Source organism: Bos grunniens, chromosome 25 (assembly GCF_055505025.1).
Source record: "Bos grunniens cultivar Pamir isolate PY7600 chromosome 25, Bosgru_T2T1.0, whole genome shotgun sequence".
Lineage (NCBI taxonomy): Eukaryota > Metazoa > Chordata > Mammalia > Artiodactyla > Bovidae > Bos > Bos grunniens.
Genome location: NC_141189.1, coordinates 15,361,540 through 15,479,825, shown reverse-complemented (window position 1 = coordinate 15,479,825; position 118,286 = coordinate 15,361,540). Strand labels below are relative to the sequence as shown.

At 45.5% G+C, this 118,286-nt stretch overlaps 2 protein-coding genes and 1 long non-coding RNA gene across 5 annotated transcripts; 2 read left to right on the top strand and 1 right to left on the bottom strand.

Moving 5' to 3' along the window:
• The first annotated feature begins 17,549 nt into the window (after positions 1–17,549).
• Positions 17,550–56,377, top strand: ITGAM (integrin subunit alpha M). 2 transcript variants are annotated; one of them, XM_086374810.1, is made up of 30 exons: positions 17,550–17,784; positions 20,292–20,397; positions 23,452–23,555; positions 24,068–24,138; positions 24,285–24,402; positions 25,070–25,200; positions 25,620–25,765; positions 26,752–26,905; positions 27,919–28,069; positions 29,502–29,575; positions 31,672–31,801; positions 32,326–32,468; positions 40,251–40,391; positions 40,483–40,692; positions 45,206–45,336; positions 45,419–45,582; positions 48,124–48,278; positions 48,365–48,496; positions 48,728–48,801; positions 49,015–49,156; positions 49,252–49,374; positions 50,766–50,845; positions 51,928–52,011; positions 52,338–52,413; positions 53,466–53,573; positions 53,755–53,838; positions 53,993–54,106; positions 54,195–54,296; positions 54,523–54,633; positions 55,272–56,377. In XM_086374810.1, the coding sequence occupies exons 1-30, from the start codon at positions 17,757–17,759 to the stop codon at positions 55,341–55,343; spliced, it is 3,459 nt and encodes a 1,152-aa protein (XP_086230936.1). In that variant the 5' UTR covers positions 17,550–17,756; the 3' UTR covers positions 55,344–56,377. The 2 variants fall into 2 exon arrangements, with proteins under 2 accessions (XP_086230936.1, XP_086230937.1); XM_086374811.1 differs by lacking the exon at positions 40,483–40,692.
• Positions 56,378–71,659: 15,282 nt separating this feature from the next.
• Positions 71,660–92,353, top strand: ITGAX (integrin subunit alpha X). 2 transcript variants are annotated; one of them, XM_086376804.1, is made up of 30 exons: positions 71,660–71,829; positions 71,991–72,145; positions 72,413–72,515; positions 73,407–73,477; positions 73,622–73,736; positions 76,088–76,218; positions 76,343–76,488; positions 76,717–76,867; positions 77,173–77,323; positions 77,769–77,842; positions 77,993–78,122; positions 78,247–78,389; positions 78,548–78,688; positions 78,781–78,990; positions 82,166–82,296; positions 82,418–82,575; positions 82,719–82,873; positions 83,592–83,723; positions 83,813–83,886; positions 84,104–84,245; positions 86,723–86,839; positions 86,929–87,008; positions 87,099–87,182; positions 88,449–88,527; positions 88,637–88,744; positions 89,093–89,176; positions 89,381–89,494; positions 89,645–89,746; positions 90,019–90,129; positions 90,887–92,353. In XM_086376804.1, the coding sequence occupies exons 1-30, from the start codon at positions 71,769–71,771 to the stop codon at positions 90,983–90,985; spliced, it is 3,552 nt and encodes a 1,183-aa protein (XP_086232930.1). In that variant the 5' UTR covers positions 71,660–71,768; the 3' UTR covers positions 90,986–92,353. The 2 variants fall into 2 exon arrangements, with proteins under 2 accessions (XP_086232930.1, XP_086232929.1); XM_086376803.1 differs by lacking the exon at positions 71,991–72,145 and adding an exon at positions 73,014–73,117 and having other exon boundaries at positions 71,662–71,829.
• A 6,545-nt stretch (positions 92,354–98,898) lies between these two features.
• On the bottom strand, positions 98,899–105,411 carry LOC147345081 (uncharacterized). The gene is made up of 2 exons (XR_015155014.1): positions 104,796–105,411; positions 98,899–101,131 (listed from the first exon to the last, which is right to left on the bottom strand). It is a non-coding gene; the product is annotated as an uncharacterized LOC147345081 (long non-coding RNA).
• Positions 105,412–118,286: the final 12,875 nt, after the last annotated feature.

Here is a 118,286-nt window from a genome sequence, read left to right as displayed (position 1 = left end):
CCATCTTCCCGCTCAAACTAAAAAAGTAGCGGCTTCTTATCCAGGATTGATAGCTACTTTGATATTAAAGGAAAAAAGTGGAGCATTGAATTATTTGGTAAAGAGCTATCAGAAATTGTAATTCCATATAATAAGGAACAACTTGATGCCCTTCTGGTGTTTGATGAAAATTGGCAGATTGCTATAGGAGACTATTTTGGTCAAATTTTTGCATCATTTACCTTCACATGTTTTGCTGTGTCCAAACATCCAGTTATTTTTCCCGTCAGATGCAAATAGCCTCCTATTCCAAATGCTCAGATAGCCTTTACTGACGGGTCAGCAAACAGTAAAGCCTCCATAGTTACTAAAAATCACCAAAAGGTTTTAGAAACACAGGAAACCAGCTCAAAGAGCTGAAATAACAGCAGTCATAGAGGCTTTTGCTATGTTTGCAGATGAGGAATTTAACCTTTATTCTTATTCTCAATATGTAGTCAAGCTGTTTCCACACATTGAAACTGCGGTTTTGCCTGAAAATAAAACTATCGTATTTCATTTGTTAACTAAATTACAGCAACAAATTTGGAAAAGAAATAAAATATTTTTCAACGGACACATTCGGGCTCATTCCGGATTGCCCAGCCCTTTAAATGCCTTTAATGATTTGGCTGACTCACTAACCAGAAATACAGTGGCTACTGTGATTGAGGAGGCCAGAGCCTCTCATTTACTTCATCAACGAAATGCTCCTGCCTTAAGATATCAATTCCAAATTCCCAGAGAGACTGCTCGAGAGATTGTGCGTTCTTGCTTATATTGCCCCACTGTTTATAATAGTCTACCTATGGGAGTTAATCCTCGTTGTCTCAAACCTAACGTACTCTGGCAAATGAATGTAACTCATGTTTCTTCATTTGGAGAACTGTCCTTTGTTCATATAACTGTAGATACCTTTTCTCACGTTATTATTGCAACTGCTCGTACTGGAGAGGCAGTTAAAGATGTGATACAACATCTCTTTACTTGTTTTTCATATTTGGGCCTGCCAAAAGCTCTGAAAACTGACAATGCTCCTGCTTACACTTCTAAGTCTTTTCAGGAATTTTGTGTAAAGTTTCAAATTAAACATAATATAGGCATCCCTTATAATCCACAGGGACAAGCCATTGTGGAAAGAGCACATCAAACATTAAAAATACAAATTCAAAAAATTAAAGGAAGGGGAATTTAAGTATAGTTTTCCCCATCAAATCTTGCAACATGCTCTTTTCGTAATAAATATTTTAAATACTGATTCAGCTGGAACTACTGCAATGCTTCGTCATTGGTGCCCGGAGCACTTGAATGCAAAACCATTAGTCAAATGGAAGGATCTCCTCTCAGGACAGTGGAAGGCTCCTGACTCATTATTAACTAGCGGTCAAGGACGCGCTTGCATTTTTCCACAGGATGCAGATTCTCCAATTTAGATCCGGGACAGGCTGATTCGCCATGTTGCAGTCCCCCAGACATCCGGTCCCCCCATTGCTTCGATCACAAAAGAGGAGCCCGCCAGAAGGGGAGGCAAGATAAACATCGAGATCCCGGGGAGACCAATGGGGCTGCTGCAGCGCGAACTCCAACCAGAAAATACTTCTACTTATTCTGTTTTGGCTTGTCTACCCTCTCCTTATAATGTACATATGACTTTCACTGGTGGACCCAATGTAGTGACTTGTGAACAATGTATGCTCTCATCTTGTTTAAACCCTCAATATAATGTTTGCTCCTTTGTAGTGTTACAATGTCCACCTTATCTTATGATGTAACCACTTATTGATATGTTAATTTTGGTCTTGCTGTATTACAACAACTACAGGATTTAATGCGATCGCGATGGTTTGTGGGCTTGCTTATCCTGGGAATAGCAGCTTTAATAACCACAATTGCTTCTGTTACTGCGGCAGCAATATCATTGACTCAACAAGTGCATACTGCCCAATATATTGATACCATGTCTAAAAATGTTTCACTAACTCTAGCAACACAGGAGGCTATAGATAGAAAGTTGGAGATGAGGGTAGATGCCTTGGAGGAGGCAATAATGCATATTGGGACTGAGTTACAGGCTTTAAAAGTGAAAATGGCTCTGTCTTGCCACGCTGATTACTGGTGGATATGTGTGATATCTTTAAAGGTTAAAGAGACAGATTATGAATGGGAAAAAATCAAAAATCATATCTCAGGTGTTTGGAACAGCTCTGACATTGGCCTGGACTTAGGGAAACTTCGTAATCAAATACAGACCCTGGAACACTCTCGACTGGATTTTACCGCCGCTGGAGCAGCTAATGACTTTTTTCACACCTTCTCTAACTTTATTTATGGAAAAAACATTCTGTCTAATCTTCTCATATGCATTCTTCCTTGTATTGTCAGGATTCTTCGGCAGAACATTCAGAAGCTGGCGACTGAGCTGCATCTGGCTGTTTTAAGAAATCAAAAAGGGGGAGATGTCAGGAGCAGGAGCTCCGCCCGTGGCAAAGGTCATGAGGAAGGAGGCTTGGCATACGCAAAGGCGGGATCGAGCCTCAGGAGTCCCCCTGGAAATTCTTGAGCATCTACCCCCAAAACAAGAGTCTGCCTACTTTCTGCTTTGTGCTCTCACCTACACCTCTGACTTTAGGGGGGGCTGTCCCCCACTACCTCTCTCTGAAAACAGAGTTAACTTACAGCTCCAGTTAATAAAGTTCCTGGGTGTGATAGTGTTTCAACCTACAAACTCCTTTGAAAGTCCTCCAGCCTGCCTGAATAGGTTTTTCCGGCCACATGTGATTGCTCAGAGCCTCCCAACTGTGAGAGGCATGAGATGTTCTAAACTGTCTAAATACAGATTCCTTTGAGCAGTTAAAAGATTGATTAGAAATTGTATTGGTGAAGGGTTTTTCACTTCTTGGGTCAATGTTTGCTGCTAAGTTTCCATATCCCTTACCTGCTGTGTCCCTGGCAGTGTATTGATTAATATAATTGGTGTAAGTAGTCGCTTTCATGTTTGTAATCTTGGATCCTTGAGTTAATTCTTTTTCTTGTTATAGCCCACCACACCTTTGCCCTATAGGAATGCAACTTTAATGCTTTTGGAGGGTGGCACCTGACTAATCACCTTTAGAGAAAAATAAGTTTTCTGAAGAAAGGGTCTTAAAATGTTAACAGGCCTCCGGGCCAGAAGATGATGCAAATCACCTAAACTTTTGCATATGATGTTTGCAGAAGAAAGCCTGGCTTACTGCATGACTCTACCCCTTCCCCCATTATCCTCTATGCACAACTTAAGGTATAAAAACTACTTTGAAAAATAAAGTGCGGACCTTGTTCACCGAAACTTGGTCTCCCCATGTCATTCTTTCTCTCACCTTCTGGCTGAATTATTCAGCCTCTTTTCTCCACTGAATTTCTTCACTGAGCTATTCTTATTTAACCACTCTTTATATCCTTAATTAATGTTTAATTAAGCAATTGTTTCCTGATCCTTGCCAATGCCGTCTCCCCTTTGAAACCCCTGGATCCACTGGGGCTGGACCCCGGCACCTGGTGGCTCAGATGGTAAAGAATCAGCCTGCAATGTGGGAGACCTGGGTTTGATCCCTGGGTTGGGAAGATCCCCTGGAAGAGGGCATGGCAACTCACTTCAGTAATCTTGCCTGGAGAATGCCATCAACAGAGGAATCTGGTAGCTACAGTCCATGGGGTTGCAGAGTTGGACGTGACTGAGCGACTAGGCACAGCATAGAGCAGTTGAACCTCATCCTCAGCTAATACAGTTACCATATATCAGTCACACCCTACCTGCCACGCACTGTGCGAAGCTTTTCACATACATTATTTAGCTTAATCTTAAATTTTTTTTTTTTTTTTTGGTTGTTGTTGTTAAGCAGTGCATCAGTTAGGGCATTTGGGGCAAAAATAACAGAAACAGACTTGGCTAACAATTAGAGACTGGAATTTTCTGCAAGGAAATAGAATGGCTTAAAGAATGTAAGAGTGGGCTGAAAGACAGACTCGGAGGACAGAAACCATGACTTTGGAAGTCCTGACAAGAGAGAAATAAAGCAAATGTTAGTTTTCTACCCTTGCATCATTGTGCTTAGAATTCAAATTAAGAGTAGAGTCCACTTGACCTAACTTTGGGCAAGAGGCTACCCATTTAGTTAAGGAAGGGTAAGGCACTCTGGGGGCTTCCCAGGTGGTTCTGACAGTAAAGAATCTGTCCACAGTTGGGGAGACCTGGGTTCGATACCTCAGTTGGGAAGATCCCCTGAAGAAGGGAATGGCAACCCATTCCAGTATTCTTGTCTGGAGAATCCCATGGACAGAGAAGCCTCGAGGGCTACAGTCCATGGGGTTGTGAAGAGTTGGACACACCTGAGCAACTAACACTTGGGAAGTTTCCACAGGCCTAAGCCCACGTGTGAGTGCTCTGAGGCCCACGAGTCACTACTACTGAGTCCCTGGGCAGCAACTACTGAAGCCCATGTGCCTAGAGCCCATGCTCCGCAACAAGAGAAGCCACTGCAGTGAGAAGCCCATGCACGGCAACTAGAGAGCAGCCCCTGTCTGCTGCAACTAGAGAAAACTGGCACACAGCAACAGAGACCCAATGCAACCAAAAATTTTAAAAAATAATAAATAATTTAAATAATGTCCTATGGAGCTTGGAATGAACATACACACAATACTATATATAAGATAGGTAACCAATAAGGTGCTTCCCTTGTGGCTCAGCTGGTAAAGAATCCGCCTGCAATATGGGAGACCTGGGTTCAATCCCTTAGTTGGGACGATCCCCTGGAGAAGGGAAACGTTACCCACTCCAGTATTCTGGCCTGGAGAATTCCATGGCCTGTATAGTCCGTGGGATCGCAAAGAGTTGGACACAACTGAGCGACTTACTTTCACTTTCTTTCAACCAACAAGGACCTACTGTATAGCATAGCGAACTCTACTCTGCTCTGTGATAACCTATATGAGAAAAGAATCTAAAAATAATGAATATGTGTACATGCTTACTGAATCACTTTGCTATACATATGAAACTAACACAGCATTGTAAATCAACTATACTCTACTAAAATTTTAAAAATAAAGTCCTCTAAAGCTACATGAAACATTTGTGCTAAGATGTTATATGACAAAATCACAAAATGTAACCAAACCTATCCTATCATGACAAACTTGTAAACAGTATCTGTGCAGGAAAGCTGATATATTATGGTGCTGGGACTTTGTGTTGTTTTTTCTCATTTTCTTTAATATTGTCACCCTATTGTTTGCATAGTTCACACAACTTGGAGATACAATTATAGTGGCTTCTTAGGTGTTGTTCTTTGGGTTGAGCAATCAGGTATCTTGGGACATAGCTGATGTGATCATGCTACAGAAAAGACCTGTCCTGGGACTTCCCTTTGTGGTCCAGTGGTTAAGAATCCACCTGGCAATGGACAAGATGCAAGTTTGATCCCTGGTCTGGGAATTAATATCCCATACGCCAGGGAGTAATTAAGCCAGCACATCGCAACTAAAACACCTGTGTGCCACAGCTAAAGATCCTGCATGATGCGAGGAAGATTCTTCTTGCCGCAATTAAGATCTGAGGCAGCCAAACAAATAAATATTAAAAAAAAAAAAAGACCTGTCCTTTGGGGTTGGGGAGGTCTTTGCTCTCTGACATTTGCCTCCACTTCCCTGGAAGCCAAAGAAGCCTCATAAAAGAGTTTCTGGTTCTTCTCCAGTGACTCAAGCACAACTTCCTTTCTGACTGATTCCAAGAACTAGTAGTTTTCGCCTTCTGTTTGCTCAGGTCAGGTCCTGAGCCACTTCTGCTTTCAAGGATGGAGGGGGTGGAGAAGTATTTCAGGGACTGTGGCAGTGAACATCTGTCCCTGCCCTGCGATTGACCGGCCAACTATGCTCTCAGTGTGATTTTGGTGGAAATGCTCAAAACTCTCATCAAGCTTACGGTAAGAATTTTTCTCAGAATCTGCCAGACATTTGGCTTCCTGCTTGGACAACTGAGAGAGCAGGTGGAAAAGTCTAGAACTGGGCTTTCAACTGGGCAATAGGCAACTCTGAGGCCAATATACCCTTTATGTGTCATTGGGGCCATGAGAGCTATATCATGATAAACCCAAGACCCAGCAGGTAGAATAATTACAGCTCATATTGACTAAATATTCCCTAGGTACACATTGATATCTATTATCTTATTTAATCATCACAACAACCCTTAGGAGTGAGTACCATTATTACCATCATTTTCCAGTTGAGTGAGGACAATGGAGTCCAGAGAAGAACTTGCTCAAGGTTGCAGGCTTATAGACCTAGAATTTAACTCCCCAGACTAGCCCCAGACATCAAAGGCTCAAACAACTTGTTGAAGATGATGTTCAAGTGGAACTTTCCTTGGCAATTCAGTGTAATGAAAAAAAAATCATTTTTTTTAAACCTTTTTGTAATTCTCATCTCTGTGAGGTTTCCATCTATTCTTTTTTTAAAAATTTACATTTATTTATTTGGCTGCACTGGGTCTTAGTTGCAGCACATGGGATCTTTAGGTGCAGCATGCAAACTCTTAGTTGTGGCATGGGGGATCTAGTTCCCTGACCAGAGATTGGACCTGGGCCCCAGTGGGAGCACAGGCTCTTAGCCGCTGGATGGGTCTCCAGGAAAGTCCCCCCACCAAACACAATATTCTGTTGTTGGTTCTTGCCAGAACCTTCTTGGGAGGGTAGATCCTGTGAGGCCAGTTCCTTTGAAGGTGGTATGTCAGGTAAATTGGAGGGGTTTCGACAGAGGTAAATTGTCTGAGTAGGTGAGGGGAGAGAGATTTGGAGAGACTAGTCTGAGAAGTTGTGTTGGGAAGGGAAGAGGCATGATCCTGGGTGCTTTGTGAGGCAACGGGAGACGGAGACCCTGCTATCTTCATTCTCTTGGGAGCAAAGCCAGAAAAGCTTGGGAGATGAAACAAAGCAAAGAGGATTTGTAAAGTTGAGTATGGAGAGTCATGTGATACCAAACCCACTTGTTTGAAAGAGAATGGAGTGAGTCATGCAGATATCTGGGGGAAAAATTCTCCAATCAGAGGGAACAGCTAGTGTGCGGGTCTTGAGGTGGAAGTGTGTCCGGCGTGCTTGAAGAGCAGCAAGGAGGCCACTGTGGCTGCAGTGGAAGGAGCAAGGGGTCAATGAAAAGGAGAAGAGCTTAGAGTGGTAAGCGGGGGTGGGGGGCGCTGGGACAACAGATGACTCAGGGCCTGGTTGGTAATGGGAAGGACTGGCTTGGGCTACCAGCGAGGTGAGGAGCCTTTGTAAGCTTATGAGCAGAGGAATAATATATGCTTTTTTATATAATAATAATATATCCTTTTGAAAGGATCTCTCTAGCTGCGATGTTGAAAACTGACTTTGGGGTGTTGGGAGGAAGTAGAGAAGCAGTGGGGCAGAGACAAAGTCTAATGCTACAGTGCAGATGGGATGGTGGTGGCTTCCACTGTTTTGGTAACAGTGAGCTGGTAAAAAAGGGTCATATTTTTGAACATGTTTGAAGGTAGACCTGTAGGATTTCCTTGTGATTTTCAATCTGAGCAACTGGAAGTGGTTATTGAGTAGAGTTCTCAGTCTTCCCCAATCAACCGAGATTGAGAAGAGGCCAGTCAGGAAACTCAGGCGAAGCTTTACTAGGGCTCCTGTGGCCACAGGAGGGATCGAAAACAAGGGACAGTTTTCCCTGCTCACTCCTTGAGGGAGCAGGTGAGCTGGTTTCTTATATGGGATGAGGGTAGGGGTGTGTCCAGGGGTCAGGCCAGAGGGGTCAGGCTTAGGTGTTTTGCCCACCCCTCTGGTGGTGTTGAGTGCGGGGTGCATGTGCAGTACCCTGCTTTCTTTTGCTCCCAACACTTCGTTTTTGCTCCTAGCTCTTCAGAAGTGGCAGTTGGGTTGGGGTTTTTTTTTTTTTTTTTTTTCAGTCTTTTGTTCAGAATTTGCCCCAGCCATGCAAGCAGTTATTTTTAGGCCCGTATAGATTCTTCGTATTTTGTTGCTCGAGGGGATGTTTGCACAGGTGGAAGCGTTGCAGCACTGCAGCAAAGGATGCCAGACCCCATCCTATCTAGAAGGACATTGCTGCTGTCGGTTAAAAGTGGGGGAACAGCTCCACCATGGTGCCCCAGCCACCTGGTACTACCACATGGGCCACATAGGCAAAGGCTTGAACCACAGCTCATCTGAGTTTCTGCAGGACATCTGTGATCTTCCTGGAACAGAGGATAAGGAGCTGCTCTGCGGCCACATCTGCCTGCCTTCTTTCCACTCTTGGGCTCTCTCTCAAGCGTCATGACTCATGTCCCAAGTTTTGGCTATGTGTGGGCTTTCTGCCTCACCCACCACCCTCTGCCTGCCAAGAGAGCCCCAGATTAAAACTGCTTTGTCTGTTAGTCTAGGATATAGCCTTCCTTGTTTTTGAAGTATCATCTTTTTTGATGTGTGGGACAACAACCATGGAGTGATTGGTTTTGCTGTCTGAAAGTGTTAGTTGCTCAGTCATGTCCGACTCTTCGCAACTTCATAGACTAAAGACTGCTAGGCTCCTCTGTTCATGAGATTTTCCAGTCAAGAATACTGGAGTGGGTTGCCTTTCCCTTCTCCAGGGGATCTTCCTGACCCATTATCAAATGCAGGTCTCCCGCACTGCAGGCAGATTCTTTACTGTCTGAGCCACCAGGGAAGCCCTAAGTTTGCTGTCTATGTAGGTAATAAACTGTCTGAATCTGACAGTGGCTCACTGTATCTTTACTGGTGGCCTTGGCCTGGCCTAGACTTGTCTTGTTTGCCGGAGGCTGAGATGGGCCCAGATGCAGCAGCATGATCAAGAATGATCAGGAGTTCAGGTCTAGATGTACATGTTTTACCGGACTTGTTAGACAGGGGTCAAGCAGTTGGCCACCTGAGTCTGGAGTTCAGGAGAGGTCTGGGATGGAGACAGAAACATAGGAACATTGGCATATGATGATATTTAGAGCCCTGAGCCCACTTAAGGACAGTGTGTGTTAGTCGCTCAGTGGTGTCTGACTCTTTTGCAACTCTATGGACTGTGGCCCCCCAGATTCCTCTGTCCATGGGATTTCCCAGGCAAGAATACTGGAGTGGGTTGCCATTTCCATTTCCTCCTTCAGGGGATCTTCCCCCCTCCCCCCACCCCCCACCAGGGATCGAACCTGTGTCTCTTATGTCTTCTGCATTGGCAGGCAGGTTTTTTACCACTAGTGCCACCTGGGAAGCCCCCAGGGGATTCTTTACTGTCTGCGCCACCAGATGTGGCACTTAAGGACAGATTGTAGGTAAAAAAGAGGCCCAAGGACTGAGCTCTGGACTCCTTCTACAAGGTTGGGGAGAGAAGGAGGGACTGGTCAAAGAACCTGGGGGGAGTGATGGAGGTGAAGGAAGAACAGACAGGGCCCTGGAGGCCAATATGCAAATTAGTTCCTGGAAGGAGTGGTTGTTGTTCAGTCTCTCGACCGTGTCTGACTCTTTGTGACTTCATGGACTGCAACACACCAGGCCTCCCTGTCCTTCACCATCTCCTGGAGCTTGCTCAAACTCATGTCCATTGAGTTGGTGATGCCAGCCAACCATCTCATCCTCTGTTGTCCCCTTCTCTTCCTGCCTTCAGTCTTTCCCAGCATCAGGGTCTTTTCTAATGAGTCAGCTCTTTGCATCAGGTGGCCAAAATATTGCAGCTTCAGCTTCAGCATCAATCCTTCCAATGAATATTCAGGACTGATTTCCTTTAGGATGCACTGGTTGGATCTCCTCGCAGTCCAAGGGACTCTCAAGAGTCTTTTCCAACACCCTAGTTCAAAAGCATCAATTCTTTGGCACTCAGCCTTCTTTTATGGTCCAATTCTCACATTCATGGAGAAGGGAATGGCAAATCACTTCAACATTCTTGCCTTGACATCCCATGAACAGTATGAAAAGGAAGGAGTGGGTGAAGCTCAAAAGCTGCTGCAGAATCCCTTAAGATGAAGATCGCAAACCCACTCCCTGAGTCAATCAGGTATCCTTGGTGTTGAAAACAGTTTTGGTGCAGTGAAAGATGGGGTGGAGCAACCGCTGCATTGGAACCGGTTCAAGGGTGAGTGGGAGGGGCAAACCCAGGCACAGCGAAAAAATACAGACACATGTTTTGGAACCTGTTTTGCAAAAGGGAAGCAAAAAAAAAGAAACAAACTGGGGCAGTGGTTGGTGAGGAAAGTGGGATCAGATAAAGTTTGTTTGCTTTTTTGTTGAGAAACACGGTAGCCTGATGGATATCAGATTTCTATATAAACACCCAATATTCATTCCATTGGTCTTACGTATTTTCTTCCAGAACCAACACCTTTAACTTTTGCTTATCTGATTTTAGGGTAGTACTGTGATAGGGCATGTTTGGCTATGGAACAGAGTTATGTAAATAGGTTATGCTTCATAATTTTCTAGGCTATTCTTGTCTGTTTTCTCTTTGAGGTGAAGTTTATTTATTTAAATTTTTATTTTAAAAAGGAATTTATTTATTTATTTGGCTGCATTGGGTCTTAGTGTTGGCACTCAGGATCTTTGTTGCTTCATGTGGAGTCTTTCATTGCGGCACATGGACTCTAGTTGTCATGAGCAGGCTTAGTGGTTGTGGCTCGATGGCTTAGTTGCCTGGAGGCATGTGGGACCTAGTTCCCCAACCAGTGATTATACTGGCATCTCCTGCATAGCCAGGTGAATCCTTAGTCACTGGACTACCAGGGAAGTCCCTAGGTGAATTTTAGAATTAGCTCATTAATTGATAATAATCCTGTTGGGTGAGGTTACAGTGAATTGCTGAGTAATCTGATGGAGAACTGATATCTTTATAATGTTAAGCCTTATCACCCAGGAATATGGCATCTCTCTCTATTCTGTGTCTTTCAGGAAAGACTAACAGTTAAAAAAATACATATATGGTTTCACCTATTTCGCCTTACTCCTTGGAAGAAAAGTTATGACCAACCTAGATAGCATATTGAAAAGCAGAGACATTACTTTGCCAACAAAGGTCCGTCTAGTCAAGGCTATGGTTTTTCCAGTGGTCATGTATGGATGTGAGAGTTGGACTGTGAAGAAAGCTGAGCGCCAAAGAATTGATGCTTTTGAACTATGGTGTTGGAGAAGACTCTTGAGAGTTCCTTGGACTGCAAGGAGATCCAACCAGTCCATTCTGAAGGAGATCAGCCCTGGAATTTCTTTGGAAGGAATGATGCTAAAGCTGAAACTCCGGTACTTTGGCCACCTCATGTGAAGAGTTGATTCATTGGAAAAGACTCTGATGCTGGGAGGGATTGGGGGTAGGAGGAGAAGGGGACGACAGAGGATGAGTTGGCTAGATAGCATCATTGACTCAATGGACGTGGGTCTGAGTGAACTCCGGGAGTTGGTGATGGACAGGGAGGCCTGGCGTGCTGCGATTCATGGGGTCTCAGAGTCGGACACGACTGAGTGACTGAACTGAACTGATTTTGCCTTAGATTTATGCTTAGGTGTTTTATAGCTTTTTGGTGTTACAAATGGTGTCTTTCCTATTATCTTTTCTAATTAGATAATTAATCAGTCTTAGATGAATAAGAAATAAATAAGACTTTTATATGTTGATTTTGCTCAATAAGATTAAGTTCAAGTTATCAGTGAATGGTCCTGGGTTTTCATACTTTCTGCACATGATGACTTTTTTGCCCATTGACTCTTCTTCCTCTTTAGTAGGAAATAGAATTTTGACTGGATGTTCCTCCTGCCAATCGTTTTTGCTCTTGGAGAGGCAAGAAAAGTTTTTTCTCTTTGAAATGGTTTCCACAGAGTTGGGCTGTGGGTTCTGGATACCTCAATTTACTCAGACTCACAGAGAAAATAATTGCATGGGGTTGATATATAATACTGGAATCTTGCATTATATTCACTTGAATAGAAAATAGATGAGCAGTAAAAGAAAAACTTGCCAAATATAGGAAATTCAGATTTCCTTCTAAAAGCTTATTTTAGATCTTTGGCCCATTTTTTGATTGGGTCATTTATTTTTCTAGAGTTGAGCTGTAGGAGTTGCTTGTATATTTTTGAGATTAGTTGTTTGTCGGTTGCTTCATTTGCTATTATTTTCTCCCATTCTGAAGGCTGTCTTTTCACCTTGCTAATAGTTTCCTTTGATGTGCAGAAGCTTTTAAGTTTAATTAGGTCCCATTTGTTTATTTTTGCTTTTATTTCCAATATTCTGGGAGGTGGGTCATAGAGGATCCTGCTGTGATGTATGTCAGAGAGTGTTTTGCCTATGTTCTCCTCTAGGAGTTTTATAGTTTCTGGTCTTACGTTGAGATCTTTAATCCATTTTGAGTTTATTTTTGTGTATGGTGTTAGAAAGTGTTCTAGTTTCATTCTTTTACAAGTGGTTGACCAGATTTTCCAGTACCACTTGTTAAAGAGATTGTCTTTAATCCATTGTATATTCTTGCCTCCTTTGTCAAAGATAAGGTGTCCATATGTGCATGGGAATGCAAACTAGTACAGCCACTATGGAGAACAGTGTGGAGATTCCTTAAAAAACTGGAAAAAGAACTGCCGTATGATCCAGCAATCCCACTGCTGGGCATACACACTGAGGAAACCAGAAGGGAAAGAGACACGTGTACCCCAATGTTCATCGCAGCACTGTTTATAATAGCCAGGACATGGAAACAACCTAGATGTCCATCAGCAGATGAATGGATAAGAAAGCTGTGGTACATATACACAATGGAGTATTACTCAGCCATTAAAAAGAATACATTTGAATCAGTTCTAATGAGGTGGATGAAACTGGAGCCTATTATACAGAGTGAAGTAAGCCAGAAGGACAAACACCAATACAGTATACTAACGCATATATATGGAATTTAGAAAGATGGTAACGATAACCCTGTATACGAGACAGCAAAAGAGACACTGATGTATAGAACAGGCTTATGGACTCTGTGGGAGAGGGAGAGGGTGGGAAGATTTGGGAGAATGGCATTGAAACATGTGAAATGTCATGTATGAAACGAGATGCCAGTCCAGGTTCAATGCACGATGCTGGATGCTTGGGGTTGGTGCACTGGGACGACCCAGAGGGATGGTATGGGGAGGGAGGAGGGAGGAGGGTTCAGGATGGGGAACACATGTATAATTTTTTTAAATTAAAATTGAAAAATAAATAAATAAATAAATTCTAAAAAAAAAATAAATAAAAGAGTTCACCTGAAAAAAAAAAAAAAAAGCTTATTTTAAGCTCTTTTCAATAAGTGGAACTGGAGGGACATCTCTGGTGGTCCAGTGATCAGGAATCCACTTTCCAATGCAAGAGATGCAAATTCAATGGTTGCTGGTTAGGGAACTAAGATCCCACATGCTGTGGGGCAACTAAGCCCACAGGCAGCAATTATTGAGGCATCAAGCCACAACAAAGACCCAGCACCGCCAAAAAACAAAAACAAAAAAAGGAACTGGAAAATTATTTGTTCATATGGACAAAATGAAATTGGATTTCCTATTTCACCTATGTAAAAAAAATTCAACTCTACACAAAGTAAGAAATTAAGTAACAGAAGTAAAAGAAGTATTTCAGAAGAATATATAGATAAAAAAAGGAACTGGGAAATTTTTTGTTCATCTGGACAAAAATGAAATCAGGCTTCCTATTTCACACTGCACACAAAAAATTCAACTCTACATAAAGTAGGAGATTAAATGACAGAAGTAAAAGAAGTATTTGAGAAGAATATATAGATAAAAAAGAGGAAACAAAATTATTACTAGTGACAAAACTGAAATTGGTTTTCCTATTTCACACTGCCCACAAAAAATTCAACTCTACACAAAGTAAGAAATTAAATAACAGAAGAAGTATATGAGAAGAATATATTGATGAAAATAAGTTTTTCTAACTCTGGAGATTTCTTAAGCAAGTCACAGAAAAGGCTAATAATAAATTTGGTTGCATCAAACATAAGAATTTCTTCACAAGAGAAATGACAGTTATAATTAATAATAACTCATAGTTTGAATGTGAGTATCAGAAGAGATTATGTCTGTGAAAGTGACCTGTGAATCACCAGGCAAACGGTGGTTGTTTTTATTCTATCCCTTGAGTGAATGGAACATCCATTTACTCAAATTATTTCAAGTTTTGAAGCTTTGGTAATTAGATTCCATGATAGGCATTATCAATGGACGGGTTCTTAACATTCACCTTGGTTCCTAATGGTTGTACACAACCTGCTCCTGGGAAGCTTGCAAAGGGCCTGAAGGGTTGTTGGTGAAGGGTTGATAGCTCAGACAGTAAAGAATCTGCCCGCAATGAGGGAGGCCTGGGTTTGATCCCTGGGTGGGAAAGAACCCCTGGAGAAGGGAATGGCAACCCATTCCAGTATTCTTGTCTGGAGAATCCCATGGACAGAGGAGCCTGGTGGACTGTAGTCCATGGGTTTGCAAAGGGTTGGACACAACTGGTACAACTACACTTTGGTAGCTGCTACGGTGCTAAGAGCTGAAGTACACTGAAGTGAAGCACAGGTCTTTGAATAGACTCTAGAGCTCCTAAATAGTTACATTAGCAAGATTCTGCTGGCACAATTGCTATCTCGATGGGGAGGAAGGATTCTTGGTGCTTCCTACTCTTCCCTCTTCCCGGAATTCTCTCCCTGGTCAAATCAATTTCCTAGCGGGAAGACCTCATATGAACCAGAGTGATTAGCAAGACATACAAGAATCTCTGCTCTCTGGAGCTTTTACATTCTAGCTGGGGAGTCAGAGAGTAGATAAACTAAATAAATATATAATTTAATATAGTGATGAATGTTAATGAAAAAACATCTGAGTATCTGTAGCAGATGCTGCAATTGCTCCATTCACATCCCATCAGCGCTTATCATTCTCATGCAAGCTGCCCAGGTTTCTAGCTGCCAGCACCTGCCTGCCGACAGGCTCTCTGTGGCTCCTGGAACCTTCTCTGTCTTGGGGCAGGGCAGGTTGGATGCACTAGAGAAGTAAGGCTTTCCCAGACAGCGGTTCTCCACTAATAGCTGATGTGGGTTGTGGATAAGAATATGGTCCTGTCTCCTCTTAAAAAAAAAAAATGTGTTTTGGCTACATCTCAGGGCATGTGGAATCTTAGTTCCCCAGCCAGGAAGGGAGCCTGAAACCCCTGCATTGAAAGTAAAGTCTTAACCTCTGGACCACAAGGGAAGTCCTGCAATCGCCCCCTTTTCTCAAGTGGATAACTCTGAGGCATGTTCTACTCTGGATTTCAGATTTCCTCAGTATATTAAACTCTGATTGTTCACAGAGGGAACTTGTTTTGTCTCACCACTTTTATGAGTTCTTTTCCCATCCCCATTTCTTCACCAGTGTTTCCTAGATCATCTTTCAAATAAATTACTTGCACTCGAATCCTTGTCTCAGGGTCTGTTTACGGCGGAACCAAGCTAAGATTTTGTCAAGAGTAGGACTAGGGGATGGGTGGGAGGGAATGGATAAAAGCCTATGTCTCTAGATGCCCACCTATGATCACCTGGTCAGGTGCACATCTACATGGGTCATTAAGAAAGGCTCTGGGAGTTGGACAATCTTTATGTGATTTTTCCATTGGCCTTTAAAGTGGTCCCTTGGCCACTGTTCTGGGAAAGGAGGGTCTGTGATGGCCGAGCAACTTCCTGTGGTAATCAGAGTATGAAAGCCTTTCACGAAAAATAAACCCAGCTTATTTATTAAACTATGTCCCCACACCCTTGCTGGTATTTTCTCATCCTGAGCCAATGGCCATATTTGTTTTTCCTCAGCTCCCTTTCCTGCTAAAAAGTTCAGGCATGGTGTCATTTATTTATTGGTGTTTTTCTTTTCTTTCTGATTTTAAACATCATTCTTTTTTTGGTATGAAAGTTTTAAGTACAAAAATATATAGAGAAGAAAATGAAAATCACCCTGTGGCAGATTAAAAGTTGATCACAATTTCTGTAACACATTGAGAGGTGAGATCTGTGCTCCCTCTCTTGGAGGTTGAGGTCCATGACTGCTTGACTAATAGAATATGGTGGAAGTGATTCTGTGACAGTTTCCAGATCAACACCTTAAGAGACTGGAAACTTTCCATTTTTATCTCTTGGAATATTTACCCTTAAAGTCTAACCACTCTGCTGTGAGTAGCCCGAGCCACATAGAGAAGCCACATGGAGGTCCTACAGCTGACAGCCCCGACCAAGCTCCGTGCCTGCAGCCAGCACCAACTTCCAGCCATGGGAGTGATCTATTTTGAAAGTCCAGCCCAGCTGAGCCTTCAAGGACTCCAGCCCCACTCACGATCTGACTGCAGCTATCTGAGATTCCCTAGTGGGAAATACTGGGGCTAGACAATCCACAGCACCATGATACAATGAGAGGATGCTGTTTCAGACTTGTGGTTGCCAATGGGGAGGGGGTAGAGGGAAGGAAATGGACTGGAGCTTCGGGATTAGCAGATGCAAGCTATTCTATGTATGTAAAACTGGGTCACTTTGCTGTTCACCAGAAGCAAATACAACATTGTAAATCAACTATATTTCAATTAAACAAATTTTAAAAAGAGAAGTTGCTGTTTGAAGTTGCTAAGATTTGGAGTAGTTTGCTGTGTGACAATAGAGAAGAACAGACTCATTGTCCTGTGATCAGGCAACAAATGCCGTTAATGTTTTGGTTTTCCTACACACATGAATCTAAAAATTTTTTTTAATGATTTAATTAATTAATTAATTTTTGGCTGTGCTGTGTATGGGCTGTGTATGGGCTTTCTCTGGGCTTCCCTGATAGCTCAGTTGGTAAAGAATCCTCCTGCAATGTGGGAGACCTGGGTTTGATCCCTGGGTTGGGAAGATCCCCTGGAGAAGGAAAAGGCTACCCACTCTAGTATTCTGGCCTAGAGAATTCCATGGACTGTATAGGAGTCCATAGGGTCACAAAAAGTTGGATACAACTGAGCGACTTTCACTTCAGGGACTTTCTCTAGTTGCAGCGCACAACTAGAGATTTATTTATTTGGCTGTGCCGGGTCTTACTTGCAGCACACATTTCCTTAGTTGAGGCATGTGTGATCTAGTCCCCTTACCAGGGATCAAACCTGGCCCCTCTGCATCATTGTATGTGCAGAGTCATAGCCACTGGACCAGCATGAAAGTCCCAAGATAAATTTTTGGAAGTGAAAATTCCTGGGCAAAAGCGTTTGAGACTTTTTTTTTTCAAAGCAAAATAATATTCAAATATCACCGGATGTCCCTGTACCTGAGTTGTCCTTATTGATGGCCACACCTGAAGACAGCTCCTTGGGCAGGAAGGAGGGACATTTTGCAAACTGTGCTTCAGGGAGACACATTCTGGGAGGCAGGTCCTCAGTCTATTCTTTGTTTTTCATAATGTTTTGGCCAACTCTAGAAGCAGGTGGGCAAACAAAGATAACTTTGGGATATTGACCTTGATGGTTTGGGCCAGGGAGCTGGGTAGGGAAGCAGCCCAAGCTGTGCGCACACAGCCTGGAGAGGAAGGTCAGGCGGGACTGAGTGCTCACTGAGCCTCCGCCCTCTTCCTTTGAGTCTGACAGACTTCTGCCTCCTACTTCTCTTTTTCTGTCCTTCCTAGCTTTGGTGGCTTCCTTGAAGTGGCTCAGTGGTGCCTGCAGCCTCACGGTTCCTGCTGCCTCCAGCTATGAATCACAGAATCCTTCTATTAACAGGTGTGCCTGGAGCTGGGGGTCCTCCGGGGAGGTGGAGGGGAGTTTTTGAGTTTGTGAGTGGAGACAAAGGGTCCCGAATACTTAGGAGTGAGACTGGGGAAAGCCAAAGGGGATTGGAGAAAGGTGAAGGGATTCACGAAGTAGAGCTAGCTAGAATGAAATGGGATGACCACAGAAGCTTGGATAAATGACTCAGTTCACAGAGTATGCCCTGGATTTGGTTGGTCCCATCTTCACGGATGAGGAGACTGAGGTGTAGAAAGGTGAAAAGACATATTGAAGAGTACACAGTAGATCTTGGCTTCTCTTCTCAGAGTGATTTTTTCTTGGATTCTACCTCACCTCCTATTTGTCTCCTCTTTTCCAAGGATCCAGATATAAATGTTTGTCGAATGACTGACTGACTGAAATGATTCAAGTTCGTTTTCCTTTCTTTTCTGTGTTTTGTGGCATGTGAGTCAAAGAGGGGAAAGAAATGCTTGTGAGTTGCACAGGGAGGAAATTACCTAGTGGAGTCTTTAGGAACTTACTGTTGGGCAAATCAGTGGAGTGGGAACCTAGGGTGGGGCTCAGAGAGGGGCTGAATGTACCTGTTGATGGAAATAATCAATAAACAAGAAAAGAGGTTTTTTTTTGGTTTGTTTTTTGAGTTAAACTGAGAACTATAGCCCAGGAGACAGCTTCCTGAGAACTTGGAGGAACTGTTCCAGAGAAGCAGGGTTTAGGGCATAGTTTTATATCTTGTCAGAGGAAACCACATCAGACAAGTCAGGGATGCATTCTTTCGAGGTTTCAAAAGACATGAAAGCCAAACAGATCATCAGGTACACAGAAAGCTGGTATGGCCTTGGCACCTGGGAAGGAAGTCTTACCATCAAAGCAGGAACAGCATTGGCGTCCCAGGAAAGGAGGCATTTCATCTTTGTTTTTTTTTAATTTTTTTAAAATTTTCAAATTTTTATTTAGTTTTGGCTTTGCTGGGTCTTCACTGCTGCATGCAGACTTTCTCTAGCTGTGGCAAGCAGGGGCTACTCTTTGGTTGTGGTGCGAGAGCTTCTCATTGTGGTGGTTTCTCTTGAGGCAGAGCACTGGCTCTAGGGCACATGGCTTCTGTGGTTGCAGCGCATGGGCTTAGCTGCCCCGCAGCATGTGGGATCTTTCCGGACCAGGGGTCAAATCTGTGTCTCCTGGATCAAACCTCCTACTGGAAGATCTCCTGGAGGAGGACATAGCAACCTACTCCAGTATCCTTGCAAGAATCCCACGGACATAGGAGCCTGGTGGGCTACAGTCCATGGGATCACAAAGAGTTGGACACGACTCAAGTGACTTAGCATGCACAGAAGCCAGAATGACTTCCCATAGCTCACGATATCAAAATTTCTTCTGTTATACCCGATATTGGTGTCCTAAGGCCAGGAGTCAGCATAACGTAGTCTGGGGCGTAATGTGAGGACTCATCATGTGTTTTTGTACACGGGCAGATGACTGTTTGGAGCCATGAGATCTAGATGAATATTTATAACTGATGACAAGGAACACTAACTTTAAATCTTGCAAAATTCCATCTGTCTCATCAGCAAAATTGTATTAAAAGAACTTTTACTCAATTATTCTGTTTTGAATTTCCTTCATGAAAAACGCATTTTTTCTTTTCTTGAAAGTGAAAGTGTAGTTGCTCAGTTGTGTCCAACTCTTTGTGACCCCTTGGACTGTAGCCAGCCAGGCTCCTCTGTCCATGGAACTTTCCAAGCAAGAATACTTGAGTGGGTTGCCGTTCCCTTCTCCAGGGGATCTTCCTGACCCAGGGATCAAACCCGGGTCTCCCACATTGTGGACAGATTCTTTACTGTCTGAGACACCAGGGAAGCCCCTTCTTTTCTTATATAAATACATACATAATTAGATTCCATTTGCCTCTTGGTCCACAAAGCCTAAAATATTTACTATTGAGCCCTTTATAGAAGGCTTCTCAAGTGGCGCTAGTGGTAAAGAACTTGTTTGTCAGTACAAGGTCGCTGCTTCAGAAAGATCCCTTGAATAAGGACATGGCAACCCACTCCAGTATTCTTGCCTGGAGAATCCCATGGACAGAGGGGCCTGGTGGGCTATAGTCCATGGGGTTACAAAGAACTGGAGGGACTTAGCATGTACCCCTTTATAGAAAGAGTGTGGTGACCTCTGCTCCAGGCTGGGACCTGGGGGGGACCCATCTCCATGTAGGGTTAGGGTGAATCCTGACAGGAATATTCTTGGGGCAAGAGAGCAGGCTGCTTTCTTTTTTAAATCTTTCTTATTTTTTTTTTAATCTTTCTTATTTTTAAATTTTATGTTTTTGGCCAAGTTCTGTGGCATGTGGGATTTTAGTTCTTCAACCGGGGATGGAACCGGTGCCCCTGCCTTGGAAGCTCAGAGTCTTAACCACGGGATCACTAGGGAAGTCCCAGGCTGCTTTCTTAGCTGTTTCCACATCACCTCCTGACTTCCACCCCTTGTTCTCCCTCCAGCCTTGGCCTTATGTCATGGGTTCAACCTGGACACGGAAAAAGCAGTCATCTTCCAAAACAACGCAAGGGGCTTCGGGCAGAGCGTGGTCCAGATTCAGGGATCCCGGTAAGAGCTGCAGGGGCACTCCCTGCCCACACACTTTCCCTCCAAGATTTAACATACCTAGCTAGGACATGGAAGCAACCTAGATGTCCATCAATTGATGAATGGATAAAGAAGATGTGGTAAATGTATACAATGGAATATTACCTAGAGCCTATTATACAGAGTGAAGTAAGTGAGAGGAACACATATCTTATATTAGCACATACATATATGGAATCTAGAGAGACAGTTACTGATGAACTTATTTGCAGGGCAGCGAAGGAGATGAAGACATAAAGAACAGACTTGCGGACACAGTGAGGGAGGCTAGAGTGGGATGATTAAGAGAGTAACGCTGAAACATGTGCATTACCATATGTAAGATAGACAGTGGGGATTTGCTGTGTGACTCAGGGAACTCAAACCAGGGCTCTGTGACCACCTAGAGTGATGGGATGTGCTGGGAGGTGGCAGGGAGGTTAAAGAGGGAGGGGACATATGTATACTTATGGCGGATTCATGTTGATGTATGGCAGAAACCAACAAAATAATATAAAGTAATTATCCTCCAATTAAAAAAAAAGCAACATATGTGAAAAAAATAGAAATTTCCTTGATTTGCTTTTTTTCTTAATTTGTCAGAGTCATAAATTCAAAAGATATGAAAGAGTGTGATAGAAAACCTCTTCCTCCCTCTCATCCCCCAGTTCCCTCCCCAGCAGGGTCCCTGGTAAGTGGTTTCTCGTGTGTTCTTTCAGAGGTGTTATACACTGCATAAACCACATTTTTCTAACATTTTATTGACAATCTGCCACTCCACCCCCTACTTGCCATTTATTACTATTACTATTATTGTGACTATTATTTTCTAATACTTAAATTTTCTATTGGAGTATAGCTGATTTATAATGTTGTGCTGGTTTCAGATGTACAGCAAAGTGGTTTGGTTATACATGTACATATATTCATTATTTTTGAGATTCTTTCCCCATATAGGTTATTACAGAAAATTGAGTAGAGTTCATTGTACTATATACCATAGGTCCCTGTTTTGGTTATCTAATTTATATACAGCAGTGTATGTGTGTTAATAGTAAATTCCTAATTTATCTCTCCTGCTTACATTTCCCCTTTGGTAACATAAGTTTGTTTTTGAAATCAGTGAGTCTGTGTCTGTTTTGTAAGTTCATTTTTATACCTTTTTTTTTTTAACTGGATTCCACATATGAGTGATACTGTATTTTTTTTTCCTGACATACTTCACTTAGTAAAACAATCTGTAGTCATTTATTATTTATGGCAGCTCTGGAGCACAGTAGCAGAACAGGGAGGCTGGGACACAGACACTAGAGCCTGCAAAGCCTAAAATATTTACTTTTACAAAAATAATATTTATGAAAATAATGTCATTTTTCGAGAAAAAATTTGCCAGCTTCTGCTCTAAACTGTCTTCTGCAGTTTTTTTAAAAAAAATTAGCAGAGCTTGCTGATTTTACTGAGTAAGTATATAAAGAGCTTCCTTGTTCTTTTTTATGCTGACATCATATTCTATTTTTATTATTATCTATTATTTGGAAATACTGTAATTTACTTTTTTGTTACCTTTAAATCTCTTCTGAGCAGACATTGGATTGTTTCCAAACTTTTGCTCTATAAACAATGCTGGCATTTTGTATGTGAGCAAGTATATTTCGGAAGTAAATTCCTAAAACTAGGATCGCTGGATCCAAGGGTACATGTGCATATGTAATTTTAATAGATTTTTCCAGATTACCTTCTATGATGGTGGCAACACTTCGCATTCACACCAGAAATTTGTGCAAACACTTACTTCCCCACCAATTAGCCAACCCAAAGTGTTAGCAAACTTAACGATCTTTGTAAATCAAATAGGGAAGAAATGGTATCTCAATTTAGTTTTAAATTGCATTTCTTCTTTTAAGAGAGATTTATTTCCTTTTCTGTGAACACTTTTTTTCCTCCTTATCTGTGGCCCATTTTTCTCTTTTTTTTTTTTCCCTTCTTGATTTGTGGGAGATGTGACTACTGAGGAAATAGTCTGGGTGTTCATCTCCCTCCCCCAGTTGATCATTTATTTTTTGACTTTGTTTTTGGTAGTAGATCACATACAGAAATTTATTTTAAATGCCTGTTGGTGGGACTTCCCTGGCAGTCCAGTGGTTAGGACTCTGAGCTTCTGTGGCAGGGGCACGGGTTTGGCCCTTGGCTGGTGAACTAGGATCTCAAATGCCTTGTAGCATGATCAAAAAAATAAAAATAAAAACAAAAAACTTGTGGGGTTGACTGTATTCATTTAAAAATGACTTCTGGATATATTATGTCCTCCTTAGAGGGACTCTTCTCACTCCAAGATTAAACATTTTCTTATTTAAAAAAATTGGAAAAAAAATTTTGGCTGTGCCATATTGCAGGCAGAATCTTAGTTCCCTGACCAGGAATTGAAGCCATGCCCTCTACAGTGGAAGTGCAGAATTTTAACCACTGCACTGCCAGGGAAGTCCCCAGACATTTTCCTGTTTGGGAACTGTACATGGACTAACTCATTTAATCATGATAATAACTTTGAGGTAGGTACTACTGTTCTCTGTATTTTAGAGGTGAGAACATTGAAGAATAATAAGGTAATTAAATCAGTCCTTCAAGGTCACACAGGAAGTAAGGGTGGGACTAAATTTTTATTTTAGACAGTAAAACTCCAAGGCCTCTATTCCTTTCCACTCTGCAATATTGCATCCTTGCCTGACACAGGAAGAGGGAAGTGCTTTCAAGTTAGGAAAGTAGACTGTCTACCTTCACAATTTAGAAATTCTTGAACTTACTGAAGTGACCCTTGGGACCATAAATTCAAATGACTGGATTACGAGAATATTCACAATAAACAAACAATGGGTAAAAATAAATTCTTCATTTTTTCTTTGCTGAGTCTTCTTCCTGTTGGGGGCAGGTGGGGAATCCCTGCAAGGGTGGCTCCCCACTTATCCTCTGAGTGGCAGAACTTCCATCATTGGTCTCCTCCCCAGTTGTCATCGTGTCCTCTTATCCGTTTCCCTCCAGGCTGGTGGTTGGAGCCCCCCAGGAGGTAAAGGCTGCTAATCAAACAGGCGGCCTCTACCACTGTGACTACAGCACGGGCAGGTGTGAGGCCATCCCCCTGCAGGGTGAGTCATCGCTGCCCCGGCCGGGCCCAGGGCTAGGACTCCACCTCTGCACACACCTGGACTTGTCAGGCCTTTGTCCTGGGGTCTGTGGCGGGGGGCTCAGGGGGGCAGCTCTTCGGCCTCTGAGCTGTATGCAATCACTCTCAGGCTCCCCGCTCCTTGTCCCTTTCTATGACCTACGTGCCTCTTTGGATCTGTCAGACCTCAGAATCTGCCAGGTTGAGGTGACCCCTGTCCAACTCTTGTTTAGTCACTAAGTCATGTCCAACTCTTGGAGACCCCATGGACTGTAGCCTGCCAGGCTCCTCTGTCCATGGAATTTCCCAAGCAGGCATACTGGAGTGTGTTGCCATTTAGTCCTCCAGGGGATCTTCCTGACCCAGGGATCAAACCCCAGTCTCCAGCATTGGCAGGCAGACTCTTTACCACTGAGCCGCCAGGGAAGCCCATGGAGCTCTTACAGAGCCCCTTCCATCCCCCAAGGCTGACCATGTGTATATCTGTCCTCTCAGTTCCCCCAGAGGCTGTGAACATGTCCTTGGGCTTGTCTCTTGCATTTGCTGCCAACCCTTTCCGGCTGCTGGTGAGTTGCCTTGGGTCATGGGAGTGTTCCAAGGGAAGGAGTTGAGGGCCCAAGGCTGCTGGGCCTGGGGTCTTGATGGGTGGAGAGGCTGGGTTGAAAGGACAGGGAGCAGAGACAGCCCCTCCCACTGTTTCCCTGCCCCCTAGGCCTGTGGCCCCACAGTGCACCAAATTTGCAAGGAGAACACCTATGCAAATGGCCTCTGCTTCTCGTTTGGATCCAATCTACTCCAGCAACCCAGGAGGATCCCAAGGGCCCTCAGAGGTGGGTACAGAGAAGCAGTGTGAGATTGGAGGGCCCTGGGCAGGACTGGGCTGAGGGACTCGTAGTCTGGGGGGTTATTTACAAATCTTGGTGCAGAAGGGTGAGGAAACTGGGTTCCAGTGTTTCTCTTCAATTTTCACTCTTAAATATTCCAGAAGAAAATTATTTATTTTTGGCTGTGCTGGGTCTTCATTGCTGGTCAGTGGTTTTTTCCTAGCTGCAGTGAGTGAGGGCTAGTCTCTAATTGTGGGGCTCAGGCTTCTCATTCTCGCGGATTCTCTTGTTTCGGAGTATGGGCTCTAGCGCACGTGGGCTTAGTAGTCGTGGCGTATGGGCTTGCTTGCCCCACAGCATGTGGAAACTTCCTGCCCCAGGGTTCGAACCCATGTCCCACTGGGAGGTCGGATTCTTAACCACTGGACCACCAGGGAGTCTGCAAATTATTTCTTATTCTTCTATGAGGTAGCTGTGATAACTACTTTCCCTGCCTTGAGCAGAATGAACTAAAGTTTCCCATGCCACTTTGTCCCATGTTTTTCTTTAGCCAGGCGCATGGTTGTCATCTTGTCTACCTTTCATTCTCATTGCTCAGCAGACAGCTGATTTAAAAAAAAAAAAAATGAACCCGAGTCTCTTGTACTTACAGTTTCTTTTCCTTTTCCCCCAGGGTGCCCTGAGCAAGACAGTGACATTGCCTTTTTGATTGATGGCTCTGGTAGCATCGACCCAGTAGACTTTGAGCGGATGAAGAGGTTTGTCTCAACTGTGATGAGTCAATTCCAAAAGTCCAAAACCTTGGTGAGTGCAAATGGGTAGGTTAGGGAACAGCCTGCCTATAGCGGGTCCTGTCCTACTTCCTGTCCAGATGGTGCCAAATTGCCACTTGATCAGCATTTTCTTTCATGATTTGCTGTCTTGCTCTGACTGGATGCAGCTTCAGCCTTCTTCCAGCCCTCTGTAAAGTAGGCACAGTAATCGATAGGGGTTGGCATGGGACATGAAACCCATATGTCATCTCTGGCTAAGTTCTAGTGCTGAGAAGTGGGAGCTGATGGCCAATCGCTGTCCTCCTGGTGAGGCAGAAGGGCTGGGATGGGGCAGAATTTGGAGGAATTTGGAGCCTGGAGTATTTCAGGATTTATGGAGAACTTTCTGGGAGATAGCTAAGTGGGAGGAGGGGTGCCTGCTCCAGTTTAACACCAGGTGCCTGTTCCCAGTTCTCTCTGATGCAGTACTCGGACGACTTCCAGACTCACTTCACCTTCAATGATTTCAAGAGAAACCCTGTCCCGGAATTACTGGTGGGGCCAATAAGACAGCTGTTTGGGAGGACGCACACGGCCACGGGGATCCGCAAAGTAGTGTAAGCTCTTCCCTCTTTGCTTAGGATGAAAGGAGGAGGTTTTTTTTTTTTTGGCTGAGCTTTGCAGGATAAAGGGGTATTGTTCAGAAAGGGCTGGGGTAGAGGGTATTTCCAGTGGATGGGGCGGTTTGAGTTAGGTGTGGAGAAGGGACTGTGCCTGGTATGTTCATGACATACAAATTGTGAGTAAAGGTGAGAGTAAGGGCTTCTCTGGTGGCTCAGTGGTAAAGAATCCGCCTGCCAATGCAGGAGGCATGGGTTCCATCCCTGGGTCAGGAAGATCCCCTAGAGAAGGAAATGGCAACCCACTCCAGTGTTCTTGCCTAGGAAACCCCTGGACAGAGGAGCCTGGCGGGCTATGGTCTGTGGGGTTGCAAAGAGCTGGACACAACTGAGCGACTAAGCAACAACAACAAGGCAGGGGTTAGGGGGAGAGAGGGCAAGGCTGGAGGGAGTGTAGAAAGATCAGATGAGGCCAGATTAGCAAGGCAACTGAAAAGCCAATGGATCCATTGATGTTTTCAGCAGTGGGGAGATGTACCCATATCTTGTTTTGGAAAGTTCCCTCTGATCTGTATATGTGTGTGTGTGTGTATGTGTGTGTGTGTGTGTGTGTGTTTAGAGGCAAGGGTAGGGGTTGAGACAAAAGTGCAGGAAGATGAGCTGGACAGCCAGCAGGAGAGGTGTGATGAAGGCATAAATAAGCTATGAACTTTTTAATTTAGAAGGAATAATACTCAATTTAAAAAATCAGCCTATGCCAAAGAATATAAAAGCAATGAAGGCTTCTTTTCCTTCCACTTTCCTGTTCTTCTGCTTCCCTTCCAGATCTTGGGGCATCTACAGCTCAGTGTTTGTCCCAGGGGAGCCCAGGCACCTTCTAGACAGAGTCCAGTTGCATCTGTAACTGCTGATGTTCCTTCCTGGTATTAGGCGCATCTCTCTGTCTGCTCGAATTTGACTTTTCTCTCCTTTACCCTGGATAGAAGAGAACTGTTTCACAGCAGCAGTGGAGCCCGGAATCATGCCATTAAGATCATGATTGTCATCACAGATGGGGAAAAATATCTCGATCCTTTGGAGTATAGTGATGTCATCCCTGAAGCTGATAGAAAAAAGATCATTCGCTACGTCATTGGGGTAGGAAATGTGGCTCTCTGACTTGATACTTGGTGTGGGTTTCTACTCAAACACACCCTCCCTTGAACTTGCAAGCATCAATAAAGTCAAAATGAGGCCAGGGTAATCTCTGCTAGCACAGATGCACCTGTCTCAGCGAACTACTGTTGCAATGATGCTGTATAACAAATGATCCCAACATTCAGTGGCTTAAAACTGTAAGTGAGTCTGTCGGTCAGGCTGGGCAGTTTTTCTGGTCCCAGCTGGACTCACTCACGTGTCTGTAGTCAGCTGCAGGCTGGTTGGTGGCTCTGCTGATCTTGACTGGGCTCTCTCCATGTCTGAGCGTTGCCATGTTTGTCTCCTGGGGCCGGGGTAACTTGATGCTTCTGTTCCATGTGTCTCTTCCTCCAGTGGGCTAGCCTGGGCATGTTCTCATGGTGAAAGCAGAGGGAAAAAAGAGCAAGTAGAAATGTTGCAAGCATTTTTTCAAGCTTCTGTTTGTATCACATGGGATAACATCCAAGAGCTAAAGCAATACATGTGGCAGAGCCCAGAGACAATGAATGGAGCAGAACACTCTTTCAGGAGGAGGAGGGCACAGCAAAGCTTTGGGGAAAGGGCTTGGATACAGGAAGGGGTAAAGGGTTGGGAGCATCAGTGTCATCAAACTACTACAGTATCTTGCATGACATAGAAAGATGTATTATCTGGGGTCCCTGGCTTGGCAAGTGGGAAACAACTTCATATGAAGGAGAAAGCTCCCTGCCCTCTAAAGAGAGGTCAGTTCCATGCCAGGAGGCATGGCACAGCAAATGGGCCAAAGGCTGAATTTCAGCCCCAATTTCCCCCTTGACAGAATGTAGAGTGTACAACCTGCTCCACCGTACCTGGCAGCCCTGTCCCAGGGGCCTTCTGGTACATTCCTTCCTTGGACAGATATTTTCAAATTCTTTTCCTGTAGAATTTTCTTTGCTGGTGGAGAGTGCTACTTCCAGAAATTGTCTGATTCGACCTCTGTTTTTTGGTGACAGGTGGGAGATGCTTTTAGGAGTAGGAAATCTCGACAGGAGCTCGATACTATTGCATCTAAGCCCCCTGCTGACCACGTGTTCCAGGTGAATAACTTCGAAGCTCTGAAGACCATTCAGAACCAGCTTCAGGAAAAGATCTTTGCGATTGAGGGTAAGCTAAGGTTTTGTAGTCCTAGAGCAGCTCCAAAGGCAGCCCCTTACCCCCAAACACGTATTTCCCTCTAGAAACAAGGACCTCCTAGCCCTTGGCATTCTGACCCTCATCATCAACTCTCTTCTTCCTCCAGTTCTCAACAACTCTGGCCTCTCGCTCCATTTCTTTGAAAGATCTAATTTTGCAAGTCTTGGCTACAGGCTGCAAAATTAGAGGGTAGGGGAGACAAATCCCATATGGTATTTTCCCCAACTTTGGATGTGTTGCCAACATTTGTCTGTTTGATTCACTGCTGTATCTCCAGTGCTTAGAATAATGCCTGGTGCATGAAGCATGTTCAATAAATGTTTGTTGAAGGAAAGAATTTAAAAATTGGGGGAATGTTCACATACAGTCTGAATTTATGGTTTCTCTTGAAAATTTGGAAGATTAGACACCTTGAGGACTGTATACCCACTGGACAAAAAATAGTTGGAACCAAATAGCCACCATCCCTTTAAAAGGGGCATATGCGGCCTTCCCTGGTGGTCTAGTGGTTAAGACTCCATGTTCCCAATCTTGGGAGCCAGGGTTTGATCCCTGGTCAGGGAACTGGATCCTGCATCCATATCTAAGACCCAGTGCAGCTGAATAAATAAAAATAAATATTAAAAAGGGGCCACATGCCAACAATGGTCCATATAGTCAAAGCTATGGTTTTTCTAGTAATCATGTGAGAGTTGGATCATAAAGAAGGCTGACCACCAAAGAATTGATGCTTTTGAATTGTGGTGCTAGAGAAGACTCTTGGGAGTCCCTTAGACAGCAAGGAGATCAAACCAGTCAATCCTAGAGGGAATCAACTCTGAAAATTCACTGAAGGATTGATACTGAAGCTGAAACGCTAATACTTTGACCACCTGAGGCGAAGAGCTGACTCATTGGAAAGACCCTGATGCTGGGGAAGATTGAGGGCAGGAGAAAGGAGTGACAGGGGATAAGATGGTTGGAGGGCATCACAGACTCAATGGACATGAATTTGAGCAAACTCCAGGAGATAGTGAAGGACAGGGAAACCATAAATTGTGGTGCAATTTATGGGGGTGCAAAGAATTGGACACAACTTAGTGACTGAACAACAGCAATATGGCTAGATAAGCAACAAAGATATAAATTATAGCTATTATCTTGTAATAACCTATAAAGGAGTATAATCCACGAAAATACTGAATCACTATGCTGTTCACCTGAAACTGACATTAATACTGTAGATTAACTGTAACTTAAATGAAAAACAAAAGCATAACAGAGGAAATGTAAAAATTAGGGGAGTGGGTTGTATGGCTCTCATCTGAGGCTCCTTTTGTCTGGTTGCTATAGCATTTGAGTTTCCAGCCCCTGTTCTTGGTTCTTCTGCTTTCTTTAATGTAGAGTGTTCTTTTCTTCACAGGTACGCAGACAGGAAGTACCAGTTCCTTTGAGCATGAGATGTCTCAGGAAGGTTTCAGTGCTGCCTTCACCTCCGTAAGTGGCCTTTTGTTTAATTGAAGTTGAGGGGTGAGACAAAGCAGGAGAAGTGGTGCAAAGGTTTGGGGGCTATTCTCTGTGATGGGTACCTGTTGGGAGGTACATCTTTTTTTCTTTTTTAAAAATTGAAGTATGGTTAATTTACAGTGTTGTAGCAATTTCTGGTGTACAGCAAAGTGATTCAGTTCTCTCTCTCATATATATATATATATATATATTTATATTCTTTTTCATATTCTTTTCCATTATAGGCTATAATAAGATATTGAATACAGTTCTGTGTGCTATACAGTAGGACCTTGTTGTTCATCTGTTTTATATATAGTAGTGTGTATCTGTAAATCCCGATTTCCTAATTTATCCCTTCTCCCTCTTTCCTCTTTGGTAATCATAAATTGGTTTTCTATGTCTGTGAGTCTGTTTCTGCTTTGGAAACAAGTTCAGTAGTATCAGTTAAAAGCTAATTTCTTTATGTTTGATTGTGCTGGGGCTTCATTGCTGCACACGGGCTTTCTCTACTTGTGGCGAGTGGGGCTACTCTGAAAGCAGGGGCTACTCTCTGGTCGCAGTGCACAGGCTTCTCATGGCAGTGGCTTCTCTCGTTGCAGAGCATGGGCTCTAGGCGCATGGGCTTCAGTACTTGAGGTGCACAGTCTTAGTTGCTCTACAGTATGAGGGACTTCCCCAGACCAGGGATTGAACTTGTGTCCCCTACATTGGCAGGAGGATTCTTAACCACTGCACCACCAGGGAAGTCCCAGATACCTTTTCCAGTTAGTATTTTCATTTCTTTTGGATATTTACCCAGAAGTATGATTGCTGGGATCATAGTAGTTTTAATTTAAAAATTTTGAGGAGCCTCCTTACTCTTTTCCATAGTGGCTGTACCAATTACTTTTCCACCAACTGTGTATAAGTTTTCCTTTTTCTTCACATCCTCAGCAACACTTATTTCTTCTGTTTGTGATGACAGCCATTCCAACAGGTGTGAAGTGATAGCTCATTGTGATTTTGGTTTGCATTTCCTTGATGATTAGTGATGTTGAGCATTTTTTTCATGTACGTCTTAGCCATCTGTATGTCTTCCTTGGAAAAATGTCTTTTCAGATCTTCTTCTCATTTTAAAGTCAGGTTTTAAAACAAACTTTTGAGTTGTATGAGTTCTTTATATATTTCGGTATTAACCCAAATATGGATATATGATATATGATTTGAAAATATTTTCTCCTGCTCTATAGGTTACCTTTTAATTTTGTTGTTGGTTTCCTTTGCTATGCAGAAGCTTTTTAGTTAATGTAGTCTCACTGCTTATTTTGTTTTTGGTGTTAAGTTCAAATAATCATCACCAAGACTGATGTCAAGGAGATTACTACCTATGTTTTCTTCTTGGCGTTTTATGATTTCTGACCTTATGTTCAAGTCTTTTATCCATTTTGAATTGATCTTTATGAATAGTGTAAAATAGTGGCCCAGGTTCATTCTTTTGCATGTGGCTGTCTAATTTTCCCAAAACCATTTATTGAAGAGACTATCCTTTTCCCTCTGTATATTATTCTCTCCTTTGTTGTAAATTCACTAAGTCATGTCCAACTCTTTTGTGACCCCATGGACTTTAGCCTACCAGGCTCCTCTGTCCATGAGATTTCCCAGATAAGAATATGGGAGTGGATTGCCATTTCCTTCTCTAGAGGATCTTCCCAACTCAGGGATTGAACCCATGTCTCCTGCATTGCAGGCAGACTCTTTACCGCTGAGCTGTCAGGGAAGCCCACAATACATAAGTACAACATATGTATGGGTTTATATACATACATATATAAATGGCTCTCTATTCTGTTCCATTGACTTATGTGTCTATTTTTATGACAATATTATACTGTTTTGATTACTATAGCTTTGCCATATAGTTTGAACCCAGGAAGTGTGATGCCTCTAACTTGTTCTTTTTCTCAAAATGCTTTGGTTATTTGGGATCTTTTGTGATTCCATACAAATTTTAGGATTGTTTGTTCTATTTCTGTGAAATATGCCATTGGGATTTTGATGGCACTGAAGCTCTAGATTTCTTAATCTTATTCTACCTTCTTTCCCAGGATGGTCCCTTGCTGGGTGCTGTGGGGAGCTTTGACTGGGCTGGTGGAGCCTTTCTGCATACATCAAATGATAAAATCACCTTCATCAATACAACCAGGATAGATTCAGACATGAATGATGCTTACTTGGGTAAGTAGAGAGGGCAGAGTTACTCTAAAAAGGGGTCAGGATATGGCATAATTCAACCAGTGTAGATGTCCTTGGATCTTTCACAGGCTCTTGGGATAGGTTTAAAGACAGAAATATCAAAACTTCATTTTAATTATGCTAATGAAGAGGAATGGGCTTCCCTGGTGACTCAGAGGTAAAGAATCTGCCAATGCAGGAAACTCGGGTCCAATCCCTGGGTTGGGAAGATCCCCTGGAGAAGAAAATGGCAACCCACTCCAGTATTCTTGCTTGGAGAATCCCATGGACAGAGGAGCCTGGCGGACTACAGTTCATGGAGTCAAAAACAGTTGGATATGACTTAGTGACTAAGCAATAACACCACTACCAACTACAACAAATGAAGAGGAATAGAGTGCTGGGTTCAGTTACCCCAACCTCACAACCATGGGCAGCCCCATTGCCCCTACTCACGGGACAGTCCTGCTGGTGGGGGCAGAGTCTCTGAGGGAAAGCACTTTCTCCTTTTAATTCATCATCTTCAGGTTATGCTGTCGAAGTCACCTTGCGGAACCGGGTGCAACACCTGTTTCTGGGAGCACCTCGATATCAGCACATCGGCCTGGTGGTGATATTCAGACAGAATGCAGGTGTTTGGCAGAAAAACACTGAAATCAAGGGAAGCCAGGTGAGTGCCGAGTGTGTGGGGTATGGATGTACCAACAGAAGTACCCTGGGGACTGAGGGCTTCCAGGATGGGCATCACCAGGTGCCAATGGGGCAGAGTTTTTTTTTTTTTATTAAACTTTTTATTTTGTATTGGAGTATAGCTGATTATCAATATTGTGATAGTTTCAGGTGGACAGCAAAGGGACTCAGCCATACATATAAGGTGTAGCAGAGGTTTGTAAAGCAGATTTCAGAGGACTTTAAGCTAGAGAGCAGTGGGACCAACTTTGGGACAAACTTGCATTTGAGAATATCATGTCCTCACTTTTCTGATAATAGTAAATACCAACACTTGACCTGTCCAGAGCTCCCTACAAGTCTATCTGTACACAAAACTGGCATTTGACCAGTCCATAACCAGGATGAGCTTCCCTGATGGCTCAGACGGTAAAGAATCTGCCTGTAATGCGGGAGACCCAAGTTCGATCCTTGGGGTTGCAAAGAGTGGAACATGACTGAGTGATTAACACTTTCACTTTTTCTAACAAGTAAACCATATTAGTTATTAAAATATTGAAATAATTCTATATCTGTCAATAAATAGCTGCTTTGTTGAGACGTCCTCCCCCTTCTCTCTCCCCACCCCCACCATGCACTCTGGTCCCCTCACCCTGTACTCTTTGAACTTCGCCATAATCTAGCAACTATGACGTCAGATACGACCTGACTCAGAAGACATCTAGGACCCACTTCAGCTAAGCCTGTGGTTGGTGCCTGAGCAGTCCTAGGAATTCAATATTTTGAATATCACCCCTGCAAAAACTGTTTTTAAGAAAGTGTTAGCAACTTGAATTCAGCAATCTATAAAAAGAATAATACATCATGACCAAGTGTGGTTTATCCCAAGAACATAGGGCTTGTTCAACAATGTTGCAGAAATGGGCCAACTGATTCTAAGGTTCATATGAAAATGCAAGAGACTCACAGTAGCCAAAATAATCTTGAAAAAGAAGAATTAAGTTGGAGGAGTCACAGTTTCCAATTTGAGGCTTACTTTAAAGTTACAGTAATCAAGACAGGATGGTACAGCTAAGGACAGACCTATAGATCAATGGAATAGAACTGAGAGTCCAGAAATAAGCCCATATAACTATGGCCAGTTGATTTTCAACAAAGGTATCAAGTTCATTCACTAAGGAAAAAAAGATTTTCAACAAAGATGTTGGGTTAACTGGATATCCACATGCAAATGGATAAATTTGGATCCTTACCTTACAATATACAAAAATTAATTTAAAATGGATCAAAAACCGAAATGTAAGAATAAAAGCTTTGAACCTCTTAGAGGGATTCTTAGGTGAATTTCTGTAACCTTAGATTTGGCAATGAGTTTTTGAACATTCCACCATAAACACAAGCAAATATAAAATAGGTAAGCTGGACTTCATAAAATTAAAAACCTTTGAGCATCAAATAACACTGTAAAGAAAATGAAAAGAATGGGAGAAACTATTTGTAAGTCATATATCTGATAAAGATCTGGTATTTAGAATATATAAAGAACTTTTACAATTCAACGATAAAAAGACAACCTCATTTAAAAAAGGGCAAAGGATTCAGATAGATATTTCTTCAGATAAGCTATACAAATGGCCAATAAGAACATGAAAAGATGCTTGACATTACTAGTCATTGGGGAAATGAAAGTCAAAACCACAACAGAGACAGCACTAGAAAGGCTATTTAAAAGGAAAAAAAACATGAAAAATAACATATGTGGGTGAGAATGTGGAGAAATTGAGACCTTCGTACTTTGCTGCTGGGAATGTAAAGTAATACAGCTCCTACGGAACACAGTTTGGTGGTTTAGTTAACTTTAGATTTACCATTGCTGTTGCTGTTGAGTTGTTTAGTTGCTCAGTCATGCCTGACTCTTTTGCGACCCCATGGACTGTAGCCTGCCAGGTTTCTCTGTCCATGGGATTTCCCAGGCAAGAATACTGGAGTGGGTTACCATCTCCTTCAGGGGTTCCTCTCAACACAGGGATTGAATCCCCGTCTCCTGCATTGGCAGGTGGATTCTTTACCACCGAGCCACTGGGGAAGCCCCCAGATTTACAATATGACTCAGAAATTTTGCTCCTAGGTGTATACCCTTTCCCAGGATGAAAACAGTTGTTCAAACTAAAGCTTATACATGAATGTTCATAGCAGCATTATTCATAATAGTTAAAATGTGGAAGGAACCTAGATGTTCATCAACTCATGAATAGATAAACAAAATGTGGTGTATCATGTAGTGGAATACTATTTAGCCATAAAAAGTATGAAGTGTTGATACATGCTACAACATGGATAAACTTTGAAAATGTTATGCTAAATTAAAAAACCCAGCCACAAAAGACCACATATTGTATGATTTAATTCACCTGAAATGTCCAGAGTAGATAAATTCATTGAGCCAGAAAGTAGATTAGTGGTTGCCTGGATGTAGAGGGAGGGGGGAGCAGATTGGGAGTGACTTTTAACAGGTATAGGGCTTCTTCCTAGGGTGATGAAAATGTTTTGGAATTCGTGGCGATGGTTACATAACATTGTGAATATACTAGAACCCACTAAATTTTATACTTTAAAATGATGAATTTTGTAATGTAAATTTTATCTCAATTTAAAAGAGCCATTCTGGAAAAAAAAATCAATGTAATTCACCATAACAACAGACTAGAGAAGAAAAATGTAATAATCTTAACAGATATGGAAAAGAATTTGACAAAATACATGCTTTCATGATGTTCCCAGCAAATTAGGAATTAAAAGGAACTTCCTTAACCTGAGAAAGAGCATTTAAAACAACAATAATAACAACCTACAACTTGCATCTTATTTAAAAGTAAAAGAGAATTTTTTTCCTAATTGGGAACAAGGCAAGAATATCCACTTTCACCACTCCTATTCGATATCATACTGGAAGACACAGCAGTGCAATAAGGCAAGAAAAGAAAAGAAAAAAGAGCATGCAGAATGGAAGGGAAAAAATAAAGCTGTCTCTATTTACCAATGACATGACTGTTTGCCTGGGAAGTCCCAAAAAATCTATTTAAAAAAATTATGTAACTAATAAGTTATTTCAGTAATTTCTCAGGATACAAGATCAACATGTAAAAATCAGCTGTGTTTCTAGGCCTGCAATGAATATTTGGAAATTTAAATTAAAAAAACGGCATCATTTACAGTATCACCAAAGACCATGAAATGCGTGCGTGCGTGCTAAGTTGCTTGAGTCATGTACGGCTCTTTGAGACCCTGTGGACTGTAGCCCGCCAGGCTCCTCTGTCTATGGGATTCTCCAGGCAAGAATACTGGAGTGGGTTGCCATTTACTTCTCCGCAGGATCTTCCCAACCCAGGGATTGAACCTGTGTCTCTTGAATCTCCTCCACTGGCAGGTGGATTCTTTACTATTAGCACCACCTGGGAAGCCCAGACCATGAAATCCTTAGGTATAAATCTAATAAAATGTGTACAATATCTTTATCCTGAAATGTACAAAACACTGATGAGAGAAATCAAAGACCTAAATAAATGGAAAGATACACTGTGTTCATGGATTGGAAGACTCAATATTGCTAAGATGTTACTTCTCAAACTGATCTATAGATGCAACACAATGCCAATCAAAATTCTAACTTATTTGTAGAATTAATGAGCTGGTTCTAAGATTTATATGAAAAAATCAAAGAAAGTAAATATTCAAAACAGGTTTGAAAAAGATCTTGGGTAAATACTCGTAGGTATTTAGTGGAAGATTCATAGCCTACCTGAATTTTCAGACTTCCTGTAAAAGTTGCAGTAAGCAGAACAGTGTGGCAGGAATATCGGGGAAACAGAATAGGCCTCAAGTAAACTGACATTGCTTGTCAATAAAGACACAAAGGTAATTCAATGGAGAGCTCAGAGGTGCTGAAGCAATTGAACACCCATAGTAAGAAAACAAAACCAAACCTTCTACACGTATCTTGTCAACTGATCCATGTTAAGATTAATTCAAAATAGATTATAGAGCTGAATGTACAATCTGAAACTATTATACTTGTGAAAGAAAACATTAGGAGAAAATTTCTGTGACCTTGCATTAGTCGAAGAATTCTTAGATATAACACTGGAAACATGGCCCATAAAGAAAAAAAAAAAGATAACTAAGAAAAGTTTTGCTCTGTTTATTAAGAGAATGAGCAGATAAGCTATGGACTGGAAGAAAATATTTGCAAATTTTCCTTCCTTTTTCTTTTTTTTTTCTTTTTTTTGTCTTCCTTTTTAAAAATGACATATTTGAAATAAAATAAAATTACATATCTGACAAAAGACTTATATCCAGAATACATAAAGGAGTCTCAAAACTCAACAACAAGAAGTCAAATAATTCAATTAAAAAATAAGCAGAATATTTGAACAGACACTTAACCAAAGAAGATATGTGAATGGCAAATAAGCACATGAAAGAATGTCCCATATCATTAAATCATCAGATCAGATCAGATCAGTCGCTCAGTCGTGTCCGACTCTTTGCGACCCCAAGAATCGCAGCACTCCAGGCCTCCCTGTCCATCACCAACTCCCGGAGTTCACTGAGACTCACGTCCATCGAGTCAGTGATGCCATCTAACCATCTCATCCTCTGTCGTCCCCTTCTCCTCCTGCCTCCAATCCCCCCCAGCATCAGAGTCTTTTCCAATGAGTCAACTCTTCACATGAGGTGGCCAAAGTACTGGAGTTTCAGCTTTAGCATCATTCCTTCCAAAGAAATCCCAGGGCTGATCTCCTTCAGAATGGACTGGTTGGATCTCCTTGCAGTCCAAGGAACTCTCAAGAGTCTTCTCCAACACCACAGTTCAAAAGCATCAATTCTTCGGCGCTCAGCCTTCTTCACAGTCCAACTCTCACATCCATACATGACCACAGGAAAAACCATAGCCTTGACTAGACGAACCTTTGTTGGCAAAGTAATGTCTCTGCTTTCATAGCTTGAATATGCTATCTAGGTTGGTCATAACTTTCCTTCCAAGGAGTAAGCGTCTTTTAATTTCATGGCTGCAGTCACCATCTGTAGTGATTTTGGAGCCAGAAAAATAAAGTCTGACACTGTTTCCACTGTTTCCCCATCTATTTCCCATGAAGTGGTGGAGTGCAAATTAAAAATATAGTGAGATACAATAGCACACCTATTAATATGATTAACATAAAAAAGAAATGAACTTGCAATATCAAGTACTGGCAAGGATGTGTGGCAACTAAAACACCCATACATTGCTGTCAGAATAGAAAAATGTCATTGGAAAAATGACTACTTTGGAAAAGTTCATCAGTATCTTACTAAGTTCAATATGCAGTTGCCATAACACTCTTAGGTAGTTATCCAGGAGAAATAAAAATAGACATTTACATGAAAACCTATATTTAAATGTTTTTAGTGGCTTTATTCTGGAGAAGGCAATGGCACCCCACTCCAGTACTCTTGCCTGGAAAATCCCATGTACGGAGGAGCCTGGAAGGCTGCAGACCATGGAGTTGCTGAGGGTCAGAGACGACTAAGCAACTTCACTTTCACTTTTCACTCTCATGCATTGGAGGAGGAAATGGCAACCCACTCCAGTGTTCTTGCCTGGAGAATCCCAGGGACGGGGGAGCCTGGTGGGCTGCCGTCTATGGGGTCACACAGACATGACTGAAGTGACTTAGCAGCAGCAGCAGCAGTGGTTTTATTTATAAATGCCCCAAATTGGAATCAACCCGAATATCCCTCAACTGGGGAATGGATAAACAAACTGTGGTACATCTGTACAATGGAATACTTGTCAGAAATAAATCAGAACAAATTAATGATACATGCAACAACATGGATGAAGCCCAAATGCTTACTCTAGTTGAAAGAAGCCAGATCTGAAAAGCTACCTATTGTATAATTCCCTTTATATAACATTCTGGAAAAGGCAAAACTATAGGGACAGAAAACAGGTCAGTGGTTGCCAGGGGCTGATGACTGAGGAAAGAGGTTGATTACAGCGAAAGGGAATATTTTGGGGGTGAGGAAACTGTCCTGAATCTTGACCATCGTGGTTAATTACATGACTTTGTGTGTTTGTCAAAACTCATAAAACTGTAGTAAAAAGGTTGAATTTTATTATGTGGAAATTATACCCAATAAACTTGACCTAAAAGCAAAAAAAAAATCCTATTGACTTTATGATGAAGCTTAAATGCCTTTATTGAACTATGGGGGAGGAGGCGGGGGAAGAGGCGGGGGTGGGGTGCGGGGGGCGGGGTGGGGGGGGCTTCCCCGATGGCTCAGCAGTAAAGAATCCTCCTGCAGTGCAAGAAACACAGGAGACATGGGTTCGATCCCTGAGTGGAGAAGATCCCCTGGAGGAGGGCCTGGCAACCCACTCCAGTATTCTTGCCTGAGAAATCCAGGCAAGAATTTATTAAGATCTCCTGGGGAATTCAGGCAAGAGTGTCCTCTGCATGGAGAGAGGAGCGTGGCGAGCTGCAATCCATACAGTCGCAAAGAGTCGGACACAATTGAAGCGACTTAGCACTCCAGTGTTCTTGCCTGGAGAATCCCAGGGACGGGTAAGCCTGGTGGACTGCCGTCTATGGGGTCACACAGAGTCGGACACGACTGAAGTGACTTAGCAGCAGCAGCAGCAGCATGCACATGCCCGGACTATTAGGAGGCTTCCCTCAGAGGCGTGTGAGGCAGAAATCAGACAGTAGTGAGTCACTGTCTTGATGCTATCTGCACTTTTCCTTCCTTGAACTTGCCCCACAAATTAGAAATTTCCGTGTACATCTCCCTTTTATCTGGTACTGTTCTCCCTTCCAACCTCCTGAACTAAAAGCCTTGAAGGCACCATCTCTACTACCCAGCCTCACACTCAGCAAAGAGCAACCCTTTGTTTGTTGAATGAATGAATGAATGAATGAATGACTAAACGGGTGATTTCTATGGATGAAGTCTACCCATTTACAGAGAACATATCTTGATATTTTTTGAACATATTTTAAAATTCTTTTAAAACGTAAACATTATTTCTCAATATCATGCAAAAAAATTCCTGTAACAATAGTTATTTTTCATCCAAGCCAGTTGATTCCCTATTAGCCAGACTGCCAACTTCGATTTACCCTCTAAAGACTTCCAACATATTGAAAGGATATCCTGTGTGGTCTTCCAGGCTTTTCTCTCGATATTTTCTTTTTCTTTTTAATAAAAAAAAATATTTATTTTATTTTTGGCTGCTCTGGGGCTTAGTTGCAGTGCGTGGACTATTTCATAGCCGCTCGAGGACTCTTTGTCGCGGGTGCAGGCTTCTCTCTAGTTGTGGTGTGCAGTAGTTATGGTACTCAGTAGTTATGGTACTCAGGCTCAGTTGTCCTGCAGCATGTGGGACCTTGGTTCCCCAGCCAAGGATGGAACCTGCTTTCTCTGCATTGGCAGGTGGATTCTTAACCACTGGACTATCAGGGAAGCCCCTGTCTGTATTTTCAAATCCAACTTCTTTGCTACCTTAATCATCTCCCTGGAACACGGTTTAGGGTGAATCCTCACCACCACCCATCAACTCTATAACAGGCTCTTCAGCTGGCAGTACATTCAAACAAGGATTGATCATGAAACAGGGAGAGGATCTCATCCACTCCAAAGGGCCTTCCTCGGCAGGCGTGATTCTACGTCCCAGGGAGAAAACCCCCATGCCCTGTTTTAGGTGGGAAGAGGTATGTGATCTTGGCCTTATCTCTTTCAGATTGGCTCCTACTTTGGGGCCTCCCTCTGCTCCGTGGATGTCAACAGAGATGGCAGCTCCGACCTGGTCCTCATCGGGGCTCCCCATTTTTATGAGCAGATGCGAGGGGGCCAGGTGTCCGTGTGCCCCTTTCCCCGGGGGGTGAGTAGTGATGAGACCCGGGCTGGGTGAGGTCTGGCTGTGGGATGGAGGGGTCGCCTGGGGTGGGCCTGACACTATTTTTGTTCTGCAGAGAGCTAAGTGGCACTGTGATGCTGTCCTGCGAGGGGAGCTGGGCCACCCCTGGGGCCGCTTTGGGGCAGCCCTGACAGCGCTGGGGGATGTGAATGGGGACAGGCTGGTGGATGTGGCCATTGGGGCCCCGGGAGAGCAGGAGAACCAGGGTGCTGTCTACCTGTTCCATGGAACCTCAAAACTGGGCATCAGCCCCTCTCACAGCCAGGTGAGGCCGGATCATCTGTCCCTTTCTAAATCAACATTCCCTCAGCTGCACAGGGTCAGCATCACTGTGTTGTGAGACTTCCACTGCTAAAATCAGGTTAGTTAGTTACTGTTAGTTGCTCAGTCGTGTCTGACTCTTTGCAACCCCACGGACTGTAGCCCACCAGGCTCCTCTGTCCATGGAATTCTCCAAGCAAGAATACTGGAGTGGATTGCCATTTCCTCCTCCAGGGGATCTTCCCAAGTCGGGTCTCCTGCATTGCAGACAAATTCTTTACCATTTGAGCCAACAGGGAAGCCCCAAACCAGGACAGATGTGGGGCAAACCAGATCTATTGGTCATCCTATGAAGACTGAGATTCAGAGGAGAAGAATGTCTACATCCAACACTCCCGGCTCACCATTTATTACCTCTGAGCCTTCATCTTCCCTCCTGTAAAGGGGCAGCAGTATTCTTGCTTGGAGAATTCCATGGACAGAGGAGCCTGGTGGGCTACAGTCCGTGGGGTTGCAAAGAGTCAGACACGACTGAGCAACTAACAGTAACTAACTAACCTGATTTTAGCAGTGGAAGTCTCACAACACAGGAAGCCCTATGGTTGGCCATTCTACCAGGACTGCATGCGTCATGGGTGTGTGACCTGTGTGGCCACTCAGGGCTCCTCTCTCAGAAGGGTGCTGTGCTTAGATTAATGCTCTGCTCCGGCCATCTTGAAATTCTTAACTTTTGAATAAGGAGTCCTACAGTGTTTTCCCCCCATGGGGTCCTGCAAATTGTGTAGCTGATCCTGATGGCTGGTCATTTGAAATGTTGATTGCCACAACTGGTTTCCTCCTGAAGAGGCTCCCTCTTTCCTGCCAGATGAAGACCACTGTCTAAAGAGACCCCCACAGTCTGGCTTTCTCCCTTACAGCCCACTGAGGCCATCCAGTCTTCTGGTCTCTGACTTTTTTCCAGCATTTTTCCCCCAAAATTTTTCTTATGTCCTTTCTCTGTTCCTTCATCACTCCTGCCAAATCCCTCACAAGGTTCAACCCTACTAACATCACCTGAAATTCTTAAAAAATGGGTGCATAGGCCCTGCCAGTACGGGGTCTGATTTAATTGGCCTGAGGTCAGGGCTCCAGGGGCTTCCCAAGTGGCACCAGCAGTAAAGAACCCATCTGCCAATGCAGGAGACATGGGTTTCATCCCTGGGTCGGGAAGATCTCTTGCAAGAGGGCATGGCAAACCACTCCAGTATTCTTGCCTGGAGTATCCCATGGACATAAGGGCCTGGTAGGCTACAGTCCATAGGGTGGCAGAGTCAGACATGACTGAAGCACGTATGTACAGAGCCCCAGGCATCAGTAAAAATTTCCATTTTATTAAGAAAAATTTCAATGTATAGTGAACACCCATGTATTTATAAGCTAAAATCTACTATGAATATTTTACTAGATTTACTTTTTCACATCTCCATCCTTATATTCATCCTTTTCTACTTGTTCATCAGTTCAACACATTTTAAAATGCATTTCAAAGTAATTTGCAACACCAGTCCAACTTCACCCCTAAATGCCTCACCATGTATATCATTAATTAGAATTTAATATTTGCTTACCATTATTTTTAAAATAAAATGTATAGACAGGAAATGCACAGATCTTTGGCCAGTTGATGAATTTTGAAAAATATAACCCACAATCCTGGGAATTCTCTGGCGGTCCAGCGGTTATGACTCAGTGCTTTCACTGCCATGGCCTGGGTTCAATCCCTGATTGGGGAACTAAGACCCTGAAAGCTGTGTGGTGACTAGACAAACAAAAACCAAACAAACAACCCCCAATAATTCTATGAAGGTACATGCCTGTAAAATTCCATGGACAGAGGAGCCTGGCAGGCTACAGTCCATGGGGTTGCAAACAGTCGGACCCAACTGAGCAATTTCACTTACTGTACCGAACATCATGATCACTTTAGAAAGTTCCCACCTGTCCCCTCCCAGTCAATTTCTGACTCCACTCCATCCTAGAGGAAGCTACTGTTCCAATTATTTTCCACCATAGATCAATTTTGCCCATTCTAGTGTATGGACTATGATGCTATGTCAGCCCTAGTATTTTTCACACACTCCTTTGAAAAAAATAATTCTACTTGTTTATCTATGGCTGCACTGAATCTTCATTGCTTTTCCGGTTTTTCTCTAGTTGTGGCCAGCAGGGGTTATTCTCTAGTTGCGATGCTCAGGCTTCTCATTGCAGTGGCTTCTCTTGTTGCAGAGCACAGGCTTCTAGGGCTCGAGGTCGTCAGTAGTCACATGTTCTTTAGTTACAGCCCAGCACTCCTCACATTCTTCCCTCTGTGTCACGGAACCTCTTTCCGCAATTTTATGAATATTATAGTTAAGCCTTTTTCTCATTGGCATCTGTTGTTTCTTTGTGTAAATGGGATTTGAAGGCTGTGGTTTTACTCTATTTTTATTACAACACTTTACATGCTTGTATAAGTTAAAAGATCTAAAGTAAACAGCAAAAGCCCTAGCTCCTTCTGCCCTTTATCTTTACCAGAACTTGGCCTGGAAAGGAAAACAAGGGTAAAGGGAGGGTCCACACATTCACCCACTCTCACCCACACCCCCGTACACCCATCCCCACCCATGCCCACACCCACTCACACCCACACTCAGACGCACCCACAGCCCCCATACACCCACATCCACTCACACCCATACACACACTCCCACTCCACTCACATTCTCCTCTCCCACACCACAGACTTTGGAATTAAAAATAAATGCAAAAACGATCATGCAAGCTTATTGTTCTACTGTTTGTAATTTTTACTTGTTCTTTTTCTATTACTGGAACTGTGGTGCTCAGTATTTCAACAAGCAAGTGTCCTATGGATCTCCCAACTACCATATTATATAATTTCAAAACAAAGCTTCCTCCCAATAGGATATAATAATTTTTTCTCAAAAAAATTTGCAGTATAATATATGTTCAGTGAACACACAAATCTTAAGTGTTGAATTTTCACATCTGTGAACCCAAGTAAGCACCACCCAGATGAAGATATAGCACATTTCCAGCGTCCTGCACTTCCTCATTCTTCTTTCCAGTTGACAACTTCACTTAAAAAATGGCAGTAAAATACACATGACCTAAAACTCACCCCCTTAACCATTTTTAAGTGTACACACTTCAGCGGCATTAAGTACGTGACAAAGTCACTTTTAAAATTTCTTAATATATTTGGCTGTTATCCTTTCAGTTAGACTTTATTTTTTGGGGGAGGGGGGGGTCCAAAATCACTGCAGATGGTGACTGCAGCCATGAAATTAAAAGATGTTTGCTCCTTGGAAGAAAACCTATGACCAACCTAGACAGCATATTAAAAAGCAGAGACACTACTTCACCAACAAAGATGTATATAGTCAAAGCTATGATCTTTCCAGTAGTCATGCATGGATGTGAGAATTGGACTATAAAGAAGGCTGAGCACCAAAGAATTGATGCTTTTGAACTGTGGTGTTGGTGAAGACTCTTGAGAGTCCCTTGGACTGGAGATCCAACCAGTCCATCCTAAAGGAAATCAGTCCTGAATATTCATTGGAAGGACTGATGCTGAAGCTGAAACTCCAATACTTTGGCCACCTGATGTGAAGAACTGACTCACTGGAAAAGACCCTGATGCTGGGAAAGATTGAAGGCAGGAGGAGAAGGGAGCAACAGAGGATGAGATGGTTGGATGGCATCACTGACTCTATGGACATGAGTTTGAGTAAGCTTCAGGAGTTGGTGATGGACAGGAAAGCCTGGTGTGTTGCAGTCCATGGGGTTGCAAAGAGTCAGACACGACTGAGTGACTGAACTGAACTGATCCTTTCAGTATTAATTTTCCACATAGATTGAAGAGTCAAAATTGTTCCTAACAGCTTATTATGAAAAGTAACAATTTTCATACCCACACTGTGATTTCCTCTTTGTTTTTCCTCCTCTTGAGGAAACCACTTTCAGCTCTTTCAATGATTCTCTGTACTTGCCAAGGACACAATTATATTGCTGCTGCTTGATTTTTGTTTTTGCGTTGACTTCCTACTATGGAAGGTGAGGACTGAGCTCTCTTTGAGGCCTCTCTTTTCAGATATTCACATGCTTTGCATCCCACCCCCACATTAAATTTATATGATAAATTTGGTTAGGTCAATACAGAGTGTTTGCATTTTCCTGACCACGTAAGAGAGATCCAGCTGAATCAAGAGATTCAGCTGAGTCAAATAGTATACTGTCTCTTCTTTCCTGTGAAGCTTCTTATTTTCTCTGGAAAACCCAGCAATTATGGAAATTTTTTATATCATCTCAAGGTTGTGGTTTAAAGCTGAATAGTTACCCTAATTTTTAAAGAAATTGTGGGAGGTGTGACTTGAGTGGAGCCCAGACAGTCTCTCCTTGGGTCACCCTGGGAGACTGAGTTACTCTCTTCTCTGTTCTTTCCCACCTCTTTCTCGCCTCCTCTTTTCCACCGTCAGCGGATCACAGGCTCACAGATCTCCCCCAAGCTTCAGTATTTTGGGCAGTCACTGAGCGGGGGCCAGGACCTCACAATGGATGGATTGGTAGACTTGGCTGTCGGGGCTCAGGGGCATGTGCTGCTGCTCAGGTGAGAGCATACCAGGTATCTTCTTTTTAAGGAGTGTGTTTGCTGTACGATGGCCCCTGATGGCCCTCTGGCTTCCCCCCAGGTCACAGCCTGTGCTGAAAGTTGAGGCGACGATGGAGTTCACACCCAAGGAAGTGAAGAGGAATGTGTATGAGTGTCGTGACCCAGTGGTAAAAGGCCAGATTGCTGGGCAGGTCAAAGTCTGCCTCCAAGTTCGCAAGAGCACATGGGACCGACTGGGAGAAGGTGAGGCTGAGTGGGTGAATTTCAAGAGGTTAAAATGACTGGGGACATTGATGGGCTCTGATAGCCTTCTTCAAGCTTGGATGGAGTAAGCAGATGGTTCCCCTGCTAGAGCATGGGTGGGGAGGCCCAGAAAACACCACCAAAGAAGTAAGTCTCTGGCACTTCTTTACAGTCTCAGTTCTCTATAGAATGAAGGGCCCCACCCTGTGAACTAACCAGATATATTTTTTTAACTGAGAGGTGGGCAGAGGAGCTTGGCAAGCTCCATAGTCCATGGGGTTGCAAAGAGTTGGACATGACTTAGCAACTAAACAGCAACAATAATTTGTTCAAAGGGGAGACTGAGTTGATGAAGCAAAGCACAAACTCGCAAAGCATTCAGACATGTATTTTATCACAACTAACTTGACTCCCTCCCTTGTCTCTATTCTGAGTGGCATTGTGCTTGGGGTGAGAAAGAGTAACGGTGGTCCTAGAGAGAAACAAGGGGAGGAGATAAAATTAGTTTTCTAGCAATAATCTTACTGGACTGAGGAGATAGCAGTCAGGGTTCGGGGCAAACAAGATGGCTAGAAATTGAGAGTGAAGTCTTGGAGAGGAGAGAATTACAGAGAAGATCCCCCAAAATCTACATGGAAATTCCATACAAAGTCATTGGCTGACTTCTAAGTCATGCATGTCCAGGTCAATACTTCCAGAAACTCAGTGGAAGACAGCAACTGAAGAGCTAATGAGTTGAAAAGAAATCCAGCTGCTGGGGAAGCAGAGATTTGAGTGGGGCATTGAAAAACACCTTGGTCCTTCTATTGGGAAAATGTCCATTGAGACCTGCAAGCAAGAGAAACAACAGACAATAGATATAGACCCACAGATGATTCAAATATTAGAATTATCAAATCAGAATTTAAAATATAACTAAAATTAATATCTTCAAGAATAAAGAGGAAAGGATGGAGAACGTCATAAAAAAAATCTGGATTTCCTAAGAGTTCAATGGAAACAACTAGCACTGAAAAACAAATGGAATGGAATTGAGAATTCAATACATTTAATAGCAGATTAGGAGCAGAACAAACAGATATACATCACTATATATAAAATAGGTAAACAAGGATTTACTGTATGGCACAGATAATTATATTCAATCAATATCTTGTTTAACCTATAATGGAAAAGGAGCTGAAAAATATGTATATGTATAACTGAATCACTTTGCTGTATACTTGAAACTAAAACAACACTGTTAATCAGCTATACTTCAATATAAAATAGAATTTAAAAAAGAAATGGTGGTAAAGACTTTTCTAAAACTGGTGAAAGACATCAAGATTCTCTACCAAGTCAGAGCAAGATAAATATAAAAGGAACCATAAATTGTTACATTATACCAATGCCCACAACACCAGACACTGTACCATCCCAAGGTACAAACTGCTGAAGAACAAAGACAAAGAGAAAAAAGTGAAAAGCAATATACTTTAAAAATATACTTAATTTTCTGTCTTGTAACAGAATAGGTATTAATTACTGAGCATTTATTATGTGGCAGGCACTATGCTAAATGCTTCATAGGCACAATTTTATTTTCACTGTTGGAAAGAAACAATTATTATCTTCAATTTAAAAATAAGGAGGAACTTCCGTGTTTGTCCAGTGGTTAGGGCACTGCACTTCCAATGCAGAAGCCAGGGTTCGATCCCTGGTCAGGGAAGTAGATCCCGCATGCTGCAAAAAGACCCCATGTTGTTGTTCAGTCACTAAGTTGTATCTGACTCTTTGTGACCCCATGAACTGCAGCATGCCAAGCTTCCCTGTCTCTCACCATCTCCCGTAGTTTGCTTAAATTCATGTCCATTGAGTTGGTGATGCCCTCCGAACATCTTATCCTCAGTTGCCCCATTCTCCTCCTGTCCTCAATCTTTCCCAGCATCAGGGTCTTTTCCAATGAGTTGGTTCTTTGCATCAGGTGGCCGAAGTGTGGGAGCTTCAGCTTCAGCATCAGTCCTTCCAATGACTATTCAGGGTTGATTTCCTTTAGGAATGACTGGTTTGATCTCCTTGCAGTCCAAGGGACTGTCAAGAGTCTTCTCCAGCACCACAGTTCAAAAGCATCAGTTCTTCAGTGCTCTGCTTTCTTTGTGGTCCGAGTCTCACATCCATACATGACTACTGGAAAAATCATAGCTTTGGCTAGATGGACCTTTGTCAGCAGAGTGATGTCTCTGCTTTTTAATATGCTTTCTAGGTTTCTTCCAAGGAGCAAGCATCTTTTAATTTCATGGCTGCAGTGATCTTGAAGCCCAGGAAAATAAAATTTGCCACTGTTTCCACAACTAAAAGATCCTGTGTGCTGCAATTAAGACCTGGCTCAGCCAAATCAATACAGAAATAATTTTTTAAAATAAGGAACTGAGAGACACAGGGAGGTCAACTAATGTGGCCAAAGTTGGACAGTTGGGGAGCAGAGGAACAGGGCCGCCACCTCTTGCCAGTCTGACTCCAAAGCCAGGCTCCTTACCGCCATTCTTCCCACCCCTTCAGGAGATACCCAGAGCACTATCACCTATGACCTGGCCCTGGACCCAGGTCGCCCCCATTCCGTGGCCATCTTTGATGAGACACAGAACAGCACACGCAGACGTGTAGAGACGCTGAGGCTGAGTCAGAAATGCGAGACCCTGAAGCTCCGGTTACTGGTGAGCAGGGGGTGACCATCCTCCAAGCAGGGGGTGGGCTTGTGAAGCTGAGAAGGCTGGACCACCAACCCCTCACTGTCTCTCAGGATTGTGTGGAGGACTCAGTGACCCCCATTGCTCTGCGCCTCAACTTCTCTCTGGTGGGGGAGCCTGCACACAATTATGGGGGCCTCAGGCCAGTGTTGGCTGTGGATGCTCTGAGACTCTTCACAGCCTCGGTGAGTCGGGAAGATCCCCTGGAGCGGGAAAGGGCAACTCACTCCAGTATTCTTGCCTGGAGAATCCCACAGGCAAGAAGAGCCTGGCGGGCTGCAGTCCATGGGGTCCCAAAGAGTCGGACACGACTGAGCAACTAACACTTTCACTTTATTTCGAGATTTCACTTTGCTGTTTCTTTTTACATCCTGTCCCGATTTCCTTTTGTTTTTCTCATATTCCGTGTTTGGCAGCTTCCCTTTGAGAAGAACTGTGGCAATGACACCGTCTGCCAGGATGACCTCAGCATCACCTTCAGTTTTATGGAGTGAGTTCCCTGTCCTCTTTTTTACCCCCAAAACTGCACCATGACCTGGCGCTCTGTTCTCCTCCTGGCCCCCAAGGGAGCCTGGCGCAGAGCAGCTGCTACCGCCTCATCCACTATATTCTCTCTCCCAGTGTCTGCGCCTCCTTCCCTCCAGAGCACATTCACGGCAGGGAAGCCCCCAGCCTCTCATGGCCTGGCTTCTTCCTTCCACAGCCTGGACACCCTGGTGGTGGGTGGACCCCGGGACTTGAACGTGACGGTGACTGTGAGAAACGAGGGCGAGGACTCCTACAGAACTCAGGTCACCTTCTTCTACCCGTCTGGCTTGTCCTACCGGAGGGTGTCAAGCAGCCAGGTAGCCAAACCCTTCTCAGGCTCCGTCTGACTTTACTTGCCCCATCCCCGTGGCTGCCAGCTGACTTCACCAGCTCTGCCTCCCTTGCCTTCCAGAACCAGCGCTCACAAAGGTTCTGGCGCCTGACCTGTGAGTCTGATGTCTCCACTGAAGGGTCTGGAATCTTGAAGAGAACCAGCTGTGGCATAAACCACCCCATTTTCCTAGACAACTCGGAGGTCAGACTGCTGGCTCCTCCTCCCTTTTTCTCCTTTGTTTTCTTCTGAATTCTTCCCTAGTTCTTCTCCTTCTTCCCACACTGCATGGCTTGTGGGATTTTAGTTCCTGGACCAGGTATTGAACTCAGGCCCTTGGCAATGAAAATGTGAAATCTTAACCACTGAACCATCAGGGAATTCCCTTCTCCTTCTTCTTTTTAAAAGTAGATCTTTCTTTCTCTCTCTCTCTCTTTTTTTTTTTTTGAAAAAAAGTTTTGCTGAGATAAAAATCCATCTACCATTACAATACACCCATTGGGCTTCCCTGGAAGCTCGGACAATAAAGAATCTGCTTGCAATGCAGGAGACCTGGGTTTGATTCCTGGGTTGGGAAGATTCCCTGGAGAAGTGAATGGCAACCCACTCCAGTATTCTTGCCTGGAGAATTCCATGGACAGAGGAGCCTAACAGGCTATATAGTCCATGGTGTCACAAAGAGTCAGACATGACTGAATGACTAACACAAACATTTAAAGTATATGATCCAGGGACTTCTCTGATGGTCAAGTGGTTGAGAATCTGACTTGGAATGTAGGGGACACGGGCTTGATCCTGGGTTAGGGAACTAAGATCCTATGCCACATGCCACTGGGCAATCTAAGCTCAAGTGCCACAATCTAAGCTAGAGAGCCCACACACCCCAAGACCTCATGCAGTCAAAAATGAATAAATAAATAAACTGAGAAAAGTATACAATCCACTGGCTTTTGAAATGTTCACAGAGTTGTGCATTCATCAGCGTGATCAATTTTAGAGTATTATATTTTTAATTTAATGTTTAAAATATTACTTATTTGTTTGGCTGCATTGGGTCTTAGATGCAGGATCTTTCACTGCAGCTCATGAACTCTTTAGTTGTGGTCCACAGGCTCAGTAGTTGTAGCACTCGGGCTTAGTTGCTCCAAGGCATGTGGGATCTTAGTTCCCTGACCAGGTATTGAATTCGAGTCCCCTGCATTGCAAGGCAGATTCTTAACCCCTGGACAGCCTGGGAAGTCCTAGAGTATTTTATAAACCCCCCCAAAACACCTTACTCCCTTTGGCCATCAGCCTATGTCTTCCCATCTGTCCCAGTTCTAGGCAACCACTAATCTATTTTCTATCTTGAGATTCACCTATTCTGGGTATTTCATATGAATAGAATCATACAATATGATGGCTTCTTTGAGCATCACGCTTTCAAGGGTTACCCATGTTGCAAGATGTATTAATACTCTGATTCTTTTTATTGCTGAATAACACTATGTTGTATGGATGTACCACATTTTATTTACCCATTCTTCAGCTGATGAACATCTGGGATGTTTCTTCTCTCTTCCTTTTGTCACTGTCTCTCCTTTCTCCAACTCCAGATCACCTTTAATGTCACATTTGACGTGAATCCTGATACTTACTTTGGAAACAAGCTACTTCTCAAGGCCAATGTTACCAGGTGAGCTATGCCTGGCTTCCCACCACATCATCAGTTTTGAGGTCCCAGCCCCGTGCTGATGGTGGACCATTGCCCTCTCCCCACTGGTTCTCCCTTCAGCTCATTCATTCACTCAAGAAATGCCAACTGAGCACCCACCCCATGCCAGGCATGTTGCCCAGGGCTGATGGGATAGCAACAGACAAGATGGCTGTGGTTCCTGGCTCATGGAGGTTATAATTTAGTGGCAAGAATGGACAGGAAAGTTGATGATTACCATGAAATAAATGGTGTCCAGTGTTGTTGGGAGTTTGGTGTTCAGAGAGGAAGATTCATTTGGGCTGTGAGTTAGCCAGAAAAAGTGAAAGAAAGTGTTAGTCTTTCAGTCATGTCCGACTGTTTGTGACCCCATGGACTATAGCCCACCAGGCTCCTCTGTCCATGGAATTCTCCAGCCAAGAATACTGGAGCAGGTAGCCATTCCCTTCTCCAGGGGATCTTCCCAACCCAGGGATCAAACCCGGGTCTCCTGCATTGCAGGCAGATTCTTTCCATTTGAGCCACGAGGGAAGCCCAGCAAAGGCACAAATTGAAGGTGGGCATGAATACAGAGAGAAGGAAGTGTGGACCAAGCCATGCTGGGATATGGCAAATGTCAGGCTAAGTTTGAGCTCAGGAGGCAGAGTTGAAGGACTTGGTTAGATATGGCCCATTTCATGTAATGACCGACAGGTGCTATTAAGGAGTTTGCCGTTGAACTTGGGAGGGACAGGATGTGATCACCTTTGCACGCTAGAAAGATCTCTCTCCAGGAGGGCAGGGGATTAGGGCAGGAGTGGTTTTGAGTTCAGGGGACCAGTGAGAAAAAGAAGGTGCTCCAGGCATCCATCCTGCTGAGTTGGGATGGGCCTGAACTCCACGGGGCAGCCCTGGGCTTCCCTACAATCTCTATTTCCTCTGTTGGATTTAAAGGACAGTGTTTAAGATGCTGAGAGCACAGGACTCAATGGTTGGTTGGTGCTAGAGGGTAAAGGAGAAATAGGAGAAGGAAAGGCTGATTCTCAATTCTCAAGAGCTGGTCAGAGCTCTCTGTTTCCCTTCAGTGAGAACAACATGCCGGGGAACAACAAAACTCAATTCCAGCTGGAGCTGCCTGTGAAATACGCTGTGTATATGGTGGTCACCAGGTACTGGCTTCCGGGGCTTTTTGCTCTGCCTTCACCCCTGGGCTGGACATGGCGCATCGAGCATCTGTGTGCGAGTCTGTGCGCAGGTGCTTGTGTGTGTCTGAAGTTATGTGTGCACATGTGTGCATTTGTGTGTGTGTGTTGGGGGCCAAACTGGCACACGATGCGGGTCCCCCGACACGGTCCTCGCACACCGTCGTGCTCTCGCTCTCTCAGTTGCATTTCCTGTGTGCCTGTTCACCCCTTAACACCCTTAGCCCGAGACCCCCTCCCAGAACTCCCCTGATGTTCTGTCACTTCCTGCCCCTTCTTCTTTCTCCCATCAGCCTTGAGGCCTCCACCAAATATCTCAACTTCACAGCCTCAGAGAAGACCATACACGCTATGGAGCATCAGTATCAGGTGGGGAGTGGAGAAGGAGCCTGGGGAGGGAAACCAGGATGACAGGAAAGAACAATGGGGAGGGACTTCCCTGGGGTCCAGTGGTTAAGACTCCGTGCTTTGACTGCATGGGACACAAGTTTGATCCCTAGTCAGGAAACTAAGATCCCACATGCCTCAGGGCAAAAAACCCAAACGTAAATCAGAAGCGGTATTTTAACAGATTCAATAAAGACTTTTTAAAATGTTCCACATCAAAAAGTCTTTTTAAAAAGTTCCACTCTTCCACTTCAGGGCACACGGGTTCGGTCCTTGTCAGGGAACAAAGACCTCACGTGTTGCGTTGTCAAAAAAAAAAAAAAAGAATGATGGGAAACATGCATGAGGTGCCTGCTTTGGGCCAGGCTCTCTTCTAAGCTTGCTCTGACTCCTCACACACACACAAGCATGTGCATCACACATGCACACACACACATGTATATACACGGGACTTCCTCGGTGGCTCCGCAGTAAAGAATCTGCCTGCAATGGAGGAGACCAGGTTCAATCCCTGGGTCGGAAAGATCCCCTGGAGGAGGGCACGGCAACCCTCTCCAGTATTCTTGCCTGGAGAATCCCCATGGATAGAAGAGCCTGGCAGGTTACAGTCGATAGGGTCACAGAGAGACTGAAGTGACTGAGCATGCCTGTGTATACACCATGTATGTAATTACTTTTTTCTTCATCTTCCTAATGACTCTGTGATGGAGGCATTGTCGTCTCCCCCAGTTTATAGATGCAGAAACTGGGGCTCAGAGAGGTTAACAGAACACACCCCCTGGTGTCACCCTTAGTAAGTGGAAGAGCTGCTGCTTACGACAGCCTGCTTGGCTCAGGAGTGGAATTTAACCACTACACTCTCCTACCTCTCAGAAAGCATCAGAAGGCAGGGTGCTTGGGTCTGTGAGGCCTTATTCAGTCCTGGGCCCCTTCCCAGGACTCCCCTGATGTTTGGGAGTGGGAAACCTGATTCTAGTTGCTGGTGGGGGTGGAAAAGCCAGAGCCCTGATACCCACCCTTCCCCCATCATGCAGTTCAACAACCTGGGCAGGAAGAAACTGCCCATCAGTGTGGTCTTCTGGATCCCCATCCGGCTGAACAAGGTGCCTGTGTGGTCCCAGCCCCAGGTCACCTTCTCCCAGGTAAGCCCAGACGGCTCTGAGGAGTGGGCCCAGCTCCTCCTCCACAGCCCCCTGGTCTTTCCTAAAATCGTTTCTGCTTCTTCTGTTGGATTGTGGAGCCATTCCCGACCCTCTCCTGACCTGGAGGGTGGACCTGGGAGCCTCACTTCAATCCCTTCCTCATCGTGTCCCTTTTCCTCAGGACGTGTCCAGTGGATGTAACACCACGGAGGTTGCCCCTCGTCACTCTGACTTCCTGGCGGAGCTTAAGAAGAGCCCGGTGCTGGTGAGACTAAGCCCCGGCCTCAGGGCTGCACGCAGACTATGTGCCACCCCCTCACCGTGCCCAGTACTACCTCTCAACTGAGCAGCCTGGGCTCACAGGGCAAGTCCTGCATCCAGCTTTCCTGCTCACCTATCTCTTCTCCTCCCTTCCCCAGAACTGCTCCGTTGCTGTCTGCCAGAGAATCCAGTGTGCCATCCCATCCTTTGGCATTCAGGAGGAGTTCAAGGTCACCCTCAAGAGCAACTTCTCGTTTGACTGGTACATCAAGGTCTGTGGGGGCCCGAGGCTCGGCTGGGCATGAGTCATGATCCTTCAGGGCCTAGGGGTCCAGTTCCCATCCTCTCTCTCTCCCACAGACTTCACACAACCACCTTCAAGTTGTGAGCAAAGCGGAGATCTTATTTGATGAGTCAGAGTTCACCCTGCTTCCAGGGCAGGATGCGTTTGTGATGGCCCAGGTATGTGTCTGGGACACAGCGCGACCATTAGAGGCAGGAGAGGAGGCTGGGCTTGTGGGGGAGAGAGAAGAATGGGCAGGAGGAGTGAGCGCTGGGCCTGGAGGGGACAGGGGACAGGGAGGGGTTAGTCATGGTGTTCAGGGAGCACACAAGGTCTGACTGGGGAACCCCCAGAAACCCAGAGTCTTTCTCCTCTGATGTACCCCTTCCCCTCTCCCTGCTCCAGACAGGGACCAAGGTGGAGTCCTACGAAGTACATAACCCTATCCCGCTGATCGTGGGCAGCTCGGTAGGGGGGCTTGTGCTCCTGGCCCTCATCTCTGCCGGTCTGTACAAGGTAACTCCCCCGGGACCCTCTCCCTGCCCGCTCCCCTCCCCCACCCCACTGCTTCTCACTCAGCACTGTCAACTCCCACTTCTGCTGCCAGTTGGGTGACCTGGGTGGCGGGGTGTCACAGAACCTCAGTTTCTTCAGCTGTACAATGAGACTAAGTGTAAGTGAAAGTCGCTCAGTCTTGTCCGATTCTTTGCCACCCCATGGATTGTAGCCCACCAGGCTTCTCTGTCCATGGAATTCTCCAGGCAAGAATACTGGAGTGGGTGGCCATTTCCTTCTCCTTCCTGACCCAGGGATTGAACCTGGGTCTCCTGTATTGCAGGCAGATTCTTTACCATCTGAGTCACTAGGGAAACACCCATTTTGTGGAGGTCATTGGCTTCATAACTCTAGAGAACTTAGAATGGTCTCTGGTACAATTGCTATATAAGGAGTAGTCCTGCTTATGCTTTCTATTTCTTTCCTTTCCCAGTAGCAATGCCCTTCCTGTTCCACTTTCCCCAGGGCTATTCTACACCCTGCCGTGTTTTTTCTTTGCATCTCTTGGTCCCGCAGTCTCCCTGCCTGTCCTGCACGGCTTTCACCCACCCCCTTCCCCCAGCCTGGGTGCCCTCACTCACTCGCTTCTGCCTCCACAGCTCGGCTTCTTCAAACGACAGTACAAGGACATGATGACTGAACCTGGTCCCGAAGTGGATACCCCCCAGTAACAGCTCCTTCCCCACAAGTGGCCTCCCTTGCAGCAGACAGGATGTGATGGGACCAAAGAGTGGGTGCCCAGGCTGCTGGATGGACACCTCTGTTAGGAAATCGGGGCTGTGACGTTTCACTCAGGAGCGACCTGCTTGGGTTGCCATTCTCATCCGTGTGCACAGGCATGTGTGTGTGTGTGTGTGTGTGTGTGTGTGCACATGCATGAGTGTGAGTTGTGTGTGTGGCTTAGATTGCTCTTGAACCAAGATAAGTGCCTTCAGCACAAGGTCTGGGGCCAAAGGGGGTTGCTTGGGCTTCCTTGTGTGTGGGTGAAGATGCCACTGGTTCTTCCTTGGGGGCAGAGGTGATGGCAGCTCTTGCGGGTGAACACAAAGGGAAGGCCAACAAATCCTCCCGCGCTTTCCCCTGAAGAAGTAGGACCTACTTTGGTGGGTGAGCCTGCAGGCTGGCAGGAGCCCAAGCAGCTGGGGCTGAGCCCACCGGCAGGAGCCTGTCTGACCATTCCACACTAGAGCTGATATGTTCAGTGCACAATGGTGTACCTCTCTTTGTGTATTCACTTATTTATTATTTTAATGGTACTTTTATTTTTTGAATAGATGAACCTGTCTGTAGTATCAAAGTCAAAAAATGTGTAAAGGTGTATGATGAAAAGGTTCTCCTTTCCACCCTGATCTCCCAGCCATTCAGGTCTCTTGTAAAGGGTAGTCCAGGTTATGTGTTTGGAGGTCTCCTTTGCTAAGATTTTTTTTTTATCTCTTTTTATACAATGATTCTAGGGATATGCAAACACACACACAAATTTTTTACACGAATGGCAGCATGCATTATTTATACTGTTCTACATCTTGCTTTTTTCATGAATATGGCTCTGACATTGTTTTTTTTTGTCAAGATACAAAGTACTTTCTCATTCTTTTATATAGTGGCTCTGTATTCTACTATGTGGGTGGATCCTAAGCCTGGGAGGTATATTGTTTCCAATCTCACAGTGACAAAAATGGTGGATTAATAAATTGAATATATGTGGTTTTTGCGTATGTGTAGGCTAATTTATAGGATACATTCGCAGAAATTTGAGTTCTCTGAGAGGCAATCCCAAGAGAAGAATTTGAGTGAAAGATGCTTATTTAAGAGAGACCCCAGGGAATACCAGTAGGGAAGGAACGTGAGCTGGGAGGGAAAGGCAGGCAGTAAAGGGTGTATTATCAACAGAGGTACCACTACGAGCTTGTCGAGTGTAACTCGGCTGGGGAGGTCTGGGAGATAAAGTAGAACCCCCACCTTGACGCTTCCTACCTGTGCAGAGAAGGTACACAGACAGATACACCGTGTTGTTCAGTTGCTACGTTGTGTCTGATTCTTTGCAACCTCATGGGTTGCAGCACACCAGGATTTTTCTGTCCTTCACTGTCTCCCGGAGTTTGCTCAAATTCATGTCCATTGAGTCAGTGATGCCGTCCACCCGTCTCGTCCTCTGTTATCCCCTTCTCTTCCTGCCTTCAATCTTTCCCGGCATCAGGGTCTTTTTCAGTGGTTATACCATGCCGCATAGTTATTGGCTTAGAGTTGCTCTTAGTGGAGAAGGAAGTGTTAATTCCCTGACACTTCCAGCCAGCCCTGAATGGAGGCAGAGCGGGCTCTGGTGGCCAGAGAAAGGGCTGCAGATGCTGCCGGTTGGAAGTCCACCAAGGGAGCATAGCCGTGCCCTGGCACGGCCTGCAGGGATCGGGGCAGGGCACCAATAGCACTTGCTTACCTGAGTGTGTACAGGTGAAGTTTTGTTACCTGTTTCTAGTTAGCCTTCCCTCCTCTGGGGAGTTCTCCTGCTGCCTTTCTCCCAACCTTCGCCAATGCAGCACCTACCACTCTGCCCTTAGCACCCGCCCTACTTGTCATGCCAGTCTTGCTAAGTGGCCATATCTTGGTATTTACTCTGAATTTCACTTTCGAGGAAGCTGAGGCTTTGCAAGATTATCCTAATTGCTTGAGGTCATACGCTAAGTGGGGCTTCCCTGGTGGCTCAGATGGTAAAGAATCTGCCTACCATGTAGAAGACCCAGGTTCGATCCCTGGGTCAGGAAGGTCCCCTGGAGAAGAGAATGGCTACCCACTCCAGCATTCCAGCCTGGAGAATCCCATGGACAGAGGAGCCTGGCAGGTTACAGTCCATGGGGTCACAAAGGGTCAGACAGGATTGAGCAACTAACACTTTCACTTTTGATACAGATAAGGAAGGGGTGGAGGTGGAATTCAAACCTGGCTCAGTCTGGTTCCGTAGCTTTTCTCTTTTGCTGTCCTGATGGCCTCAGAGGAATGGCCTGCAGCAGGCGTGAGGGAGGTTAATAAAAATGGCAAGTACATGCAGTTCATTGAGAGACAAGGAAGTTATGGCTTAGATGGACATCTGCTCCGGATGATTTAGGATGGAGGGCAGGTGAGGGAAGATTCCTGGGGGAGGCGACCCCTGACTCAAGTAGGGGCAGGAGCCTTCCAGTCAGAGGGCAGCAGAGTCGGGGCTGGAAGAGTGGGTGGGAGCCTGGGCATATGTGCTTTGTGAGCCAGAGTGAGGAGTTTCAGTTTTATTCAAAATGCAGTAAGATGTCATCGAAGGGTGACCCATAAGACAATGGCCCTTTGTATCTTTGTTGCTATTCAGTCGTTAAATCATGTCTGACTCTTCGCAACCCCATGGACTACAGCCCTCCAGGATTCTTTTTCCATAGGATTTCCCAGGCAAAAATACTGGAGTGGGTTGCCATTTCCTTCTTCAGGGAATCTTCCTGACCCAGGGATTGAACCCACGTCTCCTGCATTGACAGGCAAATTCTTCACCACTGAGCTACCAGGGAAGTCTACCTTGAAATGGTTCTACACAATTTCTTTTCTGACTTCAGAACCCTTAAAATGACTTTCTTCCTCCTTAAATTGAAAGAAAAAAGACCTCAAGATCTCCAGAGTCCTTAACTGACCCAGGAAAGGAGAGGGCCTCTATACCGCCAGGCAGCAGTCCTTGGACAAGCAATCAAGGCTCAAAGTCCACATAGCCTCTTTGTGTTGGAAGCTTGTGTTGATTCAGCCTGCTAGGAGCTTAATGGTGGGTTAAAAAGTAAATTATTTCTAGTGACAAATTACCCTAGCATGACCCCAAAGTTACTAATAAACAGGGCCATAAATCTCTAGTGAAGAAGCAGATAAACCTGGGAAAGTCTGTCCTTGGTTTTACTTTTGGGGATCCCTTGGTTCAGAATAAATCTCTGCAACCTCCAGCCTTCTTTTCTTACTTAGCTGTTGTTTAGTTGCTAAGTCTGACTTTTTGTGACCCCTGTAGTATGCCAGGAGAAGGCAATGGCACCCCACTCCAGTACTCTTGCCTGGTACGCTGGTACGCTGCAGTCCATGGGGTCACGAAGAGTCGGACGTGACTGAGCGACTTCACTTTCACTTTTCACTTTCATGCATTGGAGAAGGAAATGGCAACCCACTCCAGTGTTCTTGCCTGGAGAATCCCAGGGATGGGGGAGCCTGGTGGGCTGCCGTCTATGGGGTCACACAGAGTCGGACACGACTGAAGCGACTTAGCAGCAGCAGCAGCAGTAGTATGCCAGGCTCCTCCGTCCTCCAGTATCTCCCGGAGTTTGCTCAAATTCATGCCCATTGAGTCAGTGATGGTATCTAACCATCTCATCCTTTGTCGCCCCCTTCTCCTCCTGCCCTCAGTCTTTCCCAACATCAAGGTCTTTTCGAACGAGTTGGCTCTCTGCATCAGGTGGCCACAATACGGGAGCTTCAGCTTCAGCATCAGTCCTTCCAAGGAAGGAATATTCAGGGTTGATTTCCTTGAGGATTGACTGATTTATCTCCTTGCAGTCCAAGGGACTCTCAAGAGTCTTCTCCAGCACCACACTTCGAAAGCATCAATTCCTTGTTGCTTAGCCTTCTTTATGGTCCACCTCTCACATACATACATCATTACTGGAAGAAACATAGCTTTGACTATATGGACCTTTGTCAGCAGTGATGTCTCTGCTTTTTAACACGCCATCTAGGTTTGTCATAGCTTTCCTTCCAAGGAGCAAGTGTTTTTTAATTTCATGGCTGTAGTCACTGTCCATGATTTTGTGATTTTGCAGCCCAAGAAAATAAAATCTGTCTCTGCTTCTACATTTTCCCCATCCATTTGCCATGAAGTGATGGGACCAGATACCATGATCTTAGTTTTCTGGATGCTGAGTTTCAAACCAGGTTTTTTACTCTCCTCTTTCACCGTCATCAAGAGGGTATTCATCTTTAGTTCCTCTTCCCTTCCTGCCATTAGAGTAGTATCACCTGCATATCTGAGGTTGTAGATATTTCTCCTGGCAATCTTAATTCTAGCTTGTGATATTAATACTTACAGTTTAGAAAAGAGATTTCTAACTGACAATCCTTGGGGCAAATCCAGCCTTCAGGTTTTATTTAGCACTCATGGTTTTGTTTGTTTTTGATTAGTTCCTGACCTTTTAAAAGGGAGAGGTTTCTCAGGGAAATTCAGATTTATGGTTTCTCTTGGAAAATGGGAAATGTTTGACAAAACAAGGTGACAGCTTGGCAGAGTCACCCTGTCAGCAGGGCAGCTCACTCCATGGACCACTCGTGCCTCTGAGGCCCAGCCTGTTATATTTAAGGGGACCTCTGAGGCCCTGTGTGCACTGGCCTCTGCTTACCTCTATAGCTCACCTGCTCCTGCCCTCCCCTCTCAACCTCATGTTTCTCAGAGGCACCATATTTAGGCTGAGCAACTAGGACCCTTTTGAAAGTGAAGTGTGTTAGTTGCTCAGTCGTGTCTGACTCTTTGCAACCCCATGGACTATAGTCCAACAGGCTCCTCTGTCCATGGAATTCTCCAGGCAAGGATACTAGAGTGTGTTGTCATTCCCTTCTCCAGGGGATCTTTCCAAACCAGAGATTGAACTCAGGTCTCCTGCATTGCAGGCAGATTCTTTACTATCTGAGTCACCAGGCAAGACTTGAAAATGAAAGGGAATGTGATTAGTAATTACATTGGGACTGAGGCCTCAACATGATCTACTGGGACAGATCAGCATGTACCTGTGTTCCCCCATACTCTCTCTCAATCCCAGTCTTTGCCTACACGGCACCAGACTCACTTCATTAGGACAAGATCTGGAACCTGGAACAATTGCTAAATATATGTGTTGAGTAAATGAACGAATAGGCTTGGATTACCCAGCTTTCTGTTCTCAAGCTCTCTACCAGAAGACAGAGCTCTCAAAAAATCTGTTCCCCAGACTTTACTGGTGGTCCAGTGGTTAAGTGGCCTGCCAATGCAGGGGACACGGGTTCCACCCCTGCTGCAGGAAGATTCCACATGCCGCAGGGCAACTAAGCCTGTGTGCTACAACTGCTGAAGCCTGTGTGCCTTAGAGCTTGTGCTCTGCAACAAGAGAAGCCACAGAAATGAGAAGCCCACGCACCACAACTAGGGAATCACCCTGGCTCACTGCAACCAGAGGAAGCCTGCATGCATCAGTGAAGACACAAAACAGCCAAAAGCAAGTAAAACCTGTTTTCCTGCATTCTAATACATTTCTTCAGGCTCGTATAGTATCTGACTATATGCGTGTGCGCATGTGCTTAGTCGCTCAGTCGTGTCCAACTCTTTGCAACCCAATGGGACTACAGCCCACCAGGCTCCTCTGTCCATGGGAATCTCCAGGCAAGAAAACTGGAGTGGGTTGCCATTCCCTTCTCCAGGGGATCTTCCCCAGCAAGGATCAAACTCAGTTGTCCTGCACTGCAGGTGGATTCTTGACCATCTGAGCCACCAGGGAAACCCTACTATATGTGACCACTTCACATTTGCTAAACAGAGAGACTGAATTCACAAATGGACAGTGGGTAGACAGAACTCTGACCCCACAATCTGTACCAACCAGCTCAAAAAACTCACCCATCATCTAGGGGAACCAGTTCAGGAAGCCAGCCTGCTACCTGTCCATCAGACTAGACAGCCATGCCGTCTCACCTCTGTGGGCTGCAGCCATGGCTGGGAACTGAGAGCTGACCGTGGAGCATCTAGATGGGAGTTGGAATGGTCTCTTGAAGAGAAATCCAGGAGATAAGGCTTATCACCAACACTTCAGACCCAACCCCTCTTACTCAAACCACCTCATTTCTGCTCTTTCTTGTTTCCCAATGACAGGTTTTCATTTCCCCCCCTTTTTTTCCACAGAATTTAGCTATAAATGAAATATGAAGATTTTGTTTTTATTCCAGCGAAATCTCTTGTCAGCTGTGAAAGTTTGAGCAAAGACAATCCTTTTGCTTTCTCTGGGTTTTTTTTTTTTTTTTGCCAATGCTTGAGTGCCCAGCTTCTTCCTCTTTCTTCACTCATCCTTATCTTTCTGGCACTTTCCTCCTCCACCAGGTGCGTGTTTGCTGTGTCCCCTAACATCCTTCTATTCCTCCACTTAATTGCTGCAGCCTTAACTCAGCCTAAACATATTGCTGTTTTATCCCAAGTTTGCCCCCAAATTCAAGTTAGTCTGCTTCCTGGAAAGGCTGCTTCTGGCTTGTTCAGAGGCAGCTTTCTGATTTTTTCAATTACTGGGCAGGCTTCAGGGGGATCTGGGCTGAGCACTCAGTCCATGGACTTCAAATCTGTGCAGATGCCCCTGGTGTGCACACACCCCCATCCATCCATGGGCAAATTACCTGCCCTTCCATTACCCATCCATCCACACAGCCAACAGTAGGGCCTCCTCCAGTTTTGATGCCCATCCTTGGTGAGACATGGAGAAAGAGCATCTTCTCTTAGTTCCCAGCCAGAGGGCATCACCTTTAATTCTCCACAAAGGAAGACAGACTGGGAACCCTCCCCTCCCCATCAGCTGATAGCAACTGCAGCATCAGAGGGAGGCAGTGCTATTTTCCTCCCACATAGCTGAGCTGCAGCAGTGACTAGGATGAAAGTGAGAGAATGAGTGAAAGTCGCTGAGTCATGTCCGACTCTTTGCGACCCAATGGACTATACGGTCCATGGAATTCTCCAGGCCAGAATATTGGAGTGGGTAGCCTTTCCCTTCTCCAGGGGATCTTCCCAGCCCAGGGATCAAACCCAGGTCCCCTGAATTGCAGGCAGATTCTTTACCAGTTGAGCCACAAGGGAAGCCCAGAATGGGAACTGCTACAAATTCTTTTCAAGGGAACACATTCGCTTTCCCTTACCCAGAATCAGTGCTGCCATTTCTTCTTTTTAATGATTTTTTGATGTGGACCATTTTAAAAATCTCTTTATTGAATTTGTTATAATATTGCTTCTGTTTTGGTTTTTTGGCTACCAAGCATGTGGGATCTTAGCCCCCTGGCCGGTGATCAGACCCGCACCCTCTGCACTGCAAGGTGAGGGCTTAACCACTGGAACGCTGGGCAAGGCCCAGCACTGCCTTTCTTTAACTTCGTGCATGCATCAGATATTGATGGGGTACTTCCTTGAAGAGCACAATCCCTACATTGAAGAGGCCTAAAGTCCCCATTTCAGTCCCCGGCCCACCAAATTATTCCTTTTTTTGTTTGTTTTGATCTAAGCTTCTTCTTCTGAGACCCACCAAAGCAGAACTAACCACTTTCTCCAGGTCACTCTGAAGTCTAGCAAAACTTGTATTTGAATGCATCAGACTATTGTCTCCCCTGTAGGGTATGATCTCCCTGAAGGCTGGCTCCCTTTCCTGTGTGTTTTGCTTCCCCAGCAGCCGGCCTGCAGCCTGAATCACATGAGCAGCTCCGATGTATGGGATGAATGGTTGAGTGAAACAATGCTACCAGGCTGGAGGTAGGGGAGAGAGAAGGGAAATGACATTATCAGCAACGTGGGGAAACCTTCAGCATCTTGAAACCTGTCTTCACCTTGTACTAGCTGGGCAAACAGACACAAATGACTCAGCTTCTCTCTGCCTCACTTCTGCATCTGTGAAATGGAATAATAGCAGCCCCATTCCCCTAGGACTGCTGTGAAGATTCAATGAACTAATAGATGGAAAGTGCTCAGTGGTATAAATAACCCATTGGAAAACTGCACAGAAGACCTAAATAGACATTTTCCCGAAGAAGATATATAAATGGAATACCGGCATGTGGAAAGATAGTCAACATCACTAATAATCAGAAAATGCAAATCAAACCCACAGTGAGATTTCACTTTCCACTTGTCAGAATGGCTGTTACTAAAAAGACAACAATTAAGTGGTGAGGAGGATGTGGAGAAAAGGGAAGCTTCATGCACTGTTTTTGCTGTTATCGTCGGTGGTGGGACTGTATATTGACATATGGAAAACAGTATGGAGGTTCCTCAGAAAAGTAAAAACAGAACCACTAGGTGATCCAGAAATTTCACTTCTGGGTATTTATCTGAAGAAAACAAAAACACTAATTTAAAAAAATATATGCATCCGTACGTTCATTGAAGCATTATCTACAATAGCCAAGATACGGAAACAATCTGTGTCCACCAACAGATCTATGGATAAAGAAGTGGCATATATATATAATGCCAATGGAATACTACTTAGCCACAAAAATAATGAAATATTGTCATTTGTGACAACACCAATGGACCTAGAAGCTATTATGTTAAGTGGAATAAGTCAAAGACAAATACTTTGTGATTTCACTTGTATGTGGAATCTAAAAAACAAATGAACAAACATAACTAAACAGAAACAGAGTCCTAAATATAGAGGACAAACAGGTGGCTGGCAGAGGGGAAAGAAATGGGAAAGAGAGAAAAATAGGTGAGAAAGGTTAAGAGGTATGAGCTTCCAGTTGCAAACTAAATGAGTCATGGGTATAAAATGTACAGTGTGGGCAATATAATCAATAACCTTATAATATCCTCTCATGGTGACAGATGACAACTAGACTTATCATGGTGATTATTTTGATGTATAGAAATATCAAATCATTATGCTGTGTACCAGGCAGGATAGTATTATAGGTCAATTACACTTCCAAAAACAAACAGATAAACTCAGAAAAAGAGATCAGATTTGTGGCTACTAGAGGCAGGGAGTAGGGGCTGGGGAATCAGATGAAGGTAGTCAAAAGGTACAAACTTTCACATAAGTATTATGGGATTTTGTTTTATGGTCCTGCGGCAGGGCATATGAGATCTTAGTTCCCCAAGCAGGGATTGAACCTGTGATGCCTGCATTGGAACTGTGGAGTCTTAACCACTGGACCCAGTCTTAGGGATGTAATGTACAATGTGATAAATATAATTAACACTGCTGTATGTTATAAATGAAAATTGTTGAGAGTAAATCCTAAGAGTTCTCATTACAAGGAAAACATTTTTTCTACATCTTTAATGATGTACGTACATGAGATGATAGATGTTCATTAAGCCTCTAATAGGAAAAGGAGTATGTCAAGGCTGTATATTGTCACCCTGCTTATTTAACTTATATGCAGAGTACATCATGAGAAACGCTGGACTGGAAGAAACACAAGCTGGAATCAAGATTTCCGGGAGAAATATCAATAACCTCAGATATGCAGATGACACCACCCTTTGGCAGAAAGTGAAGAGGAACTCAAAAGCCTCTTGATGAAAGTGAAAGTGGAGAGTGAAAAAGTTGGCTTAAAGCTCAACATTCAGAAAACAAAGATCATGGCATCCGGTCCCATCACTTCATGGGAAATAGATGGGGAAACAGTGGAAACAGTGTCAGACTTTATTTTTCTGGGCTCCAAAATCACTGCAGATGGTGATTGCAGCCATGAAATTAAAAGACACTTACTCCTTGGAAGGAAAGTTATGACCAACCTAGATAGCATATTCAAAAGCAGAGACATTACTTTGCCAACAAAGGTCCATCTAGTCAAGGCTATGGTTTTTCCTGTGGTCATGTATGGATGTTAGAGTTGGACTGTGAAGAAGGCTGAGCGCCGAAGAATTGATGCTTTTGAACTGTGGTGTTGGAGAAGACTCTTGAGAGTCCCTTGGACTGCAAGGAGATCCAACCAGTCCATTCTAAAGGAGATCAGCCCTGGGATTTCTTTGGAACGAATGATACTAAAGCTGAAACTCCAGTACTTTGGCCACCTCATGCGAAGAGTTGACTCACTGGAAAAGACTCTGATGCTGGTGGGGATTGGGGGCAAGAGGAGAAGGGGACGACAGAGGATGAGATGGCTGGATGTCATCACTGACTGGATGGACGTGAGTCTGAGTGAACTCCGGGAGTTGGTGATGGACAGGGAGGCCTGGCGTGCTGCGATTCATGGGGTCGCAAAGAGTCGGACACAACTGAGCGACTGAACTGAACTGAAGCCTCTAACGGTCATCGTTTCATGACGTACATTAGTCAAATCATTACACTGTGTGTCTTAAACTTACACAGTGCTATAGGTCAACTATATATCAATAAAACTGGAAAAAAAGTTCACACTAATAGAAATGTTAGGATTATCACAGTTCCTTTGTTCTGCCATCAAGATGTTATTACCTGGGACTTCCCTGGTGGTTCAGTGGTTAAGAATCCATCTGCCAATGCAGGGCACACGGGTTCTATCCCTGGTCCAGGAAGATTCTATATGCCGTGGAGCAACTAAGCTTGAGCACCACAACTACTGAGTCCACTCTCTAGAGCCTGAGCTCCGCAACAAGAGAAGCCACACAATGAGAAGCCTGTGTGTACCACAAGGAAGAGTAGACCCCATTCACCGCAACTAGAGAAAGCCCAAGCACAGCAACGGAGACCCAGCGCAGCCCAGATGTTACTACCCTATGCCTGCTTCTCTTTTCCATGTCCTACACTTTGCAGGCATTGGGTAAAATCCTCCATTGATCCCAAATCACCCATCACACCAGAACTCCATGCCCAGGGATCCAGGAGTGTAGGGAGAACCAGAGGCTTTTGAAGAGAAACATCTTCCTGACGGGGCTTCCCAGTTGGCACTAGTGGTGAATCTGCCTGCTAATGCAGGAGACATGGGTTCGATCCCTGGGTCAGGAAGTCCTCTAGAGTAGGAAGTGGCAACCCACTCCAGTATTCTTGCCTGGAAAATTCCACGGACAGAGGAACCTGGTGGGCTTATAGTCTATGGGGTCACAAAGAGCTGGACACGGCTGAGCGATTGAGCATATGCACACACAGACACACCTTCCTGAGTACCTACATGCCCGCGTGTGTTTCTACACTACAGAATTCAAATAAGTTCTGTTTTGAGAAAAGTCAGAGGTAAGGTAGACAGGTGTTCCTTTGAAGACAGAGAAGTGAGATGGATTGTTTGCAGCAAGAGGAAGGGCTGAAATTATGGGAAATCCGGTCAAGCTCTGTGGACAAGCAAAGGGTAGAAACACACAAGAAATCTGAGGGTTTCTGCCCACTAAATTTCTGTTCTCTTATTTCCATGGGGAAAAAAAACAACTCATGCAACAGACTGCAGATTATTCAGTTCCACTTAGCTTGGGCAAACCAGACCTGAATTAAAACAGCTTTTGCCCTAGTTTCTCTAACCCACTCCCCACAACCACCTCCATCCCCCGCCCATACATGGTAGACCAAATGCAGCCCCTCCTACCCTACCATCCTTCTGGAATCTTCTTCAGCCCCTCTGAGCTCAGAGACAGAGCAGAAACTTATGGAGTCAGAAATGTCAGCAGTGGGAAGGCTGGCTGTTCTCCAAACCTCTCCAGATCACCCCTCTGCCCTTGACTGCTTGCCTCAAGTTTGACCAGGACTCTGAACACCCTAGGGGTGCCAAATGGACAAAGCTGGATGTGACTGACTGCACTGAGGAGATGAGTAACTGGGATGTCCGCCCCTTCCTTGTTTATATCATCCCCTTTACTGTCATCCTCTTTTCCGGAAATGTCAAAATCATAAATCACTGAAATGGGGCTTTGAGTTTTAGACACCCTAAGGTCTTGGCTGGAGCCTTATTGGCCTCATCTGTAAAATGGGTGGGTTGAATTAAGGACACATTCTGTTCTAAGTTTTATGATCCAAGTCTTCCTTACCAAAGGCGAGGTACCTTATCTTGACTTTTCTCTGAAGCATCATGGAAGTATGTGAGCAGAGTGAGAGAGGGGATGGAATCTTACTGGTCCAGAATTCTTATCTTATCTGTCCTCACCCATCCAGGGTGAAATCCGTGTCTAAGGAAAGAGAGTGATGGTAAGGCCAGGTTCAAGGTTCTCTGAAGGCTGGTGGCCTCTGTCCATAACACTAGCCCCGAGTCTCCCAGACTTCTGGTTTGAGTTATTTCTGGTTATCTTTTATCATCTTCAGGATCTGGGTTACTTCTCTTTTCTCTTTGTTGGGTTTTTCTGCCACCATTTCCTTCTTGGAATTGAACCCCCACACCCTTGCTCACTTGCTCTCAAATTTCGTTCATGGCAAAAGATTCCAGAGGGCTTCCCTGGTGGCTCAGTGGTAAAGAATCCATGTGCCAATGCTGGAGACTCAGGTTCAGTCCCTAGGTAGGGAAGACCCCATGGAGAAGGAAACAGCTACCCTCTCCAGTATTCTTGCCTGGGAAATCCCATGGACAGAGGAGCCTGGTGGGCTACAGTCTGTGGGGTTGCAAGAGTTGGACACGACTGAGTGAATAAATGACAACAACCCTCACTCACTCACTCTCAAATTTTCTTCATCACCAAGAATTCCAGGGCCCTTCTCCAGCCATATTTTGTCTGAGGTCTCCTCAGGGCTGCACCTCTCTCTGGGTGATATTGCTGCCCCCGGTCCCTCCCCCACTGCCCTGGGACCACTCACTCCAGGGTCACCAACAGCCTCTGTATCCAGATTCAGAGACTTCTTACCTCACTTGACGGCAGCCTGTGATGTTGTTCACACTCCTTCTCTCCAGGCTGCCTTTTCACTGTGTTCTTCTTTCTCTCTCTTTTTTTTCTGAAGATTTTGTTAACATGGACCATTTTAAAAGTCTTTGGAATTTAAGTGCATGTTAGTGACTTACAGACCCTTTTTAACAACAACAACAAAACCCCAAGAACTAATGAGGTAGTAACAGTTCATAAAACAGAACTTACAAAACCACTAATGTACACAGATATTGCATTTTATTCTGATAAAATATCTTTCAACTACAAATTGTCACAGTAAAGGAGAATTTTATTCTTAAACAGGTAAAATGCTTTACATTATTTTTTTACATTTTTCATAACAAACTGATGTTTATTTAAAATGCTATACTTTAATCAAAAAATCTTATTCTTTCCCTTGACTTTAAAAAAATTATTTTAATTGGAGGATAATTGCTTTGCAATGTTGTGATGGTTTTTGCCGTATGTGAGTATGAATCGAACATAGGCGTGCGTGTGTCCCCTCCATCCTGAAACCCCCTCCCACATTTCGCCCCACCCTATTCCTCCAGGTAAAATAAATAAATAAATAAAATAAAAGTCTTCACTGAATTTCTTACAATATTATTTCTGTTTCATTTTGTAAGATTTGTTTATTTATTTATTTATTGGCTGTGCTCGGTCTTCGTTGCTGAGCGGTCTTTTCTCTAGTTGTGGTGCACGCACTTCTCGGGGTGGTGCCTTCTCTCTGGAGTATGCGCGCTCAGTAGCTCAGTACTTGTGGCACATGGGCTTCAGTAGCTGTGGCCCAAGGGGCTCAGGTGCCCTGTGGCATGATCTTCCCAGATCGAACCCGTTGTCCCCTGCATTGGCAGGAGGATTCTTAAACACTGGACCACCAGGAAAGTCCTATTTCTATTGTTCACATTCTGATCTTTTGGCTGCAAGGCATGTGGCATCTTAGCTCCCTGACCAGGGATTGAATCTGCACCCCTCCATTAAACACTGGACTTCCGGGGAAGTCCCTCTTCTCCTTTTTGGACACTTTCCTTCCCAACCTTCTTGAGCCCTTTGTGGCCATCATGGTTGTTTTCCTGTGACCCAGGCCAGGCCCATTCTTCTACTTCATTTTCATACTCCCGTCAGGATCTCACCCAGCACTTCCGCTGATGGTTCCAGAACTTGTTTCCAGCCCAGGCTTTTCTCCCAGATCCAGCCCCACACACCCTTCATGATGTGGCAGCTTCTCCACTTGAGAAGCCCACTAACCTAACACAGTGATCATCATAGCATAGTAAGCTAAGGCTTCCCTGGGGGCGCTAGTGGTAAAGAACCCGCCTGTCAATGCAGGAGACAAAAGAGACGCAGGTTTGATCCCTGGATTGGAAAGATTCCCTGGAGGAGGGCATGGCAACGCACTCCAGTATTCTCATCTGGAGACTCCCCATGGACAGAGGAGCCTGGCAGGCTACAGTCCCTTGGGTTGCAAAGAGTCAGACACGACTGAAGTGACTTATCACTCATGCAACAGTAAGTTAACTGTCAATAATAAAAGTTCACAAATACTCTTCAGAGCATTTTCACACTTACTAAGTCAACTGTCCCAACAACAATAGGAAGTGTGTATTTTTATTATCACCTCATTTTGCAGAGGAGGAAATGGTCAGAGAGGTCAGAAGAGCCTAAACTTTTTTTAACTTTAAAAAATTTTATTTTTTTTAGTTTGTATTTTTATCAAAGTTATTCATAGGCACAGTCAAATTGTTTCACAAGCTTTGCTATGAAAAATAGCTGTCCTTTATCCTTCCCCTGCACACCTTCCTGTCTGGGAGCAGTCATTTTCAATGAAAGAGGCCAAGCTCTTATTTTTAAATTTTAATTTGTTTTTATGATTTTCAAAAATTTATTGGCATATTGTTGATTTACAGTGTTGTGTTAGTTTCTGCTGTACAGCAATGTGAATCAGTTATACATATATCTAATCTTTTAAAAATTCTTTTCCCATACGGGTCATTACAGAGTATTGAGAAGAGTTCCCTGTGCTAAACAGTAGGCCCTTATTAGGTATCTATTTTATATACGGCAGTGTGTATATGTCCATCCTAGACTATCCCTGGATGGTCCCTGGACATATACATAAAATCCCAGTTTATCCCTCCCCACCCCACCCCCTTTACCCTTGGTAACCCTGTTTGTTTTCTCCATCTGAGACTCTGTTTCTGTTTTGCAATTAAGTTCCTTTGTACCATTTTTTTTAGATTCCGCATTTGAGTGATAGCACATGATACTTGATTTCCTCTGACTTATTTCATTCAGTCTGACCTACTCTAGGTCCATTCATGTTGCTGCAAATGACATTATTTCATTCTTTTTTATAAACCCAAACTCTTAGAACAACATATTTTGGTTCCCTTAACAAGGAAGTTGGCTGCACCCCCCACCCCTCCCCACTCCTACCCTCCAGCTCAGGGACTGTCATCAGCGTCCATGCCTTAGGGACAAGTCAGCCTTCAGTTCGTCCCCATGGCCACCAGCTCACCCACTCATCACCTTTCTCCTGACCAACCCGTCTTCAACCAGCTCCCAAGGAATCCATGCCCCACACAGCCCCCTTTTCTAGTTTTCTAAAGCTCAAATTTGAAGATCTCAGTCTTTGTAATTTGCTTCTATGCCTCCCTCTGTCCTCAAGATAAAACTGGCAGGCCTTAAGGGGGCTTTCCAGGCCTGAGGCCTGCTTCCGCTTCCCCCACCTCCCCGACTGACCACATCTTTTGCCACTTCCCACCTCCTACTCTCTGGTTTCTACCACTGATGTCTTAAGAAGCCCTCTTATCTCGTGTCTCTTCTTCTTTTGGCCACTCCTTCTGAAATATGTTCCCCTCTGGTCAGTTGCTTGCAAGACTCAAATCAAGTGTCACCTCTTCCAGGAAGTTTTCCTGAAACTTCACACCCTTCCAATCACAGAGTGCGATACCCTGTGACCAATAAGTATCTTCTCCTCTCATAGCAATGTCTTGCTGTTTACATGTTTGCCTTCTCCACTGACACCAAAGCTGGGGCCTTGTGGTTTGTGTTTTCCCATCCTGCTGAGAGATGGCTTACACAATCAGCCTCAAATTAGATTTGTTGAATAAGTGATGAACAAATACCCACTCTGCCTTCCTCCTAGGGTCCAGAGGTCCAAAGTGGAAGATTCTTCCCAGAGCCTCTCTTAGGGGTCTGAAGACACCCTGGCATCTACCCTTTCCCATCCCCTGGTTCATTGACATTTCAAGGTCAGGGGGAAACTTTCTTCTGTACAATAAGGGAACGTGGGAGAGGTGGGGTGGGGCAGGAGATTTGCATCCACCCCAGCCTAGGTTGCAGAGACAAGAGAAGCGAGTCATATCATCTCTGCTTAGAAAGACTCCTGGACACAGTGTTTGTAGGCTGCCTGCCCCTTTCTCTGCTTATTTCAGTTGTATTCTCCACCCCCACCTCTGAGTCATGCTGACAACTTCCCTCCCTGCATCTGGCCTCCTGAGCTTCTCTCTGCTCACTGGCTTCCTTGGCATCTTGGTCCAGCTCTTCCCTTTGGGGCTCAAGTGCTCTGATGCCCACATCTGACCTTCTTGTCATGACCAGGACCCGGGTTTTTCTCTTGCTGTTGATGGGTAAGCCGAGGGTCATGGTGGGGAGGAGAGGATGGGGGTCGAGCTAGAGAGAGAGCCAAGAATGACTTTTCGAACTCAGGCTTTAGGGGAGGGATCTGGAGTTATACCAGGTTGAGGATCTGGGGTTTGTGGAGGTTGAGAGGATGCTGAATCAATTTTAGGGGTGTTCGAGAGAAAATGCTGGAAGAGAGGCCAGTTGCCTGGACAATGCAGAGGTGTCTCGAGTAGGCAGAAGAAGTCAATCATGTACTCTGTCTGCTGCATCTGTTCGGCCCCAAGTTTTCCTGAATTCTCCTTCATGGGAGCCCTGAGGGAGGTATGGGGAAAGAGGTCTATTTGGGCGTTGCTCTGTGGCAATGGAGAAATGAAACTTGGTAGCAGACTAGTGGAGGACAGCTATCTCTGGACCATCTGAAGGAGGCAAACAGGGCTGAGAGAGGCCGGAGGCTGGGGGTCCAGAAGCCCAGGAGATGCTGGGGCATTATGCCTGGAGGGGTAGTAGGGGGAGGCAGCCTGGGAGCAAAGAAGATGGAGGAGGTGGGAGACCCTTCCTCAAAGCTTGTCTCCTCGCCTTCCTTCCCAGCCCCGGTGTCCTCTCTCTGCTTCAACTTGGACACAGAGCAACCGACAACCTTCCGTGTGGACAGCCCTGGGTTTGGACACAGTGTGGTCCAGTATGCCCAATGGTGAGGACAGTGTGGTGTCTTTGGCTTTCATCAACTCCTTCCCTGCACAGGGCTGGTCTCTCCCCACATCCTTCCCTTATTCACAAACTCTCCTCTGTCTGCCATGGCAATTTCCCCTAAGGCTATGAAGAACTGGACTGAAGAAGGGCCATCTTGCGATGTCAATGACCACAGCTAACTTCATTTTTTATCGAGCAATCACTAAGTGCCAGGCACCTTTGGATGGGCACTGATTTCATCCTCACAGCAACCATATGATGTAGGAAGCCACCACTCAACAAATGTTTATTGAGCATCTATTACTGTATGTCTCAGGAGCCAGACATATACTAGAGAATGAAAGAAACCAAAATCTCTCTCATGTGGACTTTAGATTGTTATGAATCTCCACTTTACAGATGAGGAAACTGAGGCTTAGAGAGGGAAAGCAAACTGGCCAAGTGGCAGTCTGGCTCCAGCATCCATGATCTTAGCTGCCATGCTCTTTTCTCCCCCCAGGCTGGTGGTTGGAGCCCCCCGGGAGGTAAAGGCTGCCAATCAAACAGGCGGCCTCTACTCGTGTGACTACGGCACGGGGAAGTGTGAGGCCATCCCCCTGCAGGGTGAGTGGCTGCCCGTGGCTGGCACCCAGGTTCAGGCTCCCATGCTCTGTGGGTCTGTGGGGAACACAGGAGACTCACTCCCTGGCTTCAGCTCTGTCTGCAGACCCTGAGCCTCAGACAGGCCTCCTGACCCTCCCACAGTCTCCCCTCCCATCCCACCCCTGCGCCCCCATAGCTCCATCAAGACCAAAAGCTCCCTTCACCTGTCAGACTGCCTCATCTCCTAGAGTTGAGGTGCCCCCTGCCTCCTCTGACCTGAAGGTGACCATGCATACATCTGTGCCCTCAGTGCCTCCAGAGGCTGTGAACATGTCCCTGGGCCTGTCCATGGCAGCCACCACCAACCCCTTTCAACTGCTGGTGAGTTGCCCTGGGTCACAGGAGCATCCTGAGAGAATGCGTGGGGATCTAGGGCTCTGGTGCTGGGGGTCTCGTGGAGGGTGGGGGTGCTTGGACGGGAGGGTGTGACAGACAACCCTTCCCACCAAGCCCCTCTGTCCCCAGGCCTGTGGCCCCACCGTGCACCACGCATGCCGGGAGAACATGCACTTGACCGGGACCTGCTTCCTGCTGGCCTCCCCGTTTCGGCAGGTCAAGAGGATCCCGGCTGCCCTGCAGGGTGAGTGTTTGGGGCCACTGAGTCCTTTGAGGAACCTACACGCATTTGACAGGGGCTTGCCGTGGGGCAAGGAACACTCTTACCAGAGTGGATAAACCAGAGGGATCCATAAAAAAAAATTTTGCTGGAGGGCACAGTGATTCCAAACATGCCTGGAGAGGCCACCACCTGCTTTTACACCTGCCTCATCACTATGCCAGTGCAGGGCCTTTCTAGGGCCTTTCTCTCTCTGAGCTTCAATGCCCTCGTCTGTTTGATGGGAATAAAAGCACACCCGACACTGTGAATAACATAGACGGTCCACGGCCAGGGTTCAGCTCAGTGCCTCAGTGGCGAGGGCTCAGTTTATGCCAGCTGCTACAATTTTTAGAGTGAAGGACATTTATTTTCACCCATTGTACCCTGTGGTATATAACCAATTGATTTGTGCAGCAGGCTGGGAAAGGTGATGAGGATACAGGCAGTCTGAGCAGTGTGCATGTATGTGTGTGTGTGTGTGTGTGTGTGTGTAAATGTGTACGTGTGTGTATGTATATGTATGTGCATGAGAGTGATATATATATATATTTATGCGTGTTTGTGTGTATGTTGTGCGTATGTGTGTGTTTGTATGTGTGTATGTAATGTATATATGTATTTGTGCGTTGTATGTATGTTTATTCGTCTGTGTGTATGCATATGTATGTGTGTGATGTTTACGTGTATTTTTGCATGTTGTGTGTACACTTGCCTGTGTGTTTGTGTGTGTATGTGTATGAGTGTGTGTATGTGTTTGTGCATGTTGTATATGTTTGTGTGTGTTGATATGTATGTGTATGAGTGTGTATGTGTATATGTGTTTGTGCATGTTGTGTGTATGTTTGCATGTGTATGATGTATGTATATATGTGTTTGTGCATGTTGTGTATGTGTATGTTGATATGTATGTGCATGAGTGTGTATGTGTGTATATTGCATGTATGTTTGTGTGTGTTATGTGTGTGTGTGTGGTATATGTGTATATGTACACGTGTGTGTGTGAGTACAGGTTGAGGACCCGGCTTCCCCTGTGCTGATGGGGATGGGGGATGAGGAGGTGAAACAGTAAGCTTCTCAGACCCCACCTGGGGCAGACCAAGGCCCCTTCCTGGTTCCACATTCACACCCAAGCCCTTGGGGAGACTGACATCCGGGGCTTTGACTGGGGTGCCCCTCCCAGCACCTCCTAGGCCCCTGGGCTTCCACCAGGACACCCTTATTTCTGCTGGGAAGCCTCAGAGGCAGAAGGGGGAAGCTAGGGGCTAGACAGGAATCTCCATCAGAGAGCCAAGTCAAGCGGGACTCCCTCTTCTTTTTTTAAAAAAAAATATTGATTTAGTATTTATGTTATTTTTGTCTGCCCTGGGTCTGCTCAAGAACTTTCTCTAGTTGTGGAGGGCGGGGGCGTGGCGGCGGCGGGGAGGGTGGGGGCGTGGCCGGGGGCGCGGAGGGTTGTGCTACTCTTTGCTGTAGTGTATAGGTTTTTATGGCACCCCACTCCAGTACTCTTGCCTGGAAAATCCCATGGACGGAGAAGCCTGGTGGGCTGCAGTCCATGGGGTCGCTAAGAGTCGGACACGACTGAGCGACTTCACTTTCACTTTTCACTTTCATGCATTGGGGAAGGAAATGGCAACCCACTCCAGTGTTCTTGCCTGGAGAATCCCAGGGACGGGGGAGCCTGGTGGGCTGCCGTCTGTGGGGTCGCACAGAGTCGGACACGACTGAAGTGACTTAGCAGCACAGGCTTTTCAGTTTCGGTGGCTTCTCTTGTTGTGGATCACGGGCTCTAGGATGCGCCGGCTTCAGTAACTGCGGTGTGCAGGCTTAGTTGCCCCCCAGCATGTGGGATCTTCCAGGACCAGGGATCTAACCATGTCTCCTGTATTGGCAGGCAGATTCTTAACCACTGGTCCACCAGGGAAGTCCCCGAGCTGTCTCTTCTGAGGATGGATTTTGTTTAAATATTTAACAAAAGTAGTTTGGTGCTGACCCCGAGACAGGGGCTGGAGCAGTGTCCTGTTATTGCTGGACAGTGGGGACGGTGGGAGAGAAGGTGGAGAAAGGCCAGGGGGCGGGACACGGACAGTCGAGGTAGAAGGAGGGGCCCCAGCCTCTCACCATCTGGACTGGACGAATTGTCACTTTTTAATCAACCAGGTGTGAGCAGCTGAATCACAGATGTGGCCTCTTTAGAGACTTTGGGAGACCAAGGGATCCTGTTCTAGGCAGGAGTCAGGGCAGCTCCTGGGAGGGAAACTCCTCGTCTTGTGGCCAGGAGACCCGGGCTTTGTGAATGTCCCTCTGGGGACTGGTGCCATCTCCTCCCCTAGAGTGCCCAAGGCAGGATCAGGACATCGCCTTTCTGATCGACGGCTCAGGCAGCATCTTTTCCAGCGATTTTAACAAAATGTTGAACTTCGTGAAGGCCGTGATGAGCCAGTTCCAGCGTCCCAACTCCCAGGTGTGCCCTCGAGGGCGGGAAGCCGGGTGTAGCTCCGCCCCGCCCCGCCCCGGGGAGGCTTGTGGGAGGAGCCTCGAGGTGGCGTTGCCTCGGCCTGACCCTCAGCGCTGCTTGGTTCTCCCAGTTCTCCCTGGTGCAGTTCTCCAGCACTTTCAAGGTGCACTTCGCTTTCAAAGACTTCGCTACCAGCTCAGACCCACTAAGCCTCCTGAATTCCGTCCGGCAGCTGCGACAATGGACGTTCACGGCCTCAGCCATCCTATTTGTCACGTGAGTCCTGACTCCTCCCAGGTCCTCCCCTAAAGCATTTGAGTCTTCCTTCACGGCCCCATCTGTCTCGGTGCGGAAGGGAGGTGGGCACTGAAATTCAGGCTGTGGTCTCCTGACCAAGCCAGGGGCCTCCGGGTGGGACAGAGCATCCCCTCGTTCTCACAAAGGCATCAGGGGCCAAGCAGCGGCTCATTTCGCTGGCCTCTGGACCTTCATCTTCTCTGACAGAGATAAGCTGTTCAGTGCCGCCTACGGGGCCCGAAAAGATGCCTCCAAAATCCTCATCGTCATCACTGATGGGGAGAAAACAGAAAACCTGGGTTACGAGGATGTCATTCCCCGGGCTGAGGCCGCCGGCATCATCCGATATGCAATTGGGGTAGGATAGGGGGATGCCCTTACTCTACCTCCTCCTCTCAAGTCCTCTTAAGGCACCTTCCCTTTCAAGGACAGAACCCACCAGCTCTCTTAGCTTCTTCTGCCTTCAGGATGAAAACTTTGTCCCAGCCTGGAGGACTCTCATCCTTTTTCTTAAACTCCTCCATGCTGTCTGAGCCTCATTTTTCTTGCCTGTTCGCTGGCTGTAATTATATTAACCTGGCAGGGTTACTGGAGGAGCCCAGCATCCAGCAGGCATGTTATAGTTTGGATTATTTTCACTGAGTTGGTCTTTGCTGGGGACAGGTGGGATCAGCATTTCGATACAAAAAGTCCTTGAAAGAATTAATCGACATTGCCTCCACACCCTCTGAAGAGCATGTATTTCAAGTGGAGAATTTTGATGCTTTGCGAGACATTCAGAAACAACTGAAAGAGAAGATTTTTGCCATTGAGGGTAAGTCAGAGATGGAACTACTTGTTTCAGAAGCCCTCACCTATAAATCCTTTTTCTTCTAGAACATGGACTCCTTTGTCATGGGCCAGTTCCTCCCTTTGGGTATTTAGTCTCCAACATGAGATCCTCCTGGGCTTCCTCAGTGGCTCAGTGGTAAACAATCCACCGGCAATGCAGGAGCCACAGAATACGTGGGTTTGATCCCTGGGTCAAGAAGATCCCCTGGAGGAGGGCATGGCAACCCACTCCACTATACTTATCTGGAGAATCCCGTGCACAGAGGAGCCTGGCAGGCTACAGTCCATGGGGTCACGTAGCGTCGGACACAACTGAAGCAATCTAGCACATAGCACACACATGAGATCCTCTTAAAGCTGAGATTCTCCCTGAACCTAGCAAAGCTTGTCTTTCCCCCATAGAACCTAGGTGTCATACCTTTCCCTAGGTACACAGACCATAAGCAGTAGTTCCTTCGAACTGGAGATGTCTCAGGAGGGCTTCAGTGCTGTGTTCATGCCTGTAAGTGGGGCCCCTTTCAGCCCATTGATGTAGGGTTAGGCAGAGACAGAGGGAAGGCAAGAGTGGGTATCTGATGAGTGGGCGGCAGGCATTTCTTCAGAATAGGCTGTCTTTTTCCCACCTGCTCACCCTGGAATCCTTTCCTTCCAGGATGGACCAGTTTTGGGGGCTGTGGGGAGCTTCAGCTGGTCTGGAGGTGCCTTCCTGTACCCCCCAAATAAGAACCCCACCTTCATCAACATGTCCCAGGAGCACGTGGACATGAGGGACTCGTATCTGGGTGAGACAAGGCTGCGGTTGGGGGCTGGGCAGGAGATGGGCTGCCTGGGAAGGACAGGGGCCCGGGGGTGGGGGATGAGGGGACGGGGATGGGGAAGCCTCGGTGCTGACCCTGGCCCCTTCAGGTTACTCCACAGAGCTGGCCCTTTGGAGGGGGGCCCAGAGCCTGATCCTGGGGGCGCCCCGCCATCAGCACACCGGGAAGGTGGTCCTCTTCACCCAGGTGTCCAGGCAATGGAGGCCACAGGCTGAAGTCACAGGGACCCAGGTTGAGTGTGGAGGGGGTCTTCAGGGGCAGAGAAGGAGGAGAGGAAGCGGGTGCAGGGCCTCTGGGGGAGGTGTTGGTGTCTGGGGAGAGGTGGGACTCAGCCCAGGGCGTGCCCCTGGCAGAGGGCAGACAGGATGACTCCCAACTCTGCCTTCCAGATCGGCTCCTACTTCGGGGCCTCCCTCTGCTCTGTGGATGTGAATGGAGATAGTAGCTCTGACCTGGTCCTCATTGGGGCCCCTCATTTCTACGAGCAGACCCAGGGGGGCCAGGTGTCCGTGTGCCCCTTTCCCCGGGGGGTGAGTAGTGATGAGACCCGGGCTGGGTGGGGTCTGGCTGTGGGATGGAGGGGTCGCCTGGGGTGGGACCTGACACTGTTTTTGTTCTGCAGAGAGCTAAGTGGCAGTGTGATGCTGTTCTGCGAGGGGAGCCGGGCCACCCCTGGGGCCGCTTTGGGGCAGCCCTGACAGCGCTGGGGGATGTGAATGGGGACAGGCTGGTGGATGTGGCCATTGGGGCCCCGGGAGAGCAGGAGAACCAGGGTGCTGTCTACCTGTTCCATGGAACCTCAGAACTGGGCATCAGCCCCTCCCACAGCCAGGTGAGGCTTGGTCACAATCCCTTTTGCCACAAACCTCCTCCTGGCAGCTTCCTGTCTTTGACACTGCCACCTGGATAATTCTTCTTTCCCTCATCTTACCTCTTTTGCCTAGAACTGGGCACCTAGTAGGCGTCAAGCAAAATCTGTGGAGCTTCCAAAATGGAAACATTGGTAATTCTTTAATTCGTATAGACGGATTCTTGGTGGCTCAGATGGTAAAGAATCTTCCTGCAATGCAAGAGACCTGGGTTTGATCCCTGGGTCGGGAAGATCCCCTGGAGAAGGGAAAGGCAACCCACTCCAGTACTCTTTCCTGGAGAATCCCATGGACAGAGGAGCCTGGTGGGCTACAGTCCACTGGGTCACAAAGAGTTGGACATGACTGAGCGACTAACATTACTTTGTATGGTGACTTGATACTTTCTCCACCCAAGTCTTGCAATCCCCTAGCAGTTTTACCCCATACACAGGCCAGGCATTAGCAAAGACATTTTAAAGATGAAATCTGGGGCATGGAGAAGAGAAGTGCCGTGACCTGTGCAAGGTTTATAGTGGATCAAGAATCGTGGTGAGGGAGGTTCCAACCTCTTGTCTCTGACCGGGAGCTCCACCTCTATCTGGCTCGCTTTGCCAAGCGGTTTAGTTCTGGGAGCCTCAGTCTGCCTGTCCACCTACCCCTTCATCTCCCTGGATGTCATGACTTTATTGTCTCCTGCCGTCAGTAATCCTGCCGATTACCCATAGGCAGGAGCCCTTCATTGGGTGGGGCAGGCTGAGAAGGGAGGGAAAAAGTTAAGGAAGTCTCAATTAAAAAATAAGCAAAAGATCTGAAAAGACTTTTCTTCAAAGGTGATATACAAAGGATCAATTCGCACGTAAGAAGATGTTCAGCATCATTAGTTGTCAGTCATCAGGAAGTCAAAACCACAATGAGACATCAGTTCAGTTCAGTCACTCAGTCGTGTCGGACTCTTTGCGACCCCGTGAATCGAAGCACGCTAGGCCTCCCTGTCCATCACCAACTCCCGGAGTTCACTCAGACTCATGTCCATCGAGTCAGTGATGCCATCCAGCCATCTCATCCTCTGTCGTCCCCTTCTCCTCCTGCCCCCAACCCCTCCCAGCATCAGAGTCTTTTCCAATGAGTCAACTCTTCGTATGAGGTGGCCAAAGTACTGGAGTTTCAGCTTTAGCATCATTCCTTCAAAAGAAATCCCAGGGCTGATCTCCAGAATGGACTGGTTGGATCTCCTTGCAGTCCAAGGGACTCTCAAGAGTCTTCTCCAACACCACAGTTCAAAGGCATCAATTCTTCAGTGCTCAGCCTTCTTCACAGTCCAACTCTCACATCCATACATGACCGCAGGAAAAACCATAGCCTTGACTAGACGGACCTTTGTTGGCAGAGTAATGTCTCTGCTTTTCAATATGCTATCTAGGTTGGTCATAACTTTCCTTCCAAGGAGTAAGCGTCTTTTAATTTCATGGCTGCAGTCACCATCTGCAGTGATTTTGGAGCCCCCAAAAATAAAGTCTGACACTGTTTCCACTGTTTCCCCATCTATTTCCCATGAAGTGATGGGACCAGATGCTATAATCTTTGTTTTCTGAACGTTGAGCTTTAAGCCAACTTTTTCACTCTCCACTTTCACTTTCATCAAGAGGCTTTTGAGTTCCTCTTCACTTTCTGCCATAAGGGTGGTGTCATCTGCATATCTGAGGTTATTGATATTTCTCCCAGCAATCTTGATTCCAGCTTGTGTTTCTTCCAGCCCAGTGTTTCTCATGATGTACTCTGCATAGAAGTTAAATAAGCAGGGTGACAATATACAGCCTTGACGTACTCCTTTTCCTATTTGGAACCAGTCTGTTGTTCCATGTTCACACCTATTAGGATGGCTAGAATCAGAAAGACAGATGATAACAAGTGTTGATGAGGATGTGAAAGTATGTGGCATACTAAACCACTATAAGTGGGAATGTAGAATGATGCAGCTACTTTGGAAAACAGCTCTTCAAAAGGTTAAACTAGAGTTACTGGGTGACCCGGAAGTTCCACTCAAGAGAATTAAAAACAGGTCCGTACACAAAAAAGTTACACATGATTGTTTATTTTAGTGTTATATGTAACAACCAAAAGGGGGAAATAATCAAAATGCCCATCTACTCATGAACAGATAAAGAAAATGTGGTATACCCACACAGTGGCATATTATTCAGCCATGAAAAGAATGAAACACTGACGCATGCTACATGTGTCAACACAACATGCTACAACATGCTACAACATGGATGAACCCTGAAAACATGCTTAGTGAAAGAAGCTGGATCCATCAAAGGACCACATATTGTGTGATTCTGTTTACATGAAATGCCCAGAATAGGTAAATCCACGAAGTCAGAAAGTGGATTATTGGTTGTCAGGGGCAAGAGGTAGAGGAGAATGAGGGACATGGGGGTGACTGCTAAGGGACCCTTCTAGCCCTGATACTCGTCATGGTAAGTTACTGAGTAGTGACCGTATGCCAAGTGCTGTTCTAAGAACTCCATGAGTTAGCTTATTTAGTGCTCTGAGGTGTTATCATCCTAGATGAGGGATAAGGAAACTGAGGTACAGAAAGACTGACCCCTGGCTTAAGATCTCATGGCTCATAAGTGAAGGAGCCAGAATAGGAACCTGAGATGAACTAGCCAAGTGAATGAATGAAAGTCAGGTCACCAGCCCAGTCTTTCCAGCTCTACTTCTTCATTTATGTCCTAGAAATCTTTTGTCTCTAGTCACTATTTCTCTACTCCCACTTCCTTTTTTTAGGTACTTCTTGGAGTTGTCTTTTTTTTATGGCTCACCCCTCCATTCTGTCTCCCTCATCCCCTCTTCCCTGTTCCTCTTGTTGCTTCTGTTCAACTTATTTATCTCACCCTCAACCTGACTTGGGCTTCCCTGGTGGCTCAGTGGTGAAGAACTCACCTGCTAATTCAGGAGAGGCGAGCTGGATCCCCGGGTCAGGAAGATCCCCTGGAGAAGGAAATGGCAACCCATTCCACTCTTCATGCCTGGGAAATCCCATGGACAGAGGAGCCTGGTGGGCTATAGCACCAGGTCGCAAAAGAGTCAGACACGACTGAGTGACTAAATAATAACAACAACCTGATTTGCCGCTCCCTCTCTGGCCAGCGGGTCACAGGCGCCCAGCTCTCCCCCAGCCTCCAGTATTTCGGGCAGTCGCTGAGCGGGGGTCAGGACCTCACCCAGGATGGACTGGCGGACGTGGCTGTGGGGGCCCAGGGGCACGCACTGCTGCTCAGGTAAGGACACATACCCACTGGGTGGTCCCAGGCCTGCGAGGACACCAGCCTCTCTAACCACCCTCCCTGGTTGTCCTCCCGGAACCAGAGGCTTGTTCTCAGATCAGTGTTCTACCCACAGGACCAGACCTGTGCTCAGGATGTGGGCGAACATTCACATCACACCTGCAGAGATCGCTAGGTCTGTCTATGAGTGTCAGCAGCTGGTGACCTTTCCGCATGATCTGGGCAAGGCCATTGTCTGCCTCCAAGTTTCCCAAAGTTCCAAGAACCAGCTGGGTGAGTCGTTTGCCCCCTGACCCAAGATAACATGACCCTGGGAGTCCCCAAGCCCAGGGCTTCTGTCTCTTCCCTTGCCCTTGCCCACTTGGGGAGGTCCTCTTTCTCTCTCAGCCTTTTCCATCCCCCACTTTCCCCTACAGTTAACCTCCAAAGCACTGTGACCTTTGACCTAACCCTTGACCCCGGCCGCCTGAGTTCTCGTGCCATCTTCCAAGAAACGGGGACTCGGAATCTGACCCGTGTTCGAGAGCTGGGGCTGAAGCAGCACTGTGAGGCTGTGAGGTTGCTCCTTCCGGTGAGGAGTCCTGGGGAGGGAGGCGACCCTGAGGCTGGTAGGGGGTGGTGGCTGGGTAGGGACGCAGGAATGTGTTCTGGTCCTCGCCTTGGCTCCACCCCCAAACGGCAAGTGGAAAGCAGGAGGGGCTTAACACAGGTTAGCTGAATGACTAAGGGAGTGAAGGATGGATGAGGTTGGCTGCATCAGCTGCAGGCTACACGGCTGGATTTCAGGTAGAAGCCTAAGGCTGCTTTGGAGAGCCATGGGGCATTGGGCTGGGATTCTTTTATCCAGCCACTCCTCTGAGACAGGTCCTGTCCTCGACACTAGGGAGCCAGCAGTGGACAAAATGATCATGACCAGAGGGAGCTATGGGGGAAGATCAGAAGCGAATCAAATTCCTAGATAATAGATGTCGATAATATTCCTAGATAATAGATAATAGTGAAGAAAGAGAGATAAAGCTGAAGAGAGAACAGAGAGGGTTTCAGGGGGCTATGGGGAACAGTCTGGGGAGACCCTGAGTAGAGTGAGGGAGCCCGTGGGAGGCTGGGGGAAGGATACTCAAGATGAAGGACAACCACAGCAGTGGTTCCACATGCAGATCCTAGTGATGAGTGTTTACGAGGGGCTGTGGGTTGGTACCATTGTTACTGCATTTTACGAATGAGGAGATGGGACCCAGCTGGTGGCTGCGAGGGTGCGTTTCTTGCTTCCTCCTGTATCCATCCCCCAGGACTGTGTGGAGGACTCAGTGACCCCCATCATCTTGCGTCTCAACTTCTCCCTGGTGGGCAAGCCCATCTCTAGCCTAAGAAACCTCCAGCCTATGTTGGCAGTGGACGCCCAGAGATACTTCACAACCTCTGTGAGTCCTGGGGTTGGCCTTTTCCAGAGGGGTTGGAGGGGGTGGACTCTAGATCTTGAGGGAAAACCCTGCTTTGCCTTCCCTCTCAGCTCCCCTTTGAGAAGAACTGTGGCGCGGATCACGTCTGCCAGGATGACCTCAGCATCTCCTTTGGGGTCTCAGAGTGAGCGTCCAGCCCCTTAGACCTACTCTAGTTCCCCAGGCCCTCTCCTGGAACCCAGGGCTCCTGTTCCTGGCTCTTCTTAACATCTCTACCCAGGGCTCTGGACCCAGATACACTGTCCCTGTCTCTCCCCCCACTTCCCAACTCTGTATTTCATCCCCACCCCATTTTCAGCCTTGGTCACAGAATCACCTTCTCTCCTCTGCCCCAATGCTAGCTTGAAGACCCTGATCGTGGGTAGTAACCTGGAGCTGAACCTGAAAGTGAGAGTGTGGAATGATGGCGAGGACTCCTATGGAACCGCAGTCACCTTCTTCTACCCTCCAGGGTTGTCTTACCGACGTGTGACTGGGGGCCAGGTACTGTCCCCTCTGGGAAAGGAAAGGCTGATGGCAGGGGGCCAGCAGAGACTCCTGTGTTGGGTTCAATGCTCAGGCAGGTCTTCTACTGTTTAGCATTCTTGAAAGCCAAGAGAGCTGGACTGATCATGGTTAGATGGATGTGGCTGTGTTTGCTGTGACATGCCTCAACTCATTCTGTGTTCAGCTCTGAGCTTGGCATTTTAAGAATGACAGTCAGGAATTAGTTCCCAGGACGATGCTAATGTGAGAAGCGCGGGGACCCTGCCTTCTATTTCTTTATATTACACATAGTATAACTATTTCTCTTTTAAAGGAGAACATAACTCAGCCTTCAAATATTTTAAAACACTCTTCCTGGGGAATTCCCTGGTGGTTCAGTGGTTAGAACCCAGGGTTTTCACTGCCATGGCCCAAGTTCAATCCCTGGTTGAGGAAAACTAGGATTCCAAAAGCCTTGTGACTCAGAAAATAAAATAGAAAAGAAAAAATTAAGTAAAATACTGTCCTGTGGAAGATGAGTTGGATTTATTGGTTACTGTAGATTAGAGCTTGGCATACTTTATCCATAAAGGGCAGAGAGTAGATATTTCAGTTTTGTGGGCCCCACAATGTCCTCATTCTTGCTGATGTAAAGTGAAAGCAGCCATTGACAATATGTGTATGAATGAGCATGGCTGTGTTCCAATAAAACTTTATGTATACAAATTGGTGCTGGGCTGCCATATGGCAATCCCTGTTCTAGAAGACAGAACCAGGACCACAGGGAGTCAAAGAGAGATTTTTAACAAACATTTTATTATGAAAAATTGTGTTAAACATTTACAAAAGAGGAGAGTGGTTCAACAAACCTCCTCCTAAATTATTGCCCAGATTCAACGATCATCAGCATTTTGTTACATTGTTCATCTGTTTTTACCCTCTCTTGGTTTAAATATTTTAAAACCAATCCCAGATACCCTGTCATCATACATCTTCCTGTTTCACTGTTCTGGACAGTAGAACTGTCTTACATGACCCCATAGTCATGATCACACCCAATGAAATGAATAATTTCTTGGTATTTAGACCATAATCAAATTTCCTTAATTGTCTCAAATATATCCTTTTAAGTGGTTTATTTGAACCAGCATTTAAGCTAGGTCCACATTTTATGTTTGGTTGTTCTCCCACGTGTCTCTTAAGCCAGTCTTCCCAATGGAGGCTTACTTTGATCAATGCATGACGAAATACATGATGAATGTATTTCTAGGAATGTTTGTCTAGGATTGACAAACGCCAGCTGCCCTGTGAGGGTGAACACACTATCACTGGAGGTACTTCTAGACACACCAACTAGATGCCAGTGTGGATCTTTTTTGGATACGGCTTTTATTTACTTTTTGAAAATATTTATTTACTTGGCTACGCTGGGTCTTATTTGTGGCATGTGGGATCTCTTCCTTGACGCATGGGAACTCTCAGTAGTGGCATATGGGCTCTACTTCCCTGATCAGAGATTGAATCCAGGCCCTCTGCATTGGGAGCGTAGAGTCACAATCGCTGGACCACCAGGGAAGTACCAGATACTGCTTCTAAAAATGAGCTATAATATTCACATTTTTGGACACAACTTAGAATGACTTAACATGACTTGGATATCAGCTGATCTTAAGGAGTTATTGTTAATTTTGTTGAGTCTTGTGCTTATGTTAAAAAATACCCGTATCTGTGGCTGGTATTCACTGAAGTCTTTCTAGATCGAAAGTATGTGATATTAGGAATGTGCTTTAAATAATTCAGGGGAGAAAAAGTGGAAAACAGGTGAACAAAACAGAGTAGAAAAATGTTGGTAATTTAATGTGAGTGATGGGGATATGGGGTGGATTTACCTTGTCTTTCCACTTTTGAGTAGATTTGAAATTTTCATAACACAAATCTTTTAAAAAGAACTGTGAATTAAAAAAAAGGGAAATGCTATTAACAATATATCTGGGATTTCTACCTCAGGAAGAAGTTTGATCAGATAGTGTTTAAAGATTAAAAAAAAATTTTTAAGTCACACCAATTTCTTTATTTTTGGCTGTGCTGGGTCTTCGTTGCTGTGGGAGGGCTTTTCTCTTGTTATGGTGATTGGGGGCTACTCTCTAGTTGAGGTGCTTGGGCTTCTCCTTACGGTGGCTTCTCTTGTGGAGCATGGGATCTAGGGCCCCAGGGCCCCAGTAGTTGTGGCTCCTGGGCTCCAGAGCACAGACTCAGTATTACATGGGCTTAGTTGCCCCAAGGCATATGGAATCTTCCAGGACCAGGGATCAAACCCGTGTCCCCTGCATTGCAAGGCAGATTCTCAACCACTGGACCACCAGGGAAGCCCAAAAATTTAAAACAAAACAAAACATAACCTTAAGGTAAATTGCAGGTAACTGTCATTTCTGTATAGAGTTTTGTTGGGACACTAACAAGTTCTCACCTGCCTTGGTTCATCTGTGCTTCCCCAGAGCCATCTGCAGTCGCGTTCCCTGCGCCTGACCTGTGACAGCGCCCCCGCCGGGACCCAGGGCACCAGAAGCACCCGCTGTAGCGTCAACCACCTCATCTTCCGTGAGGGCGCCCAGGTCAGCCTCGCTTCTGCCCACTCCTCCTCCCCGGCCCCGACGCGGTCCCACTCCTCGGTGACCTCCTCCCATTTCTGCCTCCTCCCCAGGTCACCTTCACGGTCACCTTTCACGTCTCCCCCACGGCCACCCTGGGAGACAAGCTGCTTCTTGCCGCCAATGTGAGCAGGTGAGCTGGGCCAGGCCCAGGGCAGCGCCCCTTCCCTCTCAGTCTCCTCCCCTGGGGAACTTCCCAGCTGGGATCCTCCTCTTTTTCCAGTGAGAATAACAGCCCCAAGACAAGCAAGACCGCCTTCCAGCTGGAGCTCCCCGTGAAGTATGCCGTCTACACCGTGATCAGCAGGTGCCACACCACGACCTCCAATGGGTCCTCGCCCATTACACTGTGGGGTGCAGGGAATTCTCTCTCTGTAGGAGCTGAACCTCTGCCGAGTTTAAGTTTGTTTTGTTTTGACCGTGCTGGGTCTTCATTGCAGTGCTCAGGCTTTCTCTAGTTGCAGCTCACGGGCTTAGTGGCCCCATGGCATATGGGATCTTAGTTCCCTGTGTCCCCTGCATTGGAAGATGGATTCTTAACAGGGAAGTCCCTCAAATTTAAGTTTTATTACTACCCTTTCAATAAGTAGATGACACCACTAGCAGCACTTACTAATCAATCAAGTGCTTTTTGTGGCTATTGATAACAATAATTATGATGTTATTATCGTTATAGCCCACATTTAATAGAGGCCCCAGGACAAGCTGGGGCCTTTCTTAGAGAAGGATGACACTTCAGAGTAGGAGTGGGGGTTCGAAATTCTGTGGTGCAGGTGAAGGGCAGGTATACAAGGAGTGGAGTGGGGCAGGGGAGGGGGCACGGAAGTGAGAGCAGCCCCCTGGTGAGGAGCCAGGCTGGGGACCGAGGGCAGCCTCGAGGTGTGGTTACAGCGATACCCAGTGGACAGTCTGTGTTGGGCCCACCCCCATCTCCAAACCCCAGGCCCAGAAAAGCTGAGGAGGGAATTCTCTGATGGTCCTGTGGCTAAGAGTCTGAGGTTTCATAGGTTTGATCCCTGGTCAAGGAACTAAGAGCTCACAAGCAGAAAGGAAGAAAGAGAGAGAGGCGGGAGGGAGGGAGAAAGGAAGGAAGAAAGAAAGAAATACTGAGGAAACAGGAGAGAAGGGCCCCAGGGAAGACCCCAGGGAGCCAGAAAGGGTGGGTCCAGTAGACATTCGTCAGCAGCATCAGCCTGAATCTCCCTACACCTTCATCTGGTCCCACCGGCCCATCTGGCCTCCTCCGAGTCCACAGAGGCCCTAAAGGAAGACCCAGGCACAGAGAGGGCAGGCCCTGGCCCCCTCCCCCCGGGTCAGACAGAGCTCTCAGCAGTCCCTGTGACCCCACCCCTCTGCCTGGCTGCCCTGGCGGTCTCCTCCCTGGACAGCCTCTGCAGGAAGCCTGCACCTAGCCTGCAGCCCAGCCCCGCTCCCTGAACCATCCCATTACCCTAAGTCACTCCCGACCAGCCCAGGGGCCCTCTGATCACCCGTCCTGTCATGCTCCCACCCCAAGTCTCCTCAGGAGGCCCTAACGGAACTTCTCATCCGCCCCTGCCTCCTCTCCCTGCAGCCATGAACAATCCACCAAGTACCTCAACTTCTCGGCCTCACAGGAGGAGGGCAGCAGGGAGGCCCAGCACAGATACCAGGCACGCGTGGTGACTTGGGAACATGGCCTGGGGCGGGGGGCCCAGGAGCCAGAGATCCGAGAGGGCAGGGGGTTCGGCATGATCTTGGCCCTCACCGACCTCCATGCAGGTGAACAACCTGGGGCAGAGGGAGCTGCCTGTCAGCATCGACATCTCAGTGCCCATGGAGCTGAACCAGGTGCCCGTGTGGAAGGACATAGAGGTCCTCAACCCCCAGGTACTCAAAAGGCTCTATGGGTCCTCCATTAATGCCCTCTCCCTGGACTCCCTGTGGTTTTTTGGTTGTTCTTTAATGGCTCAGTTGTGTCCAACTCTTTTGCAACCCCATAGACTGTAGCCCACCAGGCTCCCCTGTCTGTGGGATTTTCCAGGCAAGAATCCTGGAGTGGGTTGCCATTTCCTCCTCCAGGGGATCTTTCCCGATGCAGGGATCGAACCTGCATCTCCGTCATTGGCAGGCGGATCCTTTACCACTGAGCCACCAGGGAAGCCCTACCTGGACTCCTTGGTCTTCGTGAGTCCCTGATGACCCCTCACATGCTTTCTCCCTGTGCCTTTTTCCTAGAACCCCTCCATTCAGTGCTCTTCAGAGAGAACAGCGCCCACAGAGTCTGATTTCCTGACCCACTTTAAGAAGAAGCCTGTCCTGGTGAGAGGGCCCTGGGCGGTCCCCCACTGGAAGCCAGACTTCAGAGGGATTTGATTCAGGAATACGTATTATATCAGATGGATGTCTGCTGAACAGCCTGCTTGAGCTCCAATGTGGCAGCTCCTCTCAGATCAGACAGTTGAACGCTGCCTTCTACCTTCAAACCCATCTTTCCCTAGCATGATGCCACTTCTCTGTCTCTAGGACTGCTCCATCGCTGTCTGCCTAAGGTTCCGCTGTGACATCCCCTCCTTTGGCATCCAGGAGGAACTTGACTTCATCCTGAAGGGCAACCTCAGCTTCCGCTGGGTCAGCCAGGTGTGTAATTCTAAGAGCAGAGTCCCTTCCCAGACTCATGTGGAGCCTGATGTGTCTGTGCCTACCTCAAGCCAGGGCGTTTCTCTATCCCCGAGCCCTCCTGCCCATCCAACTACAGCTAGTTCCCAGCTCTCCTCTTCTCTTTTGCAGACACAGCAGAAGAAGGTGCTGGTCGTGAGCGTGGCTGAAATCACCTTCAACAGACTCGTGTATTCTCAGCTTCCAGGACAGGAGACATTTTTGAGAGCTCAGGTAGTGACCATGTGGTAGGGAGGGGCCGGGCTGGTCGGACAGTTCCTGATGCTAAAACCGTGATGCTGAGTTGGGGGCTTGCAATCCTGGAGAGAGGCAGGATGGATGGAGAGCCCCAGGCAGGACAGTTGTTCCTAAGCCCATGAGTCCTTCTGTATCCCACCCCTTGGAGCAGAGCCTGATGAAGGAGGGGAGGAAGTTCAAGGGGACCTGGGAGGAGTCTGGGACAGCAGGAGTCCTGAGCCTTTCTGATGGGGTCATCTCTACTCCAGACGGAGCTGGTGCTGGAGAAGTATGAGGTCTACAACCCCATCCCCCTCATTGTGGGCAGCTCTCTGGGAGGACTGCTGCTCCTGGCCCTCATCACAGCCCTACTGTACAAGGTGAGTGTTTTTATCCCACTCCTGAGACCGCCAGCATTTGATCCCACTCTTTCTATAGTGTAAGAAAGAGCTCACCGTGGAGTCAAGCCTGTGACTCCAATTCTTCCTAAAGAGATCCCTTCCCACCTGTGACATCTGTTGTTGTTTAGTCGCTAAGTCGTGTTTGACTCTTTTGCGACCCCATGGACTGCAGCTCACCAGGTTCCTCTGTCCACGGGATTTTCCAGGCAAGAATACTGGAGTGGGTTGCCATGTTTTTCTCCCAGGGGATCTTCCTAACCCAGGGATCGAACCCATGTCTCCTGCATTGCTGGTGGATTCTTTACTGCTGAGCCAGCAGGGAAGCCACCTGTTACATCACTTGTCCCCAGTGGACTCCATGTCTTTCTGTCTGATTCTCAAGCCTCCTCTAATCTGTCTCCATTTCTTTTCTGCTCTTCTTCACCTCTTTACATGTTTCCCTGGAAGGCAAATTAGAACATGAAAGCCCTGGATTTGATGTTGATGCCACCACTGATTCTTTCCTTGGCCATTGGCATGTGTTTGGCCCATGATGGGTCTTGGTTTCTCATTCTGAAGGTGGTTCTGCCCAGCTCACAGAACTGTGGCAGAGTCTAAGTGACACTGTTTATTTAAAGTTCTTAGTATAGTGCTGGAACATAGGGTTCCAGAAATGATGATCACTGATCCTCTCCATCATCTCTTTTCTTCTCATCCACTGGACTTCCTGATTTTTTCTCTCCTTCCTCCCTAACAGGTTGGTTTCTTCAAACGTCAGTACAAGGAAATGATGGAAGGAGCAAACCAACAGACTGTCCCAGAAAACGAGACAGGAAACCCCCAAGCTGCCCAATAAGATACTGCCTCCCATTGTCCTACTGTCTCATCTGAGAGGGTCCCTGGCCTTCTCACTTTTGCCCGATAAGCAACTACCTCCTATTCTCCTTTGAACCTGCTCTCCCCTGAGCGATTCCCTAGCCTGGTTACTCTCACCCCAGTCAGGCCTGATGGGGAAGCATTCCAAGTGAGGGGAGCTGGGATCAGCTGCTTTCTGTCCTTGAGAGGATGCAGTGTGTTTGCACAAATCACCTTGCCTGGGAGGGGGCATTGGTCTTGTCAAGGCTCCAGCTGGAAATCCCAGGACAGGATCCTTGCTGTGCAACCTGAGGACTTGACTTGGAATTTCTACCTAGAAATCCATGGACAGAAGCCTCAGGCTCCAGTCTCTGTTCCTCCACTAACCACCGATGATCTTCCTAAAATACAGTACTAAACCTGCCACGCATCCTCATCCATCCTCAGAGGTTCCCCCTTACTTACAGTATAACTTCTGAACTCCCCAGCTTGTGAAGCAATACGCGGATGCTTCTTACAAACCCTGGGATGTATTGAAGATGACATCATTTGCATATGGTTGGTGACTGGAGAGCACTTTGAAGTCCTCTCTCAGGCACCTGCTGCCCCTAAATAAGGTCATTCTTATTATAATGCCACCTGTCTCAGCATAACGGTCAATGTGGTGCCTGGTGCCGAGCTGGGAGTCAACGCACAGCGGGCCATTCACTGGACAGCTCCTACTGCTGCCTCCATGAAGGTGCTCGGGCCACGTGGATGTTTTAATTAGAAAAACAGAAGGGGAGGCACTTAACCATGTGATTTGAGGGGAAGCCGTTCCTTCACCTCCACCCCAAATTATCACCCCATCCACCATAGGGTCCCAAACCCTTTTGAATTTGGAAGTTGGGGGGTCTCCAGAAGGACCAGTTATGATGAAATTCACTAAGCTGGGCTCCAATTTAGACCTTATGAGAATTGGGGTTTAGAGTGTTGTTTTTCAAAATTTGCTCCACAAACCTCCAAAGGTTTCCTAAATACTGTTTCAGAGGGGGAAAAAAAGACAAGAAACAATTTTAAACCCATGCATCTCACACATTTGATCCCAGTGACTTTCACAGAAATCCTGCCATATCCTTATAATTGTGCTCCTAAAGCTTGTCCCTGGGCTCCAAAGACAGTAGTTTAACATTCAGGCAATGGTGCTATTTTCATATAATTTTCCTGTGTGTGTTATTGTTTCCCTTCATTATATGTGCAATTTTCACGGTTTCCATTGTGTTGTGTTATATGCCCAAATCACAAAAAGGGATTGATAGCTCAAAAATTATTCATCAAGGGATAAATATTGTAATTAAAAAATAAAAGAGAATTGGTGCAACTAGAACAATGTCATCAAAGTCAGTACTGAGCGAGATTGCACTTCATATTACTATAGACACGTATGAACGCTGGGTTGAGTGATTGTGAGCTGAGAAATTAAAATGTGTCTAGGAAATATACCATTTGAAAATTGGATTTTCTTGGATCAGGTATCTATTTGTTCCTAGGTTGTTGTCCATTATGAAACTTTGTCCAGTCATACCATAATTTTTAAAGGATTTTTTAAAGCAACCATGAATTAGTTTTATTTATTTACTAATTTTATTTTTTGCCTGAGTGGCATGTGGGATCTTAGTTCCCTGACCAGGGATCGAACCTGCACCCCTTGAATTGGAAGCTCCGAGTCTTGACTACTGGACAGCCATCCACCATAGTAGTACCATAATTTTATCAAAGCTGTTGTGTCATTTTCAAACAAAGTATAATGGCCTCTCACATAAAGCCACAGAGATTTCTTAGAATGACTGCAACATATGACTGCCCCATCTAAGATCAATTAATTTCATCGGAAGATAGAGAAGACAGAAAAACCCCAGATGCATAAATCAAAGTTGCTGATGTAGCAAAAGCATGTGCAAGTAACATAATTTCCAAGAAGCTTATAAAACCAACCTTGAGGTTAACGTCTGTATCAGAAAGTTGCTTTTGGCTGCAAGTAACAGGAGCCCACGAAGTGCATAAAGGCATATACTGATAAAAGGCCTTCACGCAAGAGGTCCAGTAGAGCCCTGGCCACTGAGTCTCAAAATCAATTTGATTTTACATGGGAGGGGCAATAGTGCACCTTTCCAGTGCTGCCCAAGGCTGCCTGCACAGCCTCACTGCACGTCTTAGGTAGCCCAAGATCTGCTCCTGTTCTCCTTCCCTACATTAGTAAAATGGGCTCATTACATTAGTGATAGACTATCTTTTTATTACTTATTTTTAAAATTTTTGACTGCGCTAGGTCTTCATTGCTGCATGCAGCTTTCTCTCATTGCAGTTCGAAGGCTCAGTAGTTGTGGTGCATGGGCTTAGTTGCCCCAAGGCATGTGGGATCTTCCCAGACTAGGGATCGAACCCATGTCCCCTGCATTGGCAGGCAGATTCTTTTTTTTTTTTTTTGGCAGGCAGATTCTTATCCTCTGGACCACCAGGGAAGTCCCGATGATAGAGTATTAACAGAGGAAGACTTGTCTCTGCTCAGGACACTCTGCAGATTCTGCTGGAACATGTTTGAGGGAGAGGATGGGTGGTGAACCCACAGAAAAGTCAAGGCCAGGCATCAACATGTAGTTTTGGGGAGTCCTTTGGTCAGGTAAGCTTCCCTTGTGGCTCAGCTGGTAAAGAATACCCGTGCAGTACTGGAGACCTGGGTTCAATCCTTGGGTTGGGAAGATCCCCTGGAGGAGGGAAAGGCTACCCACTTCAGCATTCCAGCCTGGAGAATTCCATGGACTTTATAGTCCATGGGGTGGCAAAGAGTAGGACACAAATGAGTTACTTTCACTTTTACTTTGGTCAGGTAAGGTGCATACTGTCCCAGAAGCTGTGATTGATGGGGAGCAACCCTTTCCAACCCCTAAGAATACAAAGGAGGTGCAAGACTTTGTGGGGGTTTGAGGTTTGGAGGACTTATATTCCCCACCTGGCACAGTGCCTCCATCTCTTATACTGCCTGGTAAAGGAAGGAATGAAGGCAGGAGGAGAAGGGGACAATAGAGGACGAGATGGTTGGATGGCATTACCAACTCAAAGGACATGAATTTGAGCAAGCTCCAGGAGTTGGTGACGGACAGGGAAGCCTGGCGTGCTGCAGTTCACGGGGTCGCAAAGATTCGGACACAACTGAGCGACTGAACTGAAAGTAAGGGCACGTATGGGACTGGGGATCAGAGTGACGAGCCACCTTTGAGAAGCCAAGACACTAGTGAAGCAGATTAAAGCTCTGGGCATCCCCCAAGCAGGGCTTCCTGGGAGGTAGACGCCTGTGACTCTGGAAGGTATGAGGTGGGGACAGTCGCAGAGACAGCAAGAGGGAGTACCCCTAGGAATTTGGTCCCGGTTCTGAAAGGAGGCACAAATCCCATAAACCCGCAGAGAGCAGCAGTTCCTAGCACTGTACGCAGTGTTCCTCCAGGTGAAGTCTCTCATGAAGGATCAACAATCATGGTGAGACCCTCCCTTCCTATTGAGGGCCAGGTTGATAACTATGTGTCACCCACCCACGTCTGCTGTAGCACTAACTCCCACTTTGACTAAGGGGCTTGAGGACCCTGCCCTCCAAACTCCCCTGCCCCTAATTCTGCCCCTGTGGCCTGTAGGGAGGGAGTGGGGGATATTCCCTCCGATGCCTGGTGTACTGGTTGGGGTGACCGGTCTACAGTCACTGTTCAGCTCAACACTGACACCATCTGGAGGGAAACAGGCATGAACCACAGCTACCAGGGGGCTGAACTCAGAAAGCTCGTAAGCTCTGGCTGTTTGTTAACACTTTGCACTGACAGTTGGACTGTTCTAAAGGAATTCACCCTGTGGTTTAGAAAATGGGAAGCTGGGGGGTGGATGATCATGAATAAGCACTGGTGGGGTCAGGATATGTGGAAAGACATCTGGGTTTGCCTGCAAGAGCCTGAGTCAGTTCTCGCTGTCCTCCACTTCCCGGCTCAGAGGATGTTGACACCCCTGGCAATCAGGAAGCTGAGGCTGTAGCCTGGATATGAGCCCTAGCAACGCACCCTTCAGTTGTGGTGCCTGCGTGGGATGGTGTGTTGTCAATGATGCTGGATTGCCCTTGAAATACACTGACTTGGTTAATGCAGAAACAGCACGTCTTGTGTGTTCTAAATAACAAAAGGATTCTGGGGCCATCCACTGGAGGGAGCTCCCAGCTGGTGAGGAATTGACAAATTGATTATATTGGCTCCTCCCTCTGAGTGAGGGCTCTAAACATGCCTTGGTTTGTGTGGACACTGCATCTGGCCTGACCCGAGCTTTCCCCAGTGGCCGAGTAGACCAGCCAGTTAGGGAATTAGAGAGGCTGAGTACCAGGGACAGGTACCCTCACTGAGTAGGCAGGGATGGGGGTCACATTTCAAAGGTCATGAAATGCAAGACTGGCCGAAGGAACATGACACTGAATGAAGGTTCTGTCTCCTTCACAAACTGCAGGCAGAAGTGTTGGTAGAAATGGAAGAATGAAATATTAAAATAGCAGATTAAATTACTAACAGGTACCCTTGGACAGCAAGGAGATCCAACCAGTCCATCCTAAAGGAGATCAGTCCTGGGTGTTCATTGGAAGGACTGATGTTGAAGCTTTGGCCACCTGATGCGAAGAGCTGACTCATTTGAAAAGACCCTGATGCTGGGAAAGATTGAGGGCAAGAGGAGAAGGGGACGACTGAGGATGAGATGGTTGGATGGCATCACCGATTCAATGGACGTGGGTTTGGGTGGACTCCAGGAGTTGGTGATGGACAGGGAGGCCTGGCGTGCTGCAGTTCATGTGGTTGCAAAGAATCGGACACGACTGAACGACTGAAATGAACTGAACCGAACTGAAAACCACCTTGGTCAGGTGATTAAAGGACTGTTCCAGCCTTTAATACATTTGAATAACAACCAGTAGGGACTGTCACCCCATCTGCCAGACTGGAGAACGCTGCTGAGACACCCAACACCTTAAATGTATGGAAGTCATGAGAGCTGAACATCACCCCGATTCTCACCATGGATCATGGGGCACTGCTGGGACCACCAAGCCCCGTTGCTCCTGAGAAGGGTGTTATCTACTAGAGTTTGTGATGGGATGCCCCACTGGGATGGGTGGATTGCTTCTCCACTGGAATTCTATCGTCCTGCTACAAGCTGGACCAGTTGAAATGCACCCTCCCTGGCATGGAATGTACACCATTGAAAGAGGGGAGAGGGTGGGGTCCTGGTCTGGCATTGCCCACCCCAGCCCATCCATCTCCTCACACCTGATGGTGCTGCCTCCTCTAGCAGCACATCCAGCTCAAGTTCCTAAAGCTGCAGCCACATTAACACCCCAGGCTCAGGCTGCAGGCATAGTTCTTAGAGAAGAGGAAGGCCTCCCCATGTCAGTTCCTACTACATTTCTGTCTTGACTTTAGTCTTCTGCTGCTCCTGTGGTTTCTGATCATGGGATGGGCACCTGATGGAAATACCTTTCTACCGTGGGCCCTCTGGATGCCTGGCAAAGGAATCAATCTGCTTGTGGTATGTGGGCAGCTGCCCACCTCAACTTGTCAAGACTGGCATGGTGGGTATCACCACTCCAGGGAGGAGATTGGAAGGCCCGAATGCAGTACATTAAGGAAGGACAAGCCGAGACTAATACTCTTTTCTTTTCCTTTTTATGGAAGTATATTTGATATACAACATCGTTTTAGCTTCTGATGTACAGCAAAGTGATTCAGTTATTTATGTAGGTGTATATATATATATTCTTTTCCATATAGATTATTACAATATATTGAATATAGTTCCTGAGTTGTACAGTAAATCCTTGTTTTTTACCTATTTTATATATAGTGGTGCTTGCACGCATACTCAGTTGTGTCCAACTCTTTGTGACCCCATGGACTGTAGCCCACCAGTAACTCTGTCCATGGAATTTTCTAAGCAAGGATACTGGAGTGGGTTGCCAATTCCTACTCCAGGGAATCTTCCTGACTCAGGGATTGAACCCAAGTTTCTTGCCTCTCCTGCATTGGCAGAAGGGTTCTTTACCACAGTGAGGTAGCAATGACTAACTCGTGTGTGACCTAGAAACCATATCCCTTTATACTTGGATGAAGTCACTGATGTGGAAAGTCTGAATCAGCCCTGGGCTTTTCTGCAGTGCATTTATGGGGTAGATGTGCTTGCTAAATTTGTATCACTGAAAACCTGAGTAACTGAAAATGAGATTTGGTTGTTTGTAACTAATGTTTATCCTGTTAATTAATGTTTCCTTTGAGTGGCTGGAAAAAGGGTAGGATCACTTCTGATGGAGTGCTGGCCTGAAGAAGTTGGTCTATGTACACTTGGTTGGCAGAGAGTAGCGGGGAGGCCGGGGAGGGGTTGAAGTTAACAAGACACCTTTCAACCTTGATTTGGTGCTGAAGGAAAGAGAATTGTGAATCTGATCAAGTCATGGCCACTGTGTTCATCTTTGCAGTGCTGCAAGGAGAGATGGGTATTTCATATTAAAGTGATGTCAGGGAGAAATATAGTCATTTGAGATTTTATTTTATTTTTTTATTTTTGGCTGTCCTGGGTCTTCATTGCTGCGAGTGGACTTGCTCTATTGCAGTGAGCTGGGGCAACTGTCTAGTTGCGGTGCACGGGCTCCTCATTGCTGTGGCTTCCTTCGTCGTGGAGCACAGGCTCTAGGGCACTCAGGCTCCAGGAGTTGTGGCACAGGGACTTGGTTGCTCCTTGACCAGTGGAATCTTCCCAGAGCAGGGACTGAACCTGTGTCCCCTACGTAGCAGACAGACTCTTAACCACTGGACCACCAGGGAAGTCTTATTTTTATTTTAAATTGTGGTAAAATGCACAGAAGGTAAATTTTCATGCATTGGAGAAGGAAATGGCAACCCACTCCAGTGTGCTTGCCTGGAGAATCCCAGGGACGAGGGAGCCTGGTGGGCTGCCGTCTATGGGGTCACACAGAGTCCGACACGACTGATGCAATTTAGCAGCAGCAGCAGCAGCTGTTTTTAAGTGTAAAGTTCAGCAGTGCCAAGTGCTCTCTCTTTGCTGTGCAACTATCACCACCATCCACCTCTAGAACTCTTTTCATCTTGTAAAATCAAACCTCAATACCCATTTAACCACGACTCCTGGCAGCCAACATTCTGCCTTCTGTGTCTGTGACTCTGACTACTCTAGGTGTCTCCCATAAGTGGAGTCACAGCAGTGTTTGTCTTTTTTGTGACTGGGCTTATTTCACTTAGGATAATATCCTTGAGCTTCACCCATGTTGTAGCAACTCTCAGAATTTCCTTCCTTTTAAAGACTGAATAATATTCCATTATATATGTCACATTTTAGGGACTTCCCTAGTGGTCCAGTGGTTAAGACTCTGTGGTCCCAATGCAGGGGGCCTGGGTTCACTCCCTGATCAGGGAACTAGATCCCACGTGCCCTGATTAAAAGATTCTACATGCTGCGACTAAGACCTGGTACAACCAAATAAATATTAAAAATCAACAACAGTAGTAAAACAATTGCTCAGTGATAAAACAGAGTCCTTGTCTCTCCTCAAGGAATATACCTAATGATCCGACACATATCTTTGAGTTGTTCTGCAGAAACTAAGACATCCACTCAGGTAGAGGATGGTGACCACATACTGCCGGGGTCCAGCCCCAGTGGATCCAGGGAATTCGAAGGGGAGACAGCATCGGCGATCAGGAAACAACAGCTTATTTATATGTTAATTAAAGATATAAAGAGTGGCTAAATAAGGATAGCTCAGTGAGGAAATTCACTGGAGAAAAGAGGCTGAATAATTCAGCCAGAAGGTGAGAGAAAGAACTACATGGGGAGACCAAGTTTCGGTGAACAAGGCCCGCACTTTATTTTTCAAAGTAGTTTTTATACCTTAAGTTATGCATAGAGGATAATGGGGGAAGGGGTAGAGTCATGCAGCAAGCCAGGCTTTCTTCCTGCAAACTTATCATATGCAAAAGTTTAGGTGATTTGTATCATCTTCTGGCCCGGAGGCCTGTTAACATTTTAAGACACTTTCTTCAGAAAACTTATTTTTCTCTAAAGGTGATTAGTCAGGCGCCACCCTCCAAAAGCATTAGATAAAGTTGCATTGCTACAGGGCAAAGGTGTGGTGGGCTATAACAAGAAAAAGAATTAACTCAAAGGTCCAAGGTTACAAACATTAAAGCTACTACTTACACCAATTATATTAATTAATACACTGCCAGGGACACAGCAGGTAAGGGATATGGAGAATTAGCAGCAAACATTGGCCCAACAAGTGAAAAACCCTTCACCAATACAATTTCTAATCAATCTTTTAACTGCTCAAAGGAATCTGTATTTAGACAGTTTAGAACATCTCATGCCTCTCACAGTTGGGAGGCTCTGAGCAATCACATGTGGCCAGAAAAACCTATTCAGGAAGGCTAGAGGACTTCCAAAGGAGTTTGTAGGTTGAAACACTGTCACACCCAGGAATTATTAACTGGAGCTGTAAGTTAACTCTTTTCAGAGAGAGGTGGTGGGGTCAGCCCCCCGTAAAGTCAAAGGTGTAGGTGAGAGCACAAAGCAGAAAGTAGGCAGACTCTGGTTTTGGGGGTAGATGCTTGAGAATTTCCAGGGGGACTCCTGAGGCTTGATCCCGCCTTTGTGTATGCCGAACCTCCTTCCTCATGACCTTTGCCACGGGCAGAGCTCCTCACGCCGGCTCCCGGCATCTCCCCCTTTTTTATTTTTTAAAACAGCCAGATGCAGCTCAGTCGCGAGCCTCTGAATGTTCTGCCGAAGAATCCTTCAAAGATGTCACGCATATCCACCAGTAATCAGCGTGGCATGACAGAGCCATTTTCACTTTTAAAGCCTGTAATCAGTCCCAATATGCATTATTGCCTCTTCTAAGGCATCTACTCTCATCTCTAATTTCCTATCTATAGCTTTCTGTGTTGCTAGAGTTAGAGAAAGATTTTTAGACATTGTATCAACATATTGGGCAGTATGCACTTGTTGAGTCAATGATATTGCTGCCACAGTAACAGAAGCAATTGCTGCTATTAAAGCTGCTATTCCCAGGATAAGCAAGCCCACAAACCATCACGATCGCATTAAATCCTGTAGTTGTTGTAATACAGTGAAAGGTTGTTGTTGAATCATGCGAATACACCGGGATTCTTGGCCCCCGGAGGAGAAGAATTCAATCCGGGGCCAGAGACGAGGCTTGATCGCTCAGAGCTTTTGTGTAATAAAGTTTTATTAAAGTATAAAGGAGATAGAGAAAGCTTCTGACATAGGCATCAGAAGGGGGCAGAAAGAGTACCCGCTTGCTAGTGTTAACAATGAAGTTATATAATCCAAAGAATATCTGGAGGTTGTAAAGACCTCATCAGACCTACTCCCATAATTTACATTTTAAGATAATACTGTCCTCAGGCAGGATACATCCTTGTAAAGACCAGGTCTACTCCCATAATTAACATTTTAAGATAACAGAAGGTTGAATCCAAAGACTGTCCTTAGGCAGGATACATTATTGTTATATAATCCTAAGGAATGTGGAGAAAGAAAAAAAGTTTGTCCTTTCTTCCTCCTTGAGAATTCCAGACCCCTCTCTCCTTGGGGACCCCTAGACTCCCTATCAACCTGCCTAGGGACTGACTCACTCAACAGCAAGACCAAAATTATCATATCAATAAGTGGTTACATTATAAGATAAGGTGGACATTGTAACACTACAAACATTATACTGAGGGTTTAAACAGGATGAGAGCATGCACTGTTCACAAGTAACTACATTGGGTCCACCAGTGAAAGTCATACGTACATTAAGTTTTCCAGAATCGTTGGTAAAGAGAAAAACATAAGGAGAGGGTAGACAAGCCAAAACAGAATAAGTAGAATTATTTTCTGGTTGGAGTTCGCGCTGCAGCAGCCCCATTGGTCTCCCCGGGATCTCGATGTTTATCTTGTCTCCCCTTCCGGCGGGCTCCTCTTTTGTGATGGAAGCAATGGGGGAACCGGATGTCTGGGGAACTGCAACATGGTGAATCAGCCTGTCCCGTATCTAAATTGGAGAATCTGCATCCTGTGGAAAAATACAAGCACATCCTCCACCCGTTAGTTAATAATGGGTCAGGACCCTTCCATTGTCTTGAGAGGAGGTCCTTTCATTTGACTAATGGTTTTGCATTTAATTGCTCCAGGCACCAATGACGAAGCATTGTAGTAGTTCCAGACGATCAGTATTTAGAATATTTATTACAAAAAGAGCATGTTGCAAGATTTGATGGGGAGAGCTATACTTCAACTTCCCCTCTTTTAGTTTTTGAATTTGGATTTTTAATGTTTGATGTGCTCTTTCAACAATGGCCTGTCCCTGGGGATTATAAGGGATGACAGTATTATGTTTAATTTGAAACTTTATACAAAATTCCTGAAAAGACTTAGAAGTGTAAGCAGGAGCATTGTCAGTTTTCAGAGCTTTTGGCAGGCCCAAATATGAAAAACAAGTAAAGAGATGTTGTATCACATCTTTAACTGCCTCTCCAGTACGAGCAGTTGCAATAATAACGTGAGAAAAGGTATCTACAGTTACATGAACAAAGGACAGTTTTCCAAATGAAGAGACATGAGTTACATCCATTTGCCAGAGTACGTTAGGTTTGAGGCCGCGAGGATTAACTCCCATAGGTAGACTATTATAAACAGTGGGGCAATATAAGCAAGAACGCACAATCTCTCGAGCAGTCTCTCTGGGAATTTGGAATTGATATCTTAAGGCAGTAGCATTTTGATGATGAAGTAAGTGAGAGGCTCTGGCCTCCTCAATCACAGTAGCCACTGTATTTCTGGTTAACAAGTCAGCCAAATCATTAAAGGCATTTAAAGGGCCAGGCAATCCGGAATGAGCCTGAATGTGTCCAGTGAAAAATTTTTTTTTTTTTTTCCAAATTTGTTGCTGTAATTTAGTTAACAAATGAAATACGGTAGTTTTATTTTCAGGCAAAACCGCAGTTTCAATGTGTGGAAACAGCTTGACTACATATTGAGAATAAGAATAAAGGTTAAATTTCTCATCTGCAAACACAGCAAAAGCCTCTATGACTGCTGTTATTTCAGCTCTTTGAGCTGGTTTCCTGTGTTTCTAAAGCCTTTTGGTGATTTTTAGTAACTATGGAGGCTTTACCATTTGCTGACCCGTCAGTAAAGGCTATCTGAGCATTTGGAATAGGAGACTGTTTACATCTGACAGGAAAAATAACTGGATGTCTGGATATAAAATTCAGCAAAACATGTGAAGGTAAATGATGCAAAAATTTGACCAAAATAGCCTCCTATAGCAATCTGCCAATTTTCAAACATTAGAAGAGCATCAAATTGTTCCTTATTATATGGAATTACAATTTCTGATGGCTCTTTACCAAATAATTCAATGCTCTGCTTTTTTCCTTTAATATCAAAGTAGCTATCAATCCTGGATAAGAAGCCGCTACTTTTTTAGTTTGAGAGGGAAGATGGACCCACTCTAGGGGGCCGTTTTGCCATAAAACCAATTTTTTGTCTGGCCACCCCAATTACACCTACGGGAGTTTTATGGCAAAGGAATTGTCAAGCAGTTGTCAATTTAATTTTAAAAATTTTTTTAATTTACGTTTTAACAACATAAACTTAGGGATATGTTAATTTAGGTCTAATGTTTAGTTTAGGTCTGTATAAATTTAAATAATAAATGTATAACCTCCTTATCTCATTTTGGTATACAGATATACCTAAATGCAAAATGTATTTATATATGTATTTATATATGGCAACAAGTATAAACTTATTGACATATAATATATATAAATCAATATACTTGAATTAATCTTTATAATTAATATATTAATTAATATATATTACAGCAATACAACATGTACACAGCTAATACCAACCAACACAAACCAATGTACTGCAATAATGCATGTCACACATATATAATATAATTATACAGTATATACAACATATATCATCACAGCACATCAATCTATACCAATTAATATCAGCCACACACATTATATTACTGCAATATACATTTAATTATACAGTATATATATAATATGTATATATAGTATACATACTAATTTATATACAAATTAATTAAGTATAGATTTATAAATAGAATTAGGCATACCTTTATTATATTTTATTTATACCCATACCTAATTAGGCAAACTGCAATTTGGCAAATATATTTATATTATGTATTTATAACAATATATAAAGTATTGTTAATTGTACCGCCTGTTGATAACTAAGAAATTGAGAAAACCCTTCTCTGAGTATCTCCTATTTGAGACAGCAGGTCCTTCCCCCATAGGGTAAAGGGGAGCATGGGAAATACATAGGGTTGGAAAGTTCCACAGGTATCCTCAAACCACCAATCTAACATTTTTGAACTTTTAACTACTGTGGAGGCTTGAGGGCAAATGAAACAAAATTTGACCCCTGAAATCTATCAGGGCAACTTGCCAATCATTACTATTTTGTAAAAGACTTGTAGTTGATCCTTATTGAATGGAATTACTATATTTGCTACTTCTTTTCTAAAAAGTTCCACACTTCTTTTTTCGTCCTTTTATAATTAATTGTGCCACCAAGCTGAGATAAGATAAAACTATTTTTCTTGAGGTCACTGGTAGATGGAAGCAATGGGCCTTTTTGTCACAAGCACCCTGTAGGTGTATGTTTTGTGGCAAGAATAATTTAATCTCATCTTTTGGTAATGTTAATCCTAATGAACTGATCATTTAAAGTCTCATCTATTTTAACAAGAGCCGACTCTGTCTCATTAGTCAACTTTCTCTTAGAACTGGAATTAGGATCGCTTTTTAAGCAATCAAACAAAGGCTTTAAATCTCCAGTAGTCAGTTTTAAATGTGGGTGTATCCAATTAATGTCCCCTAATAATTTTTGGAAATCATTTAAAGTTAGTAAACAATCTCTCCGCAGCTTCAAAGGGGCATTATCAGTTTTCAAAACTTTTAGCAGACCTAGATATGAGAAGCAAGTAAAGAGGTGTTGCACAACATCTTTATAAGCTTCTCCAGTTATCATTTTGTAACCTAAATCTGGTCTATAGCTTTTTAGATGACAAGCAACCATCTAATCTTTGCTTGAATACTTCCAGCAACGGGGAACTCACTACTCTTCAAGGTTTTAAACTCTCCCTCACCTTTTTCTCTACAGCATTCCCACCCCACATACCACTTTTTCTAATCCCACCAACTCATTTTCAGTAGTATGTGTTGGCCAGGAGCTGGGTCAGTCTTTCCCAGAAATGTTAAGAGGCGTCTGTTCCTGTGTCTAATAGCCCTGACATTTTACTTTCTTGAATTAAAAGATCTTTTAAAGGCCTTGGAGCTGTAATTTCCTGTACCCAAAAAGCTAGATCACTAGATCCAAATCCTCTGGGGGCCCCTAGCTTGAGAAGTCAAGTTTTTTCTTGTCTGATAGTAAGGTAAAAGCAAAAACTGTGTTATTCTTTGACCTTTATTAATTTGCACAGTTTTAGTAGGCGGTGAGATCAAAACTTTAATTTCTCAATATAATCAGAATCTACTACACCATGCACCACCGAAATTTTTGGAAAAGAAAGCGAGCTATGCCCTAGCACAAGTCCTAAAATGCCCTCAGGTAGGGGACCAGCCACCCCCATTGGAATCGGAGCAACCAGCACATCAGGGGTTAATATTATTGCTAAATCCCCTTACCATTCCGCTTTTCTCTTAGCCTGGGTGAGACCGCTCTGAGGGGGTTTTCTCCAAGGAGCACGCTCCGCATACTGTGCACGCAGTCTGTTTTAAAAGCTCCACTGTTCAAAAAACTTTTTATCTTTCTCAGGCTTAGGCAACACTTTGAGAGGCTTTGGGGGCAAAGTGGGGAACTCTTGGGCCCTGGAAGGCGCAAACGGAGGCGGCGGCGATGGCCTTAAATCAGAAAGTGGTGGATAAGTTTTTTTAAAGGTTTGCGCAGAGTGGGAGGGAGCTCGCCAGGGCGCCTGGTCACAGCGTCCTGTAAGTCCTCTCTTCTCTCTTCTGTTGAATTTTTTTTTCTTTTTCTCTTTAAATCTGTTTCAAGTTTTCTTTCCCTCACTCTATCTTCTTTCCTTCCTCTTCTCTTCTACTTTCTATCATTTCCTTCTTGTTTCCCTCTTTCATTCTCCCTTCTTCCTTCTTACTGTCTCTTTCTCTCTCTTCCTGCCTTTCTCACTTTTCTTTCCCCCTTCCTTTTTCGCTACACTTTTCTTTCCCTCGTTTTTTCCCCTTTACCCTCTTTCTCTCTAATTTTTTCTTCCCTCCTCCCTCTCTTTCTCTCTGTATCTCTTTCTTTAACTTCCTTTCTCTATCTTGCTGCGTTCCCTGATTCCTTCCTTCTCCGTTCCTCTCTCCTTTTCACTCTTTAGCTCTTTCTCTATCTTTAGATCTTTCTCTATTTTCTTGCCTTTTCACGTAGATTCCAGCTGGTTGCAATCAGAAGGTTGATGATTAAGATTCCTGAAACATCACTCTGCTACCTCACAACCAACCAATTGGCGGAAAGTGCAGGAGCTGCACCCTTCGCCCCAAGTGTTGCCTTTAAAACCCTTCCCTGAAAGGCATTAGGGAGTTCAGGTCTTTTGAGCACAAGCTGTCCATTCTCCTTGCTTGGTGCCCTGCAATAAATGTTGTACTTTCCCTCCACCACAACCCAGTGTCAGCAGACTGGCTTTGCTGTGTGGTGGATGAGCAGAGAAATAGATATCCAGTGGGGACACAACTTCAGCCCCACTCATGTTCATGTTGAATGTGAGTACACGCTGGTGAAGGCACGTTAGCTAGCTTTCATGCCTTTATCCCCACCCTCCACTTTGTTTTGTTGCTGCTCAGTTGCTAAGTTGTGTCTGACCCTCTGCAACCCCATGAACTACAGCATGCCAGGTATCTCCCAGAGTTTCGCTCGTGTCCATTGAGTCAGTGACACCATCCAAACATCTCATCCTCTGTCATCCCCTTCTCCTCCTGCTCTCAGTCTTTCCCAGCATCAGATCTTTTCCAATGAGGCAGTTCTTCACATCAGGTGGTCAAAGTATTGGAGCTTCAGCATCAATCCTTCCAATGAATATTCAGGGTTGATCTCCTTCAGGACTGATTGGTTTTATCTCCTTGCTATCCAAGGGACTCTCAAGAGTCTTCTCCAGCTCACAATTTGAAAGCATCAGTTCTTTGGCACTCAGCCTTCTTTATGATTCAACTGTCACATCCGTACATGATTACTGGGAAAAATCATAGCTTTGACTATACAGACCTTCATTGGCAAAGTGATGTCTCTGCTTTTTAATACTGTTTAGGTTTGTCATAGCTTTTCTCCCAAGGAGCAGGTGTCTTTTAATTTCATGGCTGCAGTCATTGTCCACAATGATTTTGGAGCCCAAGAAGAGAAAATCTCACTACTTGCACTTTTCCCCTTCTATTTGCCATGAAGTGATGAGACCAGGTGTTTTTAGACAACCAACTTTTTTTAAAGATTTTTTTTTTTGGATGCGGGCCATTTTAAAAGTCTTTATTGAATTTGTTACAATATTACTTCTGTTTTATATTTTGGTTTTCTGGTCACAAGACATGTGGGATCTCAGCTCCCTGACCAGGGATTAAACCCATGCCCCCTGCATTGGAAGATGAAATTTTAACCACTGGACCACCAAGAAAGTTCTGATAACCAATGTTTTAATTGCCAGATCCAATTCTCTGTCAAACTAGTGCTCTATGGTGGGTATCTCTCTGCTCATTGTTGGACATCATAGGCTCCAGAGTGAGTTCCTTGGTCTGAGGAAATGACAATTAGCCATCCATATTGATGCAGTATTTTCTCTTCCAGTTCTTTCATAATGCTGTTAGCATTTTCATCTACCACCAAGTAATCAAAGCCCAATCCAGAATCAGAGTCTATTCTTGTCAGGACCCATCTGCTGCCCCCAGGGTTAACAGCATCCATCTGATTTACCAGCTATGTTTACCACCTTCCCACCAGGGAAGTTGTCACAACACTATCTGCGGTCTCTTGTCTCTCTTGCTGGCAGACAGAACAATCTTTTTGACATTTTATGTCTTAGAAGGTGTGATACAAAGGAGTCCCCAAATGGAGTCATCTTTGTTAGGTTCCCACATCAGCAAACCAAGACTTAATACATCACTAATTACAGTTTCAATCTTCCCCAGGAATTCAACCTTTAACCAGATAATCTGGAATTTCCTGGTCAGCATTAGGAATAAATCTGCAGATAAACTCCTTCTGTTCCCCCTTAGAAGGATGATGATGATGATGAAGTCGCTCAGTCACGTCCAACTCTTTGTGACTCCGTGGACTATAGCCTACCAGGCTTCTCCATCCATGGGATTCTCCAGGCAAGAATACTGGAGTGGGTTACCATTTCCTTTTCCAGAGGATCTTCCCAACCCAGGGATCGAACCCAGGTCTCCCACATTGGAGGCAGACGCTTTAACCTCTGAGCCTGACCTTGCCTAAAACAAGGCTTGTTTTGATGATAATTTCCTTTTTTCTGTTCCCTCTCAGACTTTGAAACCTTTTCTTATCTGCAGCTTGACGGAACTCCTTTCTATTGCTAGATGAGATCCTGACTGATTCACTAATTTTTTTTCCATTTTAACAGTTTTTAATGAAAGCTATAGACAAGATGACTTTATTCCCGCATCTTCTTAATTGTTCCTTCCTTATATTAATCTTGCCTTATGTTCAAGGATCTTTGTGTGATCCTTGCCAGTTTTAGTCGGGTGATAACCACCTTGCTGGGGTGAATGCCCACATGGACAGTCCTGCCACTAGCCTTCTCCCACTGCACTTGTTCAGTGTAGATGATGTATTTCTTCCTGTAACCCTGAACTAGTTTGCCAATTTGCTGCCTTTTGTAGTATCCTTATATAGCCTGAATTTCATCATCCTTTCAGATGGGTATGGATCGAAAGTTGTACTTCTGTCTCAGCTCTTAAAAAGAGAAGACATCATCTCCCTGAGAATGTGGGAAGGTGCACTGAAATGCCTTTTTCAGTTCTTACTTCTGTCAGAAGGCACGAAGGGGTTGAACTTCATTTTGGTCATTTTACTGAGGCCTTAGAAGGGAAGAGACTCATGAATCATTTTATAAAGTCATTTAGATCTTTAAATTTTACTTGTTGGAATTTTTGTTATTGAACAGGTACAAAAACAGGTCTAGATTCAGCCCATCTCTGCATTGATACAGTGCTTCCCTGGTGGCTCAGAGGTTAAAGCGTCTGCCTCCAATGTGGGAGACCTGGGTTCGATCCCTGGGTTGGTAAGATCCCCTGGAGAAGGAAATGGTAACCCATTCCAGTATTCTTGCCTGGAGAATCCCATGGACAGAGGAGCCTGGTAGGCTACAGTCCATGGGGTCACAAAGAGTTGGACATGACTGAGTGACTTCATCATCATCATCATCATCATCATCATAGAAGGGAAGAGATTCATGAATCATTTTATAAAGTCATTTAGATCTTTAAAATTTACTTGCTGGAATTTTTGTTATTGAACAGGTACAAAAACAGGTCTAGATTCAGCCCATCTCTGCACTGATACAGTGCCCTCACGTCCCCTCATTTCTGGACCCAGTGGCCATCTCAAGAGGTCACATGGGGATATCTGCTTGTCAATTACAGTCACTTTCCAAACTTGGAAAGTAGTTCTTCCAGTGGGCATAGACATATCCTGATTTAATGCATTCCTCCAGTTTTCATAGAATCACACCCCTTATGCTGCTGCTGCTGCTGCATCACTACGGTCGTGTCCGACTCTGTGCGACCCCATAGACGGCAGCCAACCAGGCTCCCCCATCCCTGGGATTCTCCAGGCAAGAACACTGGAGTGGGTTGCCATTTCCTTCTCCAATGCATGAAAGTGAAAAGTGAAAGTGAAGTCGCTCAGTCGTGTCCGACTCTTAGTGACCCCATGGACTGCAGCCCACCAGGCACCTCCATCCATGGGATGTTCCAGGCAAGAGTACTGGAGTGGGGTGCCATTGCCTTCTCCCCAGCCCTTAGGAACATCCCTTTAATAGTCCAGGTTTCCTTTAACCTACCACCTGACCAAATGGATAGGCCATTGACCACTGCCTATGAGGCATTAAAAACCCAAATGATGGTCCAGTGGCTAAGACTCTCCACTCCCAGTGCAGGGGGCTTGGGTTCAATCCCTGGTCAGGGAACTAGATCTCACATGCCACAACTAAGACCTGGCACAGCCAAATAAATAAATAAATACAAATTTTTTTTTCTTAAAAGAAAACAAAACAAAAACATAGGGACTTCTAACATGGGTCAACTCCTCCATCACTGCCTGGAAAACAACATGCAATTCAACATACCACGCTGATCTCTTTTTATCTTCTTCAATCAGACTGGTAGCATTCCAACAAGAATCTTGTCCATTTACCTTGGAATGGACATCCACAAACCAAAGAGCTCTTTGTCTGTCAGTGGAAAGCTGTGTATGGGGCACTGCCCAAGTGACAGTAGAATCCATCAGCTCCTCACACAGTTCCAGAGTCAATCCTGGAGCAGGCGGGGTGGGGGAAAGTCTCCCTGCTGGTGAGTATCTGTTTCTTCCTTGTATTCTCCCCCAAACTGAGACCCTAGATAAGCAATTTCCATTTAACTATGAAGCTATTCCAAATTGGGAAAGGAGTACATCAAGGCTGTACATTGTCACCCTGCTTATTTAACTTATATGCAGAGTACATCATGCGAAATGCCAGGCTGGATGAAGGACAAGCTGGAATCAAGATTGCCAGAAAAAATGTCAATAACCTCAGATATGTAGAGACACCACCCTGTGGCAGAAAGCAGAGAAAAACTAAAGAGCCTGTTGATGAAAGTGAAAGAGGAGAGGGAAAAAGCTGGCTTAAAACTCAACATTCAAAAAAGTAAGATCATGGCATCCGGTCCCATCACTTAATGGCAAATGAGGAAACAATGGAAACAGTGACAGACTTTATATTCTTAGGCTCCAAAATCACTGCAGATGGTGACTGCAGCCATGAAATTAAAAGATGCTTGCTCCTTGCATGAAAAGCTATGACCAACTAGACAGCATATTAAAAAGCAGAGACATTACTTTGCCAACAAAGGTCTGTATAGTCAAAGCTATGGTTTTTCCAGTGGTCATGTATGGATGTAAGAGTTGGACATAAAGAAAGCTGAGTGCTGAAGAACTGATGCTTTTGAACTGTGGTGTTGGAGAAGCCTCTTGAGAGTCCCTTGGACTGCAAGGAGATCAAACCAGTCCATCCTAAAGGACATCAGTCCTGAATATTTATTGGAAGGACTGATGCTGTAGCTGAAGCTCCAATACTTTGGCCACCTAATGTGAAGAATTGACTCATTGGAAAAGACCCTGATGCTGGGAAAGATTGAAGGCAGGAGGAGAAGGGGACAACAGAGGACGAGATGGTTAGATGGTATCACTGGCTCAGTGGACATGAGTTTGAGCAAGCTCTGGGAGTTGGTGATGGACAGGGAAGCCTGGCATGCTGCAGTCCATGGGGTCACAAAGAGTTGGACACGACTGAGCAACTGAACTGAACAGAGGAAACTATCCCGGGCACTGCCACGTTCATTAGATTGTTTTAACTCTCTAGGCCTAAGTCCCAGTAGGCATTGCTCATGGGGTTTTGCCATAAGCCCCAGCTAGGTTCCATGTAGGGTTATCTCACACAGGGCTATCATAGGGAGAATCCGTCCCCACCAACACCCTGGCTTCTGTTGTATGATGTGTGGGCTCAGGGAATCTTCCCAGTTTCCGTTTAGCATGTCCAATTAGCATTGCTTGAAGGGAAGATTTACATGTCTTCTATTTTACACAATACTAGGTAGGGGAAATATTCCCATGAGATTCAACATGGGAACACCACCCTGGAATATAATCAAGTATAAGAAATGCAACTGGAAACTTCCCTGGTGGTCCAGTGGTTAAGGATCCACCTTCCAATTCGGGGGATGCTAGTTCAATCCCAGGTAGAAGAACTAAGATCCCACATGCGGGTCAACTAAACCTGCAAGCTGAAACTACAGAGCCTATACACTCTGGAGGCCATAGGCCACAATCAGAGAAGCCTGCACACTGCAACAAAGATCTCGTTTGTTGCAAGTAAGACCTGACACAGCCAAATACATACATTTTTTTTTTTTAACAAGAAGGCTTCCCTGGTGGTCCAGTGGTTAAGAATCCACCTGCTAAGGCCAGTAACACCGGTTTGATCCCTACTCTGGGAGGATCCCGCATGCTGTGGAGCAACTAAGTCCATGCGTCACAACTACGGAGCCCATGCTCTAGAGCCTGTGAGCCTCAACTAGAGAGTGGCCACCACTCACCGCAACTAGAAGAAGCCTGGGAGCAGCAACAAAGACCCGTCACAGCCAAAAATGGAAAAAAAAAAAAAAAATCACTATAAAGACTGTTCAAACCCACCAATTCTCCTACAAACTTTTACCCTACATTCCTTTTGTTTTATTATTATTGTACTTCACTGTGAGTTGCAAATATTGAAAGGGGGTTTTTGTTTGTTTGTTTGTTTGTTTTTAACAAATTGAAGGTTTGTGGTAACCCTGTGTGGTATATGTTTATCAGCACCATTTTCCCAGCAGCATTTGCTCGCTTTGTGTCTCTGCCTTACATTCCTAACTGCAGCCTCCATTAGGACTCCATCCACCATACTAGATAGGAAAAGTATTCTACTGCCAAAGATAATATCCAGTGTCATAGAGGGAGACACAGCTTCTTTATGTAAAGCCTGATTCAGCATTCCAACTTTCATAATCCTATCAATCATTACATGTTTACATTCTCATCATCTAATTGCTGCCTGTGTAGGGGCTTCACCAACGGATGTGGCTTCCCTCTCAAGGAGTCCTGGAAACTTCTCCACCCTCTGACCACTTGGCCAACTCTTGTGCCAAAGGCTTTTGGTCATCGGTGAGGGATTGAACCAAGGCCCTTTTGTCAATCTTTAACCTGATAAACCCATCTAACCACTGTACCAAGCAACGACTGGTCAGGTTTCTCATCATCATTCCTGCAGTCTGACTTTTGCCTTTTCCCCTATTTTCTCTTTTTTCATTATTTAGAGAATACTTTGTTGGTTTCTGTAATCAAACCCATGTAGATAAGACCTTACATATTTAATACAGATGGAAAAATTTGTGTTTAATGTTTCTAGGCCGGATGGCTGCTGACTTTTTCAATTTCTCCAAAATCTAAGGATTTCCTTCTGCTGGGACGAGTCTCGTGACTCTCCCCTTTCTGTTTCCTCTTCATTTTTTTTCTATCAATATTTGCTTATTCACCTTAATTCCTAATAGCCATTTAAAATGTTTCAGTCTGTTGGGAAGTCCCTTGAATCTCCCCTTGGCCTCTTCTTATTCTCTTGTTAATTAACTTAATATTTTTATTACCATCTGTGAAACTGAGTCTTCCAAATTCCCTTTCCAATTATTAATCTCTTAATGCAAAACTTTATTCCCCGTTTCGTGCCCTCTAGGACTTAGCGACGAGAGAGAGAACCTCAATTCTGTGCTAACTGAACACGAATCAGCCTGAGTCACATGACTAAAATTTGGCTGCTGTCGATAACGCCGTTCATGTACTTAAATTGTTATTGTAGATAAAATCATCAATGTACAAACTCAGGTTGTTTCTCTAGGGCAAGATAAGCTAACAGACTCCCGAGTCATATGGACCACCTGACCAGAGAATCCTACACCAGAGACATCCCAACTTTCAAAACTATGATTAAGAAGTGTCAGAAGGGCTCAGTGGTAAGAAACCTGCCAGTACAGGAGACACGGGTTCGATCCCTGGTCTGGGAAGATCCCACACACCACAGGGCAATCAAGCCAGGGTGCCACAACTACTGAGCCTGTGCTCTAGAGCCTGGGAGCTGAAACTACAGAGCCGTGTGCCTCAATTCTTGAAACCCACATGCTCTGCACCTGCTTTGCAACAAGAGAAGCCACCAAAATGAGAGGGCTTCACACACAACTAGAGAAGTGAGTGTGCAGCAACCAAGACCCAGCACAGCCAAAATAAATAAATTTTAAAAATTATTTTTTAAAAAAGAAATGTCATAAGAAATGATTAATCCCAGCCTCTTTGTTACTTACCCCAGAAAAAAAAAAAAAAAAAAACGAAACCCTTTAACTCACAGACCAGGTTGGAATGGATCCGAGGCTTGTCTGCCATTCCCTTGCTTGGCGCCCTGCAATAAATCCTTACCTTGCTGCAAACGCCTGTTGTCACAGCTTGGCTTTCTGCACCTTGGGTACCTGAGCCCTTTACTTGGTTGCATCTGTAAGACCTATGAGGGAAAGCTGAGACAGGAAATTCAATAAAGCTTCCTGCACTGTTTTTGGGTTTTGCAACAATTGCATTATATGGGGTACCCATGCAAAAGGGTCCCTTCTAACCACAGCATTTACCAAGACCTGGGTAATGGGCATGTTCATCAGGTAAATATCTCAGTCATCACAAAGCCCGCCCCACATGGTTTACATTCATATATATCAGCTGCTTCATTTGGGGTGTTCATTTGGCATCCATGGGCTTCCCAAGTGGCTCAGTGGTAACAAATCAGGCTGCCAATACAGGAGTTGCGGGTTCGATCCCTCCACAACTACTGAGCCTGTGCTCTAGAGCCCAGGAGCTGCAACTTCAGAGCCTACATGCCCTAGAGCTGGTGCTCCATAATAAAAGAAGCCACCACAGTGAGAAGCCCGAGTACCACAACTAGAGAAAGCCCAGGTGCAGCAACGAAGACCCAACACAGCCAAAAATGAATAAATCAAAAAGTAGTGATTGATCATGTAAGTTTAAGACTGCTTTGCTGGAACTTTTTATAAGGAACCACAAATGGACTTTAAAAAACTCTCGAGGTCAGGAAGGTCAAGCCAAAGTCCAAGCAGTCCTTCAAGATATCAGGTCACAGCTGAGCCTATACGGGGCCATAGCTCAGTCTATGCATCTCTCTCTCAAGTGTATTTATTTATTAGCTAAGCCTTTGGGTGTCTCAGAGCCACACCAGTACCTAAAGGATATGCCACTTGGTTGGAGATCATACAGTATTTAACAGTTTGCCTCACTGCATAAAAATTTTCTGGATGTTTTGGCAGGTGACCTAACTGTCAACCTAACTCATTCTGTGACCAACTTATCCTGCCATTGTGACACTGGGATCTTTGAGTTAGGTGGCAGGAAACTGCTTGATCCATTCCCACCATTTTTTGCAACTTTTTGGCTTCTGAGATTCCCAGCAGTCTTTATCTCTTGTGTTCACTGACAGAAACCAACAGTAACTGAGGACCTAGAACTCTGGACACCACCAGTAGTCAAAAGACCAGGGACTGGTGGAGGGGACTTTCCTGGTGGTCCAGTGGTTAAGAATCTGCCTTCCAACACAGGGAACACGGGTTCAATCCCTGATCAGGGAACTAAGATCCCACCTCCCAAGGAGCAACTAAGCCTGCTTGCTGCAACTAGAAGACCCCGTACAGCTTTTTTTTTTTTTTTTTTAAAGAAGCATTCTTAAAAAAAAAAAAGATAGGGACTGGGGAAAGGGTTGAACCAGCAGTCTTCAAAGAATGGGGACTGCAAGCAGATTCCAAACAAATGGGGAACTAAAGACTAAACTGCCAGCAGTTCCCAGCATGGAGTCTGAGGTCAGAATGAAGGGCTGAGTTTAGAATGTACTGCAGGCTGGCCAACCCTGAGCCTCTTTTAATCTCTGGGAGACTCTGGAGCTGTTTCAGCCCAAGTGGCATCAAGGCCATGCCCCTTCTTGGGGGAGGGGCACACATCCCTCCAGCCCTGACCAGCTCATGTTCACGAGTTCCAACATGCAGACATTTCATTCCCAACTCACTTCCGGAAATCTGGACTCAGATTCTCAGCTGAACCGCTTCCTTTCACCTGTAGAAATGAAGGTGACAGAGAGGCACAGAGCAGCTTATGCTGTGTGCTCCAAAGCCAGACTTTTAGAAAGAGAATTGGATTTCTAACATCAAGCTGGTGAGTTCAGAAGTTACACTTCGAGTGGTGGGGAGCCACCGAAGATGGATGAAGATGCAAGCCTGGCTCAGTACTGTATTTTAGAGAGGTCATCAGTGGTTAGCAGACAAACGGAGTCTGCAACCTGAGGCTCTTGTCCATGGATTTCTAGGTAGAAATTCCAAGTCAGGTCCTCAGGGGACACAGCAGGGATCCTGTCCTGGGATTTCCAGTTGGAGCCTTGATAAGACCAATGCCCCCTCCCCAGCAAGGTGATTTGTGCAAACACACTGCATTGTTCCAAAGGCAGAATGCGGCTGATCCCAGCTCCCCTCGCTTGGAATGCTTCCCCATCAGGCCTGACTGGGGTGAGAGTAAGAAGGCCAGGGAACCTCTCAGGGCAGAGCAGATCCAAAGGACAACAGGAGGTAGTTTCTTATTGTACAACTTGGGGGTCTCCTGTTTCATTTTCTAGGACAGTCTGTCCGTTTGCTCCCTTCATTATTTCCTTGCACTGACGTTTGAAGAAGCCAACCTGCTAAAGGAGGAAGGAGAAAGAAAATTGCTGGGGTCAGTGTAGGAACCCCACTTGAGGCTGTCCAGGCCCATGTGGAGACCTAGTGACCAGCCTGGCCCCTCCCTGGGTAGCTGGTCTCACTTCTGCTCCACTCACTCCTTTGCCAGCATTATCCAAATTCTAGACCCTCAGAAGGGCTCCCCCAGACACCTCAGCTTGTCCCCTGAGTGCCCCCACCCAGAGAGTCACAAGTGAACAATACCACTGAGCCATAGAGTCACAGGCATGGTGTGTCCCGCTTGTGGGTCCCCTGCAAGCAAGTGTGACAACCCCAGCACACATGCCAGCAAGCAGGTTCCCAGCTTGCACCGCCTGGGCTGAAGGGGTGTGCAGGACTGAAGGAGAGTGTGAAACCCTGGGCAGGAGGATATCACCCAGGAGGCCCATGGGTGGGAACAGCGGTGGCGGTAGAGGGACCTGGGTTAAGCCACCTAGGCCTGTTTCACGTCACGAGTGCATAGATCTCACAAAAGCAGGGGTTTGCGTCTGGTGTTGATGACAAACAGGGGCCCAAAAACTCTTTGCTGAATGACAAGTGAATTTACAGCAAGTCACAGCACCCTGCCTGGAACACAGCAGCTGCTAGGAAGGTATTTGTTGAAGGAAGGTGTCTGCTCAAGCCCCTGACTTGACTCCTTAGCGTCACACACCACGTGCGCCCCTCCCTGGGCAGCACCGAAGCCCTTTTCCTTTCATTCAACTTTTCCCTGATCCCCAACCTCTGCAACCAGCAGGTCATCATCTCCTTCTGCCCTTCCCAAAGGAGCCTGGGAAAGAAAGGATGGGTAGTTATAAATGCCCCGCAGGGTGTCAATCTGTTCTTGGGATGAGGAATCATCCTGCCCAGATGCCAAGGGTTAAGCCCAAAGCCATGGACCTGTCAATGTTTAGCTGAAGCCTCCCCACCTCCATGACAGGAGGCCCAGGGACCCCCTCTCTGCCTCCTTGGAAACTCACACATCCTCAGGACACAGAACCTCAGGGAGGCGCCTGATAAGATTCTGCTTTGTATCAGGGTCACACTGCTCTCCCAATAAGGCTATAAGAACCTTGAAAACAAGGTCACATCTCATGTGTCTTAGGGGACCTGGGACAATCTTGAGGCTTTTTAAAAAATACTGATTTATTAGTTTGGCTGAACCAGGTCTAAGTTGCAGAAGGTGAGCTTTTTATTTGTGGCATGAGTGATCTAGTTCCCTGACCAGGGATCCAACCCGGGTTCCCTGCATTGGGACACAGTGTCTTAGCCACTGGACCACCAGGGCAGTCTAATCTTGAGGCTTTTAAGAAAGGCTTCTGAGAACTTCAGCCTCTAATAAATGTAGGATGTATTGATAATAATTTCACAATTATTATTATCATCAATAGCCCCTAATAAGCACTCGATTGATTAGTAAGTGCTGCTAGTAGTGTTATCTACCAATTGAGAGGGTGGCGGTAAAACTTAAACTTGGCCGACGTTCAGCTCCTACAGAGAGAGAGAATTCCCCACGCCCCACAGCGTGATGGGTGAGGACCCCTTGGAGGTCGTGGTGTGGCATCTGCTGATCACGGCATAAATGGCATACTTCACGGGGAGCTCCAGCTGGAAGGCGGTCTTGCTTGTCTTGGGGCTGTTATTCTCACTGGAAGAAGAGGAGGATCCCAGCTGGCAAGTTCCCCAGGGGAGGAGACTGAGAGGGAGGGGGCGCTGCCCTGGGCCTGGCCCAGCTCGCCTGCTCACATTGGTGGCAAGAAGCAGCTTGTCTCCCAGGGTGGCCGTGGCGGAGACGTGAAAGGTGATCGTGAAGGTGACCTGGGGAGGAGGCAGAAATGGGAGGAGGTCACTGAGGAGTGGGACCACGTTGGGGCCGGGGAGGAGGAGTGGGCAGAAGCGAGGCTGACCTGGGCCACATTTACTTTATATCATTCCAATCTTAGCCAGTCCTGACCACACACAAAATGCCTTTTCAAAGATTTCTTTTTCATAAATCTTTTTTTACTCAAAACACACATCCTACTTTTCTTGCATGCAGAGATGTTTTCTTTATTACTTCTTTAGCTTTAATCACATACATTAGAACTTCTAACCTTTACAAATCTTTAATTTTTACTGAAAATTAAAAAGTAAGCAATCGTGAACTGTCTTCTCTGTTAGCATTTTGTGGATAGGCAGACTTATAAGTACTTCTTATAATTTCTAGAAACAGGTGCTTTCTCATAGAAAAGTTCTCAGCATGGCACCCAAATATCATAAGTTTTTATGTAAAAGGAAGCCAGAAGTATATAAACCTGTGTTTGATAATCAATGTTTCAGTATTTTATCTTATTTGAGAATGATCTAGATAGTCAATGACTAGCCATCACTTAGAATGATGGCAGAACCCACCTGCCAATGCAGGAGACATAAGAGTTCGATCTTTGAACTAGGAAGATCCTTTTGAGGAAGGCAAGGCAACCCACTCCAGTATTCTTGCCTGGAGAATCCCATAGACAGAGGAGCCTGGTGGGCTATAGTCCATAGGTTTGTAAAGAGTCAGACACGACTGAAGTGATTTTGCATGCATCCATCATTTGATTTAACTTAGCATATCTTTTGGGG

Bases quoted from the DNA above. Each gene is read 5' to 3' on its own strand.
- ITGAX (XM_086376804.1), top strand. From the start codon at position 71,769: ATGCCCACATCTGACCTTCTTGTCATGACCAGGACCCGGGTTTTTCTC. The intron at 76,489-76,716 runs GTGAGTCCTGAC...CTTCTCTGACAG, and splicing joins TCAGCCATCCTATTTGTCAC to AGATAAGCTGTTCAGTGCCG. The intron at 77,843-77,992 runs GTAAGTGGGGCC...CTTTCCTTCCAG, and splicing joins TCAGTGCTGTGTTCATGCCT to GATGGACCAGTTTTGGGGGC.
- ITGAM (XM_086374810.1), top strand. From the start codon at position 17,757: ATGAATCACAGAATCCTTCTATTAACAG. The intron at 24,403-25,069 runs GTGGGTACAGAG...CTTTTCCCCCAG, and splicing joins GATCCCAAGGGCCCTCAGAG to GGTGCCCTGAGCAAGACAGT. The intron at 49,375-50,765 runs GTCAGACTGCTG...CTCCAACTCCAG, and splicing joins TTTTCCTAGACAACTCGGAG to ATCACCTTTAATGTCACATT.